Source organism: Podarcis pityusensis, assembly GCF_964106645.2.
Source record: "Podarcis pityusensis genome assembly, chromosome: 1".
NCBI lineage: Eukaryota > Metazoa > Chordata > Lepidosauria > Squamata > Lacertidae > Podarcis > Podarcis pityusensis.
Genome location: NC_138028.1, coordinates 83,632,761 through 83,749,170, shown reverse-complemented (window position 1 = coordinate 83,749,170; position 116,410 = coordinate 83,632,761). Strand labels below are relative to the sequence as shown.

Genomic DNA, 116,410 nt, shown 5'->3' with positions numbered 1-116,410 from the left:
TGAAGGAGCAGTGTGGGAGGGCTCTTTGCAGAGAACAGTCTTCTTTTTGAAAGATGTCCTCTATTTGAAGGGCTACCTGGTTCTCAGCCAGGCTATCACATGACGGCTCCTGAGGCTGCCTCACCAGTAGTGGCTGGTGTGGAGGGGCAGTGCCCATGCTCCTGGCCTCCTGTCAGCAGAGCTGCTGCTACTTACTGGGAGTCTGAGGCAATGAGGGGGTTAATGCTGTGCAAGTGCACTGGTGGAGCCACTATTAGTTTAGTAACTTGGGCCACAGCCTAATTGGGCATTTCACGAAGGAGATCTACAGAACTCTGATTGTGGTGTAAACTATTGCTAGAGTGTGTAAAAGTGCCTTAAATGGTTAATTTGTAAATGCTATGGCTCAAGTGTGATTAGAAACCTCACTTGCTGACCTGAATTTGCCTTCTCTCTTTGATGATAAAGGACACTTTGCACGTGCTCAGAGCTACTGTATCTTCCTTATTGCCATGTATTTCTCAGAGTTGAGCCTTGGCATTAAAATATTTTACAGGGCTTCAACCTCATGAAATTAATCTGAAATTAAGCCAAAAATGCCACTGCATAATAGTCAACATGCTTAGAAATAAGTTGTCTTTCTGTGTGTTTATTGACTGCTCAGAACAACTTGCTGCCAATAGACGTCTGTTTATAGAACTTCATTCTGTACAACCACTTGCTTATTTTTTAAAAAAAATACCCAAAGTAGTATATGCAAAAGCAGTAAAATGCAAAAGCAGTACAAACAGAACACCTAAGTGTCCTCATAACATTATTGGAAAGAATAGGTCACTTATAATATTGTATAGTTTCTTTTCACCCTATGCAAATTATAAGAAAACAAGTTTTCTTACTTTTGGAGGTTGTGCTTTCCTGACATTTTTAAAGGAAAGCAATAATTTGATTAATTAACGCAATTTGAGCTCAGAAAACCATGTAGAAGAAAATACAGTAAGGTGCCTTTGTGAAGCGTTTATGAATAATAGTCACAAGCCGGAATCTTTGAAGTGTCTGCATCAAGGAAGACAGCAATTTACCACTGTGTTGCAGCTGCTAAGATAGCAAAAATTACCATATTCAGGTCAATTTCTCCTTAAATGGTTCTCATTTGTGGCAACTTACCTGTGAAGCACGTAATGGATGATGCATTGTCTCATTGCAGGAACTGTTGCTTTTGAAGGTTTGCGTTAATCATCATGCTGTTGAGACCAAGTCCCTGGAGAACTTGACGGAAGCTGGGGAAGGGTCCAGGAGGAAAGGGACTGTTGCATATCCAAACCAAAGAGTTACAGGTATATCACAATACTGCAGGGGTAAAACATGAATCCATGAAGGTTGGTGTCCTAAGTTTTTAGGATGGAAACACCAGTGCTCATATTAACCAGTGCTCAGAAAGCTTTTGAAATGCTTTCCCTTGTTTCCACTACAGGAAAACAGCCCTAAATGGCTCAGGCGCCAAATACCTGAAAGACCTTCCCTAAAGACCCTCTCAAGTGCTGAGATCAGCAGAGGAAGCCCTCTTGGTAGTTCCTCTGCTCTCAGAATCTCAGGTGGTGGCGGCATTCTCTGTGGCAGCCTTTTAATTTTATTGGGTTTTTTTTTATTGGTTTATTTTGTATTGCTGTTAGCCGCCCTAAGCCCGGCTTCGGCTGGGGAGGGCAGGATATAAAGAAAAATTTATTATTATATTATTATTAATTTGTGGAACTCCCTCCTCACAGAGGTGTGTCTGGCACCTTCATTATACAATTTCTGGAGAGTGCTGAAGACGTACTTCGTTACTCTGGCCTTTGAAACTTGTGGTGTATGTTTTCAGGACCCACCTTATTTTTATGATTGTCATTTTTTTTAATGATGTTGTGCTTTAATGTGATAACCCACCCTGGAAGCTTAGGATGAAAGGTGGGTAATAAATAAATAAACAAATAAATAAATAAATAAATAAATGTGGATTTCGGATATGTGAATGTGACACAGGTATCTTGGCCCTACTGTCCAGCATTCACCAAGTGAAGTTTGCTTCTGGCCTAGATTGGAGTGGTGGTAGATGTTCCTCACTGCAAGGGTGATGGGACACATTGGGTAGCTCACCCCCAGAGACTGATGGAACCTGTTGGATTCCTGAATGCTCTGCCAGGCTTTCCAGTGGAGAAAGCTGTTGATCATGGTCTCGCTGTGGAATGGGAAGATGAGACAGGTGGTTGATAGAGTCACTGCTAAATGTCCACTCCAGCATTGTGGAACCCAAGTGACTCCAGGGTATTCTGGTGAGCTACAGGCTATGAAACAAGCCAGATGAAGACTAGAGTACAAATGATGCAATTCATATTTTGAAGTCAACCCAACACTGGTTAGTACACAGAATCATGTCTCCCATGTGGCAGGTGTCCTGAGCACACCCAGCCCAAAGATGACAAACGGATGGTAGTTTAATTCTTTATTGACAAAGCACACACAGTAGGTGCACTAAACACACCCGCTTCTGGTGCCTAAGTAGCTTGCATCCTCTCCTCAGACTTGTGCTCCAAGCTGGACCGTTGGAGCAATAGCACGGCCATGCCTCTGCCCAAACTTATGTACCATCATCTGATGGCGCGCACACAAGCAACCTGTGACTTCTCCTACACAGAAGTTGCCACTGTGCCTGCTTCTTCAAGCCCTTTGTGGTCCTGGAAGACAGCAAGGAAGGGACAGAAGGCAACCAACCCCCTTCCTTTGGCAAGTGGTCAAGAGAGGAACTGCAGGCATTTTGAATGTCATGCATTATCTAGATCATTCTAATCTGGGTCCACACCTGGCCATGAGATGGAGCCAGTCTTGGTTGCTCTGATGGATGACCATTACCAAGAGTGGGACATGGGAAGTTCAAGCTTTCTCCTGCATCTCTGTCTCTCTGTGACCTTGGATTCCTCCATCTTGGGCTGGCTCTGTGGGATGGGAATTGAAGGCACTGTGTCCTGGTAGTTCTTGCTCTACCTACTGTACATGGTCATGTCCAGTAGCATTGGGGAAGTGCTTTTCAGCACCCTGGCAATTATGCTTTGGAGTTCTGCTGGAGCACTGTTGTATACCCAGTGTGTGTGTGTGTGTGTGGATCTAGCCTTGAAGACATAGCAAATATTTCTAGAAGATTACAAATTCACTTAAATGGAAGTTAAGTACTTAAGTACCCCATGTCACCAGACTAGAATACTTGAAAATATCTAAAAGGTAATCCATATCAGTGGGTAACTTACAGAGAATTGCTGTACTTTACAGGGGATTACAATACCATCAGTTACATGAAATGTTTAAATTAGATAGAAAAAAAATGTTTTTCACCCCAAAGCTCACAATTCGAAAAAGAATTTCTACAAAACAAAGAGAAACTTTTGTACAAAATATATAAGTTGTTATTAGACTGGGAAACAAAAGACGGGCGTGTTAAAGCACACTGGGCGATAGATATAGGACAAAACATAGATTTTAACCTCTGGGGGAAACTGAAAAAGTGATTTGAAGTTTACAGCATGTTATTATTTGAAGGAGAACTACTTGAAAATGATTTACAGATAGTATCTAACTCTGAGTAGGCTTGCAAAAATGTATAAAGGCTGAATCAGATAAGTGCTGGAGATGCAAAGATGTGGAGGGAACATTCTTTCATATGAGGTGGATTTGTAAAAGGGTAAAAGAGTATTGGGAAATGATCCATAATAAACAGAGTCTTTTCTGTTGGGGGTAACTCAGACTAAAATTCCCAAGTGTCAAAAAAGGTTATTTATGTATACTACTACTGCGGCCTGTGTTTTGTTAGCCCCAAAATGGAAAACGAACGAGATCTCAACCAAAGAATGGCAACTTAAACTGACAGAATATAAGCAGCTCGGATACTTAACATATAGAGTAAGAGAACAAGAAGAACACGTGTTTAGAGAATACTGGAAAACATTTATTGAATATATGGGAAATAATTGTGTACAGCTGAAAACGTTGGCAGCATTAAGATAAATTCAACAGTATAAATAGTTGTGATGGATGCAATAATGGAATACTGAATGGTATAGTTTTTGTAAAATATGCAGGGATTTATGATCTGTAATGAACCATGGAAAGGGAAGAAGGAAAGTCATTGATATTTTAAGGATGTAAAAATGAGTATTTTAATTGTAAACTAGAAAATTTAATAAAAATTATATACAAAAAAAAAAAGCTCATCCATATGACTTGAAAACCTTTTAAAGTAGCAAGCTATAGTAAGTGAGAAGATGCGCTTTTACCTGTTACTCTCTTCATTGCCTCCTTTACCTCCTTGTTCCTCAGACTGTAGATTAAGGGGTTGAGCATTGGGATGACAAAGGCATAAAATAGAGAGGCCGTTTTATTCTGATCCCCTGAATAGTTGGAACTGGGCTGTAAATATGTAAATAGGCCAGTTCCATAGAATATGATCACAGCAATCAGATGGGAGAAGCAGGTGGAAAAGGCTTTCTTGCGGCCCTTGGCTGACTTTATCCGGAGCACCGTGAAAAGGATGTACAGGTAAGAACTCAGGATTATCAAGAGAGAGCCTAACATATTGATTCCAGCACAAATGAAAACTAGTGTTTCAGCTATGGATGTATCAGAACATGAGAGCTTGAGTAGTGGGGGGATCTCACAGAAGAAATGGTTGATTTCATTAGACTGGCAAAAACACAAAGTACCTACCAAAGTGGTATGAATGATTGAGTTCAAGAAGCCGGCTGTGAATGCTCCGCCAGCCATCTTGACGCATCGGGTGTGTGACATGATTGATGTGTACAACAAAGGGTTGCAGATGGCCACATAGCGGTCATAAGCCATCAGCCCAAAAAGAATGCATTCTGCACTTACCAGAGCAACAAAGATATACAGTTGGATGAAGCATCCCAGGAAAGAAATGGTTCTCCTCTCTGATAGTAAAGTTCTTAAGGCTTTGGGGGTGATGTTGGAAGAATAGCAAAAATCTAAGAAAGCCAGATTACTGAGGAAAAAGTACATGGGGGTGTGCAGCTGAGAGTCCATTCTGATCAGCAAAATCATCCCTAGGTTGCCCACCACAGTGATAACATAGATCAGCAGCAACAATGTGAAGATGGGAATCTTCAGTTCTGGTACATCTGCAAGTCCCACAAAGATAAATTCAGACACAACACTGGTATTTTCTGTAGACATTTTTGTAGCTGATTTATTCCTGCTATTTTTATTTCGAATGAAGATGGATCTTTATATGATTTCAGTTGGGGGAGAGAATGGATTCAGCTGGGAAGAGCGAATGATATACCTTCAGTAGTCATAACCAAAAAAGTCTGCCTGTACTAAGTAATGCATTTCTTGGGTTGTCAATGTGTACAGACAGCTTGTGTGCCTTAGGTTGTAGAGCATAATTTTTCTTTTTCTTCTCAATCTGCAAATAAAAAATAAAGTAAGCCTTTTCTGTCTGGATTTTCACTGTTTGAAAAATGGCAAGCCTATGTCAGAGATCTCCACTGTATATGAGCACAGATGCAGAAATTCCCAACTTTCTTGGTTATTCACTGATTAAAAATGGAGTTTCTTGTTGAACTGAATGCAATTGTATTTTCTCAGGGTCGTTTTTTTTTTTAAACCCTCAGTAAATTATATGTAATTAGTTACACATTTATTACGTATGTGCTGTGCTACTACACTAATAGATGATTCATTTCCCTAACTCTCTGAATTATATGGCCCTGAAGAAAGTAGTTGTCCACCCATGAATGATGGGCAATACCTCCATCATTCATGGATGAACAACAGTTACTATGGGGGGATGATGGTTTTGTGATTGGCCTTTACCTGCGTCCCTAATGTTAAATAGAGAGATAGGGGGCAGGTCTGGATAAGATAATGAGTCTGTGCATGACACAAGTATGTGTCGATTGCTGAGGGACTGCAGCTATCAGCAACGTGGATTTTGGGGGTCCTGTCTGGATAATGCCCTTAGACCCTTCCAATTATTGGGCTCCTGTACCCAGTAAGGGTTGGAATCTAACAGTGGAGATTGCTGAACTAGTCAGAGAAGTTTCCTTGTAATAGAATGGCTTTAGCTGACTCCTTAAGTATCCTCTTTTGCATCCAAAACGAATGAGCTAGGCTACCACTAGGTGATGGTGCCTTCCAGACTAGTAGGTGGGCCTTTCAACCACTTGCGCTCACCTAGCTGCTAGAGAGGAAAACAATAATCTGGTGGGTGGGTGTGAACTGAGCTGGAAGCAGGCTGGAAGCTGGAGAGACAGAGACATGCTGGAACTGTGCTATATCCAAAGCTGGGACTGATAGAGAAACAAGATCTGGTGGGGTGTTAATACTGTGAGCTCCTCCATCTTATGCTCAGATTATATACTGTATGTGTCTAAATGAAACTAGATATCTTAAATGCACCACAGTCTTCGCTGAGCTTCATTCCAAGGAAAACGAAACCTGAAAAAGTGCTGGAACCTCTAAAATCTCCCACCACTTGGAGATTCGGGCTGCCTGGAACAGTATTAACATTTCTTTGGAGGATGATTCCATCTGATACCTGCACTGAAGTCCTCCCATTTCACGTATATACACTGTTCACTCTCCTTTTTTCCACACATCTCACATTCTAACTACCCAAATGCCCCGTTCACATATCAAGCAGTACTTACCCATCCCTAAAAATACACAACCCATTCTCTCATGCACACAACCTTTCATATATATGCGTGTGTGTGCTGCACACAGAGAAAGTACACACACACACACACACACACACACACACACACACACACACAAAGCCACCATTCATTCTAGTCAGAAGCACTGTAAAAGGGCAATAATGATAGAACACATGTAACTTGATGGGATCAGAAACTACCTACCTGTATGACTACAAAGAAAGTCACCTGACATTGGGAGTGCCCCACCACCAACCTTCAGAAGTGTTTTCTTTCTGTGACGCAGTGATTGAGCTACAATGTACCTTTAAGTCCTCAATAAAGTAATCGTCCTGGTAAGCAAAGAGTGTGTAACTGATTTCATTCAGGGTCAGGTCTACCCCATCTGCTGAGGTTAACAAAAGAACTATATCTTTCTGCCACTGTGCCTTAAATTCCTTTTGCAAGTATACATATGGGAACAAACATTTTTATACTAATTAGCGCATACATTTTTTTATTAGGGAATTTAATCTCCAAGGAATAAGAAAGATCCAGAGACTCAGAAGTTTTCATTTCCATATTATCGGACCATGTAAAAGGTAGACCAGTAACAGACACAACTTTATTGATTGAGCTTGCAAGCAACACAGACCACATTTCCAAGGCAAGGATGAACTCAGCTCAGCTACGTCTCCACATAGTATAAACTCTTTCCATATCCCTCTAGCCCTGCAGATAAATGCTTGTACTACCACGTGAGGTATGAAACCAACCACCCTAGTTCTTTAGATTCTTTCAGAAATGTATATTCTATCTTTCTGAATATAAGGGCACTTCTGTACACCCAGATGAGGAAAGTCTGTGTACTTCCTCCAAGTTAATTAAAATGGCCAACCAAGATTGCTTCTGTCCTTCCTTGATTACATTTCAATTGATTTTCTTCCAAAACTATGAAAAGTTTAGAATTTGCAGTGCCTCGCCAGGATTGAATTGTGGAAGCAATAAGTAAGAGCTGGGTGGCATCAGCATTGTGATGACATCCCACCCCCAAACTACAGGTGACTTCTTCATGTAGATGTCAAAAGCATGGGAGACAAGATACAACCATTCAGTGCCTACCTGTCAATGGTCACATTTTAGGGAAACAGTACCCAGCACCATCTTGTTTTTCAAGAAGTAGCATAACCACACAGAACAATGTTTTTTTCTCCTTCCCCAAAACCTTCTGACCCTTATGGTCGAGAAGGATACTACACTGGGTGTGGATGAAGGAAATCATCAGAGTCCAAAACAGTCTGGAGGGCCCCAGGTTTCCCACCCATTTTAATCAATTTGGGAACACATGCATTCAGCTCTACCATCATTTTTGCATTGCTTATTTCTTGCAAATTTTGAGGACCTCTTTTTGTGGTATGTTTTCTAATAGCTCAATGCTCATTGTATCAGGGTGAATACTTCACTATCAACTCCAAATCAATGGGGATCCATATGTTCAATAAAATATTTAAAAATATGGCAAAGAACATAGACAGTTCTGTTGCATTACAGATATGTTTAAATGAAGAACATGCTTAAGTACTTTACATAACAAGGCTAGAGGACTTGAATAAAATCTAACATGCAATCTAATTAATTCGACAGTCTGCTGATATAGTATTTTATAGTAAATGTGAAAATGCATTCTTATCCATCACTCTCTTCATTGCCTCCTTCACCTCCTTGTTCCTCAGACTGTAAATTAAGGGGTTGAGCATTGGGATGACAAAGGAATAGAACATTGACACAACTTTATTCTGATCCTCTGAATAGTTGGAACTAGGTTGTAAGTAAATATATATAGTAGTTCCATAGAATATGATCACAGCAATCAGGTGGGAGATGCAGGTGGAAAAGGCTTTCTTGCGGCCCTTGGCTGACTTCATCTGGATCACCGTGAAAAGGATGTACAGGTAAGAACTCAGTATTATCAAGAGAGAGCCTAACATATTGATTCCAGCACACATGAAAACTAGTGTTTCAGCTATGGATGTATCAGAACATGAGAGCTTGAGTAGTGGGGGGATCTCACAGAAGAAATGGTTGATTTCATTAGACTGGCAAAAAGACAAAGTACCTACCAAAGTGGTATGAATGATTGAGTTCAAGAAGCCGGCTGTGAATGCTCCCCCAGCCATCTTGACACATCGGGTGTGTGACATGATTGATGTGTACAACAAAGGGTTGCAGATGGCCACATAGCGGTCATAAGCCATTAGCCCAAAAAGCATGAACTCTGTACTTGCCAGAGCAACAAAGAAATACAGTTGGATTATGCAACCCAGGAAAGAAATGGTTCTCCTCTCTGATAGGAAATTGCTTAAGGCTTTGGGGGTGATGTTGGAAGAATAGCAAAAATCTAAGAAAGCCAGATTACTGAGGAAAAAGTACATGGGGGTGTGAAGCTGAGAGTCCATTCTGATCAGCAAAATCATCCCTAGGTTGCCCACCACAGTGATAACATAGATCAGCAGCAACAATGTGAAGATGGGAATCTTCAGTTCTGGTACATCTACAAGTCCCACAAAAATAAATTCAGACACAACACTTGTATTTTCTGTAGACATTTTTGTAGCTGATTTATTCCTGCTATTTTTTATTTCAAATGAACATGGATCTTCCTATGATTTCAGTTGGAGGAGAGGATGGATTCAGTTGGGAAGAGCATATGATAGACCTTCAGTAGTCATAACCAAAAAAGTCTGGCTGTACTAAGTAAAGGGCATTTCTTGGGTGGTCGATATGTACCGACTGCTTGTGTGCCTTACGTTGTAGAGCATGATTTTGCTTTTTCTTCTCAATCTGCAGATATAAAATAAAATAAGCCTTATCTTAACGTCTAGGGATATTACAAACAATATTTCTATAATTTAACAAATATCATTTTGCAACGTTCCATTCCTTAAACAAGGGTTTTTTTCTTCAATTTTCTGGAAAATCATCCATTATCTTTAAGATTTACAGTAATATTTTGCTGTATGAATTTGCATCTGCTTTCTTTTCACTTTCAGGTTTGAGAATTTAAGATGCAATTCATATATATATATAATTATTTGAAGCTGTTATCCTAGGCTTACTTACCTGGGACTAAGCCACATTGCATTCAGCTGGAAATACCTCAGGGTAGACTTGTATGGGATTTTGTTCTTAATAACTTAATAGCTAAATAAGACATACAGAGCTATATATTTTAGTGCTTTAGCCTACAATTGTCACCTTGTTCTAGGAAGGACTGTGCAGGCATACCAGGGGCCTGCTACATGCACATCTTCTGCTCGAGGGAGAACTCTTATGTTTGTGTCTGGTTTAAAGCCAGCCCTGCCATTAGACAGAGTAAGGCAGCCATGAAAAGTAAAGTGGGAAACAGCCGCTAAGCATCAGGGAGCTCTGTGTACCCAGTGAGGGTTGGAATCTAACAGAGGAGATAGCTGATCTAGTAGGAGAAGTTTCCTTGTAATAGAATGGCTTTAGCTGACCCCTTAAGTGTCCTCCTCGGCATCCAAAACGAATGAGCTAGGCTACCACTAGGTGATGGTGCCTTCCAGACTAGTAGGTGGGCCTTTCATTCACTTGTGCTCACCTAGTTGCTAGATAGGAAAACAATAGTCTGGTGGTTGGGTGTGAACTAAGCTGGAAGCAGGCTGGAAGATGGAGAAACAGAGAATGCTGGAACTGTGCTATATCCAAAGATGGGACTGACAGAGAAACAAGATCTGTTGGGGTGCTAAATGAAACTAGATATCCTACATGCACTACAGAAATAAACCCTGGTTTGATTACACCTGTTTTGAGGCCAAGAGAGCCCTGCAAAATGCTTACAAAGCCGCCCTGACAGCTGAAAATTCTGTCAGACAGCAAGCCTATCTTGCTGTCCGTGCCCTAAAAATAAGAGTCTAAAGACCTATTAATCCACCAAAATAACGCCTATACCAGAAAATGTTGGCTGGAATTAATTAGTGCGGCAAAAGCAAAAGATCAGACACTATTCCGGAAATTGGTAGCTTCTGGCACCCATAAGGATATTTCCCCCTTAACCTCACAAATTCCCCCTAACCTTTAGGGTTCATTATTCCAATCTTAGTATGAGGACGCTGAACCTCCATTATGGAATTATAATATAGAACAACTGGCTAAATGGCCACCAGTTTCAGTAACTGAAGTGAAATCATATATAAACCAACTGAAAACGGCCAAAGCCCCAGTCCCAGAAGGCATTATGCCAGAAACGATAAAAGCACAGGCGGATTTGTGGGCACCTTTCTTAGACATCCTCTTTACTTACATAGATGACACTGGTAGCATCCCAAGGGAATGGGGAACAGCCATAATTGTCCCATTCTATAAAAAGGGTAATAGAGGGGACCCAGCAAATTACATTCCAATCAGCTTAAGTGTGATTAGTAAACTCTACTCAAAGCACCTCCTTAATAAGTTGACAGAATGGCTAGAGAATGAAGATCCTGGCAATAGAACAAGCGGGCTTTAGACCCGGAAGGTCCATGATAGATCACTGTCTAACGTTGCAACATCTCATCAATAAATACAAATCAGGAGGGCAGGCCTCACTATATGCTTCTTTCGTTGATCTAAAAGCAGCCTTTGATACAGTCTCCAGAACCAGACTCTGGGACAGACTACAGGGTACCACAATAGATAGAAGGCTTCTGTTCCTAATTCAGGCACTGCACGCAAACACTGCTCTTAGAGTCAGATGCCTAGGACATCTAACAGACCCCATTAAAACCTTCAAGGGAGTCAGGCAAGGGTGCCTTTTGGCCCCCCTACTATTCAATTTCTATTTAAATAATTTAGGATCTGCACTCAATGACTTAGAACTTCACCCTCTGAAGCTCGCAAATCGGCATATTTCGGTCCTGTTATATGCTGATGATACGGTAATTTTATCTAGAACCCCCATTGGACTCAAAAGAGCACTAAGAAAGCTCGCAGCATACAGTGAAACTGAATGTCTCAAAATCAACTATCAAAAGACCAAGATACTCACTTTTGGGGGGAAACCAAAGCTTAGAAGCTGGGAACTTCGAGGCCATAAATTAGAACAAGTCACAAATTATAAGTATCTAGGAATGGTGGTACAGGCCTCAGGAACAAACTTCACATAAACTTCATCGGGAGCTCAGCAGAAAAAAACGCAAACTGTATTCTTAAATTTTTTAGAGCACAAGGGGGCTTTTTCGTCCCCGCGGCACTAAAATTATACAAGGCCAAAATGTTGACACAGCTCCTTTATGGATCCTTTCTGGGCCCACCTTCCTCTGCTTTCTCCCCCCTTGAGAGAGTTCAGTCTAAACTCCTTAGAGCTCTCCTACAAGTCCCCAGATGTGTTTCAAATGCATGGATTAGACTAGAAACGGGGATGATGAGAGTGGAGGCTTATATCTGCCTAACATCAATTTACAAATGGCTGACATTGAATCTGCTCCCCCGAGGAATAGCCTCACTGATCCTCTGCGACCAGTTCCAGTCAGGCTGGCTGACAACAGTCCTGAACACCCCTCAGAAACTGGGTTTTGCCCCTCAAGCCCTTCTAAGTCTGGCGTTGGGCCAGTCAAAAGCTATGGTCAGGCAAAGAATCACAGACATGGAGAGACAACAGGACTGCTCAAGGTGCCCTGACTATAAAATTGGAGAAATCGAGAGATATATAGCCACACTGGCAGCATATCTCTTCTTTCTCGTATCCAAAAATGCTAGAAGGGCCTTTACACTCACCAGAAGCTTGGCTCTGCCCTCGCTGGTCCTGGAAGGAGTCTTTTAAAAAGTCCTATATGCTCAGAGACTTTGCGCCTGTTCATTGGGGGATATAGGAAGCCCAGAGCACTTGTTCTTTAGATGTCCCTTTCATGAAGAGGCACGTAGAAAGACCATTGATCCCCTACTGGTGAGGCTCGCTGACCTACCGGAAAAGCAAAAATTTGACCTTTTCCTGTTAGGCAAAGATCATAAGACGACACGGATGGTTGCCAGATTCTGTGTACAGATTTGTAGGCGCAGACCATCCCCCGACTCAGACTAGTTCATGAAGAAAATCCGCAAACTCAGTTCCATGGGTGACTCTGGGTCATATCTATGCGGTAGCTTATCTTAAAGTTTTAAGTGTCTATATGCTTATCACATTTATAAATTTTAAATTTATTGTGGTACATTGTTTTAACTGTTTGTTTTCTTTCTGGGATTGTACCCCAAGTGTGTTTTATAAGCTGGTCTCCGACCGTAATAAATTATCTATCTATCATGCACCACAGTCTTCGCTGAGCTTCATTCCAAGGAAAACGAAACCTGAAAAGTGCTGGAAACCCTAAAATCTCCCATCACGTGGAGATTGGGTCTGCCTGGAACAGTATTAACATTTCTTTGGAGGATGATTACATCTGATACCTTCACAGTAGTCCTCCCATTTCACATATATACACTGTTCACTCTGCTCTCCCCCCATCTCACATTCTAACTACCCAAATGCCTCATTTACACATCAAGCAGTACTCACCCATCCCTAAAAATACACAACCCATTCTCTCATGCACACACTCTTTCATATATATGTGTGTGTGCACCACACACAGAGAGAGACACACATGCACACAAAGCCACCATTCATGACCTCAGTCAGAAGCACTGTAAAAGGGCAATAATGATAGAACACATGTAACTTGATGGGATCAGAAACTACCTACCTGTATGACTACGAAGAAAGTCACCTGACATTGGAAGTGTCCCACCACCAACCTTTAGGAGTGTTTTCTTTCTGTGACTCAGTGATTGAGCTACAATGTACCTTTAAGTCCTCAATAAAGTAATCGTCCTGGTAAGCAAAGAGTATGTAACTGATTTCATTCAGGGTCAGGTCTACCCCATCTGCTGAGGTTAACAAAAGAACTATATCTTTCTGCCACTGTGCCTTAAATTCCTTTTGCAAGTATTCATATGGGAACAAACATTGTTATACTAATTAGAGCATACATTTTTTTATCAGGGAATTTAATCTCCAAGGAATAAGAAAGATCCAGAGACTCAGAAGTTGTCATTTCCTTATTATTGGACCATGTAAAAGGTAGACCAGTAACAGACACAACTTTATTGATTGAGCTTGCCAGGAACACAGACCACATTTCCAAGGCAAGGATGAACTCAGTTCAGCTGCTTCTCCACATAGTATAAGCTCTTTCCATATCCCTCTAGCCCTGCAGATAAATGCTTGTACTACCACGTGAGGTATGAAAGCAACCACCCTAGTTCTTTAGATTCTTTCAGAAATGTATATTCTATCTTTCTGAATATTAGGGCACTTCTGTACACCCAGATGAGGAAAGTCTGTGTACTTCCTCCAAGTTAATTAAAATGGCCAACCAAGATTGCTTCTGTCCTACCTTGAATACATTTCACTTGATTTTCTTCCAAAACTATGAAAAGTTTAGAATTTGCAGTGCCTCGCCAGGATTGAATTGTGGAAGCAATAAGTAAGAGCTGGGTGTCATCAGCATTGTCATGACATCCCACCCCCAAACTACAGGTAACTTCTTCAGGTAGATGTCAAAAGCATGGGAGACAAGATGCAACCATTCAGTGCCTACCTGTCAAAGGTCACATTTTAGGGAAACAGAACCCAGCACCAACTTGTATTTCAGGAAGTAGCATAACCACACAGAACAATGTTTTTTTCTTCTTCCCCAAAACCTTCTTACCCTTATGGTCCAGAAGAATTCTATGCTGGGTGTGGATAAAGGAAATCAGAATCCAAAGAAATCTGGAGGACCCCAGGTTTCCCACTCATATTAGGCAAAATTGGGAATACATGCATTCAGCTCTGCCACCATTTTTGCATTGCTTCTTTTTTGCAAATTTTGAGAGCCTCTTTTTGGGGAGTGTTTTATAATAGCTCAATACTCATTGTATCAGGGTGAATACTTTACTATCAACTCCAAATACAAAGGGGATCCTTATGTTCTCTAAAATGTTTAAAAATGTGGCAAAGAACATAGAAAGTTCTGTTGCATTACAGATATGTTTAAATGAAGAACATGCTTAAGTACTTTACATAACAAGGCTAGAGGACTTGAATAAAATCTAACATGCAATCTAATTAATTCGACAGTCTGTTGATATAGTATTTTATAGTAAATGTGAAAATGCATTCTTATCCATCACTCTCTTCATTGCCTCCTTCACCTCCTTGTTCCTCAGACTGTAAATTAAGGGGTTGAGCATTGGGATGACAAAGGCATAAAACATTGACACAACTTTATTCTGATCCTCTGAATAGTTGGAACTAGGTTGCAAATATATAAACAGGCCAGTTCCATAGAATATGATCACAGCAATCAGGTGGGAGATGCAGGTGGAAAAGGCTTTCTTGCGGCCCTTGGCTGACTTCATCTGGAGCACCGTGAAAAGGATGTACAGGTAAGAACTCAGTATTATCAAGAGAGAGCCTAACATATTGATTCCAGCACACATGAAAACTAGTGTTTCAGCTATGGATGTATCAGAACACGAGAGCTTGAGTAGTGGGGGGATCTCACAGAAGAAATGGTTGATTTCATTAGACTGGCAAAAATACAAAGTACCTACCAAAGTGGTATGAATGATTGAGTTCAAGAAGCCGGCTGAGAATGCTCCGCCAGCCATCTTGATGCATCGTGTGTGTGACATGATTGATGTGTACAACAAAGGGTTGCAGATGGCCACATAGCGGTCATAAGCCATCAGCCCAAAAAGCATGATCTCTGTACTTGCCAGAGCAACAAAGAAATACAGCTGGATGAAGCATCCCAGGAATGAAATGGTTCTCCTCTCTGATAGGAAATTGCTTAAGGCTTTGGGGGTGATGTTGGAGGAATAGCAAAAATCTAAGAAAGCCAGATTACTGAGGAAAAAGTACATGGGGGTGTGAAGCTGAGAGTCCATTCTGATCAGCAAAATCATCCCTAGGTTGCCCACCACAGTGATAACATAGATCAGCAGCAACAATGTGAAGATGGGAATCTTCAGTTCTGGTACATCTGCAAATCCCACAAAGATAAATTCAGACACAACACTTGTATTTTCTGTAGACATTTTTGTAGCTGATTTATTCCTGCTATTTTTTATTTCAAATGAACATGGATCTTCCTATGATTTCAGTTGGAGGAGAGGATGGATTCAGTTGGGAAGAGCATATGATAGACCTTCAGTAGTCATAACCAAAAAAGTCTGGCTGTACTAAGTAAAGGGCATTTCTTGGGTGGTCGATATGTACCGACTGCTTGTGTGCCTTACGTTGTAGAGCATGATTTTGCTTTTTCTTCTCAATCTGCAGATATAAAATAAAATAAGCCTTATCTTAACGTCTAGGGATATTACAAACAATATTTCTATAATTTAACAAATATCATTTTGCAACGTTCCATTCCTTAAACAAGGGTTTTTTTCTTCAATTTTCTGGAAAATCATCCATTATCTTTAAGATTTACAGTAATATTTTGCTGTATGAATTTGCATCTGCTTTCTTTTCATTTTCAGGTTTGAGAATTTAAGATGCAATTCATATATATATATAATTATTTGAAGCTGTTATCCTAGGCTTACTTACCTGGGACTAAGCCACATTGCATTCAGCTGGAAATACTTCAGGGTAGACTTGTATGGGATTTTGTTCTTAATAACTTAATAACTAAATAAGACATACAGAGCTACATATTTTAGTGCTTTAGCCTATAGTTGTCACCTTGTTCTAGGAAGGACTGTGCAGGCATACCAGGGGCCTGCTACATGCACATCTTCTGCTCGAGGGAGAACTCTTATGTTTGTGTCTGGTTTAAAGCCAGCCCTGCCATTAGACAGAGTAAGGCAGCCATGAAAAGTAAAGTGGGAAACAGCCGCTAAGCATCAGGGAGCTCTGTGTACCCAGTGAGGGTTAGAATCTAACAGAGGAGATAGCTGATCTAGTCGGAGAAGTTTCCTTGTAATAGAATGGCTTTAGCTGACCCCTTAAGTGTCCTCCTCGGCATCCAAAACGAATGAGCTAGGCTACCACTAGGTGATGGTGCCATCCAGACTAGTAGGTGGGCCTTTCATTCACTTGTGCTCACCTAGCTGCTAGAGAGGAAAACAATAGTCTTGTGGTTGGGTGTGAACTGAGCTGGAAGCAGGCTGGAAGCTGGAGAAACAGAGACATGCTGGAACTGTGCTATATCCAAAGCTGGGACTGATAGAGAAACAAGATCTGGTGGGGTGTTAATGCTGTGAGCCCCTCCATCTTATGCTCAGGTTATATACTGTTTGTGTCTAAATAAAACTAGATATCCTATATGCACCACAGTCTTCACTGAGCTTCATTCCAAGGAAAACGAACCCTGAAAAATTGCTGGAACCCCTAAAATCTCCCACCATGTGGAGATTGGGGCTGCCTGGAACAGTATTAAAATTTCTTTGAAGTGTGATTCCATCTAATACCTTCACTGAAGTCCTCCCATTTCACATATATACACTGTTCACTCTGCTCTCCCCCCATCTCACATTCTAACTACCCAAATGCCTCATTTACACATCAAGCAGTACTCACCCATCCCTAAAAATACACAACCCATTCTCTCATGCACACACTCTTTCATATATATGTGTGTCTGCACCACACACAGAGAGAGACAAACCTGCGCACAAAGCCACCATTCATATCCCCAGTCAGAAGCACTGTAAAAGGGCAATAATGATAGAACACATGTAACTTGATGGGATCAGAAACAACCTACCTGTATGACTACGAAGAAAGTCACTTGACATTGGAAGTGCCCCACCACCAACCTTCAGGAGTGTTTTCTTTCTGTGACTCAGTGATTCAGCTACAATGTACCTTTAAGTCCTCAATTAAGTTATCGTCCTAGTAAGCAAAGAATGTGTGACTGATTTCATTCAGGGTCAGGTCTACCCCATCCGCTGAGGTTAACAAAAGAACTATATCTTTCTGCCACTGTGCCTTAAATTCCTCTTGCAAGCATTCCTATGGCAACAAATATTTTTATACTAATTGGAGCATACACTGTTTATCAGGGAACCTGATCTCCAAGGATTAAGAAAGATCCAGAGCCTCAGAAGTTGCCATTAACTTTTTTATTTATTTACTTTCTATACCACTCTATATTTTTAAGAAAAATCTCAAAGCGGTTTACAGCAAATTAAATCTATAAAACATAAATAAAGCTACCTGAAGAAAGTCAAATATAGAGTATACAGTCAAAGCAGCATAATATAAAACTAAAATATTATCTTACAGATTTCTAAAAGGTAGATCATTAACAGATACAACTTTATTGATTGGGCTTGCAAGCAACACAGACCACGTTTCCAGGGCAGGGATAAACTCAGCTCAGCTGCTTCTCCCGATAGCATAAACTCTTTCACCCTCCCTCTAGCCCTGCAGATAAATCCTTCTAATACCACGTGAAGTATGAAACAAACCACCCTAGTTCTTTAGATTCTTTCAGAAATGTATATACTATCTTTCTGAATATAAGGGCACTTCTGTACAAAGAGTCGAGAAAAGTCTGTGTACTTCCTCCAAGATCATTAAAATGGCCAACCAAGATTGCTTCTGTCCTACCTTGATTACATTTCAATTGATTTTCTTCCAAAACTATGAAAAGTTTAGAATTTGCAGTGCCTCCACAGGATTGAATTGTGGAAGCAATAAGAAAGAGCTGGGTGTCATCAGCATTGTAATGACATTCCACCCCCAAACTATAGCTAACTTCTTCAGGTAGATGTCAAAAGCATGGGAGACAAGATGGAACCATCCAGTGCCTACCTGTCAAAGGTCACATTTTAGGGAAACAGAACCCAGCACCAACTTGTATTTCAGGAAGTAGCATAATCACACAGAACAATGTTTTTTTCTTCTTCCCCAAAACCTTCTTACCCTTATGGTCCAGAAGGATTCTATGCTGGGTGTGGATGAAGGAAATCATCAGAGTCCAAAGAAATTTGGAGGACCCCAGGTTTCCCACCCATTTTAGGCTCATTTGGGAACACATGCATTCAGCTCTACCGCCATTGCTGCATTGGTCTTTTTTTTGCAAATTTTGAGGGCCTATTTTTGGGGAGTGTTTTCTAATAGCTCAATGCTCATTGTATCAGGGTGGATACTTGACGATCTCCTCCAAATACAAGGTGGATCCATATATTCTCTAAAATGTTTAAATATATGGCAAAGAACATAGACAGTTCTATTGCATTACAGATATGTTTAAATGAAGAACATGCTTAAGTACTTTACATAACAAGGCTAGAGGACTTGAATAAAATCTAACATGCAATCTAATTAATTCGACAGTCTGCTGATATAGTATTTTATAGTAAATGTGAAAATGCATTCTTATCCATCACTCTCTTCATTGCCTCCTTCACCTCCTTGTTCCTCAGACTGTAAATTAAGGGGTTGAGCATTGGGATGACAAAGGAATAGAACATTGACACAACTTTATTCTGATCTTCTGAATAGTTGGAACTAGGTTGCAAATAGACATATATAGTCGTTCCATAGAATATGATCACAGCAATCAGGTGGGAGATGCAGGTGGAAAAGGCTTTCTTGCGGCCCTTGGCTGACTTCATCTGGAGCACCGTGAAAAGGATGTACAGGTAAGAACTCAGGATTATCAAGAGAGAGCCTAACATATTGATTCCGGCACAAATGAAAACTAGTGTTTCAGCTATGGATGTATCAGAACATGAGAGCTTGAGTAGTGGGGGGATCTCACAGAAGAAATGGTTGATTTCATTAGACTGGCAAAAAGACAAAGTACCTACCAAAGTGGTATGAATGATTGAGTTCAAGAAACCGGCTGTGAATGCTCCCCCAGCCATCTTGACGCATCGGGTGTGTGACATGATTGATGTGTACAACAAAGGGTTGCAGATGGCCACATAGCGGTCATAAGCCATTAGCCCAAAAAGCATGATCTCTGTACCTACCAGAGCAACAAAGAAATACAGTTGGATGAAGCATCCCAGGAAAGAAATGTTTCTCTTCTCTGATAGTAAAGTTCTTAAGGCTTTGGGGGTGATGTTGGAAGAATAGCAAAAATCTAAGAAAGCCAGATTACTGAGGAAAAAGTACATGGGGGTGTGCAGCTGAGAGTCCATTCTGATCAGCAAAATCATCCCTAGGTTGCCCACCACAGTGATAACATAGATCAGCAGCAACAATGTGAAGATGGGAATCTTCAGTTCTGGTACATCTGCAAATCCCACAAAGATAAATTCAGACACAACACTTGTATTTTTTGGAGACATTTTTGCAGCTGATTTATTCCTGCTGTAGTTACGGTGAATGAACATGGATCTTTGTTCACCTTCTGATGGGGAAGGAAGTGAAGTCTGCAGTGTAGTGAGCTGCCTATTTTGACATCTTGCTCTGTGAGGAGGTCATTTGACTTCTCCACCCCCTTGCCAGATATTAAGGGTGTGCGTGGACAGAGGCAGTTGGAGATAGAGTGTGCTGAAATACCTTCAGAAGTCATAACCCAAAATGTCAGAATGTATCACTTTACTTAATAATGAGTATTTCTGTGATTATCAATTCGTACAGGCTACTTGTGCACCATAGCTTGCAGAGCATGAATTTCTCCTTTATCTTCAATCTGCAAATATAAAAAACATTATCATAATACCTAGTGATATTACAAAGAATAGTTATCTAATTTAACAAATGTTACCCCCATAGTTCATTAGCGGAATAAATTCCATATAAATTTTAGGGGAAAATCTATTTTTTTCTTCATTTGCACTAATATCCAGCTTTGTGAATATGCATCTTTTAAAAAATCATTTTCAGATTAGATCATTTAATATGCAACTGTTATCTTTAAAAATGCTTTGAAGCTACAATCCTATGCCTTATTACTTTGAAGTAAGCCCCAAATCATTCAGTAGGCGTTACTTCAGGGTAAACAGGCATCAGATTGTGGTACGGATTTAAGTCAATGTTTTAAGAATTACACAGCTATATATTTTAGTGCTTTATACTACTATTCTCACACTGGTCCAGGATGTCCTAAGCAGGCATGAAATTCTGCTAGTCTCACTGAGCCTAGCTCACTGAGTCTCATCCAGCAAGTTTGAGGGGAAGGTGCCATGGGAGAGGTCAGGGTCTGCTTCTTTTATGTTTCTGACCTATCAGATACCCCATTCACAAGTAGTATTCATCTTCCCCTAAACACGCACAGAAACATCATTCTCTCATGTACACATCTTTTCATATACATATACATTCACACACAAGCCCCCACAAATACACTCAGCCACCATTTCTATCCCCAGTCATACGCACTGTCCAAGGGCAGTAAGGAGACAACTCATCTGATTTGTTGTGATCATGTACTACCTACCTACCTTAATTAATGTGAAGAAAGTTACTTGACAGTGGAAGTGCCTCACTGCCAGACTTCAGTACCATATTGTTTCTGTGGTTTGGTGATTTTATCGTAATGTAAATAAGTCCTCAAGTAAGTAATTATCACAGCAACTATAGAGTGTGCTGCTGATCTCATTGAGGCCAGTTGTCCAGTCAGCTGAGGTTGGCAAAAGAGCTATATCTTTCTTCCACTGTGCCTTAAATTCCTTTTGCCTTTAAATCCCTTTTGCATGTATTCATATGGGAACAAACACTGTTATACTAATTGGAAAGATATACTGTTTACTAATTTGAGGGACTTGATCTCAGAGGAGTAAGAAAGACCCAGAGATGCAGAAGTTGTCATTTCCATATTTACTGAACCAGCTAGAAGATAGACCATGACACAACTCCTAATCAATAGCCACAACTTTATTGATCAGGTTTATAAGCAACACAGACCATATTTCCAAGGCTGGGATAAATCACTCAACATTGTATCAGGATAAGTGCCAGGACCAAGGATGGTATCACTTTCAGGGTTAGTAGGCTCCATACAGATAACTGAGCTCAGCAGCTTCCCCACATTAGACGAGAGAGAGGAGGGAACCCTTCAGTGCCTGCCTGTCAAAGGACACAGTTTAAAGCCCCAGCTCCCCAGCACCATTTTGTGGGACCTTTATTCCAGGAAGAAGTTTAACTAACGAAACATTCTTTTTCTCAGAACCATATTATGCTCATTGTCTTGAGGGGAACAGTCCAGAGTCTTCTCCAAAAATAAAAACAATTCATATGATCTCTAAAATTATACATAATATGATTGGAAGCATGGATATTTCTGTTAGATTACTGATACGTTTAAATGAAGAACATGCTTAAGTACTTTACATAACAAGGCTAGAACACTTGAATGAAATCTATGGTGAAATCTAACTGAAGAAGAAGAAGAAGAAGAAGAAGAAGAAGAAGAAGAAGAAGAGTTTGGAGTTGATATCCCGCCTTTCACTCCCTTTAAGGAGTCTCAAAGCGGCTAACATTCTCCTTTCCCTTCCTCCCCCACAACAAACACTCTGTGAGGTGAGAGGGGCTGAGAGACTTCAAAGAAGTGTGACTGGCCCAAGGTCACCCAGCAGCTGCACGTGGAGGAGCAGAGACGAGAACCCGGTTTCCCAGATTACGAGACTACCGCTCTTAACCACTACACCACACTGGCTCTCCTGAGAGGCAGAAGAAAGAATTGAGCCTCAGCTAGTGGACCTATTTACCTAAAAGTACTACCCAAAGCTTCATGTTGATAAATTAGCTTACTGAATGCTGACATAGCATAGCGGCTGAGTGACTGGGTTATAAATCGGGAACTCCCCTTCAGGAATACATTTCTACCATCATCTCACTAGGTCTGTGTTGAGGAACTGGAGCTGCCCAGCGGGCTTCATTCTCATCTCCCCCATTCCCCATGGGCCAAGCTTGACAGGAAGGTGGTGTCCATGTGTCATTCACACAGTGTCAGGACAACTAGGTGACTGTCAGGACTTACAAAGAGCTATAAGCAAAGCCATGGAAGGTCTGATTTTCAGCTGACTAGTAGACTTATGAAAGCTGTTCTCCCTCAGTCCACAATGTGGGTTAATAATACCAATTTACCTTACTGGGATTTTGTATAGATTACAGCAAAGCAACACATAAAAAGTTCATTGAACATGTCCTTCATTTATATAACATGCTCTATATATGCAATTTTCTTTTGTTATACTGGCGTTTGTCCTTAAGGTTAACCTGAGTATGAGACTTAATACTGAAGCTGTGCTCCTTACAACTTTGGTGCTCATCCCGAAAGGCAGAGGTTATCATTAACTACACAATAGCCTAAAGATGGGAAGGAGCAACAGCTCATTAATTGCCTGCTTCACATAGCACTGTGAAGCCTGACTGGTGTGATTTAATCCATTTTAATCTGTCAAGATAAATTGTACAGGACTAAAAGCATTCCAGTGCAATTATTCTGGGAACCTTAATTGTAGAAAAGGCAGTAAAGGTCAAACTCACTTATGTGAAACACACCATCAGAAAAAGAAGCAGACTCCTCTCCCCATCATACCAAAGGCCTTACACAGCTCATATTTGTCCTTTCAGTTTGTGACATCAGCAGCAGACTCAAAAGAAACAGAGCAAAGTTGGGCATGTGGTTATTATGGCACTCAAATGTGGATTCCCCCCCCCCCCTACTTCCTCTTTGCACAGAAGTGACATCTAACTTTATCAAAAAGTATAAAACACCAATGTATTGCACATCATGCAAGTGGAATAGATGATTCTGTACAAACAAAAATCGCACAGAGATTCCAAGTCAAGAACAGGGCAGGAACGTATTTCTTAAAGAGGGCAGCATTTCCAACATATTATATGATGGCAGATCCTGTGGGCATTCCCCACTTGTGGACCACCTGTGGCCCTATAGATGTTGTTGGACTTCAGCTCCCATCAGCCCTAGCCAACATGGTTCATGGTCAAAGACAATGGGAGCTGGAGTCCAGCAACATTTGGAGGCTCACAGCTTCCCCACCTCTGCCCTGAGACCACCAGACATTTGGTTAGCCAGGCTGCCTGGCTCTTGCATCAGAAAAATGTATGACCCCCCCTCCCATCTTACTGTGCAGTTTTAGTCATCAGGAAAGGAATCTGCCTCTCACTTTTCTGAGGGCATCTTTCACCTCCTTGTTCCTCATGCTGTAGATGAGAGGGTTCAACATGGGGATTGTAACTGAGTATAGAACAGAAACCACCTTGTCCTGATCTAGGGAATAGCTTGAGCTGGGCCTTGAATACATGAAGAGGGAACTCCCATAGTACAAAGCAACAGAGGCCAAATGGGAGGCACAGGTGGAGAAGGCTTTGCGCCTGCCTTCCGTTGTCCGCATCTTCAGGATAGTGGTGAGGACAGACAAGTACGATGCTAGAATGATAACAGTGGTGACTATGATGTTGAAGCCAACAACCGCAAAAAGCAGCATCTCATTGAAATGTGTGTCTGAGCAGGCCAGAGTTAGGAGTGGAGGCCCGTCACAGAAAAAATGATTGATCCTACGAGAACGGCAGAATGGCAGGCGAAAGATGGAAATGGTGTGTGTGGCTGAGCTAATCACGCCAGCAGCGTACGCCCCAGCCACTAGCCCTATGCAAAGCTTATGAGACATCACAACCACATACAGCAGAGGGTTACAAACGGCAACATAACGGTCATAGGCCATGGCAGCCAGCAGGTAGCACTCAGTGGTAGCACAAGCTGCAAAGAAGAAGAGCTGAATGGTGCACCCGGAGAAAGAAATGGATTTGCTGTTTGCTAAAGAATTCATCAAGGTCTTGGGGACAATTGTAGTAGAATAGCACACATCTAGGAAGGAAAGATGGCTAAGGAAAAAGTACATGGGTGTGTGGAGCCGGTGGTCCATCCTGATTAACACAATCATGCCGAGATTCCCAGCCATGGTGAAAATATAAATGGCAAAGAAGAGCACAAAGCACAAAACCTGGAGCTCATGCTGATCTGTAAATCCTAAAAGGATGAAGTCTGTTCCCAATGAGCCATTTCCCTCAGACATTCCTTCAATGCTGCTCTTGCATGCCAGTCTTTGTCTGTCTCTGTCACTTGATGGCACTGGAGCTGAAAGAAAAAATATTTTTTTTTTTAGTTGGCTGCTAATGCTGTAATAGTCTACAAGGTCAACTCCTTTGTGCCCAAGCTTGGAATCATCTCCAACTCATCTCCTTCCTTCTCCTATATCCAAGCCATTTCCAAATCCTGCCATTCTCTTCAATATTTCAAATCCTACCTTTTCTCTACACCTCCTGGCAAAACCTTTAGCCATGTCTTTGACACCCCCTAGTTTGAGTATTAAAACATATATTTACTGGTTAATATATAGAAGGCTGATCGCCGAAGAATGAATGCTTTTGAATTATGGTGCTGGAGGAGACTCTTGAGAGTCCCATGGACTGCAAGAATGGACTATCCATTCTTTACGAAATCAGCCCTGAGTGCTTACTGGAAGGACAGATCCTAAAGCTGGGGCTCCAATATTTTGGTCACCTCATGAGAAGAGAAGACTCCCCGGAAAAGACCCTGATGTTGGGAAAGATGGAGGGCACAAGGAGAAGGGGGCGACAGAGGACAAGATGGTGGGACAGTGTTCTCGAAGCTACCAGCATGAGTTTGCCCAAACTGCGGGAGGCAGTGGAAGACTGGAGTGCCTGGCGTGCTCTGGTCCATGGGGTCACGAAGAGTCGGACATGACTAAACAACAACAACAACATATACATTAAACTTTTGGCAGAAAAAAACCTCTTCATCAATTTAGAATGTTTCTGATTTGCTTTCTATTCCCATCTCTTTAAATATCTTCACTGCTATTTTATGCTCCATGTTTTTAATTGCTACACTTGAGGCTTCTCACCATTCATATCCAAATGCACAAATATCATCAACAACCGATATATCATCTTATACATATAAAACTTTTGGAATAAGATATTTCTAAGAAAGGAAACAAGATCAGATTTTAAAATTTTAACTGTACCTTTAAGAGGCTCCTCTGCAAGCTCTCAGCACTGTTTAACTGCATGTATGAAACCACAAGTCACTGGAAATACTTGTTTCTCTCCCCAAGAGTGCCTATACCGTGGCCTCACCCCAAGGGCACAGTGATTCTGCATTTGTTTGTTTCTTTTCCAAGTTGTTGCTGCACTTGGACTTTGTTTATCTGCGGTAGGTTGGAAGATGAAAGCACAAGAGGATTTTTGTCTTAGGGGAAAATCTCCTTGAAACTATCCAGAACTTAACTCATTAGTTCATATGACAGCCGTGCATCTTTGCACACAGGTCCTGGTATTAGGGCATTGGTGTAGCATGTGGTACACAAGACTGCTCTGGTGCCACATATTATTCCTATCTATGTCCTACATGGAAGAAAAAATAAAAAAAATCCTTCCAGTAGCACCTTTAAGACCAACTAAGTTAGTTCTTGGTATGAGCTTTCGTGTGCAAGCACACTTCTTCAGATACACAGAAGAAGTGTGCTTGCACACGAAAGCTCATACCAAGAACTAACTTAGTTGGTCTTAAAGGTGCTACTGGAAGGATTTTTTTTATTTTGACTATGGCAGACCAACACGGCTACCTATCTGTAACTACATGGAAGAATAAGGTATCCTTGATGATGAACTGCCACATAAACAAGTTTAATTAATTAGTTTTATAAGTTTAACTTTTCATCCATTGGTATAAGGAGCTCCTTAAGACTGCAACTTAGGCTGTGTTCAGACTCCCCTTTAGTGTGTACTCAACTGCATTTCCAGTGCTGGACATGTTCACATGACATTACCCAAAATACACATGTATCTAGTACTTTCTTATACAATGCTACTATTTGATGCATTGTATCTCAAACCAGCTTCACACCGATTGGAGTCCTTAAGCCGTCCTAATTTGTTTGCTAAAGTGCTCTGTGAAGCACTTTGCCCTCCATTTAAATGCAGCTGCAGCATGGTTTAATAGAGGAGTGGAGATTTTGCCCTCCCTGCCTCTTCATAGGGCTAGGGGCAGATAGTCAGGTATAGCACCACTCTGACTTTCTACACAATTACAGCTGTGTGAAGCGGAATGCCTAAATAGAGCTATACAAGCCCAACTGAAGGCAGCCAAAGTTTAATTCAGTCCTGACATTTATTCACATGAGCAGCAGATTGCCTATGCTGTACAGTAATACGTCCACCTTGTCTAGCGTCCATTCCAGCAAACATCTGCAGCAAAACCAGAAGTACCAGTCCGGGTTTGCTGCTTGTGCATGCACAGAAGCACAAACCGCTCCATGCGTGTGCGCAGACGCATGGCTTTGCCCTGCATCCTTTTTGGCTAGCGGCCGGGACTCCAGGACAGACCCTGGCCGCAAAACGAGGGATGACTGTACTTCACTTTACAGTCGTACCTTGGATCCCAAATGCTTTGCGAGTTGAATGTTTTGGCTCCCGAATGCCGCAAACCCAGAAGTTAGTGTTCCGGTTTGCGAACGTTCTTTGGAACCCAAATATCCGACGGGGCTTCTGCAGCTCCTGATTGGAAGCTGCGCCTTGGTTTCCAAAACGTTTTGGAAGTCGAACGGACTTCTGGAACACATTCTGTTCAACTTCCAAGGTATCACTGTACTGAGAACCCATGTTCAAAGGATCTCTAGGTTTCATTAGAAAATCGATCGCCCAGCGCTCTGGTCTTGTAAGTCAGGGAGCAAGAGTGGAGCCTGGGGCTGGTGGAGCAAGGAATGGTAGCAGTGTTATTTGTTCCTTTAAAGATAACTGTGCATTTTAATAATCAGTGCTTTTTTCTGGGGTGACGCAAGGGTATGCATACTCCTAAACATTTCAATGTGAGTATGAAAATGAGAGTACCCATAAATATTTTTTTTAAGAAAAAAAAGCACAGATAATAATAATACAACTGATACAGTGGGTTTTTTCCAGTGGGTACTCAAAGGGATGCAGTACTATCATCTCTTTTTGTTGTGGTTAAAAAGTGTGGCACTTGCTGTAACAACTTCATGGTGAGTACCGGCACATATTTTTTCTAGAAAAAAAAAAAGCATTGCAACTAAAGTTTTGTCATAATGTTTCTTTTCTCCAAGATGGGGAATTCTCAAATTGCTCCAGAGATTAAACCCCAAAGGCCATAAAAGTGAATGAAAAACAGCTCCCGCACACTCAAGTAGCATTTGCTTTTGAATTCAAGGAAGAGCATCTTCTCTCTTCCTTCACGGCTTCCCATGATAAGGATCAGACAGGTAAGAAGGGCAGGAACAAAGTTAGGATTGGTCCCAGAAAATGTTGGCCACTGCAACTAAAAACAGTTCTCAGCAGAACTGGAACCCTCTCTTTCCTTCCAGGATCCTTCAGAGGCAAAGACCTTCCCTTCAGCATTAACTCTCACAATAACCACATAGCTTTTCATAAACTTTACCCCAGATTTAGACAACTGGCGGGAGATTTTCCTTCTCCTTTCACATTTTGTGGTCACTATAACACTAGCTATGTAACCTGGAAGCAATTTCATGTACCCATTTCTAATTTGATCAGTAAATAAATGTTGTAAAGACTTCAATAGGTCCATCCCTTGGTTGTCTAGTAAGATATGTGAAAAATACACCTTTCCCATAGTCGACATTCTAATAGTTTTTAATACTGATATTAAATTGACCTGTTTCATAAAGATTTTTGCACACAGTATTTTTTCCAGCTGAGTTTTCTTCTAGAATGATATTTTTAATCACATGCTAAAAACATGAGAAACAAAAGCATCCTTTGAAGTAAAAATAAAAAATGTAGTGAGTGGACTTTGAATTTAATATGCTTCTTGCATTTTATTTCTTTGTTAATTAAATTTATATGCTATCCTTCCTCACACAGGAACACAGGACAGCAAATAAGAAATGATAAAACAACAAAAACATATCCAGTATAAATACAGAATATTTCATAGTGATGAACCTTTAGATTAATCTGGTTCTCTTTCAAACCAATTACAGGATCATTTAACTCATCCAGATCTCTCTATCCAGCTCACAAGACTCTACCCAGACCATGCACAGAGGTGTCAACATGAAGCCTTTACTGCGGCACTCTTCATTGACAAAATAATATGGCAACAGATAATCTTGTTCAAAGCTGATTTTTGAGTCAACAATCTTGTATCCACTACCATCTTCCCCAATTCTTAGTGATAAAGCATGATCTCAAAGGAATGGAGAAAAGAAATTACACTTTGGTATCAGAGTTCATCCTCCTGGGATTCACAGACCACCCAGAGCTGCAGATCCTCCTCTTTGTGGTGTTTCTCACAATCTATGTTGTCACCTTGATGGGGAATTTTGGCATCATCCTCATAATCCGGCTCGAAGTGCGACTCCACACTCCCATGTACTTCTTCCTCAGTCATTTGTCCTTTATTGACATTTGTTATTCTTCATCCATCACACCCAAATTGCTCGTGGACATCATCTCTGAGGCCAAAGGAATTTCTTTCTCTGCTTGTGCAGTACAGATGTACCTCTTTGTTAATTTAGTGGTGGCTGAATCTTACCTCTTGGCTGTGATGGCATATGATCGCTACGTGGCCATTTGTAATCCCTTGCTGTACACAGTGGCCATGTCTAGAAAGCTCTGCACCCAACTGGTAGCTGTTTCTTACATGTGTGGCATGGTTTGTGCCCTAGTTCACACTTGTTCTGCTTTTAGGCTAGTTTTCTGTGGGCCAAATGTCATCCATCACTTCTATTGTGACATTTCCCCAGTGTTAGCCATATCCTGCTCTGACATCAGCATCAATAAGATGTTACTTTTCATTTTTGCTACCTTTGTGGAGACTAGCACCATAGTGATCATTCTCATGTCCTACATTTTCATTATTATATCTGTATCCAGGATTCGCACCAATGAAGGGAAATACAAAGCCTTCTCCACTTGTGCCTCTCACTTCACAGCCATCACTATATTCCATGCTACCATTCTCCTCATATATTGCCAGCCAAATGCTAGCCATTCTTTGGAAAGAGACAGAATTGCTTCTGTATTCTACACAATAGTGATCCCCATGTTGAATCCCCTGATTTACAGCCTGAGGAACAAGGAAGTGAAAGGTGCCTTCAAAAGGCTGATGCCCCTCAGGTAGCATGTGGATCTAGGGTAGAGGAGCCCTCCCACCTTAGCTCCCCAATGTTGTTGAACAACAGTGGCTAGCATGGCCAAGGGTCATGGATGCTGGGAGTTGTAGTTGAACAGCATCTAGTGACCCAAGACTAGGAAAGTGCTAAATTCTAGGACTCCTTCTTGTTTGCTGCTCTGGTGACCAGCTGCAGTTGCAACGTGGGCAAAGTTATTCCTTATGGTCATATGTTCATAAAAAGTGTTCTTTGCAAGTGTTCTTTGTAATCCATTTCCAGAAGAGGGTCTAAAAGATGCATGCATGCAACCAATATTGAGATCTATACCATATTTTCCAAGGACAGCTGGATATATCTATGTATGTATTCATTTTAGAACATTGCAAAATAAAACTAGAAATATGAATCAAACTTAGAATGGGAACAGTGTTTATTTGGGAACCATTGTTCCACATTTAAAAATATGGTAGATTTTGATGACCACCTTTGTATTATGAGGCTGAAGAAGGCTTATTTGATTAGGAAAGGAAGTAGCACCAAAACTGCAGAAGGCCATGAAGTAATGTGCAATACTTTATGCAACTTTGGCAAATGTTACATTCTGGGAGTTTGCACACAAAGGCAAAGTACTGTCAGGAAGACCCCAGGAACCACCCCTGCATGATTATCCCAACTTCTGGGGCTGTGGGAGGCTTGCAGGGCCATCCAAGATCTCGCAGGAGCTTTCCACAGCCTTCCAGAGGCCTTGAGTGTCCTCCTCAGAGCCCAGTAAGCAGGTTAAAAGTCTTTCCAGTGTGAAAAGACTTTGTAAGCCCTCCACCTTGCTTACCGGACCCTGGAAAGATTGTGTGAGATCTCAAATGTCCTGTTCTGACTGTTTGCGTGTCGAGGTCCCCAGGGCCACCCCAATCTCACACATCACACAGAATTTTTGTTTAAGATTTTTGACATAATTTTGGCCACAACTTTATTAAAATACAAATTTGTGAGTGGTTGCTTAGGCATTGGTTGCGACTATCTGCCCCCACCATGGGGGAACAGACTGACATTCCGCACGATGCAAAAGTCAGAATAGGGGAATACACTTGGGGGTAACCACGGAGCAGGGAACCTGCCCTCACCCCAAATGCAGCTCATTGCTATGGCCCGAGCCCCCTTGACAGAGTGGACAAGCAATAGTTAGCCCCCAATTCCTTTAACGGAATCCCTTGCAGCAGCAGCAGCAGCATTAGAGGGGCAGGCACTCAACCTACCAAAGGCAGGCACTCAACCACTGCCCCTCAACCAACCAAACCATAAACCAATGCCTAACCGCAACCTTACAAGTTGTGATGATTTGCTACGCAGTAGACAAAAACCAAATGGCCCCAGCCAATCAGCCAGATGGACAAAATTCCTACCGGGCCCCTGCCCCAAGAGCAGACAACCCCATGACAGGCATAGCAAGGTCAAAGCGAACAACCCTAATTCTAGGGAGGGGGGGATGGGCAATCCGATGCACGGTCAAAAAGAGGAAGCCCTAGCCTCGTGCAAAGAGTTTTAGCATTTCTGGCTGTCAATCAACAAATGGCAACATTAACTTCTTCCCAACAACAAGGGAAGCCCCAATCGCATCAGTGGCCAACGATCAATTAGCCCGCCCCCAACTTTGGAGTGTCCTGGCGGCCCCCACCGCAACACGTGCTCTCCATGAAGGAGAACACGCTTTCCCTCCTGTTCTCCATTTATTTTTCTGCCACACGTGCAAAGCCACCACTGTAAATGATGCATAAGTTGCAGGTCTATTGTATTGCCTGAATGTGTCTGGGCTGAAGACTGCTCAGAACTGTACAAACGCAGATGCCTTTTCTGGGCAGTTTCTTCCAGGGTAGGGGGGTTGGGGGTGGGCGTCTCTGCAAAATCTCTCATCTCAAAATCACAATTAATATTGGGGGAAATTTTGGAGGGCAGAAAAAAATATCATGAAATTTGTTCCCATTTCTGTTGTAAAAGCTATCATGGAAACTCTATTCAGTAGGTAACATTTCTCAGTGCAAGCTGCTCTACAGATTATGACACGTGCTACATGCAATATTTGAAGCCCGTTTTCAAGTGACTTCTACATTGTGATCAATGACCATACAAGAATGGTGTAGGTAGAATGAAAGTGTGGCTCTAGATCTCATGCAGCTTGGCCAAAGAAAATCTGCCTCCAGCAGCTGAAGAAATTGTTAATGGGTTTACCCTGAGTTAGACAAACACGGAATACAACCCAATCAGGAGGACTTTTCATGGATATTAATTGATGTTTTTTATTGTTCTATTTTCCTTGAATGAGGTTCTAAATAATAGAAAGGCAGAATCATACCCCTAAAGATTCAGTATTCCCTTGACATTGCTTGCATACCTGTGGTTTTAATTGCTGCAGTCAAATAAATACACACTCACACATCTATAGAGGAAAATAAGCAGCTATAGCAAGGAATTTAGTTAGACACACACATTTTATTTCCCTCTCAAATGAGCTTGTTAGGCTGATTCTCCCAGGGACAGATTATGCAGCATTTATTTTCCTGACCCATGTGGCCCTTTTGATGTAGATCTAGCAGCGATTATCCATGGAATAGTCCCCTCTACCACCCAAACACACCAGGACACATTAGCTTTTGCCCAAGCTTTAAGTATTAAAATGCTGGTCAAATAAATGCTTTTATTCAAAATCACGAGCATGTCTCTGACAGGGCAGAAGTCCAGCTCGCCGAGCGCTGTTCGCTGTCATTACACAAACTATAAATATTGTTATCATGTTCTCTCTCTCTCTCTACATATGGATTGTGTAATTTCCCTATACATGCAACAAGCAGTTTTTAATAAGGCATACTGGGTATTAGCTAAAAGCCCAATTACGGCTTTATTTTGAAGTGGGCAATCAAGAAAGTTACAAGAATAAAGCAAAAAAAGAAAAGAAAAGAGAGTGAGTCACCACGTCACCTCAACCTCTTGGCTTACCAGCCCTGCCTTAGCTCCATGTAGGAAATCAATAGCAAGGCCGACACCAGGGGGTTGGCTCCCCACACACCCTGCTCACTTTCCTACCGTGAGCTTGCTGCTGCAGTGTGTGTTCATGCTAAAAGTTTATGCATTTGTTACCCACCCTTAGAAAACATTTCATCCTCTCAAACACACATCAAGGCTTGCCTGACACCTTCACTACATATCTTTAGGTGCCAGGTGAAAATGTTCCTCTGTAACCCAGCGTTTGGCCTTTTAAATGTGTGGGGGGTGTTTTGGGGTTTTTTTATGGGGGTTATGCCTGTTGCCTTTGTCCATGGAGTTTTCTTGGCAGGGATACTGGAGTGACTTGCTGGTTCCTCCTCTAGGTGGATCACATTTGGTCAAAACTCTCCACTATGACCTGTCCATCTTGGGTGGCCCTGCACGGCATAGTTCATAGTTTCTCTGATATATCCAAGCCCCTTCGCCACGAAGTGAGAGCTGGACCATAAAGAAGGCTGATCGCCGAAGAATTGATGCTTTTGAATTATGGTGCTGGGGGAGACTCTTGAGAGTCCCATGGACTGCAAGAAGATCAAACACATCCATTCTTAAGGAAATTAGCCCTGAGTGCTCACTGGAAGGACAGATCGTGAAGCTGAGGCTCCAATACTTTGGCCACCTCATGAGAAGAGAAAACTCCCTGGAAAAGGAGTGAAAGGTGGTATACAATACGCAGGGCTGGATTTAGGTTTGATGAGGCCCTAAGCTACTGATGGTAATGGGGCCCTTTATATGTCCAGCTGTCCTTTGTCAACAACAAATTGTCACTTTTTTGTGTTGAATATATGCTATATGGTAATTTATGGACCTAATAGGTATCTAAAGCCATTTGCACATGTTGCCATGCAACCAGTCCATGCAGAATGTAGGCACCCTATATATAGAAATGATCAAACCAGTGATATTCTAGGGAGAAGGCTAGCAGGTGGGGCCTATTACTTACATCATAGGAGCCTACACAACACCAAACACTGTTGCTGTATGTAGGTTTTATTTTATTTGTTTTTTATCTTATGTTTTGGAAATGTACATCCAGTTTTTTCCCTTTAATTTTTTTGGGGCCCCAAAGAGAGGCTTCTTTAGCTTATATGTAAATCCTGCACTGACAATATGGCTGCCATTCGTCCGGGAATCACTCTGAAAAAAGGCGTCTGGAAGGATTTGTGCTCAACAACTCTGTCCAGATTTTCACTTTTGGGAATATGTCAACCCTAGTATACAAATAATAAAAATTAAAAGAAATTAAAGTACTGTATACATCTTTATGCACATTGCTGTGTGTTTTTGCCTCCAGGGTTATTTTCTCCACTATGTGGGGGGAAAGCAGAGACCTACATTGGCTCCCAGTACATTTCTGAGCAAAAGTCAAAGTGTTGGTGCTGACCTTTAAAGCCCTAAATGGCCTCGGCCCAGTATACCTGAAGGAGCATCTCCACCCCCATTGTGCTGCCTGGACACTGAGGTCTAGCGCCAAGGGCCTTCTGGCGGTTCCCTCCCTGCGAGAAGCAAAGTTACAGGGAACCAGGCAGAGGGCCTTCTTGGTAGTGGCACCAGCCCTGTGGAACGCCCTCCCACCAGATGTCAAAGAGAACAACAACTACCAGATTTTTAGAAGACATAGCATGTTCTCCCTAAATGAGAGCACGTGTTGCAGTGGTGTCCGCTGAGTCACCCCTCTGTTGCCAGGTAGGGTGATAAAATATCACCCTGGCATTTAATTGGATGGCTGTGTTGCTGGGGAAATTTACTTGTTGCAAATTTGGTGGGAGGGACCGAACTGCTTAAATTCCGAGCACGCAGCTTGGTGCTTTCTCTTTCGCTGCGTGAGCTGGATCACCCGCCCACCCGCCCTGAGTTTGGAGGGTTTGCTTGACCTTGCTATGCCTGTCATGGGGTCGTCTGCCATTGGGGCAGGGGCCTGGTAGGAATTTTGTCCACCTTGCTGATTGTCTGGGCCATTTGGTTTTTGCCTACTGCGTAGCAAATCGTCACAACTTGTAAGGTTGGCGGTTAGGCATTGGTTATCAATTGGTTGGAGGAGGGGTAAGGATTGGCTGTGCCTGCCCCTCCAATGCTGCTGCAGAAGGGAATTCCATTAAAGGAATCCAGGGGCTTGCCACGATTTCGTCCGAATCCCTGGAGAGGGGCTAGGGCCGGCAAGCCCCGGGAAGCATGCGGGTGAGCGCTGAGGGCCTGTGACTCAGCTCCATTGCTCCCCAATATTGTTTTCTCTTACTGGCATCGATGGAGTTCGGATGTCAGTTCTGTCCCCAGGTGGTGGCGGCGGCGGGGAACAGATAGTCTTAACCAATGCCTAAGCAACCACTCACAGATATGTATTTTAATAAAGTTGTGGCCAAAATTATGCCAAAAACCTTAAACAAAAATTTATGTGTGAGTTGTGAGTTATTTGAGGGGTGGCTTGGGGACCTCGACATGCAACTGAAGGCAGCCCTGTTTAGGGAAGCTTTTAATGTTTAATAGACTATTGTATTTTAATATTCTGTTGGAAGCCCCCAGAGTGGCTGGGGAAACCCAGCCAGATGGACGGGGTAGAAATAAGAAATTATTATTATTATTATTATTATTATTATTATTATTACTACTACTACTACTATTATTATTATTTGCATGGTAGCTCCACTCCTACAGTCAAATCCTCTGCTGGCCCCACCCTCTGCTGTCCACATGTTGGGGGCATGTCTGTAGAGGGGAAGCCTGCTGAAAGCACATAGGCTATACCTTTGAACTAGTATGAATTTGCCTGATCCTCTTTTATGTAACTAACCCCCTTTGATAACTGTCCTTGTTGGTGGCCACCAGTACATTTGTGTTAGTGAATTCCATGAAGTGTGTGAGGAAGTACATTTTTTTCTTTCTCGAGTTGTAGCTTTATTAGCTGACCACGAGTTCCACTGTTATGGACTTTGGTCAGGTCCCCTCCTTAGTCACTTTTTTTTTTTTACTCCAAAGGGGTTGTGTTCCCTCTCGCATCCTTCCATTGTGAAAAAATAATAGGTTTCATAATATTTTTTAACAGCAACCATAATTTGTTGTATTTAATGACTCTATTTATTTATTCACAATTTATTCTTTAAAATGAGCATCACAGAAAAAACTACATTTGAAAAGGGAGTTTTGTATGTCAACAAAACACACATATTCTCCAGGGCTAAATGAAACATTGAACTAAGTGAAAGACAAAAGATGACAAGTTCATAGAGTTGGTCTTTATTAATAAATTATTGGAATGACAGATTTGAAGCCAATGTGCAACCATTTTTTTCCTTTGTTTTGAATAACTGTATTCTCATGAGTGTATGTTTGTCCTTCATATCTGTGTCTTTGTCTGGGTTAGTCTGGTAACAATGCAATCTCCATGTCCACTCTAATAACGAAGAACCTTCTAAATATGTACTGCTACTATTGCTATGTTCTTATATTTTTCTTTACTGTATATTTTGTATTTACAAATGTTCAATTTTTTTCTCATTTCATCACATTCTGAAAGCTTGTATGATTCTCTTTTTTTGAAAATAAAATAGGGATGATCTCCAGCTGTCATACTCAGAGAATAGAGCTATTGGAGTCACGGGATGTACATTATTTAAATCTCTTAAATTCATTGGGCTTGTTCAGAGTGAGATTATTTTTTACTCACAATTTTTTTTTCATTTTTAAAATATTCTCCCCTCCCTATTCTTTGGGTTTTGCCTAGCAGATGATTGCTAAAGTAATCCTCAGCCTCCCCATTCCTTTCATGAAAGCTTCTTTCACATCCTTGTTCCTGAGACTATAGATCAGGGGATTCACCAAAGGGACCAACACTGTGTACACTGCAGCAATTATTTTATCCTGTTCCATAGAATAGCTGGATCTGGGTCTCAAGTACATAAAGAGGAGGGTCCCATAGAACAGACTGACAGTGGTCAGATGAGAAGTACAGGTGGAGAAAGCTTTACGCTTGCTGTCATTGGAGCGTATTCTGAGGATGGTAGAGAAGATGCAGGCATAAGAGATGAGAACTACCAATGTGGTGGTAACCTCATTAAATCCAGCAATAGCAAAAACAAGGATTTGGTTGAGACTGGTATCAGAGCAGGCCAACTGAATCAATGGTGGCCAATCACAGAAGAAATGGTTGATTACATTAGAGTCACCAAAGGACACTGTTAAGGTAAATCCTGTATTTACTAATGCATTTATAAACCCAGCTACATAAGAAGCAAAGACCAACAAAATACATAGCCTTCGAGACATAATGACTGTATAGAGCAATGGGTTACAGATGGCCACATAGCGATCGTATGCCATGGCAGCCAAAAGGTAACATTCTGTTGTTGCACCAATAATATAAAAAAACAACTGGGTGAAACAGCTAGAGTAGGAGATGGTTTTTCTATGAGATAAAAGACTCACTAGCATCTTGGGTGTTACGACAGAGGAATAGCACAGGTCCAGGAAGGATAAGTTGCTAAGGAAGAAATACATTGGCGTCTGAAGCTGAGAGCAAGTCCTCACGATTACAATGATCCCAATATTTCCCATCACAGTGATAATGTAGATCAGTAAGAAGACAATGAACAGGGCGATCTGCAGCTTGGATTGATCTGTGAATCCCGCAAGAATGAACTCACCCACCATAGTGCAATTGTTCCCATCCATGTGCACTTGCAAGCACTTGATATATCTGTCTGTCTATATGTATATCTATGTGTACATATTCTGTTATTTGAGAGGGTGGAAATAATATTTCAGTGCCCGGTGCACATCATTCACAATGTTTTTTTAAAAATAATGTTATTATTTATACCCTGTCCACCTGGCTGGGTTTCCCCAGGGATTTGAATTTTAAAAGGTATGTTCATGAAAAAAATATGATTTAATTATAATTTTAAATCAGAAATATTATCAGTTTTGGGGGGAAAGGTGGATCTTTCCCCAGCAATCTCCATTATTGTAGTTCAAATGAGAGCATGAAGGTCATGTTACGGTTGACTCATGTAATGCTTCTCCTCCTTTTCCTTCTTCTTCCTCCTCTCCTCTTCTCTTTCAGGACTTCTCTCCCAAGAATCTTAACTATTGTAAGAAAATTAAAATTACTGGGCATTGAAGGCACTAGAGACAGCAATTTCCAGATATTTTCTCAATGTTTGGTGCCAGTAACCAACAAAATCTGGGTTAATAAATGCATTTTCATGAGGCACCAAAAACTCAACGGAGCTGCTACCATGGGGCATGGGGTGAGATCCCAGAGACGAGATTCTGCAACTGAAAAAGGCCTGGCTTAGCCTAGGTTACCACTAGATGTAATTTGGCAGGCCACAGCGCAGCCAGAAGCTCTCCAATTATTACAGCTGTCAACTGATTAAACAATTTGTGTTATCAGCATTCTGAATTTCAAGTATTTGACTGACTTTTTAATAATAATAATAATAATAATAATAACCATCTTGACATCATTTTTTTTTATTATATTGAAACAAATGTAACCTAACTGGGTTTTTCTTTCTTTCTTCAAATGAAATATGTGGCCAATTGTTAGGAGAAGTCATCATTCATACTGATTCTTTCATACTGATTTTTTCACAGTAATGCACCACAAACAGGTTAAAACAAACAGGTTAAATTAATTGAGTGAGCTCTTTAGCTCCGTGCCTCACTGAGAAAGCAATCCTGTACATGTATACTCAAAAGTAAATCTCACTGAATTTAATGGGGTCAGTGGGCACCAGATTACGGCTGAAAGCTTTAGGTGACAGCTAGACCAATTAAAGTTTGATTATTGCAACTGCAACTTTAGCAAATGCTGTAATGGCATTGGGAAACATCTTTGTTTCCTAGTCTTCTACTCAGTCACAACCCTTTTGTCAACCTTTCCAAGAGAGCGAAAATCAACTTTCTCATCCTGCTAGTTAATACTTACCTTAAATTTATGTCTCTAAATAATGCCATTTTCTCATTTCAGAAAGATACAAGGGTCTGAAAGTGTTGGTACATTTATACTAGGTTGCTTGATGTCAAGAGCTTTAGTCCCTTAAGCACAAAATCAGTTGGTTGTTAATGGCTTGAGTTGTTTTCCCTTGATGGTAGAGAAAACAATATTGGAGCTAGGGAATCATTTTCTGTTCAAAATGATTCCCTACTCCCAAAAGAAGAAAGTGTGCTTTTATGTTAGGAAACCAGAAATAATGAGGCAAAACACCAAGTATGGTGTAGAATGAGGACCACTTTATTAAATATAGAAGAACATACTCAACTTATAAATGACAATATGTACAGAAGCATCTTCAGACTCTATCAGGCTCTTGTCTGTTAACTGGGTAAGCCTACACTGAAGGGAGTCAAGCTGGCCTTAATTTCCAACTCCTCTTGCCACAGTAGGGCATGCCATTTTAGGTGGTGAAACTTAATTTTTGCAAATTTCAATAAAGGGTGGACACCACAGAAATAATCATCAATTTCATTTCGCCCACAGGAGGAGAGATGTATAGTGAGGAGAGTCTGTACCATTGAATGTGAACTGCACTCAGCCATAATTCCCTCCTCATCCAACTGCATACACTTTTGCTCATGATAGCTGTGTAATGGGTTTGCAGATGGACATGTACCTGTCACACCACACCCTTAAAGGTGAGGAGGAACTCCTTCCTGATTCATGGCCCATCAAGACTGCAAAACCCAAAATGGGTGACACAGGTTAAGCTCAACAGTGAGCCATACCCTTCGCCATGACATCACAAAGCGTGAAATACTCTGGCATCACAGTTTACCTCAAACATGCCTCAAGGAACTCATCATCCGTTTTAATCTATTCCTTTCCCATTCACACCTGCAACACGAAAAGGATAACTTAGTGCTTCTTCCCCCACTGCTCAACTATTACTGCTCTTAACCCCTTATGAAGGTCAGAAGGAATGTCTCCACCCCCATCATTCAGTCCGAACACTGAGGTCCAGCTCCAAGGGCCTTCTGGTGGTTTCTTCACTGCAAGAAATGAGGTTACAGAGAACCAGGCAGAGGGCCTTCTTGGTAGTGATGCCCACCCTGTGGAACACCCTCCCATCAGATGTCAAGGAAATAAACGACTATTTGACTTTTAGATGACATCTGAAGGCAACCCTGTTTAGGGAAGTTTTTAATTTTTGAAGTTTTATTGTGTTTTTAATATTCTGTTGGGAGCTGCCTAGAGTGGCTGGGGAAACCCAGCCAGATGGTCAGGGTATAAATAAGAAATTATTATTATTATTATTATTATTATTATTATTATTATTATTATTATCATGATCATCATCAGAGAGTATAATGTCATTCCCTAAGTCTGACAAGTGGACTCCATCAGCTCTGTAAAGTTCCTGTCTCATGTGTGTAATCCCATATAGTTTCAGATTTACAGTTATCTCTCTCTGCACCTTCTAGGAAAATATGGATGTCTTGATCTTAGATTGGGTGTTATTATTTAATTTGGTTTATCTGTCCTTGTGGTTCTATAGCAATTTGAAAACTAATTAAAAAAAACTTAAACCCCTTTAACAAGTTGCCCCTTCAAAAAAAAAAAAAAAAAGGAGCCACTTAAAAACTGCTTTTTTAAACCATATATGATATAATTAAATTCCACCTTAACTCTGAAAAGGCTATTGCAACCTTCCTAAAAATACTTATAAATAAACAGACTATTACCAGAAAGGCTTATCCCCCTTAAGGAGAAAATGGAAGTGTCTTTTGTAACACATGTCACAGCTTTTAGTACTGACCATAGATATTACCGGTACTTCATGGATCACTGCCTTGTCGTGGCGAAGGGGCTTGAACAACTCAGAGAAGCTGTGAGCTATGCTGTGCAGGGCCACCCAAGATGGACAGGTCATAGTGGAGAGTTTTGACCAAACGTGATCCACCTGGAGCAGGAACTGGCAAGCCACTCCAGTATCCCTGCCAAGTAAACTCCATGGACAAAGATAACAGGCATATAAAAGTTATGAAGACAGGAGTGCCTGGCGTGCTCTGGTCCATGGGGTCACAAACAGTTGGACATGACTAAACGACTAAACAACAACAACAACAACAACAACAACAACAACAACATAGATATTAGAGGTGTGTACTGAACACAAGATTTGGTTTGGACCTTGACCAGATGATTCAGAAAGTGGTGTGTTTTGACCTGCACCACTTCAGAGGCTACTTGCTTTGCTCAGACCCAAAACAGAACCTTGTTCTGGAACAACGAAGCTTCAAGTTTCCCCATTCACTATAATGGGAATATTTAAAATGTTTGTAATGCCTTAACTTTTTGAAAGAACTGCTTGAGTATAGGATTGTGCCTATAGAAACCACTCTCTCACTTAAACAATCCAACATTTTTTCTTCACTCTAAGTAACAGAGCAATATACGCAGAAATATAGATATTTAACAGTCTTCATCATCAGTCACCACCAGTTGAGTCTTTGTTAGCACATATATGAAATTAGGAATTTTTTTACCCCATATGAATCTCTTACATTGAATTACACTTGCCAGTTATATATCTTTGAAGATCTTTGCTATCTTTTTTTTGTTTTCATCATCCCAAATAACCTGGTTTGTTTAGCAAGCTTGGCCACCTCACAGTTCACCCCAATGCCAAATCATCTCTGAACCACCTAAGCACCAGCACCAAGTCGGATTGCGGGGGCAGGGGGGGCAGATTGTAAAGTTGCATAATAATTTTTGGATTATAACAAGCAGAATTTGTATTTTTATTTATTCATAAATAATTAATATGCAAATCATGAATCACCTTTCTCATTTTCAAGAAACCCTTTCTTATATTGACAAAGCTACTTTTGAAATGGTAGTTGCATATGTTAATAAACTTTACATACTTCTAAGCCAAGCGAAACACAGGGCTAAGCAAAAGACAGAAGACAAGCTCACTGAGAGATGGTCCATATCAAAAAATCACTGGAACAATCAATTTCAAGCCAATGTGCAACCAATGTGATTTGAAAATCTAAATTCCAACACGTCTATATTTGTGCCTTCTACTTGTTTATTTGTCTGGTTTTGCACGGTAATAGCAATCAATACAATCTCCATATCTATCCCTTCTAAGCATTAAGAACCTTCTAAAAATCTACCCGTAGTACTACAGCTACTACTACCACTATGTTCTCATTTTTATTTCTTGTAGATACTGTACGTACAAATATATTATTTTTCTTCCTTTTGGTTACTTTATGAAGGCATGTGAAAATCTTTATTTAAAATAATAAGGTATGGATGATATCCAATATATTCAGAGCTCAGACCTATTAAAATCAATGAATGTACATTACTAAAATTCAGCGGTCTCATTGTGCCAGCCTGGCACAACGGGTATAACTAACATTGAATATCATCCTGTATAACACTGGATATATATAGATAATGAGCATTAGTTTTTATTCCTATTTTTTCTTTTGTTTTACAATTCTCTCCCCTCCCCAACCTTCAGGTAAATCAAAGAGCTAACCCATTGCTATATTCTTTCCAGTATGCGACTGCTACATTTATCTTGAAATCCCGAGTCTCTCCATTCCTTTAATCAAGGCATCCTTCACATCTTTGTTCCTGAGGCTATAGATCAGGGGATTCACGAACGGAATCAACACTGTGTAGACCACTGCGATTATTTTATCCTGCTCCAAAAAGTAGCTGGAACTGGGTCTCAAGTACATAAAGAGGAGGGTCCCATAGAACAAACTGACGGCGGTTAGATGAGAAGTACAGGTGGAGAAAGCTTTGTGCTTGCTGTCATTGGAGCGTATTCTGAGGATGGTAGAGAAGATGCAGGTATAAGAAATGAGAACTATGGACGTGGTGGTAACTTCATTGAATCCAACAATGGTAAAAACAAGGATTTGGTTGAGAGTGGTATCAGAGCAGGCCAACTTCATCAATGGTGGCCCATCACAAAAGAAATGGTTAATGACCTTAGAATCACCAAAGGACACTGTTAAGGAAAAACCTATCTGTACTGTTGCATTTAGGAAGCCCACCACAAAAGAAGCAAACACCAGCAAAACACATAGTCTTTCAGACATGATGACTGTGTACATCAGTGGGTTACAGACGGCCACATAGCGATCGTATGCCATGGCTGCCAAGAGGTAACATTCTGCTGTTGCCAAAGCAATATAAAAATACAACTGAGTGAAACAGCTAGAGTAGGAGATGGTTTTTCTATGTGATATGAAGCTCACGAGCATCTTGGGTGTTATGACAGAGGAATAGCACAGGTCCAGGAAGGATAAGTTGCTAAGGAAGAAATACATTGGCGTCTGAAGCTGAGAGCAAGTCCTCACGATTACAATGATCCCAGCATTCCCCAATACTGTGATAATGTAGATCAGCAAGAAGACTATGAAGAGGATGATTTGTAGTTCAGATCGATCTGTGAGTCCCACAAGAATGAACTCGTTCACTATAGTGCAGTTGTCCCCATCCATGTGCACTTGCAAACATACTGTTATTGGAAAGGAGGAAAATAATAAATTTCAGTGTCATAGGTAGCAAATCAGATTTTGAAAAGCTGCTATGAGAAATACAAGATTATTTAACATTCAAAATCTCTTAGGAAATATCATCATTTTTTAGAAAAAAGGAGGAACTTGTCTGAGCAATCTCCAGTTTGATCCTTTAACTGAAAATACACAGGTGTTGTTTCAGTTACTGTTCTTTCTCCTTTTTTTTTTAAAAAAGACCCCCTTCTAAATATATTTTTATATTGTGAGAAAATTAAGAATACTGAGCAGTGCAGAGGCACTAGAACAGCAGGATAGAATGTCCTATAAACAATATATAAAAACAAGAACAAGAATAAAATGGGAGAAAGGGGAAAGGATATTGTAGGCCACTTTTAAGAACTCCAGCAATGATGAGTTATTTGGACTTAAGCTACACCCAGTTGACTTCATTTAAACTCAGTATCATTTCCTCAAGTGCTGGGAATAGCAACTGATGGTAGCACTGTTTTGTTCATATCCTGTTTATGAGCTTCCCATAAGGATCTGGTTGTTTAGGTCAGGATGCTGAATAAGACAGGTCTTTGGTCAGAGCTCTTCTAATGTTGTCGTTAATGTAACATACTGATGTTACACGCCAAGCCAATAAAGGAGTTCCACATATGGAAGCAAAATTCCACAGATGGAATGTTCTCTATATATGGACATGGGCACCAGGTTAAGAAATATAAGATGACAAATCATATGGGAAAGAAGCAAATCATTTTCTTTACGTCAGCATGGATGTCTCTCACTGATAAATTTAGGTAGAATAGTTATCTCATTTTTAGCCATAAATGATTTAAATTCATTTTGAATTCTCTGAGAATCTAAGGACAACATCAGCTTGTATACCACATTGAAGAAAAGGAGAGATCTGTACTCACCACAGTTTCAGGCAACAATTATACCAGCAAGGGAAGGGGGCATATTGAAGTTGGTTTCTTAATTATTATTCTAGGTTATTATTCTAGGTCTGAAGTGCATGCCTTCTTTTAGTCATCAGATTCCCAAATGAAGATGTAGTTATTTTATCTTGAAGATCTGGGTTTGGGTAAACCCATTGGGATCCTTCCACCTGATGGACCTCTGCAGTAATAAGTCAAGCTGCTCTGTTAATAATTCTTTGTTTACCTTGTGACTTTGCCAAGATGTTTTTGGTTTGATATGGAGGAATCTCTGAATAATACACAGTGGAAAGATATTATGGATGAAATGGTTTTGGATGCTTCACACTGACAGACCTCATTGGAAGGGAATATAAACTTCCACAAACTGTTACAAAAAGTAGCTTTATTATACTGTCCTTTCTTTGTTGGTGAAGTGCCAGGATTTTACAAGACAAAAAAGTAATTTTCTCCATACTGTACGTTAACAACAAAACTCCTGTGCGGTTCTAGCATACAGAGATTTGTTAGTACAATCTCCCATGGGGCACTGGCTAATGAAACAGTTGCTGGATTCTCTGTTAGTGCCATCTGTAACCATAAAGGAAACAGATTTTTGTGAATTCTAATATTTACTTATTTATTACATAGACCCTCTTCTTCACCCAATTGTCCCAGGATGAGTTACAAAAATACCACAAATAAAACAGGTGCAAGTTATCTTGAATATATTAAAATAAATATGCAAAATATGATCGGATCCTAAAGGACTACAGTTGGTGGGAAACAATCTGCCCCATGGGATATGGCTTGGGAGCAGATGAGAGCATCTAAGATGCTGCTTGAAAAACTGGCAAGGCATTTTTTAATATTAAAAAAAAACTAGAGAAAAGAAATGAACATAAGAGCCCCACTGCATCAGACCAAAGGCCCATCTAGACCAGCTTCCTGTTCTCATTCTCTCCACTTTTGCTTCCTGGCAGCTGTCCAGTATGAGAAGATCAATTGCCATTTCCCCATGATTTGGAGAATGATTTTGGACCTGCACCTTAGAGAGGTTTACCCATAACAACAATGAGACCTCACATAACCTCACATAACCTAAACAGTTTGGCGTTGGGGTCTATTGATGATGCCAAAATCAACAAGCAGTACTTCTAGTACTAACAGTATTCATGGTCTCGAAATACTCATTTTGCCAGCTATGTTCCAAAGAGGACTCTCTTTTCTTCAAGTTCTTCCTCAGGATCAAAACGTAAATTGAAAATATGTTGAGATTTTTAGGCTAGCATTGTTTGCATTAACCAGACTGTCTTCTTGCTCAAAGTCACCTTCCAGGGTAGGTATTTGACACATACCCAGAAGCTGATTAGTTTAACTCAGGAATGGCTAACCTACAGCCCTCCAGATGCTCCTGGACTAACATCACCCCTGATCATTGACCATATTGGCTGAAACTGATGGGAGTTGGGAGCCCAGCAGCATCTGAAGGGACACAGGTTCTCCACCTCTAGTTTAACCCTTTATTCATGATGAAACTATGAATTATTGCTGATATGGACCTGAACCTTTTATGAAATGGTATTACAGAGCAACACATTTCCTCCAAGCAATCAGCTTTATGGGAATATTCACATTTGAAAAAGTCAAGTGTACCCCAAGGGCATGTAGTTTGGTTTGTGTATGAAGGACTCATTGTCAAGTGCAGACTGGGATGGCAGACTCTAGACTCTAGAGCAGCGGTTCTCAACCTGTGGGTCCCCAGATGTTGTTGGACTACAACTGCCATCATCCCTGAGCTCTGGCCTCGCTAGCTAGGGGTGATGTGAGTTGTAGTTCACCAACATCTGGGGACCCACAGGTTGAGAAAGGATGCTCTAGAGGGAAACAAGGCAGGTGAAGAGAAATGAAGAAGCTGAGAGAGCAGATTGAATGCTGGACCAGAAGTCCAAGTAGATTCTTCCCTTCATGTGGGTGCGCTGTTGATGGCTGTGGAGAGCTCAAAGGGCCTTCTTAGTAGTCGCGTCTACCCTGTGGAATGCCCTCCCATTAGATGTCAAGGATATAAAGTATATTTCCTATTTTTCACACCTTGCGCTTGTTATGAGGAATCTCTGAACATCTGTCATGGAACTTTTGCACACTGCTTTATTATATGTTTAGTTGTTGTTGCTTTAAAAAACAACAACCCTGACCCTTTCTCCAAGCAGAAGGTAAATTATTAATTTATTTGCAGTGTTTATGTACCGCCCAATAATTAAGGTTCTCTGGGTGGTAGAGTAAACATGGCCTCCTTGTTACCTTTTTATCCTCACAGCGATTCTATGAGGTATATAGTAGTATATATTCTATATTCTATATTCTATATTCTAAGTAGTAGAATATAGTAGAATATTTTATATTCTACTATAGAATATTTTATATTCTACTATAGAATATTCTATATTCTACTATAGAATATTCTATATTCTACTATAGAATATTCTATATTCTACTATATTCTATATTCTAAGTAGAATATTCTATATACTAAGTAGTAGTGATCGGCCCAAGATCTCCCCATGAGACCACTCTGGCTTTTGTGTTTCCTCACAATCTTAAGATCTCATGTTCATCTCCACAGCCCTCTCTCATTGCAACCACACATGATTTGTGGTATCTTCTACATATTTATTGTATGAGGCAATCATAGATAAGCAATTTAAGAATAGGGCATTACTTTCCTAGAATTGACTTACTCTCTTTTATTTAAAAAACAACAACTCAACAATTTTGGGGGTTTCCTAAAAAAATCTCAACAACTTTTGGGATGTCCTGGTTTTTGCTTTTTGAAATATGGCAACCGTAAGCTACAATGAGCACTTCCAGCTTATATTATTTGCTGAACTCATATTGATCCTTAAGATCATCATATAGGTAAATGACAAGAGAGGCTACATTTTTGTAATTTTAATATTGGACATGCAACACCATACATAGATGCTGATAATGGACTAGCAATAAAGCTCTTGTGGAAATGTTTAGAAATTGTTGCTAGCTACTCATTTTGTTACATACCTTCCTCTGAATGCCTCCTAAGGCATCCTTAACCTCCTTGTTTCTCAGGCTGTATATCAAGGGATTCAGTAAGGGGATGACAATTGTGTAGAACACAGCAAGGGTTTTGTCCGTGACATCTTGAAGAAACGATCCACTGCCAGAGTTTGGTCGGAAATGCAAGATAAGAATTGCCCCGTGGAAGATGGTAACTGCAGTGAGGTGTGAGGTGCAAGTGGAGAACGCCTTGAGTCTACCTGCCCTTGAGCTGATCCTCACAATGCTGATGAGAATGTACATATAAGAGACGATGACACTCAGGATGGTGGTTCCTTCTACAAACCCAGCCTCAAAAAAAATCAGGCGTTCATTGATGTAAGTATCCGAACAGGAAAGTGATAAAAGTGCAGTGATGTCACAATATACATGATTGATTTCGTTTGATTGACAGAATGACAGCCTGAAGGTGAAGACTGTATGGAGAAGAGAGTGCAGAAGCCCAAGAGCATAGGACCCCACCACCAGAAGTGTACAGATTTTAGGAGACATGAGGACTGGATACAGCAGTGGTTTACAGATAGCCACATAGCGATCATATGCCATTGCAGCCAGGAGAAAGCACTCTGTGCTCCCCAGACCTATCACAAAGTACATTTGCAATGCACATCCAGTGAGGGAAATGGTCTTTTTATCTGCCAAGAGATTCACAAAAGTCTTAGGGGCAACCACAGAGGAGAAGCATGCATCGAGGAGAGAGAGGTTGCTGAGAAAGAAGTACATTGGAGTGTGGAGCTTGGGACAGGCTCTTATTAACACAAACAGTCCTAGATTTCCCACCAAAGTAGCAATATAAATAGCAAGGAAGATTAGAAAGAGGACAATCTGTAGTATGAGATTGTTTGTTAACCCTACAAATACAAACTCATTGATTATTTCGGTGAAGTTTTTCTCTTTCATTGCATTCAGATTGTTTTATTCCAGAGCTGTAAAATAAAGAAACACGACAACTGAGAAGAAACGACCATTTATTCATCATGCACATGAGAAATCTATGCAATTCATTTGCCACCAGTGACTCCCTTGTTTTATTTAGACAAATATAGGAAGGATTTCTATCAAAGGTACCAGGCGCTTGGGGATAAAGGGAGTGTCTTACCTTCTTCTTCAGCTCTACAAAGGTATCTGCTATACAACATGGGGGCCTAGTTATAGGTGGGAAAGGATGTGATGAAGACACCCACACAAACTAAGAATGTACCCCACACAGCTAGCACATCCTTTGTTAATGTAGGCAACTGGCTATACCAGGAGCAATGTAGAAACTCTTTCAAAAATTACTTTTGGCATTGAAAGTGAATACCCTCCAGCCCAGAGGAAAACCATGCATCTTTTGGGGCTGCAATCTCAAAGGAGCCAGGGGACTTGTGCATAAACACAGCACCCCAAAATGGGATGCCCCACTTAAATTGGGACAGTTGAGGGGTATGAAAGTGTGCCTTTGGTTCTGCTGCTACAAGAATGCCGCTGTTAAGAGTCTCTATTACTGGGGGTGTTGAGAAAGAATATGTAGTCAAAGTTATGCAAGTAAATTCAAGAGTTCGACTGAAAACTTCCTCTCACTTCTGTTTTAAGTGTATAATCAAGACACTCAGAGTACATTTACGATAATCATTACGCATACTTGCAATTTTTACAGAAGCTATTTTGACTGTTAAGAGGGTGCCTTAGAAAAAATTCTGCACATTTTCCTTCCCCTTCTAAACAAAAATGACACTGCAGGATCTGGTATCTGTTACAGCTAAGTAACAACTCTGACTCTTGGATTGCTGAGCATAATCTTCTCTTGAGAACAATGCTTGGAAGGTGCATGCACTACAATATTGAAGAAAAATAATCAGTGCAGAATGCTGATCAGCTGGCTTGCAGTGGAATCACGAAGCACTCTTTCCTTTCTCTGGAGAGCATAAAAAAACCATAATTCTTTAAATGTATATAAGCCTGCATAACAGAGCGCATATAAATAATGCAAACAGCAAACCAAATAACAAACAAATAGGCAAAAAGCCTGCCACAAGGATCAGTCAAACATGCTTCAAAATCATCATTAGCAGAAGAAGTGCATATATGTGCCAAATTAAGCGCAAAGTTGGGGGAAAGTTATGCAGAAAAACAAGGTGTGTGGTTGCAGGAAAACAACACACTGACTCCTGCTTTCTTATATGTCTCTACTTACTCTTAAAGGAAACTGGGGTGGTAGAAGATCTGAAGAAATAAATGGAGAATGAAATTGCATCAATGGAACTTAATTCCAGAGAGATAACTATGTTGGTCACTTGCAGTAAAACCCAAATAGAGAAATGTGATAATGAGCACAGTTATTGTACCCAGAAGCATTCTTAGACAGAGTCCACTTTGTCAGCTGCACGGAATGGCATGTATATATAACTGTAGAGCTTTTATTTTATCCCTACCACCCTCAGGGCTCCATGTCCTTGGAGAACTGCACAGAATTCATCGTTTTGGGAATTCATCTATTGGGAAAATGTGCTATACTCTCCCCAAGACTCAACCGCATTGTTTGTTTCTGATAAAAAATAATAATTCCATATGAAGATGCAGAGCCTACCGAATACATTTTGGCACCTCAAGTGGACCACAAAAAGTGCCCCCTCCCTGCTAGGGAAGAAGGAGTGAATAAAGATTAACAAAGGGGAAATAAAGATCTGGGATCTGCTACCCCTGTGGATCTTGCCGCCTGAGGCAGTTGCCTCACCTTGCTTCATGGGTGGGCCGCCCTTGTGAAGAGGCAAAGAGAAGGGGAAGAGTATTGTTAGCCCTAACAAAACAAACTTATATGAAACTACAACCATAGCTGTCAACTTTTCCCTTTTCTTGTGAGGAATCCTAATCAGAATAAGGGAATTTCCCTTAAAAAAGGTGAAACGTTGACAGCTATGGCTACAACTGGAAGAATTTTGGGGGCATCATAGACTGGAAATGGATAATATTGTTTCATGAAGGAATCCCAATAACGTAGGAAGCCAAAGCCAGATCATTGGTTTATCTGAATGAATATTGGCATTGGAGGGCAGCAGCCATGTGCAGGACTATGCACTGACTGGCAGTGGCTCTCCAGGGTTTCAGGGAAAGAACCTTCCCAGCACTACCCAGAGATGCTGCACATTGAACCTAGGATATTTTGCAGGGGAAGCATGTGATCTTCCATCAAATTCGCATTGACACTTTGTCACAATTTGTTTTTCTGGGAAAGGGTTGTAACTCCGTGGTAGTGCATCTGCCTGCAGAAGGTCCCAGGTTTCTCTCTCTCTCTCTCTCTCTCTCTCTCTCTCTCTCTCACACACACACACACACACACACCAGACAACAATACAAAACAGTGAGATGGCAGGAATCAGGGTTGCCATATGTCCAGAATTTACAGGACATATCCAGAATACTGCAGTCGGAGTCAATGTCTGGGCAGAAATCAGCTAAATGTCTGGGAAAATCTGGATGTATGGCAACCGTGTTGGCAGTGTTTTTGCCGATTTCCTTCAAAAATAGTGCATTTTTTAAAAAGCATTTTTGCCAAAAAATAGTTCAACAGCTTTTTAGTTCGGATTGTCACTTTTTGAAATAGGGCAACCCTAGCAGAAATACAAAGTACTGGTAGGTACAAGTGCTGAAGAATGGAAATACGTGGGACTGAATTTTCTAATAATAAATATTGATATCCATTTTGAATTTTATCTCTTTTGTTCAAGGAAGGACCTGGGGGAGGAGGAGATTTAAGCAGCTGTGGGAAAGTGAGGACTTGCAGTCTCCATAACTGCCTCAAAGGGGCTAGGCCTCTGAAAAGTGTTGCTGTGCTGACACCCCTGAGCAGACCTTGTTTCTTCTAATAAAGTTAATGTCACTTACTCTGTGTGATTTATTGCTGGCTAGCTTCTGACATAATGTCAAGCCAAACACTTGAAGAGGGCCTAATTGAGCCTCACAATAGAGGAGATAGGTTGACTGTAGAGGAGATAGAGGAGGAGATAGGTTGACTGCCCTTTTTTAAATTTTTCTATTCTAAAAAACACTTCATAGCCTAAAGTCATGCAAGCATTGTACAGTAAGAGAAAATAGGATAAAATATAAAAGAAACAAACTCAATGAACTAAAAGCAATAAAATCATATCTACAGTTATAGACACTGTAGAGAATGACTGAGGCACACATCAGGGAAAGCCTTCTTAAACTTTCTGCAGGCAGTGCAATGGCATCTCAGATACTTTTTGAGGTGGCTGGCAGACAGCAGCTCCTTCTTTCTCTGCTTCTCTCTGTGTGAAAGTTCTTTGTCACATCCACAGCCCTGCTGTACATCACAGGTAGGACAGGAGTTGGGAGCAAAAAGACTGTTGCACCCGCTTGGAACTGAACCAGGCGCAATGTTTTCATACGATGGTAGTAGCATTGGGAAGGGATCCCTTTCAAGACTTTCCACTGGTCACCACTCGCAGCAATCCCATTGGTGATACTTCTATCTGGCCATACATTTGGTGGATAGAAAAGGGTGCTCTGTGCCAATGGAATGATGTTGGCATCACTTGGCAGGCAGAAGGTGGGCAAGATGGATAGATGGACAACTCTGTCAAATCCAAGCCCTCCCTCCACCCTTGCAGAAAGGGGGCTTTGACTGCTTTATAAATTGCAATTTCAAAAAGAGCATCCCAAAAGCTTCTTGCATACACCCCTACACCCCCGATTCCGCCCCCCTCCCCAACCCTGTCAGCTTCCATGTCCCTCACTATAAATATATAACATGCTCAGTTTAGGACTGACAGGTACCTACTGCCATATAATGTAACACAACAGGGGAAAGGTTGGTAGGGGAGATAAAAGCACCCGTTCCTCTCTTCTGAAACTCCCCACTTCCAACAAAGTCTAAAGAGCACTACTGTCTGGAGCCCTGGGCAGAAGCAAACCTCTCAGGGTGTGGATAGGTTAGCAAGGATGTAAAATGCAGCCACCTAAAACTAAGGTAGTGGTTTCAACACAAACGGGAGTTTATCTAGATACACAGAAGAAATTTTGTAAATTAAAATCACACACTGTCAAATAATCTGTCAAGAGTTCCAGAATGTGAAGGAGGCGGGGGAGAAAATGGAGGTGGGGGAAAAAGAAGAAAATAGGTTGTTCAATCCTCAACAAATTATAGAAATGAATATGGAATGTGAAGTAAAAATAAAATCCCTTATAGGATGTAATTTAACCTTTCCAACGCCTGTACCACTCTCCTCCCCCAATTATCTAGATGTAAAATGCTTAAGGCAGGCCCACACTAGTTTTTCTGACAGCTAATTCATACCCTCCACCAACATTACTCCAATTAAAATAAGGAGGTCCTATTCCAGAATGATAATGATGATTTTATTATTTATACCCTGTCCATCTGACTGGGTTGCCCCAGCCATTCTGGGTGCCTTCCAACATATATAAAAACATAATAAAATATTAAACATTTTAAGAAAACTTCCCTATACAGGGCTGTCTTCAGATGTCTTCTAATGGTTGTAGAGTCATTGATCTCCTTGGCTCAGGGGTTGGATGCCCTCTAACATTTCTCTGATGAAAATAGGGACATCCTAAGGAAAAGAGGGGTGTTCCAGGATCAAATCAGAAACTGGATTGGCTTTTGTAAATTGAGAACTGTCCCTGGAAAATAGGAGCACTTGTAGAGTTTGCTAATTTTCATGTCCTGAAACTAATCTCTTCAAGAGTTCTGAACAGCACTGAAAGGTTCCTGTTCCAAGTTGACTGAACAGGAGCACTTCTCATATTCCCTATGGCTTAGGGCAGGAGTGATGAACCTGTGATTCTTCAGACATTGCTGGACTATAACTCCCATCTTGCCTGATCATGAGTCTGATGGGAATTGGAACCCAATGACACCAAGAGGGCTACAGCAACTCCCCATCTCTGACTTAAGGAGGTGGGGATACAATGCACTATTAAGCACTATGTTAATCATACAAAAGAGAATAGTTAAAACAGTGGTCAAACTCCATATTAGGGGATACACCATATATCATTCATAGCATAGAATGTTCCCTTCATTCATCTTGGAATAATATGGACATAGTTTAAGGGAAACATTACATTCCTCACCAAATCAGCACATAGAGGCCAGAAGGAATTTGGTGCATCCTTCTTTCTTTCCATACTTTACAGATTTAATAATGCCATGCCCATTTGATTTTATAAGGTTCATTAACAAAATATTTTGTCACACACCTTCCGCTGAAAGCCTCTCAAAGCATCCTTTACCTCCTTGTTTCTGAGGCTATAAATCAAAGGGTTGAGCAAAGGGATGACAACTGTATAGAACACATTCAGTGTTTTGTCAAAGACGCCTTGAACCAAAGATTCATCGCTAGAGGTTGGTCGGAAATGCAGAATGAGAATTGCCCCATGGAAAATGGTAACCACGATGAGGTGCGAGGTGCAGGTGGAGAAGGCTTTCAGCCTGCCTGCGACCGAACTGATCCTCACCACAATGTTGGTGAGAATATATGTATAAGAAACTACAACGCTCAAGATGGTGGTTATTTCTACAAGACCAGCCACATAGAAAATCAGGAGTTCATTGAGGTGGATATCTGAACAGGAAATGGCCAAAAGTGCTGTGATGTCACAGAAAAAGTTATTGATCATGTTAGACCTGCAAAATGACAGCTTGAAGGTGAGGACTGTGTGAAGGAGAGAGTGCAAAAGGCCAAGAGCATAAGACCCCAACACCAGAAGAATGCAGACTCTAGGAGACATGAGGACTGGGTACAGCAAGGGTTTGCAGATAGCCACATAGCGATCATATGCCATTGCAGCCAAGAGAAAGCACTCTGTACTCCCCAGACCTATAAAAAAGTACATTTGCATTGCACACCCAATAAAGGAAATGGACCTTTTCTCTGCTAGGAAGTTCACTAATGCCTCTGGAGCAAACACAGAAGAGAAGCATACATCCAGGAAAGACAGGCTGCTGAGAAAGAAGTACATTGGAGTGTGGAGCCGGGGACTGGCCCTTATTAAGGCAATCATTCCTAGATTTTCAACCAAGGTAATCATATAAATAACCAGGAACACCAAAAAGAGACTAGTTCGTAGTGTAGGGTTGTTTGTTAATCCCACAAAGGCAAACTCACTGACCACTGTTGTGGAGTTTTCTTCAGACATTGCACACAGGTGAAATGTCCAGATCTGAAAAAACACCAAAGCATGGCACAGGTAAAACAATACTTTACAACCAATGTATGGAATTCATTGTCAGCAGTGGCAGGGATGACTATGAGCTTGCATTACAGTGGTGCCTGGCAAGACGAAATTAATCCGTTCCGCGAGTCTCTTCGTCTTGCGGTTTTTTCGTCTTGCGAAGCACGGCTATTAGCGGCTTAGCGGCTTAGCGGCTATTAACGGCTTAGCGGCTATTAACGGCTTAGCGGCTTAGCGGCTTTAAGAAAAAGGAAACAAACTCGCAAGAACTCGCAAGACGTTTCGTCTTGCGAAGCAAGCCCATAGGGAAATTCGTCTTGCGGAACGACTCAAAAAACGCAAAACCCTTTCGTCTAGCGAGTTTTTCGTCTTGCGAGGCATTCGTCTTGCGGGGCACCACTGTACTTTAACAGAAAACTTATGCATGCTTGAAGGACAAGACCTTCAGGCATAGTTTGCTGCAGGCTTGTGTTCAAATCAACAAATAGTTTAATGCAGCATCTTAGAGACTAACAGATTTGCTATGCTTTTAGTCTGCAATCTTATGCACACTTACAAGGGAGTAAATCTCACTGAATGCACTGAGACCTACTTCCAGATTACTAAACATTCATAGGATTGTACAGTCTGTGGCTAATCTGAAATGTCAATTACAGAAGCAGCATTATATATCTGGTTATCAGATGCTTGTGAAAAAGACCAGGGAATGGCCACCCGCCCCATGCCTTCTTTGTGGGCTCCCCAGCCCAAACAGTGGGCCAAAGTTTGAGGTGAGTTACTGAATGAACTTTATTACGGTCACAGACCAGGATAAAAAACAACAACCATAAATAAATAAAATAGCAGTTAGGATTTTTTTCAAACTGATAAATATTAGAGCAAATAAGGACAAAGAAACAAACATAGAATAAAACATCTGAATAAAATACAAGATTAAACACGGATAATGGATGGATAAAAACTGATAATTAAAACAGATAAGAACTAAAAACAAATAAAAACACGCAGTTAAAACAACTGTAAGAGCATAAGAACTAAAAGACTCACAATTAAAACAACTATAAGAGGCTGCAGAGTAGAAGCCTCTGAAATAGAGGACACTCACAACATTAGAAACTGATGTGCAAATATGGTTAAAACAGACAATTAAAACAATGTACAACAATAAATTTAGAAACAATGTTACTGAATTGGATGGAGGTTTTGTGCTCAGCATTGGTGGGATAGGGAGCAGTCCCCTCAGGGCAGGAGTCTGGGGCAAAAGTCCAAGGCACCACACAGTAGAATGAGCAAGAGGAATCCCAAATGCACCAGGTTGGGCTTGTCATAATTTAAAAAAATGAAATCACCATCTAAAGAGGAGGTATCTGTAAGACCACCAAGTCCATGTTTAAAGTTACCTATATGCACAACTAGAGATGTGGGCTGGGGTCAATGAAGAAGGATGATGGAAGCTGTAGTCCAACGACATCTAGGAGGCATAGATATTTTGGGGAAGCATTGTCAATTTGTGCAGGGAACTGTCTATACAGTGGTACCTCGGGTTAAGTACTTAATTCGTTCCAGAGGTCCGTTCTTAACCTGAAACAGTACTTAATCTGAAGCACCACTTTAGCTAATGGGGCCACCGTGCCGCCGGAGCATGATTTCTGTTCTCATCCTGAAGCAAAGTTCTTAACCCGAGGTAATATTTCTGAGTTAGCAGAGTCTGTAACCTGAAGCGTATGTAACCTGAGGTACCACTGTATTAGATACAGTGTGAGAGCTCAGAATCATGAATTGCTTCTAGTACAGGGTTTGCCTCTTACATTGTTCCTGCTGTAGGCATACTTCTGCATTAAAAAGCCAGCAAATCCAACACCATCTAAAATTGTGAGTGTTGGGAAAACAAATCCAGTTAGAGTCTTTGCAAACCAATTAAAAGAGCTTAGTTGAGATTCCTGCATTGCAGGGAGTTGGACTAGATGCCACTCAGGGTTCCTTCCAACTACAGTTCTATGATCACGTAGGAGTAAACCCCACTGAACACAGTAGGACTTATTTCTGAGTATGGATGGTATCTAAGACTGTTAAATTGGATTATCACTGCATCTACTCCGGAGATATTTACTCCTGTGCTATGAACGGCCAAAGAATTCATGCAAGTCATTTCTTTCATTTCACATACTTCTATCTACATCAACACAAGAAAGCACAGCATAAAGTGCACTTTTGCATACTTTTACATACCTTTGGAAATAAGCTCTGCGCAGCTTCTGCATAAACAGCGGTGGTACTCTGTTGCAGTGAGAGGGAGAGAGAGAGAGAGAGAGAGAGAGAGAGAGAGAGAGCGCTTGAGGCAGATAGATCAGCAAGTTCATGTAAGATGTAAAATAATATTAAAATGAACTAGATGTGTTGAATCACAGGGATCTGATAATTTGCAATAACATTTTCTCTCCTCAACTCTAAAATAAGCTACAAATGTTCCCTTAATCTGATTGCCAACCCCCTGATTGTTGGTACCATATGGGTACCATAAGGAGCTCTGTTCCATTTTCTTTCTTCACCAATCTTTCCAGTGACACTTGGTTCCTAACATTACCTTTCCTCCAGATGTTATTCTCTCAGCAGTCCTGTTCTTTCAGAATTCTTAGCATAAATAGAATGTCTATTCTGATCTGAATTTGCAAGAGACTACCTTGCAATTTATTATGGAGCACTTTTGTTTGGCTGCTGTAAGATAAACAGCTGACAGGATATTGAGGTTCCTCACACATCACTTTTTCAGACTTTAATCCCTCCTGAAGTCTCATAGAAACTAAAACGACCAACAGGCAGCTAATTATTATTTTTTGCCTCTTAATGGAAAATGAGGTGAAATGGCGCTGTCGAGCAGAATTCCAGAGAGAGAAAGAGTGAAATATCACCATCACCACCACCAACACCATCATCTCAGGGCAGTTCACAGCATAACAACCACAGAATAAAACCACAAAAACAATAACAAAACAATAACCAACAACACCCACCCTACCACAAGACACACTTAAAGGTCCATAGAAATTAATCAGCCAAAAGTCTGGTTGAAGAGGAACATTTTTGCCTGGCACTTAAAGATGTATAATGAAGGCGCCAGCTGAATCTCCCTGGGGAGAGCATTTCACAAATGGGGAGCCATCACAGAGAAGGCCTCTTCTCATGTTACCACCCTCCAGACCTCTGGTGGAGGAGGCACACTTAGGAGGGCCTCAGAAAGTGATCTCAGGGACTGGGTAGGTTGTTCCCCCACCCTCCAGCTTAGATTTTCAAGGGACATTTGGGGCAGCAGTGGGTAGGGGAATTGTCAAAATGGCCCCCTTCTCCTCCATTAGCAGATACCTCCCACTGGGGCAAAGCACTAGGAGGGTGTTCTGGTGGGGCAGAGGTTTGTATAGATTCAGACAAAGCAAAGAGCTTTGAAATTGAGGTGTCAATATAACAAGTACTGTGGCTAGTGCAGTTTCCAGATGTTCTTACTAAAATCTTTACAATTTAAAGAAATATGTTTTTAGTAAGATTCCAGTTAATTTTGTCAGAAGCCATGGGATGATGCATGGAATAGAGAAAGTAGACAAAGAAAAGTTTTTCTCCCACTCGAATAACATTAGAGCAGGTGGCCATCCCATGAAGCTGAATATTGGAAAATTCATGACAGATAAAAGATCATACTTCTTCACACAGCCCATAGTTATAATCTGGAATTTGTTCCCACCATAAGTAGTGATGGCTACTAACTTGGATGGCTTTAAAAGGCAAAATTAATGGAGGGCAGATCTATCAATGACTGCAGCTCATTTTGTCTGTATTCTATCTCAATTGTCATTGTTTATATGGATTTGAATTCTGGTTGCTGGGATTCACTTGTGGGTAGAGTGCCTGTGCTCTGCTTTTGGGCTTTGCTTGGACATCTAGTTGGGCACTGTGAGAACAAAATGCTGGACTGGTGTGCTTTCGAACTGCTAGGTTGGCAGAAACTGGGACAGAGCAATGGGAGCTCAGCCCATCGCGGGGAAGTGCCGACCTTCTGATCTGCAAACCCCAGAGGTTCAGTGATTTAGACCACAGCACTACCCACATCCCTTATTGTACATAGGACCATATATGTCACTAGGTGTCATACGTTCAAATTCATATTCAGGCTTGAATTTGGGTTTCTCACCCTCTCTCTGCCTAACGCACCTTGTTGGAAAAACAGAGATAAAGCTGAGAAAGCCATATTAGCTACATTGCAGGGAGGAAGGGATAAAAATATATAAATAAATTGTGGCAGGTGCCAATTCAGTAATATCCTCACATTGTGCAACATTCTGGCCCATGACACCTACACAATACTGAACTTTCTAACATTGTGCTAGAATAGCAGTTATTGTTCCCTGTTCAGCGAAGTTTTTAATGTGTGACATTTTAATTTATTTTTAATCTTTGTAGGAAGCCGCCCAGAGTGGCTGGGGAAACCCAGCCAGATGGGAGGGGTACAAATAATTATTATTATTATTATTATTATTATTATTATTATTATTATTATTATTATTTGCTTCATTCCGAGAAAGGCATTCTTAGCACAGAAACTGATTGGGTTGCACCTTTGATCTATATAGAGCTCTTATCACTATGAATGTCACTGTATGTTTCTAAATTTCCTAGCACTGCAATAGCCTTCTCTCAATTTCATCATAAAGTTTTCATTCCAGTAACCCCTGAGGAATGAGAATTCTTTTTATATAAAGGCAATAGGCTTTTCAATTGTCCTTCACGTGTACAAAAAGCATGAAGCCATGGTTATTGTCGCTACAAATTCATTCCCTGCTAGGACTCGCAACAAACAACCATGGAGAACAGATCAATGATAACAGTGATCAAGTTGTATTGCAAGGTTCTTTTCTTGTACTTTGTTCCAGCTGTTCTGCTATTTCATTTCACAGTGAAAGCATCCTCTCAATCGCTCGTTGGAGGGCACATTTAACCTCCTTGTTCCTCAGGGCATAGATCAAGGGGTTCAACATAGGGATCATCACTGTGTAGAACACGGAGGCGACCTTGTCTTGATCCAGGCTGTATGCAGAGCTGGGTCGGAGATACATGAAGAAAATTGTCCCATAGAACAGTGTAACAACCATCAAGTGGGAGGTGCAGGTGGAAAAGGTTTTGTGTCTGCCCTCTGGGGAGCGTATCTTCAAAACCGTAACCAGTATGCAAATATAGGAAATGCCAATGGTCATTGTGGTGGTCACACAATTTACACTAACCAAAGCAAAGATCACCATCTCATATATGTGGGTATCAGAGCAAGAAAGCTGGAGAAGTGGAGGAATATCACAGAAGAAATGATTTATTTTATTTGCTCTGCAGAAGGACAAAGTAAAAGTGAATGTGGTGTGGGTAACTGAATGGAACAGTCCAACTCCATATGAACAAGCAACGAGCCAGGCACACCTTTCCTCAGACATAATAACTGAATAGAGCAAGGGGTTGCAGATTGCCGCATAACGGTCATAGGCCATTCCAGCTAGCAGGAGGCACTCAGTAATCCCAAATACAACAAACAGAAACATCTGGGTTGCACAGCCTGAAACCCCAATGCTCTTTCTCTCTGACAAGAGATCCACCAACATTTTGGGGGTGATGGTGGAAGAATAACAGAGATCCACAAAAGCCAAGTGGCTGAGGAAGAAATACATGGGAGTGTGAAGCTGTGAGTCACTCCTTATCAGAAAGATCATGCCCAGATTTTCTACTACGGTGGCAATATAGACAATAAGGAACAGGATAAAGAGGGGCAATTGCAGGTCTGTTCGGTTTGTGACTCCTAGAAAAATGAATTCAGTGATTGTGGTCTGATTCTCCAGAGACATTTCCTCATATACAAGTTACCTGTGTGGGACGAGAAACAATGGTTAGCAAAGTAATCTTTTATTTTCTCAGATCAGTTCCCTTTGTGTGGCAAACAAAACAAAATACCATTTCAACAGGTGACTTTGGACAAAGATTCCATGTGCTTCCAGAGTTCTAAAGCAAAGGGTTTCAAAATACAAAGCATGGAAGAGTGAATGGAATGCTGCTCTTCTGCCCTTGTTTCAGGTGAAGGGTGATTCCCTCACCCACATCCGTTTTGGTGACCCATAGCTGGTGGGATGCATCTGCCAGTCAAAGGAGGAATGTGGACAGGCTTAAAAGCCTAACCCTCCTCAGTGCATTTCCAGAGTGGCAGCTCTCCTAATGCGCCACTTTTTATATTTATAATTATATACTGTATATATGGGACGCGGGTGGTGCTGTGGTCTATACCACAGAGCCTAGGGCTTGCCGGTCAGAAGGTCGGCGGTTCGAATCCCCATGACGAGGTGAGCTGCCATTGCTCGGTCCCTGCTCCTGCCAATCTAGCAGTTCAAAAGCACAAACTGCAAGTAGATAAATAGGTACCACTCCAGCGGGAAGATAAATGGTGTTTTCGTGCGCTGCTCTGGTTCGCCAGAAAGCAGCTTAGTCATGCTGGCCACATGACCTGGAAGCTGTACGCCGGCTCCCTATGCCAGTAAAGCGAGATGAGTGCCGCAACCCCAGAGTTGTCCGCGACTGGACCTAATGGTCAGGGGTCCCTTTACCTTTACCTTTACTGTATATATATATTTATGTATTTAGAGCATGGGAGTAGCCAGTCCCTATTTAAGGGGTTAAGTAGAATTTGTATTGGGGTGGGTACCCTCAGAATTGGCAAACTGAGAGCACTGGCCCCCCACATCTATTTCATGCTGTAGTAGTAGAGGGATATGTTGAGGGAGGGATATGGTAATTGGGCCAACTTGGTGAAACACCAGTTTGACACAGATGCAGGTGTAAGATGGGTCAGGAGGGAGTTAAACTGAGGCATCCTTATGGTGAAGAGATGCTTATCCAATTGACTTCTCACAACTGTCTTGCATAAGTGCTACAGAAATGAAGCTACTCTAGGATTCTGTCTGTCTCATTACATCTGTGGTTGATTACCTTTAAGGTGAACAGGCAAGGGGAGACTGTTCTAGTGCTCAGAGCAGGGATGGAATTTTGGTAGGCTTATTCTCCCAGCTCTCAGGAACCCACACTGAGGGGGTGTTAGGGTGTTTCTTTTAACTGCATGTTTTATTCACCCCAATTCATACCTCATTTCTTCATTCCTGGCAAAGGAGGCAAAGATGTTACCTGAAAATCTGAAAATTCTACTAAGAGTAGATAGCAATAAAATTATAGTTAACCTCAGGAGGGGGGGGGGAAACTTCAATGGTAAAATGTCAATTTCTTATGGAATCACGGTCAAGCTATTAAATGTTTTTCATAAGACGATTATGGGGCGTGGTGTGGGCTGTTCAGTAGGAAGGTAATTAATGACTTAGGCTAGGGTGCAATTTTCAAGTGCTGTGTCTTTCTCATACTCCATTCACTGTATCTTTCAGTGGTATTGTTAGAAGATCTCGAAATGTTCTATAGCAAGAGGCGGTGAGCCCATCAGGACCCGATGATTTACCTGTTTTTGCTTGATTAATAGCCAGCTCTATTTCCACAATTGAAATGGGTGCATTTAGAGATGAATCCTCCTCCTCCTTCCAGGTTGCCCCTCAAGATGCTCCTTTTCCATAAATCATCTTTACTTGTTTCCTCTACCATCAATTTACTTTCTGCTGCTACTCCCTGCAGTGCATTGTCAATTCCTGATGTCTCCCATCAACCCTCCCTTAGCTATCCAATATAGACTATCCAGCCCTCCAGGCATATATTACATCTATTTTCCCAACAGCAGCTACTATGTTGTTTGTCTCTATATTGGTGATTAACACTAGTGATAAAAATGCTTGTGATTGCTAAGCACTGGCCCCTAAATACCATACTCAGAAGTGATTAATTGCCAGCTTACCCTGTGAGATGAAACACCTGCTTGTTGAACATGATTGTCTGCTATCTTGAGGAGCCTCTCATAGTATTTATTATTTGCTGTTACCTCTGGGACTTAACTCCCCTAAGTTTCACATATACTTTTTAATGTGATGCTGAAGATAAGTTGCCCAATTAGTCTGGGCTGTTGTGAATAGTCATTTGTTCTAGAATGAGTTATTCATTCCTATAGCACTTCCTCATCTTCTTCCTTCCTTGTTCTTCTATGGGCTTTAGAGAAATCTACATAACGCTTGCGGGGCCAGCCCAATATATTTTGCTGCCTAGACACCCCCATGTACAGAAGCCAATCAGACTAGCAACTGAATCTTACTTCAAAACCAGCACAGGGTCAGCATTGTCTGCTGGTTAGCTTAGGAAGTGCAGGACAAGATACATGGAACACACACCTCTGCCTTTCAACACTTTGCTGCCACTCTCTTACTTCTATACCTGGTGCATGCTCACTGTCCACTCAAACAAATGCAGCAGTAATGGCATCAGCACGCATCACATATTAAGAGCAGTGCTTTCCTGCTGAACTATGTGGACTACGTTGGCTGCCTTTTCCTGAAGGTCCTATCTTTGACACAATCAGAGAAATTAACTGACTGGAAAAGCCAGTCAACTCAGACCAGCATTGAGCAAGCACCATCACTAGGGCACTGACTTAGGGAGTTGGGAACATCCCAGGTGAGTCTCAGGAAGAATGAGCGCTGCCTTCTCTCATCATCTTCCCTCTGAGGTGGTTGTCTCACTCTGTCTAATTGTAGGGCCACAACCTTCATCTCCCAGGTTTCCAAAACACCCTTTCCTTTGTCAAGCAGACATAAGCCCCGTTCCATGCCCAATAAGCATGGGACCCTTTGGCCGGTGGGGCTGTGGCCAGGTTTTGCCCAGTATCTTCTCTGTGTGATGGGCTTGTGTGAAAAAGCTTCCTCATGGGTCCTTGCTGAAGAGGGGAGGGGAAAGCCTATATAAGGCTGCTTCCCCTGAAGCTCACAGCCATTTTGCTTTGAGAGCTTTCTACCTGCCTGCTCTTGGGTTAGAGCCTTCACATAGCAATTCTGGGTCATTGGTTGAAAGGACCAGAAAGGAATTTCTTTCCTTTTGATTGGCATTTGGTTGGGGCTTTTCTCACCTTTCCCTCAGTGAAATTATGGCTTTCCTTTGTTAGCCGGAAGAATGTTGTTTGTATGAGGGCGGAAATGGCATTAGTCAGGATCAACATAGTATAGGGGAGGCCATAAGGGGCCTGAGAGGAGTATTGACCATGGCAATCCCAAGTGCAGGTTCAGTATCTGCCTGGTTGGAATCTGCACCCTGGTCTCCCAGTGAGACCCTGCCTGCACCATGGCAGTTTCAACATCAGCTGACTCCCATCGAACAGGTTTGGAGCCATCCAAATCCAGCAGATCCATTCCATCAATACGGGGCTTGTGGAATGATGAACCGATCTTGGGACCCAATGCCATGGCAACCCTTGAACTGCCTGCTGCTTTCAATAAAGATTTGGCCTGATTTTATCCCATCACCATTGTACAGTCTGGTTATTTTGCTGTTCTCACAGGTCACATAATGCACCTGCCTGGGCAAGCGCAGGCCATTGTGGACCTCCAATCTCATCATTTGTTAAGACCATAATCATTGTTACCATTTGGAAGCATTGTTCCTAATACTAAATAAAGATTTGCCTTGAGTAATTATTGCTTCCATAAACTTAATGAGTCTCTAAGAGGAATTATATCTTTGTAAACATTCTACCTATAATAACCACTAATGTATTAATAGATCATCATCACTAACTTACATATCCATCTGGAGCCTGTATCCGTAATAGGTGGATCACAGGGAATTCACCAGTGGAAAACCATGATAAATATAGTTCCCACACATAAGGCTTAATGGAGCTTTTGCTTCAGTTGGCTTTGTAATGCATATGTTAAAATTACATGGGCCAGAATGTTCAAGTACATTGCAGTCTTTATCCTTTCTAAATCTGGAGATCCATGTTTCACGTGTGAAAACCACATCAAATTGCATGTTTCTAGTTGGGTGTGTAGCTACTTGAACAAGCAATATTGTTTATAGTGGTTTATAGTGTTTATAGTGGTATCCACCACAGCTCTTTCAGATAGGAGTAAATGTTGGATAAGAGAGGCATAGGCAAACTCGGCCCTCCAGATGTTTTGGGACTACAACTCCCATCATCCCTGACAACTAGTCCTGTTAGCTAGGGATGATGGGAGTTGTAGTCCCAAAACATCTGGAGGGCTGAGTTTGTATATGCCTGGCGTAAGAACATAAGAGGAATCTGCTGGATCAGCCAAATGACCCATCTAGTCTAGCATCCTATTCTCACAGTGGCCAGCTACATGCCTGTGGCAGCATACAAGCAGGCACTTTCCTAGAGTTGCCATATCTCCAAGTGAAAATCAGAACAGAGTTTTTTGGGTGTTTCCTTTTTACGGGAACAAAAGTTGTGCTTTTTTTTATTCCAAGGCATGTCCTGGAAAGTCAGGATGTATGGCAGCCCTAACTTTCCTCTCCTGCATTCAGTTTTCCCATCTAGGTTCAGAGGCTTCTAGCATTAGCATATAAACACTTATGCGCAGATGCATTTCTGCTATATCTCTTTATATAAACAAATGCACATTCAGCTGTATTTGCTGCTAGCTGTCTCTCCTTGAGGAGGTAAACCTATTCTTAGGCTGTACAACTCCAGATTCCATGACTTAAAGCCAGGGTGGTGACTTACCCATTGTTAATCTGACAAAAATAAAGAGGATGAAGTAGGACACAGGTTCACATAACATTTGCAGGTGCTAATGTGTATAGATGCAAATCTGGAAATAATTACTACAATTGAAATACAATACATCTCCCCATAGTAGCAAAGACTGTGACCAGGTGGCATCTGTGTCTACTTAGACTGCAGTGCAAGAGCTAACCATTGATAGGCAACCTCAAGGCCTCTGCTGCTTTTTCTTCTTGATTGTTCTTTATATACTAAGCATGTAATTGGTAGCCCTTCAGATTAGAGGGCTGTCTTGGGATAACTCTTCAAATGGAGAACTGTTCTCTGCAAAGTAGAGAATGGCTATCCTACTGACTGCTTTGGCATTTTAAAAAATGTAAAAAATTTAAGATGCCTCGGAGATGAATTTTGTCTGAATTTGTAAGTGAACAAACCTAATCCACGTCTCCCAGAATAATACATAGATCAGAGTGTAATTTTCTTTCTGCTTCTCTGAATTTCACAATACATTTCTTCATAGAAACAAAAACAGGAAAGAAATGTGTGTTTTAGGATAAAATATGCTTTAAAATGCACAACGTGAGATGAAAAAGGTATTTAAAATGCTCATTTTGGGATCAAATAATATTTATATACTGTATGTATTTTGTAATAAAAGTATGTGTATGTATTATATGCAAAAATTCTTTTGTACTTTTAAAAGTAAATATTGCGAATTAATCTGGAAATGGGATGGGATGGACTTCTGAACCAACATGTAGATATGACTGATGCATCTGTCCTTGGTAGAGGGGGCTGCAACAGGGAGGTGAACATTTTGTGAACTGCCCTGAGATCTTTTAATGAAGAGCAGTATATAAATCTAATAAATAAATAAATAAATGATAAACATTGGTTTGGGAAGGTTCCTTCTACTTGCACCACCATTAGAACAAGCCCTTAAAATAGAAATACAGCAACAATAATAAACTGAAAGGCATAATGAATATTAGTAAACAGAATGAAAGTTGAATATCCTGTTCATTATTATATTGGTTTGTTATTCCATAATTGTCCTTTACAATGGCAGTGTCTTCCCAAGCAGTCTCCAAAATGCATCCTTAACCTCCTTGTTTCTCAGGCTGTAGATGAGGGGATTCAGCATGGGCATCACCACCGTGTAGAATAGCGAGGCCACTTTGTCTTGCTCTAGTGCGTACGTGGAGCTGGGTCTCAGATACATGAAGAAAATTGCCCCGTAGAATAAGCTGACAACCGTCAGATGGGATGTGCAGGTGGAAAAGGCCTTGCGCCTGCTCTCAGAAGAATGGATCTTCAAAATGGTGGCCAAGATACAGGCATAGGAGAGCAAGATGATTGCTGTCATGCCGACGCAATTTATGCTAACCTGTGCAAATATCACTGTTTCGTTGGTGTGCGTATCCGAACAAGAAAGCTGTAGCAGTGGGGGAATGTCGCAGTAATAATGGTTGATCACATTTGGCCCACAAAAGGACAGAGTGAAGGTAAACACTGTATGTAGAACTGCATAAGAATTGCCAAGGAAATAGGAACCAGCTACTAGCCACATGCACCTTTTCCCTGACATTATGATGGGGTAACGCAGTGGGCTGCAGATAGCCACATACCGGTCGTATGCCATCACTGCCAACAAGAGGCATTCAGAACTCCCACATATAACAAACATAAACATCTGAGTTGCACATCCAATGACCCCAATGCGTTTGTTCTCTGCCAAGAGAGTGACTAACATGTTGGGTGTGATGGCTGAGGAATAGTTGACATCCACAAAAGCCAAGTTACTGAGAAAGAAGTACATGGGGGTGTGGAGGCGAGGGTCTCTCCTGATGAGCAAGATCATCCCTATGTTCCCCACCAGGGTGACAATGTAGATCAGAAGGAACAGAAAGAAGAGGGGCAGTTTCAGCTCCATTCGTTTGTGATTCCCAGGAGAATAAACTCAGTGGTGCTTGAATGATTCCACACAGACATGTTTTTTATTATAGATTAGCTGCTGGGACAGAAAGAAAGAAAAAGGCTGAGTATCTACTATCTATTTTGAGAGAGCGAATAAGATGGGAGGAGGGGTCAGACAATTTCCATCTCCTTAATCCTGCCAGTTGCATATGGTCATTAGGAGCAAATGATGTGCAAGAGGGAGATTTGTGGAACTACACCCTTTTTAAATTCAGGAGGAGATATTTCAGAATTCCCTTCAAATTACAGAATGTTCTATTTTCAGGAGATGCCCATTTATTCAGGGGTAAGCCACACTAGACTCAATGTTATTTACTTCTGAGGCCTGTAAAGATTTCATGTTTTATTTTACTTGGAGATAAAGTGCTACTATCACAGAGCCTAGGACTTGCCAATCAGAAGGTTGTCGGTTCGAATCCCCGCGATGGGGTGAGCTCCCGTTGCTTGGTCCCTGCTCCTGCCCACCTAGCAGTTCGAAAGCACGTCAAAGTGCAAGTAGATAAATAGGTACCGCTCCTGCGGGAAGGTAAACGGTGTTTCCGTGGGCTGCTCTGGTTCGCCAGAAGCAGCTTAGTCATGCTGGCCACATGACCCAGAAACTGTACGCCGGCTCCCTCGGCCAATAAAGCGAGATGAGCACCGCAACCCCAGAGTCAGTCATGACTGGACCTAATGGTCAGGGGTCCCTTTACCTTTTTAAAGTGCTACTAATTTTTAAAATCCTACACATTTTGCATGAAAACACCTTTTGAAGGTAGATTTTAACTTAGTGCCCTCCTGTAATCTTTTCCAAATGTGGAAACTCTGGTGCCTGTATAATGCTATCTTCCCTACCAAATTACTTCTCTCTTTGTTTTCAGTGAAAAAAACCTGATCCACTCACATATTCCTCAGAACACACAAATTGGCTCCCTTCCACCCACACGGAAGTTAATAGGAATTCCAATCTATGCAAGATATGTATTTGAGCATCCAAAAGCACAATCAGCTATGGATTGCAGCATTTTTAACTGTAGCAAATGAGCAAAATCCTAAACTCTCAGCACCATTCTATCTACCACTAATATCTATTTTAAAGTACTCAATGAATTGCAGATGACAACAACAACAACAACAACCAGAGATTCCTAGGACTTGTCTCCTGAACACCATTTTCATACTTTAGTAGCTCACCTATGGAATGGAGCCTCAGCAGCATTCAGAGGGTTGAGCTTGGATGAGGAGCGCACAGAGTATTTATTCATTCTCTTGTGAGTATTCCCTATAGGCTCTCAATCACCTTTATGTCTCTTGCTGCAGAGCAGAGAAAGTCACACTAGGTGTGGATGGCTCAGGATTAGTCTATCTGCCTCCAAACTTGGGTGTCTGCAGCTGACTAAACTCATCAATTTCACCTGAGCCTTGGGAAAATTCCCCATAACATCAAGAGAGAGAGAGAGAGAGAGAGATTATAATGGTGCCATCTCATCAGGGTCCAGACTTGCAAGGGGCCTAGAGTCTAAGCTTTTTTCTTTTTTAATAAAAAGTACAGTGGTACCTCGGTTTTTTAATGTCTCTGTTGACAAACATTTCAGTTTACGAATGCCATAAACCCAGAAGTAAATGCTTCAGTTTTCGAACACACCTCAGAAGTTGAACATGCCACGCAGCCTCCGCTGACTACAAGATCCAGAGGCCTAGCTGTCGGCTGTTGAGTCCTTGGTTTTTGAACGTTTCAGAACTCGAACGGTCTTCCAGAACGGATTATGTTCAAAAACCGAGGTACCACTGTAAATACCAAGACCTTCTAGAATATACATGCAACTTTCTAAGCAATGCCTATGAAATAAGTCACCAGGCTGCTCCTGCCTTTCAATGTTTTTAATCCATGTGTGCAGTCAGAGCTGTGATTGATGAATGAGTTATTTGGACACCAAGCTCTACAGCACTGTTTCCCAAACTTGGCTCGCCAGCTGTTTTTTGACTACATTTCCCATCATCCCTGACCACTGGTCCTGCTAGCTAGGGATGATGGGAGATGTAGCCCAACAACAGCTGGAGACCCAAGTTTGGGAAACACTGCTCTATAGGAATTCTTGTAGTCCAAAATGGCTGCTGTTTTCTACTCCCCATTGGTGCACTTTGCTTTCCTGGTTCTGTCTCATTGTTTAAACCACAGAATCTCCAAAGTTTTCTCGGAATCTTAAAAGGGGGCTGCTGGATTGCTGCTCTGAATCATTATAAAGCAGCATCTCTTTTTAATTTAAATGTTATAATACTCAGCAATATATATAAAAAAAATGTTCAACCCATTCATTGTATGTACAAAAAAGTCACAGATAGCACTTAGGACCAAACATTCCTACCTAGCCTTGTCTTGTTTCAAAATAGAACGACAAGTCACATTTTATAATTTATTTATTGCAGCCATTTATTAGGACTGTGCACAGACTCACACAAACTCTGAAACTGTACCAGGGCCTTAATCTAGATTCCCTGGATTTGGCAGACCTGCCAAAGGGTCATCCACCCAAAATCTGGTCCCTGATCAATTAAAGGCAGCGGTGCCAGCTCCTGGGGGCTGAGCCCTTTTGCCCTCCCTATATTTTGGGAGTGGGGGCTTCCTCCAATGTCCAAAAAGTGCAGAGGTGGAGCATGGAGATGAGTGTTGCACAACTCCAGCGGTTGACTCATTCTCCTCCTGCTGCTGTTGCAGAGGGGAAGAAGGGTTGAAGCAGCCTCCCATCAGTGGTGGTACCAAGAGGAAGTGGATAAGAAGGCACCAGCCACTGAAGCTGCATGGTCACCATGTTTGGTTCCACCCTGACCTCTTAACATCACACGTATGTCACACATGCAACACTGGCCTTGCAAGCTGGTGCCTCTGATTCAGGGGCAGGGCTACTTAGGGAGGGCTGTCTTTAAGGGGGTGCAAGGGGTGTGGGGCACCCAGGCATCTAATTCTGGGGGGCACCAAATGTATGCCTACTGTATACTGGTCTCTCTTGATTGGCAGCAGTGAAAAGATTGTTATAGGTGAGCGTTTCCCCCCTCCCAAAAAAAGTTCAATAACTTTGAGGTCACCCTCCCCCACAAGGTCAACAACTTTGGCTCTCCCCCTCCCAAAAAAAGCTCAATAAAAGTTACTTTGGGGGAGACTAAACTAAATTTGGGGGCACTGGGTGGATCTTTGCACCCTGGCGGCGCATATGCTAAAGATGGCCCTGTACTTAGGGTTTTTAAAAACCTAAGTAAACATATGGTTGGGCAGGGGAGATAAGCTGCATCTCCTTTTCCTCTCTCCTGACTGAATGAAAGGTCTTGCATGTTTGTGAGTGCAATATGCACGGTTGAATCCTGCACTTACCATCTGATAAGCAAAACATTCCATTGAGCTCAGTGTTGCTCGTTCACAAGCACCTGCCCTTAAGGAAAACTCCTTGGGAAGGAGCAATACCATGCAGGGTTGAATTCTGCACTTATCAGTTGGTAAGAAGAGGATTCCATCATGCAAAGAAGCATGATTACATGGCGCATGTTTATCTCAGCAGCTCATTTGGAGATATCCCTAAGGATCAAAACTCCTACAGGCGGAATATGAGGCAGAATGCTAGAGGGACAGATACACACATAAAGAGCTTGGAAGCAGTCAGGGGGACCCATTCAGAGTGCATAAAAGAACAAGGAAATGAACACTCTGGTAGGTTGGGCAGCTGGCTACTTTAACCAAGAACTAAATCAGCATTGTTCTACAAGGGGATCATTTCCATGTTTATAAAAATGTGTATCCTGTTGTGAACGAGGAACACCGGAGGAGAGTATATTTCTATCCATGAGATGGGGAAGCAATCAGTGCAGAAGTGCCTCAGCATGGTTAGTGGTGGCAAAAAATGGACACTGTCACATTCTTCAGCCACAACTTTGCTCACCTTTCTTCCAGGAAGGGTGAATTTTACCTCTCTGCAGGAAGAGTGACAAGTGCAAAGTATCGCTTAGTTCATAACTATATTTCTTCTGGCACTTTGGGAGTGAATGTGCATTTCTTTATATGAGATCTTAGTATTTAACATCTTCGTATATGTAGATAGATACATTTTTTATGTATAGATACAGAGAGATACATCCTTCAGACATTGAGCAGCGCACGGTGGAATAGCAACCCTTATGGTGAGAAATGGGATTTGTCCAGGAAATAAGAATAGAAGTATGATATATATGGAGATGGAAGAACCAATCTGTTTCTCATTTGTGTCATCCATAAATCTGTTCCATAGGTCCTCATTAATCAGCCATTTCTTTTTAAAAGAAACTCCACACAAAAATGCATTTATATATGTGTTGGTGTGTATTTTTATATGTATTCTCTCTCTCTCTCTGTGTGTGTGTGTGTGTGTGTGTGTGTGTTTCTAAATGTACTTTGATACATTTGATACATTGCAGAGAGCAGTGTTGCAAAATTCAGAGAAGTGCAAAAATTATCCAGTCTAAGAAATTCAGAGCAAGTCACAAAAGACAAAATTCCCCAAGCATCCCCTAACAATATGGCCGAGGATCTACTTGCCTAGAGATTCTTCATAAAAGTGTCAGGTGTGTTATGATTCAAGCAAAAACCTGATTGGGAGGTGGCGTTCATGTGGTATCAGCTTTGTTAGAAAGGCAGTTTGAAAAAGCTGCCCTGCTGGCAAGAATAAGGTGCTGCTACGGACCATTTCACACTTTATGTAGCAGCACGTCCAGTTTTGTCACCTGTGCACTCAAAAGGTTGCTGCAACCAATTTAGTCTCTTCAGTGTACCTGTATGACCATGATGGTTGGTGGGGAGGAGGGGTGGCGCTTACATGACCTCTCATCACTGACATCAGTGCAGCTTACTGGGAAGGAGAGGTTACCAAGATATAAATCCTCCAACAGGAGTATCAGATTGGCTTCATAGCTGTGTTTGTACCATACCAACCTCCCCACCACCTCACCTCTCCCAGTAACCCACAGCAACACCAGTCACAGAAGGTTAGGCAAGTGCTACCACTCCTCCACCCTGATCACTTTTGCTGTATGGTGTATTTACATTTGAATATTTCCCTGCTGTGTACAATGGATATATTACACATCTTATTCTAAGGAGAAAATACAGAAATGTATCAAAATGGGCAGCATTTCTATTGCCTTCCTGACCCCAAATGACAAAAAACCTATAAGGAGACAGAGTTTAAGCTACCCGTGTTCAGTCATAGGGTTTATCTGGTAAGAAAGTCAAGAAATGCTTTCTGAACCCAGGCAAACTCTTAGGATTGGTGTGGTGGTGGTTATGCAGATCAGAAACACATAACGTACCTCAAACAATAATTTCAGGTGGTGGTGACATTGTGATTGCATGACAATGGTTATCACATCAGAACTGAAAACGGAACACCTACAGGAACAAGGCAGTATTTTTTAAAAGTACCCACCAGAAAAAATTATCATCCGCATATGCTGAGATAACACTACTGTATGTTTTCTGCCTGCCAGAGATAAGTGAAATTCTCCCCTGATTTAATCATGCTCTGTTTAACCAGATGATCTGATGCGGAATAAATGGCAGATGCCAATCACACCGTGACCACAGTGAAGGAGTTCATTCTGTTTGGACTCACCGACCGCTCGGACCTACAAGTCCCCCTCTTTGTCATCTTCCTCCTGATCTACATTATCACTGTGATGGGGAATCTTGGGATTATCCTTCTAATCCGGACTGATAGCCACCTCCATAACCCCATGTACTTCTTCCTCAGCCACTTGGCTTTTGTTGACCTCTGCTATTCCTCTGTCATTGCCCCTAAGATGCTGGCAAACTTCTTAGCAGCTAGGAAAACCATCTCGTACTATTCATGCGCAGCACAGTTGGGCTGCTTCCTTACTTTCATGATCACAGAGTGCTTTCTCCTGGCGGTGATGGCATATGACCGTTACGTGGCCATCTGCAATCCACTGCTTTATCGGATCATCATGTCCCAGAGAGTCTGCATTCAGCTGGCAGCTGGCCCTTATGCATACAGCTTCTGTGTTGCCTTGTTCCACACCATAGTTACATTTCGTTTGTCCTTCTGCTCTGCTAATGTGATCAACCATTTCTACTGTGATGACCTTCCACTGTTAGCCCTTTCTTGCTCTGACACCAGCACCAAGCAGATACTGATCTACGCTTTTGCTGGTTTTGATATGCTGTGCTCCCTTCTCATTGTTCTCATCTCTTATACGTTTATCCTCTCAGCCATTCTGAAAATCAGCTCTGCTCAGGGACGACTCAAAGCCTTCTCCACGTGTGCTTCTCACTTGACTGCTGTCACCATCTTCTATGGCACTCTGATCTTTATGTATTTGCAACCTAGTACAAACCACTCTCTAGCAACGGATAAAATAGCTTCCGTTTTCTACACACTGGTGATTCCTATGCTCAATCCTCTGATCTATAGCCTGAGAAACAAGGAGGTGAAAGATGCTCTGAAGAGAACAACAGAGAGAACTGTTGTTGTCTGCTGATGGATATTTAGGACATTCTTCCTAATGTATTTTATTCAAGCCAAGAATGGAATGTGTTGTGTATATGCTTGGAGTGGCCAAAAGGAGGTGATGCTAGAAAGCAACACAGGAGATAAGACGGAAGAGCCTCAATGTAGGGATGGATAGATAAATCAGTCTCTTTCTGGTCCATGTCACTTCCACATGTGCTCACTCAAAATGTCATTTAATTCCCTTTCCCCATTAATTTGCTAATATATTTCTTCTTGAAAATCTGCGAGAAAATATTCAGTCAAATGTGTGCCTCTAAATATATTTTATCTTAAAGTGTACATTTTAATACATTTCGATCATTTCTTTTGAAATGAAATCCATTTCAATAAGGGTTTAGGCCCAGTTCTGACACAGAAACTGCTTTGGTTGCCCTGGATTATGACTTCTGTCAGGAGAGAGACAGGGGAATTGTGTCCCTGCCAGTTGTCCTTCACCTCTCAGTGGCTTTCAATACCTTTGACCATGGTATACTTCTGGAGCAGCTGTCCGAGTTAGGGGTGAGTAGCACCACTTTGCAGTGGTTCTGGTACTACTTGGATGGTCGTTTCCAGAGAGGTCCAGAGGATGGCAACACAAGAACAGGCCTTTTCTTCAGTGGCTCCCTTTTGTGGCATGCTCTCCCCAGGGAGGCCCGCCTGGCATCTTCATTACATATCTTTAGGCGACAAGCGAAAACATTCCTCTACAACCAGACCTTTGGCTGATTAACATCCTGTGACCTTTTAAATGTGCTTTTAGAAGTGGGGTTATTGGTTTGGGTTTTTTTTTATTATTATTATTATTATTATTATTATTATTATTATTATTATGTATTTTGTGTTCCCACTTTGTATTTTTATGTTTTGAACCACCGTGATCTTTGGATAAAGGGCAGTGTACAGATTTATTTATTTATTTTATTGAATTTATATACCACCCTATACCCAAAGGTCTCAGGGCAGTTCACATAACAAAATCAGAATATAAAACCACGAAATATATAAATATATACAGTGGAGCTATATTGACTCCACTGGTGAATTCATCAGTGTACCTTCAGTGTATCTCTCATAGCAATGGCATAGCTGGTACTCTGTCAAATCCTACAGTTATTTAGTTGGTGGGTCTCTTTTGGCAATGTATTTATTTTTGAAAAGTATATTATTTTAAAAAGATTAATCAATTCTAAATCACCACATTTTTGGTTGAATCTGCTCCTGCTCGATTAAATGCCTTAGACCAAGGACTCAAGCCATATAAATCATTCAGTTATTGCCAACTTGAGCCCAGTCTTAGGCTGGTAGACTATCATCTGGAGCTGAAGGTCTCAGTAACATAGAGGCAAAAGCCACACGTCTCCAATAATAGTATTCATTCAGAAACGTAATTCAGTTTCCACAATTTCCCTCCCTTTTCTTAGGCATTCCTTGATATCCTTCTTTCATTCTGGAAGCTCTTCCTTAATAACTTATAGGAGTTCACGATGAGCAGCTGACCCCAGTAAAATCGGAAACAACAATAGGTTTACTGGTTGCAAAAATAAATCATGTGACCAGACATAACATATGTAGCATTTCCATTTAAAAATCCATTTATTTGTTTATAGAATTATTTCTATACCATCCTATCATGAACTACAGTGGTACCTCAGGTTGCATGCGCTTCATGTTACATACGCTTCAGGTTACAGACTCCACTAACCCAGAAATATTACCTTGGGTTAAGAACTTTGCTTCAGGATGAGAACAGAAATCGTGCAGAGGCGGCACAGTGGCAGCAGGAGGCCCCATTAGCTAAAGTGGTGCTTCAGGTTAAGAACAGTTTCAGGTTAAGAACAGACCTCCAGAACAAATTAAGTTCTTAAGCCGAGGTACCACTGTATATCAAGATGGAAATCTTCAGAAAGCTTGGAGAGGTGGTCCTTAGTATTGTGTTTGGGAAAGCTTTGTGCCTGCCTTGTTTTATCTTTGCAAAAGTCCACCTTAAAGGTTTCTGTAATCTCTTTCTGGTTAGTCCACTGCCAGCAAGAGATAATCCAAGGAAGTGTACACTATGAAAATGCATTTCCCATTTCCTGGAGATTTCCATCTTCAAGTGATGCTTTTATCTTTGAATGTAGGATGTGGGATTTTATTAGCCACGTAGTGCCCTTTGCATACACAGGATCCAATTCTAAAAAGCAATCTGTGTGAAGATTCTGTTTTCATGTACAGATCATCCTTATTGTAATGAGGCATTTCTCTCCATCAGGAATTTGACATCTAAAGTAACCAGCTGCTTTTCAGTTATGTCAAATGGATTAAAATTTGGAAAATAAAAAGGGGAGTCATGAAAATGTAAAATAATAACTTTAAGAGACTAGAGGAGATATTAAATACAGTTGCAGTAGAGAGCTCAATTTCCCTGGAAAGAAAGTTAGTAGAGACTGTAGCATATTTAGGATATATGGTTTTATTTACACATGTATATAACCTGTGCATAGGATGGAAAGGTTCAAAGCTAATAATAAGAATAAGAATAAGAATAATAAATTTATTTATACCCTGCCCATCTGGCTGGGTTTCCCCAGCCACTCTGGGTGGCTCCCAACAGAATATTAAAAACAGAATAAAACATCAAACATTAAAAACTTCCCTAAACAGGGCTGCCTTCAGATGTCTTCTGAAAGTCAGATAGTTCTTTATTTCCCTGACATCTGATGGTAGGGCATTCCAAAGGGTGGGTGCTACTACCAAGAAGGCCCTCTATCTGGTTCCCTGTAACTTGGCTTCTTGCAGTGAGGGAACCACTAAGAAGAAGAAGAAGAGTTTGGATTTGATATCCCGCCTTTCACTCCCCTTCAGGAGTCTCAAAGCGGCTAACATTCTCCTTTCCCTTCCTCCCCCACAACAAACACTCTGTGAGGTGAGTGGGGCTGAGAGACTTCAAAGAAGTGTGACTGGCCCAAGGTCACCCAGCAGCTGCATGTGGAGGAGCGGAGACGCGAACCCGGTTCCCCAGATTAGGAGACTACCGCTCTTAACCACTACACCACACTGGCTCTCACACTAGAAGGCCCTTGACGCTGGACCTCAGTGTCCGGGCTGAACGATAGAGGTGGAGACGCTCCTTCAGGTATACTGGGCCGAAGCCATTTAGGGCTTTAAAGGTCACCACCAACACTTTGAATTGTGCTCAGAAACGTACTGGGAGCCAATGTAGGTCTTTCAGGACCAGTGTTATATGGTCTCGGTGGCCACTCCCAGTCACCAGTCTAGCTGCCACATTCTGGATTAGTTGTAGTTTGCGGGTCACCTTCAAAGGTAGCCCCACATGGAGCGCATTGCAGTAGTCCAAGCAAGAGATAACTAGAGCATGCACCACTCTGGCGAGACAATCTGTGGGCAGGTACGATCTCAGCCTACATACCAGATGGAGCTGGTAGAAAGATTTTGCCTCCCCATTAGGTTCCCAGGAAGCCATAACTTTGGGTCCAGCACAGAGCAAGGCAAGCCTCAGTGTCTCCAGCTTCACCAACCAACATTAATTCCCCTAGCCTATTGTGCTCCTTCCTTGGATTGGATGGCATCCAGCCAGGTGAGAAGGGGAAAGTCTATCTGCTCCTGGACACATCTTCATTTGTCACTATGGCAACATATCTTTTCTTAGCAAAAATTTTGCAATGCTAATAAGGCCAGCCAAGGCCATTACCTTAAAAAAGTAACTAGTTTGACTGGTTCACCAGGTTTCCTCTTGTAGATTCTAACCTCACAAAGAATGGCAGGTCTGAGAAGGACCAACTAATATCACCAAAACTGACCCCCAAAACAATAACAATACATTTATCTCAAAGTTGTAATAAATGTTGAGTACAGTGCTGCATCCTGATGGCTCCACAACTGATAAAGAAGAAAACCTGAGAAGAAAACTGAAAATTCCCAAGAAGGGGTGAATTTGAGAATTAAATGCTGGTGATTCCTTAGGATTTTGAGGTACTAAGCTAAACTTTGTCATATTGTCAGTATCTTCTGGAGATAAAAACCAATAACTAAATGGGAATTAGAAATTTTGTAAAGGACCGAAGAAACCAAACAGCAATATGCAATAATACATCTAGCATATAATAAACTTCACACATTCATAAGCTGCTCATCTAGCATATAATAAACTTCACACATTCATAAGCTTTAAAATTTAATTTCCCTTCTACTTGGACATACTGTGGAGACAACCTCCTTGTTTCTTCATTTTTTTGTTCATAGCAAGTGAATGAATAGACATCTAATGCAATAATACTTTCCTCTGCATTAATCTCTTCAGGGCACCTTTGACCTCCTTGTTCCTTAGGCTGTAGATCAACGGATTCAGCATGGGAATCACCACCACATAGAACACAGAAACTATTTTCCCTTGTTCTAGGGACACGCTAGAAGGACGCCTGATGTACATGACAAAGAGTGTCCCATAATAGATAGTGACAGCTGTCAGGTGGAAGCCACATGTGGAGAAAGCTTTGTATCTCGCCCCAGCATTTTTAATTTTCAGGATAGTGAAGAGAATGAAAACGTAGGAGATTAGAATAACAATGAGGGAGCTGATGAGGTTAAAACTGGCAGAGAGTAACATCAAGGTCAGTTTGACGTGGGTGTCAGAGCAGGACAGTTTCATGAGAGGTGGGTCAGCACAGTAAAAGTGGTTGATGACATGGGAGCCACAGAAGGTCAGGTGGAAGGTGAATATGGTCTGTATCGTGGCATCTAGGAAAGCATATGCAGAGGGAACTGCCACCAGCCACATGCAAACCTTCCGGGACATTTTTGTGGTATATAGCAGTGGGTTGCAGATGGCAACATACCTATCATATGCCATGACGGCCAGGATGAAGGATTCAGTGAGACTCAGTGCAATGAACAGGTCACACTGTATCACACATCCAGTGAGGGAAATGACTTGGTAGTCTGCTACTAAATTTGCCAACATCCGAGGTGTGACATTGGAGGAATAACAAATGTCCACAAAGGATAAGCTGCTGAGAAAGAAGTACATGGGAGTGTGGAGTTGCGAATCCATCCTGATTAATGTGATCATTCCCAGATTCAACAGCAGGGTCATAATATAAACAAATAAAAACAGCATGAAGAATGGAAACTTCAGTTCTCTACGATCGGTGAACCCCAAAAGAATGAAGTCATACATCATTGTCTGATTGCTATCAGCCATCTACACATGTATGATGTCTTCTGAGAAGAAAAAAGAACATACACACAAAGTGAATGCAGACTCATTATTGGATGTACTGGTGAAACAATACTCTTCTCTGGTTTTATTCTGTTGTCTCAAACCTCTTTTATGATTGCGTGTAAATTGGGGAAGGAACTTGGGGTCCTATTTTTTAATGCCCCCACTTTTAACACACAATAAAACTAGCTTGAAGACAACACATTTTGTTTTCTAATAGAACTGGCGCTATCAAAATCTCAGGGAATGCAAGATAGAAAGACAGAATGTATTTTCACACACGCACATAAACAAGCTGATACACTTTGGAAAGGAGAGAATAAGAACATAAGAAGTACTTTGTTGGTCACCTTGATGGATGACCTGTGCGGAGAGGAGGACAGGGAGACTGCTGTCTACCTTGCTCCTACTTCTCGATCTCTTGTTGACTTTTGATACTATCGACCATGGCATCCTCCTGGACCAACTCTGGGGAATGGGAATTGGGGACACTCTATTACTGTACACTGGTTCCAATCCTACTTTCAGGACTGAGTCCAGAGAGTAGCATTAGGAGAGTGCTTTTCAGTCCCCTTGCAGCTATGTCATGGGGTTCTGCTCTGTTATCCCCAGTACTATCAATATCTACACGTAGCCATTGGGAGCTGTCATTCAATGTTTCAGGATGAGGGCCATCAGTATGCTGCTGACACTCACCTCTGTTTCTCCATAACATTGGAATCAGGAGAAGCTGTGCAGTCTCTGGGCCATTGCCTGGGATGCAGTGGTGAAATGGATAAGGAAAAACAAACTGATCTTGAATCCTGGCAAGACAGAGGCACTGTGAATGAGCCAGTGTGGTGTAGTGGTTAAGAGCGGTGGGCTTGTAATCTGGTGAACAGGGTTCACGTCCCCGCTCCTCCACATGCAGCTGCTGGGTGACCTTGGGCTAGTCACACTTCTCCGAAGTCTCTCAGCCTCACTCACCTCATAGAGTGTTTGTTGTGGGGGAGGAAGGGAAAGGAGAATGTTAGCCGCTTTGAGACTCCTTTGGGTAGTGATAAAGCGGGATATCAAATCCAAACTCTTCTTCTTCTTCTTCTTCTTCTTCTTCTTCTTCTTCTTCTGCTTCTGCTTCTGCTTCTGCTTCTGCTTCTGCTTCTGCTGCTTCTGCTTCTGCTTCTGCTTCTGCTTCTTCTGTCTGACAGATTGTTCAGTTGCCTACCCTGCATGGGTTCGCACTCCCCCTGAAGGAGCAGGTTTGTCATTTGGGGTGCCCAGTTCCTTTTACCAACTGCAACTGTTTCAACAGCTATGACCATCCCTGGACCAGGAAAGCCTTGCCACAGTAGTTCATGCATTGGGTTACTGGACTCTGTGTGGGGCTTCTCTTGTGCCTGATCCAGAAGTTGCAGTTGGTGCAGAATGCTGTAGCACAAGTGCTGACAGGAGTGCAACCTTGTCAGCGGATAAAGCTGCAGGAAAACCATGGCAGCCATTTTGAAATTTGCCAGTTTCCATGTCCTCATAAGGAGTAACTTTGCCAGCAGATTGCATCCATTTCTAGCCCAAAATAATAATTAAAAAGGCATAAATGCTTCTGAATGAATTGGCAAGCCTGCAAAGCACTTAACACTGAGGCAATCTGTTTCCTCAAAGTGTTGAATGGGGGTGGAATGAATCTTATCATTGGTGAATACACATGTAGTTGCAACTGATTTGGAAATGAATGTGACCAATGCACAACTGGAGTCTTAGTCAACATACTATGCTATAGAAATAAAATTCTCAGAGCCAAAGGGACATTTGGGTAAATTCCTGGATAGATATTAGATGTTTCACACCTGAATATAGTTAATGGATGCTGGTAAAACCTACCTCAATGAGAGAAGAGGCAGTCCCACAGATTCCTGATAGCAGTGGCAGCTGCATGAAACAGAAAACTTTATAGTCACCTGTGAGTCAAGGGACAGAATCTCTTCTGTTTCTCTTGTTGTTTTCTAGAGCCTTGAGAGTAAAAATTACTGCACTCCATAGGATACTTAGTGGCTGCTGTTGACAATGAACATGTGTTCCTGTTTAATTGACTATTGCATCTATTGAACTAGTATAATTTAGTAGTTAATTTGTTGGCTGAAGATATTAGACTTCCTGTTCTCTTTTACCATTGACTATGTCATTATTTCAGTTCATCACTCATGGAAAATGAATGAAATGTGAAATAAAATAAAATGTGAAAGTTTGGTAATAATACCAGGAATAATTGCAGAAGAGATATCCAGTATTTAAAATAAGGGCTAGTGTAATCATTTATATTAATTGTGAACTCATTCTGAGATTATCAACCCTTATGTAGCTAAAAGGAATCATCCATGCCCAAGAGAGAATTATTGGCAGCCTTGGGGTAACTCCATGATTTGCAGAAGTACAAAAAATGAAAACAAAAACCAGGGGAAGAAGGGACACAAATGTAGCCCAGGAAAGAATATGTTCAATGGACACAGGATGCAGAATCCTTTTAGTGATTAGGTTGACATAAATTCAGTTGGAGCCTGTCCTTTAATGTTTTAATTCATGGTCTTGTATATCTGACTGGATTGGCATTTTTGTTAGAGGAATTCCTTTTGTTGATGTTGTTCCAGTCATTTCTTCAATGCATATGCCAAGTACTGCAGCCTTCATTGCACCCCAGAGAATATGAGGTTCGACACTGGGAGAGGCATTGTCAGCAAAGTAATTTCTTATAGCCATTTGGATTGCCTCTGGAATGTCTTGTGGTACATCAGGAATGTATGCAACCACCATATCGAGTCAGAGATAATGGGGCCCTGTATTTGTAAAGAGGCCTTAAAGTGGTCAGATAGAGTCATGGGTTCTATGTTCAATAAAATCAAAATTAGGGAGACAGAGATTAAAAAGAAAAATCATTCCTGAATAAGAATGAAATTTCAGAGATAAATATGTGTGATAGCTCGCTCCCTGATTTATATAACACCATCCTTTTTAAAAATTGTAGCTGTTTAAGAGTGGGAATATACATTTATTTCCAGAATAGCTGCCAAGTGACACATTGGGAAGTCTATCCAAATGCTTACTACAGATAGCATTCAAATTGCCTGCAAAAATAGTTTTGAAGGTAACACTCAGGTCCCATTTACAAATGCTTGCTATGCGAAAATTCACTTTTCTGAACAAAATGAATTAGTATCCATTCCTCACTATATGCACTACAGATTGCATACTCAAGAGTGCATTAGGATTTTCCCAGTAGGAATCAGTGAAAATCATTGACTTGTTATGCTAACAATTGCCTAACAAATGATTTCCATTGTGTTCATAAAACAGGACCAGTGTTTAAACCGATGCAAATAAGAGTGAGGGTACCTAGCATTCCAGCCAGACACAGAACCCTTCCCCGTAGGTCCTGAAAATTAAAAGATTTGGACAGTGGTTCCCAATTGGTAGTCCGCAGGCCCAGGGGGTCCATGTAACCCACCCAGGGGGTCCGTGGCACCATTCACATAACAAAAACTACCATAAAGATATCACAATTTTCAAAAGTAGGGGTCTGTGGCTTGGCTTTTGAAAAATACGGGGTCCATAGTACTTAGCTAACTGGGAAACATGAGATTAGGACCTGGTTTTAGCAACACCTCTGGACTGCTTATTACCTGGAGCCATATAATGTTTGCTAAGGTATGAGTAGGATAAGAGCTACTGCTTGTAGCTGCATCATGTGTCTCCTGCATAAAGAAACAATAAAGGACTTCTGCCTTCTAATGTACTCAGAGTTCCTCCATTGCTTGATTACATCATCTAAGCCTTGTACCTTCAGTGAAACGCTATAGACATCAGCCATGACAAAAGAGGAACCCCATAATGATATACAGGCCCAGGGCAATCACTAAAATCTAATGTGTGTATTCTATAACAAATTCCACATCCCCCAAACTCCCCACCACAACTATTCCCTCCCGCTCCAGCCCCTATCATGCCTAAACAAGCATCCTCAGAAAGACTAAGGAACTTGTGGTGCAAACAAATGGTTTTCTGGCTTTCAAATGGTTTGTGTATGAGGCGGAGGGAAACACTACATCCACATGAATATAAGGAGCATTCTTTTCATTGTAAAATTCAATCAACCAATAGTAACATTAATACCACCTCACATTAACACCACAAGATTAATTTCTTGGAGAGCCAAATAAAGAATAGTATATATACAACCAAAATGAGAGGTAACACCAATAGGATAAAGATACTCATTTCTTCATTGTAGTTGATGGTCTCATGAAGTTGGGGGCTCATGGAGAAAAAGACACCAGGTTAGGCTTTGGGCTTCGGTGTTTCTTTGCAGATGTAAGAAGGATTCCATACCTGGTGCTGACTCCAAGTTTCTCTTTTTTCCCAGGAGATTCACAATTTGAGGGTGAAAATGTAAGTCAGAAGTTTCGGAAGAGGCTGCAAAGAGCATCTCACCTACCCATTAGGTGCCATTGCAGTGTGTAAGCAATACATCCACCCAAACACCCTGTTTCAATTTTGAAGAACTGGTGGATCTGAAAATTAGATGCTGAAGATGAGTGAGAGATACTATGTTGTATTTGGGCCATACTGTCAATATTTTATGGAAATGGAAACAAAAAACCAAATTGGAAATTTCCAAAACTGAATTGGAAAAGTGGGGAGGGAAGGAAAAAACCAGACAGCAAGTTGCAAGAACTCATCCAACACATATTAAACACCATAAGCTGTAAAATTTCATATTCCCTCTTCTTCACCATATGGTGGACACATCTTCCTCATGGATCATTTCATAACTAGTGAATGAATAGACATTTAATGCAATAACACTTTCCTCTGCAATAATCTCTTCAGGGCACCCTTCACTTCCTTGTTCCTTAGGCTGTAGATCAACGGATTCAGCATAGGGATCACCACAGCATAGAACACAGAGACTATTTTGCCCTGTTCTAGGGACACGCTAGAAGGACGTCTGATGTACATGACAAAGAGTGTCCCATAGAAAAGGGTGACAGCTGTCAGGTGGGAGCCGCATGTGGAGAAAGCTTTGTACCTCGCTCCGGTATTGCGAATTTTCAGAATAGTGAAGAGGATGAAGGTGTAGGAAGTCAGAATAACAGCTAGGGAGCTGATGAGGTTGAAACTGGCAGAAAGTAACATCAGGGTCAATTTGACATGGGTGTCAGAGCAGGACAGTTTCATGAGAGGTGGGTCAGCACAGTAAAAGTGGTTGATGACATGGGAGCCACAGAAGGTCAAGCGGAAAGTGAATATGGTCTGTATCATGGCATCTAGGAAAGCATATGCAGAGGGAACTGCCACCAGCCACATGCAGACCTTCCATGACATCTTTGTGGTATAGAGCAGTGGGTTGCAGATGGCTACATACCTATCATATGCCATGATGGCCAGGATGAAGGACTCCGTAAGCACCAGTGCAATGAAGAGATAACACTGTATCAGACATCCAGTAAAGGAAATGACTTTATAGTCTGCTACAAAATTGGCCAGCATCCGAGGTGTGACATTGGAGGAATAGCAGAGGTCTACAAAGGACAGGCTGCTGAGGAAGAAGTACATGGGAGTGTGGAGTTGGGAATCCATCCTGATTAATGTGATCATCCCCAGATTCCCCAGAAGGGTCATAATGTAAACGACTGAAAACAGCATGAAGAGAGGAAGCTGCAGCTCTCTACGATTTGTGACACCCAAAAGAATGAAGTCAAATACAATTGTGTTATTTCTTTCAGCCATCTACACATTTATAACGTCTTCTGAAAACGAAAGGAACATACATGCAAAGAATGTGAAATCAGACTTATTATTTGATGTGCTGGTGAAGAAATATTCTTCCCTAGTTTTATTATGTGGTCTCAAACCTCTACTGTTTTTGTGTGTGATTCAAGGGAGGATCTTGGGGTCCTTTTTATCTCCATTGTTTTAACACACAACAGAACTAGCTTGTAGACAACATATTTTGTTTCATAATAGACTTTGTGCTACCTGAATGAAAGGGAAATGAATAATAGAAACATAGTTAAAATGCACACATGCGCAAACTTATAAATTTGAAAAAGGTTAGTATTATATGAGGGAGGAGACTACACAGAGAATAAGAACACAAAAAGCACCATCTAGTTCAGTATTTTCTTTCTCACAACTGCCAAACAGATGCATTTAGAATGTGACAAAAAAAGTGTGTGAATGCTATTCTGCCTTGTTTAGCTTCAACATCTGATCATCAGAGGTATCCATGTTCTCATGGGTAAAGCAGGTGGTTAAAGTGGGGACCTTGAAGTGCTTTTTGGTGCACTGGTGATCCAGATATTATCAGACCTTATGTGTATGGAAAAGATAGAGCAATGGATCTCTTTTCTATATACAGTGGTACCTCGGGTTACATACACTTCAGGTTACATACGCTTTAGGTTACACACTCCGCTAACCTAGAAATAGTGCTTCAGGTTATGAACTTTGCTTCAGGATAAGAACAGAAATTGGGCTCCAGCAGCACGGCAGCAGCAGGAGGCCCCATGAGCTAAAGTGGTGCTTCAGGTTAAGAACAGTTTCAGGTTAAGTACGGACCTCCGGAATGAATTAAGTACTTAACCCGAGGTACCACCATACAGTGGACCCTTTGGATACGAATTTACTTTGTTCCAGGGGGCTGTGCGCACCACAAAAAATCCTTAACCAGAGGTACTGCTTCTGCGCATGTGCGCAGCATGATAGAGTGCTTCTCTGCATGTGTGCACAGCAAAACTCAGAAGAATACTTCCAGGTTTGCCACATTCATAACCTGAAAGTTACGTATCCAGAGAGGTACATAACCCGAGGTTCCACCGTACAGAAGAAAGAGGTGGTTACATTGACTCACCATATTTTTTGGGGGGTATAGCTAAAGTAAATTTCAAAAAAGAACCTGAAAGCATACACAACCATAGCACTCCACTCAATATTCCAGAGTCAGAAAAACTACTTTCAAGCTAAAATCAAACAGCTTGTCAACAGCGCCAAATTAGATGAAAGGGGAGAAATGAAAACAAGATCAATGAAAGCAAATGTAAAGTGATTCACACAATGGGGCAAAATATCAAGAACTGACACATATAGGAAAGAGATCTGCTGATTATGATGATGACATAGCGTCTTGTGATCATGGTAGAAATAATTTAGAATGGTAGCTGCATTTGGAATACTATCTACTGCTCTAGCCACACAGTATCAAAAGGGACATTGTCTGTCTGGAAAAGGTGCAGAAAATGCCAATAAAATGATCACAAGATTGGTGTTCGGACCTCATAGAAAACAGAGAAGAGTGGTGGTGGTTAAAGTTAATAAAAATATGCATACTGTGGAGATGGTGAACAGAGACAAGTTCCTAATGTTGTTGTTTAAATAATAATGCTAGCACTCAGGGTCATCCAATGAAAGTGATTGGCAAGAGATTCAGGACAGTGATTGCCTTTGAGGATTTCAAAGGCAGTTTCAGTGGGAGATTCATTCATTCGTTCATTCATTGAATTTATATACTGCCCTATACACAGAGGTCTCAAGACGGTTCACAAAAAAAGATTAGACATGTTTGTAATTTTCATACCAACTACTCCTAAAACCCCAGGCGAGGTTGATTATTTCTTACCCACCTCCAAACTGTAAAGCTGCAGGGAGCTGTAAAGCTGTTCTAAAATTTGACAGGTTCTGTGCCCTCTTTAGCAGATGACTTTGCCTGCAAGTCTCATCCATTCCTACCCTAAAATAATATTTAAAAGCTTTATTTTTTCTGACTGATTCGCCAACTCTACAAACTACTTCAGACTGAGGTCTGTTGTTTTCCCACAGTTCTGAATTGGGCTCCCAACTAAATCTTGCTGTTCGTGGATACATCTAGCTGCAGCTACTTCAGAAACAGATAGGACCACTGCACAGTGGCAGTCTTTCTCAACACACCATGCTATAGAAATATAGCCCAATGGATGTTAGGTTGAATGCCTCAATTGATATAAGATGTCCCACACCCAAATATAGGCAATGGATGCTGGTAAAACCTACCTCAATGAGGAAAGAGGCAATCCCACAGACTCCCAAGAGCACCGGTGGCTGAATGAAGCAGAAGGCTTTATATTCATCTATGAGCACAGGCAGATTATCTCTGAAATGGCTCTTCTGCTCCACTTGTTGTCCTCTAGAGCCCTGAGAGTAAAATTACTGCTCTCCATCGGATTCCTGGGAGCTGTTGTTGACAATGAAAATGTGCCCCCTTTTCTGTTTAATTAAACTATAGTGGTATGACCTTTTGAACTAATATGAATAAAAGATCAGAGATTGCCATCCTGGAATGTGCAGGAGCCATGGTGCGTTTGAAGGATTTCACTGCTGTCTCTGAGCTTTCATACTTTATTTCTTGAAAAAGTAAGTCTGTAGCCCTCCAAAAATGAAAGTTATGGGACAAAATGTACAGTGAGTGTGGTGTGGCTACATTGTGTATATATTTTTTCCTACTGAAGAATGTCCCCTGTTGCCATTAGACAGCAATGGGATCAGTGTGTGAGTAAAACCAATATCGTGTGATTTCCAGAATCAAAACCAACACAACATGCAGTAGCTGATTTGCCATAATAAGCATAACTTTGTTGGGGGTAGCCATATCTCTTTTGCTGTTTCTGGCTACGCTCCCCATGGCAGCCATTTTGTCTTATGCCATAACAGTTGTTTATTGACCAGTGCCTCCAGCACTCTCAACATTTGAAATGTACCCATTGGTTCAAAAAGGCTGGCAACCCCTGCAGCACATAATGTGTAGATTTGTTCTGAATTGGGGATGAGGAGCCAGAAGTGGAGTCTTGTGCCATATCCCTAGGACCTACATCAAATAACCAGATGGTACAAATGATATCTGAGTGGCTATGGACCATAATGTTAACCATAACTGCAGTACTGCACAACTAGGAGATAGAAAGCTAAGGTGAACATGAGCCTACATTCTTCCTAAGCTTGCTAATAATAAATAAATAAAGTAGAGGTGGTTTTTATTGTTATATGCGCCCTCCTTCCTCACATGGTTAGAGATTCCAAGCGGAAGCACTTACCTGAGTTTGGGAGATAAGACCACTGAAAACTTACGGCTTTTTGTAAAAAATTAATTATTATTTTTTTAAAAAGTATGTGTGGAAATATGCAAATAGAACATAGCTGGAGGCAGACAGCTTTCATCCTTCGGGGCAGCGTTTCATTTCAGATCACCAGAGACATTTACAATACAAATGAGTTTCTAGAGCTCAAAGGTGAGTTTCTGCTTCACTGTCCTGTGTTTCCCATTCCCCATCTTCTGTTCCAAAAATGCTCCTATTGCCATCATACCCCAAAAGAAGACTCAGGGCACAATACTAAAGTGGGGGAATGTTATATTTATTAAAATATGAAAATAACAATAAGAGGATCTGCAATAACCAAATAGAAAATTGAACTGATCAGCCAAATCAAATAATCCAAGCAGAAAAGTTCCTCACTGATGGAGAGATCATAATCCCTTCTTGCTCCTGGGAATATCATCAAGTACAACCTATGACCCTCACAGCAAATATTGAAGTAACACTTCCTCCTTGCTACCAGGGCCTTGGGTTTTTGAGCCAAACAATGCATCACAGCTGTCAGAGGCTTAGTGCTGTCCAGCTGGCCATAGATAAGACTCCGGGCTCCCATCCAGTTCCAAACAATTGATTTATTTGACAAAGTTCAAACGTACATCTCCAGCGTTTCCATTAGCCTCCTTCCCCTTGTGCGCAGTTGCTCCCTCTAATCTTATTTCCTCCTTTTCCGCACCCAGCATGCAAGTCTGCAAAAACTCCTCCCCTTACTTCCTCTGCGTACAGTATGACTTGTCCCAGGCTCATCCTCCTCCCCCTCTACGTCAGACTGACTGTCAGATGACAAGCTGCTGATAATCTCTTTAGGCTCTCTATAACTGCTGGTTTCTGTCCTTTCATCTATTCCCGTTTGCCTCTCCCTGACAACAGCCCACTGGTTTGACGTTCTCCCTAGTACACATGTTACATGACACCCACAATAACCCACAAAGCAATTGCAATGGAGGCTGACCAAGGAGTGCATTTAACAATATTGCCTTGTATAATACCTCAGGAATTTACTCAACAGATCTTAATTCCACTTTGCTGCCTAGACTACGGGCCAGATTAAACCAAATAAGGAACTCCACTCCAAACAAGGAACTCCTGGGAGAGTAAAGTAGGTGAAAAAGAGGCCAAATTCCAGGGCAATTAGGTGCTCTACCAAGAATTCCTACTCAGTCCCTTCAACAAGCATCTAGCAAAGTTCACACTGTACAAAGGCAGGACGGGTGTGTACCACACAGTTTGGGGCAGTTTAGGGAGGAATTTCTGGTCTGTGACCATAATAAATTGATTGATTGATTGATTGATTGATTGATTCATTCATTCATTCAGTTTGGGAAGGAGCTGGTTTATAAGCTAACAATTATGCTTCTATCTCCATACCATGAAGAAACTGTGTTTGCTCCTTGTTTAAGGAGAGACACCACAGACCCTCCTCCCAAGACCCTGGAAGAACCTGAATGCTGTCTGTGTCAGCAAGTAAGGAGAAGAGAGATGGCGGGGCAGCAAATCCATCTCCACATCACTATCTGGCAGCCCTGCCAACCTGGAGGCTTTTGTTTTGTTAAATTGGAAATATTAATTTGCATTGTATTTTTGCTGGTTTAACTTACAATAGAATTGTATAGTTGTGTATTGGTCCTGTTTATATGATCCTTGTATTTTTTGCTTTTCTCTGCTTATTTTTATTACTTTGTTTCCCCTTTGGGATTGAAAGCATTCAACAAAGAGCACCCTATAGATAAATGTAAATAAATAAAGAAAACAAATAATTAAATGCCTCTTTTCAACCAGGCTATGACAGTTGTAGAAAGAGTATGGGTTTCACTCGCTCAAAACCCCGCGGGAATCACAAACATAAATATGCTTTTCTGTTCTCAGCAACTCTGGGGGAAAGAAATTCTCAGAGTATCCTTAATTGACTTCCAAGGCTGTGCTAAAGTAATGATTGTGTTGTATCTTTGGGGATCCATGCTAGTCGGGAAGTTCAGGAAAATGTTAGTGGTCACATGTCGTAGAGCTAAGGATGACAGTATAAAACTGTTCTTCTGCCTAGCTCCAGTGTCAGTGCTCTGGACAGCGCCAGATTTAGGACAGTTTCCTTGCACAGGGTGCTGAGCCCAGGGGACACAAAATTGAGAAGATCCATCATTGAGAAGATTCATTTCGGGGGCCCAAATTCTGGCTTCACTCAGGGTGCCATACTACCAAAGATTACCAAAATCCGCCCTTGCTCTGGACTCTGGGTGGAAATGTCTCCAACATTTCCTGAACTGGTAGGCTGAACATGGCTGTAAAAAGTATTCATTATTTGTCCCAGAAACAGTGATTATTTGTAATTCTATACAGCACTGTACCTATGGGGTGGGGTTGTTCCAATCGAAAGAATGGAAAGACCATGCTGGCAAAATAATCCTGTGATTATTTATTATTTGAGATAAAGAGCCATAAGAAGAGATAGCAGAAGCCTTGAACTTGCTCATCAGCAATTAGCCCCTGGACTGTAGACTGAGCAGAAACAAAGGTCATGAGTAGCTACTCATTTGTCATCCAAAAAGAGGACATGGGTTTGCATGTAATTAGCACATCCTGATTTATATGTATAGGTGCAAATGTTGAAAGAATTATGATAATTTAAGGAGAAATGCAATATATCTCACCCTAATGGGGAAGTATGTGACTAGATGTCCTTTGTTTCTGCTCAGTCTACAGTCCAGGGGCTAATTGCTGATGAGCAAGTTCAAGGCTTCTGCTATCTCTTCTTATGGCTCTTTATCTCAAAACTGGACTTGGACCAGACAGCCCTTCAAAGAGAAGATGTCTTTAGATTGAGGACTGTCATCTGGCAGCACTTCAAAGAGTGAACCATCCTGTGAAAAGTCAGGCACATGGCACCTGACCCAGTGATTATGGCATAAACTTACACACGGAATTCCTACTTTCCTCTATTCTTTCAATGGGAATTATCTGGGGCTTGTTTGTGCCCAGATGGGCTTGAAGGGTAGACTGGGAGAAGACTGGGAAAATCCTGCTTGGGATCTTTCCTGCAGAATCCAATTGCACTGTATGTTCTAGTCCAGCCTTCAGCAGCATGTTTCCATGTTTATTCTTCCATAGATATTCTACTCAATTGTCATGGCCTTCAGCTAGAACAATAAACTTATTGATGATGATGATGTTCTTATCTCCTGCAAGGGAAGTATATTGTGCCAGCGTCTGCCTGAAGGAAGGAAGAAACATAAACTGGGTTGTTTTGTCTTTCAGGAAAAGCACTTAGACTGCCTGCATTTCAATTCTTGTATCTCAAAAGGCAAAATGCATAGCAGAATGGTGAAGGGAAATAATACATCAGGATCTGAATTTATTCTATTGGGATTTGCAGAGTATCCTAAGCTGCAGCTCCCACTCTCTGTTTTGTTCCTGCTGGTCTATATTATTACTGTTGTGGGAAATCTGGGGACAATCACAGTAATCAAGATGGATTCCCAACTCCACACTCCCATGTACTTCTTCCTCAGCAGCTTGTCCTTTATAGACTTTTGCTATTCCTCCAATGTCACACCTCGGATGTTGGCAAATTTAGTTACAGGCCACAAATACATTTCTTTTACTGGATGCTTGATACAGTGTTATCTCTTCATTGCTCTGGGTCTCACAGAATCCTTCATCCTGGCCGTCATGGCATATGATCGGTATGCAGCTATCTGCAATCCACTGATATATAACACAAAGATGACACCAAAGGTTTGTATGTGGCTGGTGGCTGTTCCCTCTGCATATGCTTTCCTAGATGCCATGATACAGACCATATTCACCTTCCGCCTGACCTTCTGTGGCTCCCATGTCATCAACCACTTTTACTGTGCTGACCCACCTCTCATGAAACTGTCCTGCTCTGACACTCATGTCAAACAGACCCTTATGTTACTTTCTGCCAGTTTCAACCTCATCAGCTCCCTCGTTGTTATTCTAATCTCCTACATTTTCATTCTCTCTACGATCCTGAGGATACCCTCTGTTGAGGGTAGGTACAAAGCTTTCTCCACATGTGGCTTCCACCTGATGGCGGTCACCCTCTTTTATGGGACAGTTTTCGTCATGTATATCAGGCGTCCTTCTAGCCTGTCCCCAGAACGGGGCAAAATAGTATCTTTGTTTTATGCAGTGGTGATTCCCATGCTGAATCCACTGATCTATAGCCTAAGGAACAAGGAGGTCAAGGGTGCCATAAAGAGACTGGTAGGGAAGTATTTTACTAATATACACCGTAAATGATAATGTCCATTAATTCCTTATTTAAAGGTTAATATCCACTATTATTTATTTCCATAAATAGTGTGAAGTATATGCTTATATAAAGAACTGTTGTGAGTGTTGTGTGTTTCTGTTCTGCTTGTAATGCCAAAGGCATTAGACAACAAGTAACCATGTTGGTCAACTACTGCAGCAGAATGGGTTCAGCTCTTGATCATTTTTGATCAGAGCTAGTTTCAGATTAAATTAATATTGCAGTTTACGGCACCTGCAATTGCTGATACTTATAAAGTGGGAAGCTGGCTTGCTCTTACATTGTACATTTATATAGTCTAAAGACAGAAGTGGACATTACAAATGAAATGGGACTGCTACTGAAAAATAGCAGCCTAGTGCACTGTTGTTCAAATTAGAGCTGCTCATCCCATTATCTCTGATTTTAAGGACATGTGTTATATAGAATGGTCATTATGATTTTGGAGCTGTGTGTAGCTATTCAAACATGGCATCCAATGTATGCACATCTGGCAGACTTGGGGATGGGAAGCCATGGGCAAAGGAAGGTGCTATCCAGAGCCTTCACTGCTCATAGATTTTCACACATCTATGTAGGTTTGAGACCATAGCAAACTCTAATAACATGGTAGGCCCAGCATTGCCATTTCCTCCACTCCTCCTCACTTCCATCAATTTCTGAGTGGCTCTCAGAGCTTCCATCAAACCAAAAAAATAAACACAATTGCCTCTGTCAAGAGTGGTGATGCAGTAAGGCTTTAAAGCAGCTACCACATTATTGGTGGTTGTTTCTAACCCTAAGAAACACTGGGGAGGCTGACAAGGGAGAAAACAGGTTAGTGAAACCTCAATGCCCTTAGATAAGTCATTAATTTGGGGCTGAAACTTGTAAGTCTTCCAAGGATAAAGAAGTAAAACATTTCCTTTATAATAGGCCCAGAGAAACCCGTTGGTTTCACCCCACACAAAAATAATAATGACAAAGACAGCTCTATTTGTGCAGTGTTAGGCCTGATTCTTTTTATCTTAGAACAGCAAAGCTTGGGCACAAGGGCTGTGCACTGAATTCAGCCAACTCCCAGGCCAAAATGGGATGATAGGGGGGATCTTTGCTTCAACGAAGTTGGGGTGAGAGTTAGACAGTCCTGGATCACCCCAGTTTGCCTTGGACTATGCACAGTGACCTGGGCTGTCAAGAGGCATTTGGCCAGGAAGGCCGATGCACCTTTGTAAGCCATTCCCAAGCAGGGAGAAGACCCCACCACCACCACTTGGCCTGATTGATGTGCTCCAAAGGAAGGCAGAGCAATACTTTTGGCACCAGCTTTGCTTCAGGAGTAACTGAAAGGAGGCATACAAGGTGCTTTCCAACCACCTTAGGGACTCCATTCCAGATTTGTGTAGGGTTTACTGTAGCCGGGAACTATTCCACAAGGCAGCAGAGGTTTAAGATCAGAGTTTTCCTTCCCCTAGATGGGCAATCTTCCCAGGTTGATGAGCCCCATATGCTTCTACACCATGTACAGAAACCGCCTTCTTGACTGTTGGACCCACTATTGGTCTTGTCCACTCAATCCACTGGAGCCTACAAGGCTTCACTCTTCACCTACAGGAGACAGGCTAGTCCCTAACACACTGAGGGTTCCCGGGGTGTGTTCAATGCTGTTGCATGCTGGCAGCTTCTGGAAGCTACAGGTGAGAGCCGAGCGCAGGGTGGGGACAAAGGTGGATAAACTACCCCAGAAGGAGCATGATGTGTCCACCACCAGAGGTACTACTCCTTCCCTAAGACCCCAATATCTGTCTTAATTTACGAGAATATGTGCCAGAGTTTCACAACAGCAATTGATTGCTTGTTAGACTAAAAGTGATTACAGTAATACATCAGGTTGAATGTGCTTCAGGTTGAGCGCTGTTGGGTTGCGCTCTGTGGCAACCCAGAAGTAATGGAGCGGGTTACTTCTGGGTTTTGCTGCTCACACATGCACAAACGCTCAAAATGACATCACACGCATGCGCAGAAGCGGCAAAACGCAACCTGTACACGCGCAGATGCGTCGTTGCATCTTATGTTCTGTTCAGGATGCGAATGGGGCTCTGGCACGGATCCCGTTCGCATCCCGAGGTACCACTGTACAGTAGAAATAGAACTGAGCCAATACCCAAGAATGACATTGATACTGTCCAGTAAAGTTTTTACTCCTACAGTGATTCACCTTTTGTTCACCTTTTGTTACATATGTTACAGTGGCTTTGTAAAGTAAAGGTAAAGGACCCCTGGACGGCTAAGTCCAGTCAAAGGCGACTATGGGGTTGCGGCGCTCATCTTGCTTTCAGACCGAGAGGCCGCCGTTTGTCTACAGACAGCTTTCCAGGTCATGTGGCCAGCATGATTAAACCGCTGCTAGGAAGTCGTTTACCTTCCCACTGCAGTGGTACCTATTTATCTACTTGCACTGGCGTGCTTTAAAACTGCTAAGTTGGCAGGAGCTGGGACAGAGCAACGGGAGCTCACTCTGTTGTGGGGATTCGAACCACCAACCTTCTGATCGACAAGTCCAAGAGGCTTTGTGATTTAGACCACAGCGCCACCCACGCCCCAGTGGCTTTGTAAGTCTATATCTCAAAGAGGGTAAGAAGATCCTGTTAGCTCAGTTTCCTCCATGCTGAAGTTCTGTTCAAAAGTATCCCTCACACATTGGGCTGGTGCATAAGAGAGTGGGCCTGCTTTGACAGGCCTTGCACCTGCCATGTGCCTACACTCTAACATTGGCCTGTACAGTGCAAACGTCTGCAAGGGGAGAACCTTTATATACGTATGATTCCATACAGTGGTATGTGTGAATGCTTTCTCCTGCAAATGCTCAGATGGGGAGGAGGTAGTTGGTTCATGCAATCTCCAGGTGGGCTAGTCAGCATGGCCCCACTCCTCACATGAGGGATATTTCTGAATTGGATTTGAGTTGCCAAATATTCGACTGTTGAGCATCATGGTTTTTTTTAATGGACATTTATTGCTCAGAAGGAGCTCTGAATCACCCTGAACAGGCTTACATTCACAATGGAAAACAACATCTTCTTTTCCTTCCTTTTCTCAGAGCTCCATCTTCCGTCTGATGTCTGCAACAGCAACCTAAATGGGCAGGATTCCCTGTGTGTTTTCATAATACATTATGTATTCCAGGCCTACCAGCAGAATGGTAAAATGGTATAGCATTGTACAAAATGATACTTTTTTCTGTGCAGTATGTATATTTGTCATATATCCAGTGTAAGGTATTTTATTGAATAAACCAGGTGTTTTATGCAAATGAATTACATTTCCCCCTCATGTCCCACATTCTCAAGACTAACTCACCAAAACCTCACAAGGCCCTACAGTGTGGAATACCATTTTACACCAGAAAACTTCCAGTGAGCATCCCTAACGTGGCATCACATGTGAATACAGTCTGTGTTGCATCTTTAATTCATCTTGCTCTGCTAAATTTATCTTTTTGTAAACCACTTTGAGGCTTTTTCTACAATCAAGCGGCATATAAATTTTATGAAGTAATTATAATTATAAAATGAATTCTGCTACTATTTAGTTTCCACTGAAGGTCATGTTAGATCTGGAAATCAATAATGTGGGGGGAAAATTAATACAATGGTGCTTTATCCAAAAATATTTTAATTATATTTCTAGAATTGAGAAAATAGATCATATTTATGAAACCTTTAAATAGTTTGTATCTCAATTTGATATTTCTTTGGGGATGACAAGACTTTTGCCGATATACTTCAGGGCTAATCAACGTGGTGCCCTCTAAATGTTGTTAGACTGCAGCTCCTATTATTCCTGATTATTGATCATGCTGGCTGTGGCAAATTGGAAATATTGTTCAACAACACCCAGAGGATACTACATTGGCTACTCCTGTACTAAATTATACAGCATATTTTAATTCAGCAAATGAATTAAATTCAGACAGAAGGGCTCCTTTCATTCATGTAGGGCTTTTGACTGGCTGAAGGATCAAAAGAAAGAGGTGCAGGGTTGGGGTTTTTTTTTTGGCCAATTACCCCCTCCCATTGAAGCCTCTCACACTGTTCTGGAAGGATCCAGAACCCTCCTGAGCAGGTTTCCAGGGGTGGAAGTGACTGCATGGGGGAAAATCACCTTCTCTGTTGCTGCTGATGGAACTTCACTCAGAGAAAGCTCCTGTTGAAAGAAAGGAAATTAGGATCCAAGCCTATGGATGGCATTCAATGCTAGCCCTACTCAGAGTAGCCCTGAGTTAATACACATTACTAACTTAGGTTCATAAATTTCAATGAGTCTACTCTGAGTAGAACTTAGTTGATTCTAGGTCTCCATAAATTATTTCTGCGCAATCTGGATACCTGGCTGAATTACAAATCATTAGGTTCCATTAAAATGAAGTTAGGGGTATAAGAAGCTGCCTTATACTGAATCAGATCATTGATCAATCTAGATCAATATTGTTTACATTGACTGGCAGGGACTCTCCTGGGTTTCAGACTGGGGTCTCTCCCAGCCTAGAGATGCTCGTGATTGAACCAGAGGACCTTTCTGCAGGCAATGCAAATGTTCTTCCACTGAGCTGCAGCTCTACCCCAAACAGTCTGTTCTTCCCAACATAATGAAAATATGAGCTAAACAGTACTGGGTAAAAATCAACTGATAACATTTACATTTAACAATACATTTATAAAATTGTGCTAAAGCCAGTCGACTACCAACATGCCCAAAGCACACATTGATAGTCTTCCAGTAGGCAACATGTTAAAACACAGCTTTCCTACGCACAGCTTTTCTCAGAGCATCCTTTACCTCCCTGTTCCTCAGGCTGTAGATCAGTGGGTTCAGCATGGGAATCACCACAGTGTAGAAGACAGAGACTATTTTGTCCTGGTCCATAGAGTGGCTGGAGCTGGGTCTCAAATACATGAACAGGATCGTTCCAAAGAATATGGTGACTGCCAGTAAGTGGGAAGCGCAGGTAGAGAAAGCTCTGCGCCTCCCTTCTGAGGAGCTGATCCGTAAGATGGCAGAGAGGATATAGATGTAGGAAATAAGAATTGTGATGAGGCAGCTTAATTCATTAAAACTGGCAAAGACAAAAATGATGATCAGGTTGATGTGTATGTCAGTGCAAGAGAGTGCAAGAAGAGGGGGCGTGTCACAGAAGAAGTGGTTGATGATGTTAGAATCACAGAAGTGCAGGTGGAACGTGAAATAAGTGTGAATTGCTGCATTTATAAATCCAGCTAGAAACGAGGCAATTACTAAGTAGCTGCAGACTTTCCATGACATAATCACCTTGTAGAGGAGTGGGTTGCAAATGGCATTGTACCTGTCATATGCCATTACTGCCAAAAGGAAACCTTCGATGCCGGCAAATGAGCCAAAGAAGTAGAACTGCGCTGCACATCCATGGAATGAAATGATGTTAGCATCAGCTACAAAGTTCACTAGCATCTTGGGAGTGATGACAGTGGAGTAACAGAAGTCAACAAAGGACAGGTAGCAAAGGAAAAAATACATGGGCGTGTGAAGCCGAGAGTCAATTCCTATTAAAACAATCATTCCTAGATTACCCACAATGCTGACAGCATAGATCCCTAGAAAGATCACAAAGAGGGGAATCTTCAGTTCTGGCTGATCTGTCAGTCCACGAAGGATGAACTCAGTCGTTGTGGTGTAATTCTCCATGACCATTTCCTCTCCATGTGTAATTTTTCTCATCCTAGAATATTCGGGGGAAATTGTGGACCTGAACTTGTTTATAAAAGTGAATACCAAACAGATTTTCAATTCCTCCATTTCTTTCCTTTCCAGTCATGATATCAAGTCTATAGAACAGGCCTGGGGAACACGTGATTCTCCAGTGTTCTTGGGACTCTCTGGCTACTTCCCAATAGGCTTCTACCAATGGAAACGGTGCCTGCTGCTCTTGAAAAGCTATCTGAAAACCAACAGAGCTCAACAAAGGTCTATGACCAGCACCTTACCTTTTCTTACTTGCCAATCCAAGGGATTAATCATGCAAAGCAGCCCAAAAGGCTTCTGGCTTTTTAGGTACAGTATGTCCATGATGTAAAAAACTCCCGCAGTTCCTGTGGTGATTCTCTTCTGATATGATCCTTCTTAATCTTTCAGTTTTAGATGGTTGGGACTAAAAATTAAAAGGAAACAAGAAGTCTAATTTCCAGTGGAGAAACAAGGATCACTTTGCTGCCCTGCTGTGTACTGTTGAAGGCGGTGGTGGGCTTGCAATGCCCTAAAGAGATTCTTCTTCTAGTTTTAGAGAAGCGATTGCGATGGTTTCCCTGATTGCTTCTCTGCCTGTCTGCTACCCTGGGAAGGCTTTTGTAAGGAGGAGAGAGGTGTGTTCAGTTCTATGAGAGACAGAGAAATACCCTTGGGCCAACTGAGAGGTGTAAGGGGGTATGCATAGGCATGTGTGTCTGTATGTGCATGGCTGGATCTAGACACATCAAAGAAGCAATTCAGTTAAACGCGTTGTAAACTCATACAGGGAAATCTGGTAGGGAAAGACGGGACTCCACAGCACCATCTGGAGTCACAGTGCTATATCACATATACAACGCATGTAAAACACTTTTTCTTTACCTATCTAGCTGAGCCGCATGTGTGAGCAACAGAAGGTGAGTCATGGATAGGCATTGTCAGCCTTGCTTGTGAGACATTGAATTCCCTCTCCATCCCTTCCTGCCATTTGTTTAGCCAAAGGTGGTTTGCTACTTTGTTCTCTCCCTGTCCTCCTTCAGTGAGATTCCCCTCCCACATTCAATCTTGTTAACAGCAATCAGAATGCAATGCATCTGCTACCCTGAGCCCAGTGCATGATCCTGTGAGCTTTGTTCCTCAGCTAGGTCTTTCGGTAGATCAGGTTCCTTCCTCAAGGCTTTTTTGCTGGCTGCAACATGATATGTATCAGGAAGTCACACACACATGGGCTAGGGAAGAAAAGCAAATTCTCTGCCTCTCCCATGGAAAATGCCTGTGTGTACTATCACTGCTCTCTCCTTTTACTGCAGTAGGTTCAGTTAGCAAGATCCAAATAACACAGCATGTTGTAATCCTCCTCTTCTTCTTTGCAGTTCTGACATCAAAGGTGCAAAGGAGAGAAGAGACTCCTCCCCACGCTCCAGCATGTGTCCAGTGAAAATAGGGATGTCCCATTCCATAATGATAATTTTACTATTTATATCCCACACATCTTACTGGGTTGCTCTAGCCTCTCTGGGCTTCTTCCAACATATATAAAAACATAATAAAACATTAAACATTTTTTTAAAAAACAACCCCTTCCCTATACAGTATTGCCTTCAGACAGCTCAGGGGTTGGATAACTCCATACCATCCAATATTTCTACAATGAAAATAGGGACATCCTAAGGAAAAGTGGGACACTGCAGGATCAAATCAGAAACTGGGACGACTTCTCTAATCCAGGACGTATTTGGAAAATAGGGACATTGGAGGGTCTGTCACTCTCCTTTGCACCTCTGAGAGCAGTGCAATGCTGTAGGGGTTTTGTAGAAGATAGTCCATTCCATTCCCAGGATCTCTCTTCCCTGCTCCACTCAGAGCACACAATGTTCTCTGGCCATGGACCACATGCTTCAGTGAGCTGTTTCTGGGTTTTCCCCAAGTCACCTAGGTTTTTAAATTTATTTGTATTTCTACAAACCTTGGGGTTGTTGCATTGGAACGGCAGTAAGTTTTCTTCAATGGGCTTTTGGCCATTTAAACAGGTGCTTGTCTGACAGCAAGACAGGAATTTGTCCCCTGGTTCGCCTCTTGGAGTTTATCCATATACACTTCCTCTTCTCCCACTGCATTTCCCCTGGGGAAAACCACTTTAGTGCTCAGCTGGAGGAAATGGCAATCAGGTTTTCTGCTGATTACTGTTTGTTCTGATTTAGAGCTAAATAGCAGGTTTTCCCTGGGAAAGGAGTGAGGCAAGGGGAAAATCACTTGGATCCATGCCTAGAAAGCATTGGTCAAATGGAAAACCACTCTGACATGTGCTTTCTAGTTATGGGACAAGCAGAAATGGTTAAAAAAACACACACACCCTAACAATCATTTGGCTATTTCCCAACAGGTTTCTATCCACTGAATCAGGGGGTGCTACTCAAGTAAAGCTCTCAGAAAAAATCAAGAGAGATCTACAAAGGTCTAGGATCAGCACCTTACCTCTTGTTATCTGCCAAGCCAAGGGGTTAATCATGCAAAGCAGCCTCACAGAAATCTGGCTTTTGCAGTTATGTGCATGATGTTAAAAAGAATAAATAAATCTGCAGGTCCTGCAGTGGTTCTCCTCTGATATGATCCATGTCCCTGGCTTAGTCTTTCAGTTTGAGATGGTTGAGGCTAAATGTAAAGAGGAAACAAGGGGAACTCTGACTTCCAATGGAGAAACAAGGATTTTATAGTTAGTTTTGGAAGTCCTTTGAGATGCCAAAACAATATACAAGCTCGGTGGACCTAATTAAAATCTGAGTTGTCAAATACTGAGAAAATTCAAAACAGTAAATAGAATACAGTTCGTAAATAGAGCATGACACTGAGAACCACCTTCTGTTCTCTATCCAAGGAGCTAAAGTTTGTTTTTTATCTAAAGCTTTTTAGATAGGTTTTTTTTTTTTTTACAGTTCTGTGTTCCACTTCAGCTTGTGATGTTTGTGCATGTGTGTATGTGTGAATCTTTGCAGTAGTACCCTACTTAGCTTTCGTTAACATTAGTGGTTAATTCATTAGTAGTTATTTATATTAATTATTTTGTCTTGTTTTCCCATCCAGTACCTACTGGTATCCAGCCGATTATCTGTTCGTTTCTCTGTCCTTTGCCAATTAATCATTCCCTTCCTTAAAGTCAGTAAATTGGTAAATAAATAAGTAAACATTGTTTGTTGCCCGTGTTTTATCTTAGTTGGCTAGTGCACCCTCCACCCTCCATTTTGGCCGCAGTCTTAGTTGTTTGTTTCTTGTGTTTGTTCCATGTAAGTATCGCAAGGCCTTAGATGTGACCTCGGAGACCCTGCGAGGTCTCAGAACCAATGTCCGAGGCCCTGCCAGCATCTGAACACGACCTCCGGTAGAAACTGGAAATCTCATCGGAGGTCTCATGAGGCCTCGGATGTAACCTCCGAGACCCCAAAAGGCCTCGGAAGCACTGCTGTGCCACCAACACAACATGAAGTCATGAAGTCGTGACATCATGATGTCACGTTACATCACAGGTGTCATTGGGCACTCATAACCTAGGGGCTCAGGTCAGCACTCCTGTGTGTAGCTATGGTGCACAGTCAAAGGGGGCAGAGGGAGGTGCTGGCAATAGCAGCACCACTGACCAGATTGGTATGCCTCCAGTCAAAGCTAACCCATCCTTCTCATTGTGGTGGTGGGAGCAAGCCACAGCCACAGCCACAGTTGGAATGGCCAATGACCAGTGGTAATGGGAGTTGTAGTCCAATAATATCTGGGCATTTTCCATCCCTGCTTTACATCAATTCCTCAAAAACAGTCCTCAAACTCAAAATTCTAAAAGAGCAATAAATGGAAAGATTTGCTATTCAAAAAAATAAATAAATCAGAATTGCGTTCTGAAATTCTGCCAGATGTTGAAGAATGATAGTGTTGTATAGACAGTAAAATGCATGCAATATATAGGATAGGGCTGTGCACAAATAGCCTCTCAAATTTCTCTGCCATATTTCCGGATAGACAAATTGGTGGGCTATTTTACTAAATTTCTGCAGGGACTGTCAGGGGCAGGGATCACAGTATCTCAGAAGTGGGGCTCAACTTTAGCAGTGGGAGCAGCACAGCTTCTTTTCTTTTTTTAATGAATTTAAAAATTGCTGCCACTGGAAATGGCAATAGCAATTGCAGCAGGCAGTGAGGCAGCACAGGCATGGTGGCACTGCTCACATGCCTTCCCAATGCCAAGTGTCACTGCCAGTTCCAGAGAGGGAGAGGGAGAAGATGACTCAGGCATGGGAAAGTCAGTGCTTTGATGCCTCAGCACAGAGACAATTCAATGCTTTTGCTACTGTGGCTGCATCACCCCTTCACCCTCAACAGCAGAAGCAATACTCCATTAATGCCCAGTATTTGGAAAGCAGTAATTGTGCTGGGGACAATTATGGGGACGCAGGTGGCGCTGTGGGTAAAACCTCAGCACCTAGGACTTGCCGATCGTATGGCCGGCGGTTCGAATCCCCGTGGCGGGGTGTGCTCCCGTCGTTCGGTCCCAGCGCCTGCCAACCTAGCAGTTCGCAAGCACCCCCGGGTGCAAGTAGATAAATAGGGACCGCTTACCAGCGGGAAGGTAAACGGCGTTCCATGTGCTGCGCTGGCTCGCCAGATGCAGCTTGTCACGCTGGCCACATGGCCCGGAAGTGTCTGGGGACAGCGCTGGCTCCCGGCCTATAGAGTGAGATGAGCGCACAACCCTAGAGTCTGTCAAGACTGGCCCGTACGGGCAGGGGTACCTTTACCTTTTTAATTGTGATGGCAGCCTGACCAACATCCTCACCAACACCGCAACACCTACCCACCCAGTTCCTCAAACCTACCTGGATTTGTCATTTATTTATTTATTTCACCAAGCTTTTATACCACTCAAAACAGAAAAAGAATATCAGAAATTGCCTTAGAAAAATCACATCTCAGAAATTTAGGCTCAGCTCCAGTATCACCCATAGATAGGTTGTGAGAGGGCAGACAATTGCGCAGGACTGAGCAAAATCATAATAATCCACACCACATGAAAGTTTGCTACTGTGGCCTCTGGTGAAAGATTTTATTACTCAGTCTTTTCTTCAGGGCTCTTTTCACCTCCTCGTTCCTCAGACTGTAGATCATGGGGTTCACCAAGGGGATCACAATGGTGTAGAAGACGGACACAATCTTGTCTTGCTCCACTGCCTCAATGCCTCCAGGCTGCACATACATGAAGGTCAAGGACCCGTAATACAGTACAACGGCAGTCAGGTGTGAGGCACAGGTTGAGAAGGTCTTCTGTCTGCCTGTGGATGACCGCATCCTCAAAATGGTGGAAATGATGTAACCATAGGAGATAAGAACAATAATTGCATTCCCTACCACAACAAAAGTGGAAAGGACGAAGAGTACAACCTTGGAAACATAGTTGTCTGAGCAGGAAAGCCGCAACAAAGGAGGGATGTCACAGTAGAAGGAACTGATTTCATTGGGACCACAGAAGGAGAGCCTAAAGACACCACTTGTGTGGACAATGGCAATAAAAAGTCCCACCAGGTAGCTCCCAGCCACAAGCTGAAGACACACATTTCTGGCCATGGCAATAGGATAAACCAGTGGTTTGCAGATGGCAACAAAACGGTCATAAGCCATAGCGGCCAGAAGGTAGCACTCTGTTGTAGCATAGAGGGTGAAGAACCACATCTGGGTCGCACATGCATTGTATGAAATCACCTTCCTATTTGTAAGGAGGTCCCACAACAGCCTGGGAATGATAGTGGAGGAGTAGCAAATGTCAATGAAGGACAGGTTGCTGAGGAAAAAGTACATTGGAGATTGCAAAACGGGATCTGTCTGGATTAACACAATCATACCCAGATTTCCCATCACTGTTAGGAGGTAGATTAGTAGAAAGGGCAAAAACAAGGGTATCTCCACTTCAGAACGATCTGTGAATCCTGAGAGAATGAACTCAGACACCTGGGTCCTGTTCCCCTCTTGCATTTCTCCAATATGATTAACTTTCAGTCAGGAATGACAGCTAAAATTAGGATAGATAAGGGGAAGGATTGGAAAGCAAAGTGAAAAGCTGAGGTAATACAAGGGGGTGCATTGCAAACCATCTTTTAAAATTGTGATTTCCATTATTGGAAATATACATTTCAAAAACATTTGTTCCTGTTACATAATGACCAAAGTGCTGGAGAAGCAGTTGAGATGGTTGCCCTAATTTTTTCTCCAACTGTCTGCAAGCCTGGCTAGGCTTTTATAAGGGAGGGAGAGAGTCATGTGTGTGTTCTGTGAGCGACAGAGAAATGGAGAGAGGTAGGGTGGTGTGTGTGTATGTGCATGTACATGATTGCGGCTCCAACAAAGCATGGCGCAAAGGAGAAGGGAGGAGGACCACAAAGGGCTTTGTTCTCCTGCTGCTCTCCTTCCCACCTCTGAAAGCAGTGCAGCCCTGTAGGCACCTGTTGAGCAAGTGGGAAGTTAAGATGGGTTAGAGTAGACAGGGTTAGCCAGTGAAGAGAGCAAGTTCACAGCCCAGAGTATTTTATCAATGTACGCCCCACTTTCAGCCATAGCTCTCTTAATGGATGACTATGTCCCTTTGAAACTGTATGGAGCAGGATACTCCATTCCATTCCCACTGTCTCTTTCCCACTCTTCCCTGAATAAACAGTGTTCTCTGGCCACTGATCATGCTCAGTCTTCATTGGTCTGTTTTTGTATTTTCCCCCAAGTTAACCAGGTTTGCTTGTTTTTTGCTATGTTTACAAATCTTTCGGTTCCCCCAAAGTCTGCTGACCCCTCTCTCATGGCTGGTGTTACAGTTTTGGCTCCATAAGGATTGACACTTGAAGAATGAGTTCTGGGCTGGTATAGATTGGGGTGGGAAATGGAGGGAAAGTGTCCCCAAAAGATGAATGTCACCGACCAATTTCATATGTAATATCTGGTCCATTCACTAAATAGTTTACCTAGTTTGATAGCCTGTTTTGTTATTTGAGCAAGAAGACAAAAGAGCACTCTTTACACTCAGCAAATTTCTGCAGCGGGTACAAGGACACACAAACTGCATTGAAATTGCAATAAGTCTCTTTCAATAGATATCTGGCCAAATTAAACAGGTGCTTGTCTGATGGTAAGATATGAATTTGTCTCTTGGTGCCCCTCTTGGTGTGCTTAAAACAAAAGCCTTAACTCAATCCTTTGGCTAGTTCCCAATGGAATCAGGGGCTGCTACTAATTTATAGCTCTCAGAAAACCAAGAGTGCTCTACAAAGGTCTATGATTAGCACCTTACCTTGTGGCTTTAGCAGTGACGTGCATGAAATAAAAAAGTTTTGTAGATCATTCAGTGATTCTCCTCTGATATGGTCCATGTTTCTGGTTTAATCTTTCAGTTTTAGCAGGTCAAGGCTTAATATTAAAAGGAGTCAAGGGGAAGTGTGACTTCCAATGGAGAAACAAGGATTTTATAGTTGGTTTTGGAAGTCCTTTTGGATATCATAACAATAGAAATGCTCTGTGGACCTAATTAAAATATCTTGTTGCCACATCTTGAGAAAAGTCAAATTAGACACTGAGAACAACCCTCTATCACCATCCAAGTTTATTTATTTAGATCTTTTTAACCCCATTCTTCAACTGACAAAAGTCTCTGTGAGCAGCTTACAAATATCAGTGGTAAGACAGTCTTTAACCCCAGGCTTGCAGACTAAAGCAACAGCAAAAAAGGAAAAGGGGGTGTAAGGCAAACCCTTGGAAAGGTAGTATTGGAAGGCTGTCTGCAAGTCTTTGACTTCACCAGCCTCACCTACCTCTTCAGTGAAATGGATGTTAGCATCTAGAAAAAGAAAACATTAAATATGGATAAATCCACATACGTATATAGGAACAGTAGTATTCCCCCATTTTTTTCAAGCTACACCCGCTCATGGCAGTTATTTTGTGTCAAGAACCATCCCTACCACCAGGAGCCCACCTCACTCACTCACTTACTCAAAATCCCAAATTTACCATTGGGCTCAGTCTGGCATAAAAGGTTGGTCAGCACTAATTTAAAGAATTGGGAGTTGCAAGGGCTGGGGGAGTGGAGTGGTGCCAAGATGCAAAGGAGAAGAGCAGGGAGGATCACAAACAGTGTATTCCAGCCACTGACCATGTTCTTCATTGGTCTGTTTTTGTGTCTTCCCCAAGCCACCCAGGTTTGTTGTCTTTTGGATACTTCTACAATCCTTTGGGTTTTCCCACCCAAAGCCTGCTGATACATCTTTGCAACATAAGGATTGACAGTTGACAAATGGGTTCTCTGCTGGTATATATTGGTATATATTGGACTGGAGAATGGAGTTAATGGATTCCAAAACAATGACTACCAGAAACCAATGTCCTAAATAAAGTTTGATTCCTTTGCCAAGTATATTGCCTATGTTTTGACATTCCAACTAGAAAACAAAAGAGAACTCTTTACAATCAATCAATTTCCTGAATGGGTACAAGAACACATTGAAACTGTAGTAAATTTCCTTCAGTAGGCTTTTGGCCAATTAAACAGGTGTTTTATCTGAGGGCAAGACAAGAATTTTTCCTGGGGTCTTTGTGTTTTTAAATACCCTAACTAACTTAATCATTTGGCTATTTCCCAGCAGGTTTCTACCAATGGAAACAAGGGCTGCTACTTCTTTAAATCTTTCAGAAAACCAATAGAGCTCTAGAAAGGTCTATGACCAGAACCTTACCATTTGTTCTTTGACAAGTCAAGGGATTAATCATGCAGACCACACACTGAATTAGATGTTACAACAAAAACCAAACTGATACAGAACTGGTACAAAACAAATGTTAGGAATACCAAATACAGTGGTACTTAATTCATTCCTGAGATCCGTACTTAACCTGAAACTGTTCTTAACCTGAAGCACCACTTTAGCTAATGGGGCCTCCTGCTGCCGTCACACCGCCAGAGCACGATTTCTGTTCTCATCCTGAAGCAAAGTTCTTAACCTGAAGCACTACTCCTGGGTTAGCAGAGTCTGTAACCTGAAGCGTATGTAACCTGAAGCGTATGTAACCAGAGGTACCACTGTAGAGTCATATTTCATTGAGACTTGCCACCCCCATGATTGGCATATTATATACGGTAAGTAACAAATGGCCACAAAATGGAAGCAAGATCCATAGGTTTACCTAGATCTGGATATACCCTTAATGTATAAGTCAATTTCTCAAAAATGGGAACAAGCATTATTTTATAGAACCAAATATTTAAAGAAAAACATGAGGACACCTTCCAGCCCTGTGATATTGTCAAATGAGCAGCTCCTATTAGGGAAAAAAATGTAAGTGGCTTGTTTATTTATTTATTATTTATTTATTGAATATATATACCACCCTATACCCAGGGGTCTTAGGGCAGTTCACAGAATTACATATTAAGTCTGTATTAAACAAATAAAAAATGGATAAAAGTCATAGTTATGGGTTTAAAGGCAACAGTTCACCTATTATTTCAGAAATTTCTTTCATTAACTCTTCTCAAAATTCGTATACATGTTTGCAAGACCACTGCATGTGCTCTTTCAATACATACCTTCAAACACATAGGGGACCCAAATTTAGATATATGTGCAAGATGGGCTGGGGTCAAGACCCATCAATGGGCTACTTTTAAGGAGTTTTCTCATGTATTTCTGGAGACAAATCAAAAAGGAGTAGGAAGCATGTCGCAGCAGAGCTGGGAATGTACCTAGCCTGAAATGGGGAAACAGTGATATTTTCTCTCTCTCCAGAAAAACGACTTCTGATATATTTTGGCTCAAATCCAATATTGTGTGAGACAAAGGTTCAAGATAGGACAACATTTTAACAACAAGAACCACATGAATATTCACTGCTTTTGCTGTGGGAGTAAGATATTATTGCTTAGTCTTTTCTTCAGGGCTCTTTTCACCTCCTCATTCCTCAGACTGTAGATCATGGGGTTCACCAAGGGGATCACAATGGTGTAGAAGACAGACACAATCTTGTCTTGCTCCACTGCCTCAATGCCTCCAGGCTGCACATACATGAAGGTCAAGGACCCGTAATACAGTACAACGGCAGTCAGGTGTGAGGCACAGGTTGAGAAGGTCTTCTGTCTGCCTGTGGATGACCGCATCCTCAAGATGGCAGAGATGACATAAGCATAGGACACAAGAACAATAATTGCATTCCCTACCACAACAAAAGTGGAAAGGACGAAGAGTACAACCTTGGAAACATAGTTGTCTGAGCAGGAGAGTCGCAACAAAGGAGGGATGTCACAATAGAAGGAGCTAATTACATTGGGACCACAGAAAGACAAACTAAAGGTCCCACAGGTGTGAACAATAGCATTCACAAGCCCCACCAAGTAGCACCCAGCCACAAGCTGAAGACAGATGTTTCTGGCCATGGCAATAGGATAAACCAGTGGTTTGCAGATGGCAACAAAACGGTCATAAGCCATAGCAGCCAGAACGTAGCACTCTGTTGTAGCATAGAGGGTGAAGCACCACATCTGGGTTGCACATTCATTGTATGAAATCACCTTCCTCTCTGTAAGGAGATCATACAGCAGCCTGGGAATTATGATGGAGGAGTAGCAAATGTCAATGAAGGACAGGTTGCTGAGGAAAAAATACATTGGAGACTGCAAAAGGGGGTCTGTCTGGATCAACACAATCATACCCAGATTTCCCATCACTGTCAGTAGGTAAATTAATAGGAAGAGCAAAAACAAGGGTATCTCCACTTCAGAACGATCTGTGAATCCTGAGAGAATGAACTCAGACACCTGGGTCCTGTTCCCCTCTTCCATTCTTCCAGTATGGTTAACCATCAATCAGTAATGAGGGCTAAAATTAGGATAGATAAGAGAAAACATTGAAAATCATAGTGAAAACCTGAGATAATATAAGAGTGTGCATTGGAAACATTTTATTTTTTTTAAAAAAAAGAATGTGATTTTCATTTATATAATTTGGAAAAATATTTTTCATGTTGCACTATGAACCAAACTCCACTTACATTAGGCAAATGCATGGCCACTCCAGAGTTAATTTTATATTTGTGTACATTCATCAAAATAAAAAAGACAGGAGGGGCTTTAATGAGTGTGTGCCATCATTTCAGATTTTCTTTACCACTCTCAACTCTTCAGGGACCAACTGGTCATGCCTTCCTTTCATCACACAGCCCCCACTGGAGGATTTGTACTGCCTCATCACAAGCCTGGGTTTGCATGAAATTATCATGGTGTATGGGAGCAAAAGAGAATGGAGGTTGCACACCAGCCATGGCCATGACCTGGGAATGAGAAGGCAAAGGCACTGAGAAGGGTAAGGTGGTGGTTTTAAAGAAAGGCAGACATTTGAGTAAAGCATGGATAGAGGAAACAGAGAATGAAGAGGTGGATTTAAACAATTGTTGCTGTTGTCGTTTAGTCGTTTAGTCGTGTCCAACTCTTCGTGACCCCATGGACCAGAGCATGCCAGGCACTCCTGTCTTCCACTGCCTCCCGCAGTTTGGTCAAACTCATGCTGGTAGCTTTGAGAACACTATCCAACCATCTCGTCCTCTGTCGTCCCCTTCTCCTTGTGCCCTCCGTCTTTCCCAACATCAGGGGCTTTTCCATGAGGTGTCTTCTCTTCTCATGAAGTGGGCAAAGTATTGGAGTCTCAGCTTCACGATCTGTCCTTCCAGTGAGCACTCAGGGCTGATTTCCTTAAGAATGGAGAGGTTTGATCTTCTTGCAGTCCATGGGACTCTCAAGAGTCTCATCCAGCACCATAATTCAAAAGCATCAATTCTCCAGTAATCATACTGGAAGAATTTAAACAAAAGCAGAGGTTTAAGTAAAGTACCTTCTTACAATGGAATATATGAGGGCTCCATACCCTTTATATCTCACACATGAGATATGTGTGAGATAATGAAATAAAAAATAGTGACTATTTTAAACAATGACAGAACTTTGAGTGAAGCAGGGGTGGAGAAACACTGAGAGGAAAATTGTGGTTTTAAACAAGAACAGATGTTTGAGTAAAGCGGGAATGGAAAGACATAGAGGGAATTGCCCATTTTAAAACAACAACTGGGGTTTAAGTAAAGCAGAGATTGAATGATACAGAGGAAAGTTGTGGTTTTAAATGACAGCAGAGGTTTGGGGAAAGCCAAGATGGAAAAATGCCAAATTTAAAACAACAGAGGCTTGAATAAAGCAGGCATGTAGAAAAATTGAGAGAGGGAAAGGAGCGATCTTGAACAATGACAGAGGTCTGAGTAGAGTAAGCAGGGGTAGGTGACACTGAGGGTGGGGAAAAGCAGTTTTAAGCCAAAATTAAAGCAGTTTACTCCATTCAGTGTGCCCCCCCCTGCTAAATTCAGAAATCACAGTTTAGTAAGCCCTGCATCCTCAACTAGATACTCATTGGTTTCCAGCTACTCAAACTAACTGAAAACAAAAGATTCAAAGTTTATTAAAATGGATATTTACCTAATTTTTTAAAAAACACATTTCAGTAATGGCAACTACTATTCTTGCAGAAGAAAGATTATTCCTTCCCCATAAAAACTCAGCATGTATATTATAGGATCTGATTGCATCACCTCAGCCTTACCTGTAGTCAAACAGAATTTTCTTCATATTGTGCACTGATTCTAGAGGCTATGAGTGTACATGTGTTTTAAAGAACTGATTCTAGAGGTGATGAGAGTATATGTGCTTATTGAACAACAGAAAGCCTTGGGGGCAACTTCCCATGACACTCATCCTAGAGAGACCACGCAGTAATAATCACCATCTTGTTAGTCTCATCAGGTAATTGTAATGTGTGACACAATGCTGATTCCTTCCTTGCTCTGAAGCAGGGATGGGGTCCTGAGGCCCTTCAGATGTCGCTAGACTCTCAATCTTCTCCAGCAATCATGGCCAATAGTCAGGGATGATGGGAGTGCATTCCAGTAATATCTTTGTGGCCCCCTTCAGAGATTACAGACTGACTTTGCAGATATGCCTCCATGCCAGGGCTATCAGCATCTTTTGAGTAAAGCATGGATAGAGGAAACTGAGAAGGAAGTGGTGGATTTAATGATTTGTACTTTTTTGAAATGATTTGTACTTTTTGGAAATGGGTCAAGGCTTTCCTGACCAGAAAGGCAGGTGCTGCTTCAGTAGTCAAAGCTCTACTGAAGGATATCATCCCCCAGTTTGGAGGTCCTCAAATAACAGAGCCAGATTTGGGATCCCACTTCAATAATCAAGCTGTTTAAACAGTGCTTACATCCTTGGGAATAACCCAGCAACTGCATCCACTGCATTGCCCACAGTTATCAGGGCTTGTTGAGAAAACTACTGGGAAAATTAAGGTGGGATTGGGAAAACTTGGTGAAGAAACATAGCTTAGAATCACCTCAATGGTAGGTACAAGCCTGAGCCCCGATGAAGTCCTCTTTGGAAGATTATTTCAGTTAACTGGGCCATTATGCATTCTATATGCTTCACTAATGGGAGGAGATTAAAAATTGGCTGAACATGTTGAAGAACTCCAGAATGCATTGACTCTCACTCTTGCGCTCTTTAGGAATACTCAGTCCTGGCCTCTGGATGTGGCCCTGTATGATCTGCAACCTTGTGACTGGGTCCTCGTAGAGAAGGTAATAAGAAAGAAAGAGCCACAGTGGGATAGCCCTCATCAGGAACTTCTGGCCATTCATCCCTCTGTAAAATGGGAAGGAAACAACACCTGGATTTGCTGCACGCAAGTTAAAATGAGTTCCTGGCCTGTTGCAGTTTTTACCCTGGAGGTTAGGGGAACACCGGGTGCCTCGGGGGAGCACAGCTGAGGGACTGACCTGGAAAAGGTCACTCCAGAACCAGACCATAGAATTACAAGAACGAGAAGCACAAATGGAGTTGGAGGAATCACAGATATTCCCCTTGAGGCTATGCAGATGACCAGACTGAAGCATTTCTCCAGAAAGACCGGTAAACTGAAACGAACTGTTTCCCTTTTGGAAGGCCAACTATTGATAGAGAAAATACTAAGATAGAAGATTTTTCAAACTTTCCATCTGAATGGTCTGGACCTGAACGTCACCAGGGAGTTTCTCGCCCTTGGTGGAATCATAGTCTTTGGTGGGTGGTTGCATTATTATTTGTGGTACTTACTCCTTTGTTTTTCATATTTCTTTTTGGTTGGACTTAACATGTACTATAAATTTGTTGTTGCTTTTAAGTCTTAGTTGTTGTTTTTTAAATCTTATACCTATGAACTGCCTTGAGATCTACAGATGAAGGGTGGTATACAAATTTAATAAATGAAATTTATTGCAATGTTTAATTCTTTGTCAGAAAACTATATCTCAACAAAATGAAAGGTGGGGTTTATTGCAAATACAGAGTATTGCAATGCAGCCTTTCTTCTGTACAGAGGATGATGGGAAGGACATCAACTAATTTAAAGAAAATTTGGATGAAACCACTACAGTGGTACCTCGGGTTAAGAACTTAATTCGTTCAAGAGGTCCGTTCTTAACCTGAAACTGCTCTTAACCTGAAGCACCACTTTAGCTAATGGGGCCTCCTGCTGCCACTGCGCCGCCACTGCATGATTTCTGTTCTCATCCTGAAGCAAAGATCTTAACCCGAGGTACTGTTTCTGGGTTAGCGGAGTCTGTAACCTGAAGCATCTGTAACCTGAAACATCTGTAACATTCTGTATGTGGCAAGGGTTGGAAGGATTTAGACCTGTTCCCCGGTATGATTTGTCACCAAGCATTGGGGTGATAGTATATTTCTGTTTTGCTTGGAGTCAGCAAATGCAACCGGCCCTATAGTTGGCATGTTATTGGCATGTTATTGCAGGCTGCCTGTGAAAATGTGTTAAAATGGTGGGAATGGATGGTGGGAAATAAATGAATCAAACCCTCTAGGAAGTTGCAAGGAACAGGAAACAATTCCAAAGGGCCATGCAACTACAATAATAGCAGAGGACCAGAATGGATACTGTATGGTTTCCCAGAATCCAATTTGACTATTTGATTAAGCCCTGAGAAAGGTTGGGTATTTAAAGATAAAATAAGTGCAAACTTCTCAATTGCTCAGTCCTTTTCTTTATATTTTTTGCAAGAGGCAATGTGTTGTGCTATGGATAACTCAGGTTTTAATAGTTTAGGCTGGGAGCAAAATTGTAACTGGTATAGGAATACAGTGGTACCTCAGGTTAAGAATTTAATTTGTTCTGGAGGTCTGTTCTTACCCTGAAACTGTTCTTAACCTGAGGTACCACTTTAGCTAATGGGGCCTCCGGCTGCCGTGTCACCGGAGCACAAGTTCTGTTCTCATCCTGAAGCAAAGTTCTTAACCCGAGGTACTACTTCAGGGTTAGCGGAGTCTGTAACCTGAAGCATCTGTAACCCAAAGTACCACTGTAGTAAGTATAGGGGAAATTCACACGGCTTACCCCTCCACATGAATATTTGTTCTCTATATTTTATTTGTGGACAAATAACATATAGAAGGTTATTTATGGGATGGAGGAGAAGGGTGCACAAGGCACTCATTCTAAGGGATCCATGACATCACTGAAAAAGAGAGGTACCATTGCTTTCAAAACAGTGCTGGTTGACGGGTTTCCCCTAGCAGCAGGTTGAGTGTGGCTAGTCCAATTTTAGTATATGTGCTGCCGAAGCGAGCACGAGTGTGGCTAGTCCAAAGGCAGGTAAAGGATTGAGCAATAGGGGAGGAGAAGACAAAGAAAGGACATGATAACCACAAAACCAGTGAAGTTGAGAATCAGTCAAGTCTCATTCTAAAGCATTTTCTAGGGGATCTCATAACCTTGGTTGGCTTCAGGAATTTCATGAAAGAATAATGTATTAATTCATACAGGAAGACTCATCTTTCTATATTGTTCGACTTCCATTTTGTTGCTTTTACACTTGCCAAATTTTATAAATTAAGAAAAACCATTGCAGGGAGAGCAAAGAACTTCCTTATACATTATTTTCTGGAAGCAACAAACAACCAACTAGTGTGAACCATGGAAAGCAGTAATGATGACGGTTGTGTAAAGGACTGCAGGCCTTCCTGGGCCATCTGCCAGGCTGCCTGTTCACTCATCTCACCCACCTACTCACTCAGCTAAGCCGTCTGCTCGTTCAGACCCCAGGCTTCCCTCTGTTGTGCAATCATGGAAGCAAACAGGCGGGTGGCAGCATCACAGGGAACAGGTCAAAGCCCACCTGGACTGCCTGCCCACCAGTGTGTTTGCTCATTCTGCTGGCCTGCTCATTCACATAGTCATCCTATTGGTTTTGCTCGTTCCATCCACTGTTGTCATGCTGCAGTTCACATGGTCACCTATTGGCGGCCACACAAACTGCAGCATGATGACTTTTTCCCTTCTAAAAATATTTAAATATAAACACAGTTATGGCCTATCGCTTCTAATTATTGGCAGCCACTTTATCAATAACCCAACCAGGTGTTCGTATTCCCATGTTGCCTCTGGATGGCAGATAGGCTCTCCTACAATTATTAACTTTTCACTCTCCCAGTAGTGTTACATCAGTGTTTCTCAAACTCGGGTCTCCAGCTAGCAGGACAAGTGGTCAGGGATGATGGGAGTTGTAGTCCAAAAACAGCTGGAGACCCAAGTCTGGGAAACACTGTGTTACATTCTCTTTGCCACACTAATGAACAGAAACAACAACTATAAACCACTGGTGTTATGCCACTTTGATGTACAGTTTCCATACAGATTTAGGAGATGTGTGTGATGTCAGAGTACAGGCAATGGCATGTAGACAGAACATGATGTATTGACAATATTCAGGATACAGAGGTTGACAAATATAGTAAATTGATCAGCTACAGCTCTGGCCTTGGTTCACTTGTAGGATTAAATGATCCTCATTTACTTAACAATCTTGATTCTAATTAGTAACTTCTTCAATAACTTGTGGCTTGCCCTGTGAGTCTTTATTAAAACAAACATTTCCTGGATTCTGCACCCCAGAGAAGACAAGCAAATGAATAAATAATTGTGTACAAAGGACATTATTAGGAGGATATTAGTGTTGGCATTCTTTGCTGATAAAGTCCTATTATTTTTAATTGCAACATACAGAACTCTGTAGCACAGTCTATAATTATTCCCTATGGGCTTTGTTTGTTCCATAACAAAATAACCCTTAGAGTATTTGTCACACAATGGAATGATATGATGCAAAATACATCTTAAAAGTGTACATGTGGAGTTTGGATGAGTATTGAAAATGCATTGAAAATCAACTGGAATCAGTATTTATGAAAGGCAGTATATAAAGGCCTCAAATAATAAATATATTAATAAGTAGTTAATGGTATGGACCATAACAAGGGAAAAGTTGTTGCTCAGATAATTTCCTAGCATATTTTGATGAAATAAAAACCCATCTAAATGATACATATTTTTTACCTGAAGGGAAAATTTTCCCCATGATTCTCAACTTTCAACTTTGTACATTAATTGAAGGTTAGGTATTCTCACCTCCATGGCATTAAAATAATTTCACAGACCTCTGTTTTTAATGCAGATTTTGTTTCAAGTCTTTATCATGCTTATTTTTGAAGATATTCACTTCAGAATTGGTGAGGGAACATGTTAGTGACTTTTTCTGAAGTAGAGTTACTATCTTGAAATCAGACCATGTGATCTGACCATATGGCCAGCATGACTAAGCCGCTTCTGGCGAACGAGAGCAGCACACGGAAACGCCGTTTACCTTACCGCTGGATCAGTACCTATTTCTCTACTTGCACTTTGACATGCTTTCGAACTGCTAGGTTGGCAGGAGCAGGGACTGAGCAACGGGAGCTCACCCCGTCGTGGGGATTCGAACCGCCGACCTTTTGATCGGCAAGTCCTAGGCTCTGTGGTTTAACCCACAGTGCCACCCGCGTTCACTTTGTAGTTGTCTCTTAATTAATGTGGCCTTGTAATGGGTCAGTGAAGTGCACTTACTGTTCCTCTTTCTTACCTGAATCACACAGGCAAAAAACATCCAAGGGTGGGAATGGCAGCCTTCTACTGCCAAGGGTTGCATTCCTTTGGTGGAAATTTGTTGGCATGGAGGGCACATGCCCAGGGTGGACAGAGGCAGCGCAAATGATAGGCAAAGTTTTCTGAATGAACTAATTGAACATAAAGAGTGCCCCACTCCAGTTTTCAACATGGCTGCCTCAGGTATGGAGCTGACAGGCTGTCTGTGTAAGATGGCTGCCTAATTCCTCTTAGCTTGCCCTACCCACCTCACCTTCGCAG

The 116,410-nt window shown here is 41.7% G+C and overlaps 16 protein-coding genes across 16 annotated transcripts; 2 read left to right on the top strand and 14 right to left on the bottom strand.

Moving 5' to 3' along the window:
- Positions 1-4,251: 4,251 nt before the first annotated feature.
- Positions 4,252-5,196, bottom strand: LOC308471317 (olfactory receptor 5F1-like; the record flags this gene model as incomplete). The annotated part of the gene is made up of 1 exon (XM_080995220.1): positions 4,252-5,196. One exon carries the CDS (start codon positions 5,194-5,196, stop codon positions 4,252-4,254), a length of 945 nt encoding a protein of 314 aa, XP_080851346.1.
- A 3,127-nt stretch (positions 5,197-8,323) lies between these two features.
- LOC308471331 (olfactory receptor 5F1-like) lies at positions 8,324-9,268 on the bottom strand (the record flags this gene model as incomplete). Its single annotated transcript, XM_080995265.1, has 1 exon — positions 8,324-9,268. One exon carries the CDS (start codon positions 9,266-9,268, stop codon positions 8,324-8,326), a length of 945 nt encoding a protein of 314 aa, XP_080851391.1.
- Positions 9,269-14,831: 5,563 nt separating this feature from the next.
- On the bottom strand, positions 14,832-15,793 carry LOC308471335 (olfactory receptor 5F1-like; the record flags this gene model as incomplete). The annotated part of the gene is made up of 1 exon (XM_080995275.1): positions 14,832-15,793. Exon 1 carries the CDS (start codon positions 15,774-15,776, stop codon positions 14,832-14,834), a length of 945 nt encoding a protein of 314 aa, XP_080851401.1. The 5' UTR covers positions 15,777-15,793.
- Positions 15,794-19,043: 3,250 nt separating this feature from the next.
- Positions 19,044-19,988, bottom strand: LOC308471321 (olfactory receptor 5F1-like; the record flags this gene model as incomplete). The annotated part of the gene is made up of 1 exon (XM_080995234.1): positions 19,044-19,988. The coding sequence occupies one exon, from the start codon at positions 19,986-19,988 to the stop codon at positions 19,044-19,046; it is 945 nt and encodes a 314-aa protein (XP_080851360.1).
- A 3,765-nt stretch (positions 19,989-23,753) lies between these two features.
- LOC308463613 (uncharacterized protein) lies at positions 23,754-37,490 on the bottom strand (the record flags this gene model as incomplete). Its single annotated transcript, XM_080982185.1, has 5 exons — positions 23,754-24,748; positions 28,694-28,861; positions 28,969-29,070; positions 29,482-29,743; positions 36,555-37,490. 5 exons carry the CDS (start codon positions 37,488-37,490, stop codon positions 23,754-23,756), a joined length of 2,463 nt encoding a protein of 820 aa, XP_080838311.1.
- On the top strand, positions 28,871-29,797 carry LOC308471555 (olfactory receptor 5L1-like; the record flags this gene model as incomplete). Its single annotated transcript, XM_080995646.1, has 1 exon — positions 28,871-29,797. One exon carries the CDS (start codon positions 28,871-28,873, stop codon positions 29,795-29,797), a length of 927 nt encoding a protein of 308 aa, XP_080851772.1.
- Positions 37,491-41,676: 4,186 nt separating the features above from the next.
- Positions 41,677-43,323, bottom strand: LOC308471355 (olfactory receptor 5AR1-like). Its single transcript, XM_080995330.1, has one exon. It carries the CDS (start codon positions 43,293-43,295, stop codon positions 42,357-42,359), a length of 939 nt encoding a protein of 312 aa, XP_080851456.1. The 5' UTR covers positions 43,296-43,323; the 3' UTR covers positions 41,677-42,356.
- A 3,946-nt stretch (positions 43,324-47,269) lies between these two features.
- On the bottom strand, positions 47,270-48,229 carry LOC308471144 (olfactory receptor 5T7-like; the record flags this gene model as incomplete). Its single annotated transcript, XM_080995142.1, has 1 exon — positions 47,270-48,229. The coding sequence occupies one exon, from the start codon at positions 48,227-48,229 to the stop codon at positions 47,270-47,272; it is 960 nt and encodes a 319-aa protein (XP_080851268.1).
- A 5,298-nt stretch (positions 48,230-53,527) lies between these two features.
- On the bottom strand, positions 53,528-54,490 carry LOC308463609 (olfactory receptor 5T7-like; the record flags this gene model as incomplete). The annotated part of the gene is made up of 1 exon (XM_080982175.1): positions 53,528-54,490. The coding sequence occupies one exon, from the start codon at positions 54,488-54,490 to the stop codon at positions 53,528-53,530; it is 963 nt and encodes a 320-aa protein (XP_080838301.1).
- Positions 54,491-59,463: 4,973 nt separating this feature from the next.
- LOC308471404 (olfactory receptor 5AP2-like) lies at positions 59,464-60,399 on the bottom strand (the record flags this gene model as incomplete). The annotated part of the gene is made up of 1 exon (XM_080995393.1): positions 59,464-60,399. One exon carries the CDS (start codon positions 60,397-60,399, stop codon positions 59,464-59,466), a length of 936 nt encoding a protein of 311 aa, XP_080851519.1.
- A 5,865-nt stretch (positions 60,400-66,264) lies between these two features.
- LOC308463604 (olfactory receptor 5M5-like) lies at positions 66,265-78,893 on the bottom strand (the record flags this gene model as incomplete). The annotated part of the gene is given in 3 exon segments (XM_080982158.1): positions 66,265-67,145; positions 67,148-67,202; positions 77,970-78,893. Coding segments are annotated over 3 exon segments (1,860 nt in total).
- Positions 78,894-83,729: 4,836 nt separating this feature from the next.
- LOC308471349 (olfactory receptor 5M5-like) lies at positions 83,730-84,668 on the bottom strand (the record flags this gene model as incomplete). The annotated part of the gene is made up of 1 exon (XM_080995319.1): positions 83,730-84,668. One exon carries the CDS (start codon positions 84,666-84,668, stop codon positions 83,730-83,732), a length of 939 nt encoding a protein of 312 aa, XP_080851445.1.
- A 6,704-nt stretch (positions 84,669-91,372) lies between these two features.
- Positions 91,373-92,320, top strand: LOC308463599 (olfactory receptor 5M11-like; the record flags this gene model as incomplete). Its single annotated transcript, XM_080982144.1, has 1 exon — positions 91,373-92,320. One exon carries the CDS (start codon positions 91,373-91,375, stop codon positions 92,318-92,320), a length of 948 nt encoding a protein of 315 aa, XP_080838270.1.
- A 4,783-nt stretch (positions 92,321-97,103) lies between these two features.
- Positions 97,104-98,066, bottom strand: LOC308471139 (olfactory receptor 5AP2-like; the record flags this gene model as incomplete). Its single annotated transcript, XM_080995131.1, has 1 exon — positions 97,104-98,066. The coding sequence occupies one exon, from the start codon at positions 98,064-98,066 to the stop codon at positions 97,104-97,106; it is 963 nt and encodes a 320-aa protein (XP_080851257.1).
- A 5,067-nt stretch (positions 98,067-103,133) lies between these two features.
- LOC308471291 (olfactory receptor 5AR1-like) lies at positions 103,134-104,081 on the bottom strand (the record flags this gene model as incomplete). Its single annotated transcript, XM_080995176.1, has 1 exon — positions 103,134-104,081. One exon carries the CDS (start codon positions 104,079-104,081, stop codon positions 103,134-103,136), a length of 948 nt encoding a protein of 315 aa, XP_080851302.1.
- A 3,889-nt stretch (positions 104,082-107,970) lies between these two features.
- On the bottom strand, positions 107,971-108,921 carry LOC308463593 (olfactory receptor 5AR1-like; the record flags this gene model as incomplete). Its single annotated transcript, XM_080982130.1, has 1 exon — positions 107,971-108,921. The coding sequence occupies one exon, from the start codon at positions 108,919-108,921 to the stop codon at positions 107,971-107,973; it is 951 nt and encodes a 316-aa protein (XP_080838256.1).
- Between the last annotated feature and the right edge of the window lie 7,489 nt (positions 108,922-116,410).

Coding starts and splice junctions, on each gene's coding strand:
- LOC308471355 (XM_080995330.1), bottom strand. CDS start 43,295: ATGGATGGGGACAACTGCACTATAGTGAACGAGTTCATTCTTGTGGGA.